Here is a 138,593-nt window from a genome sequence, read left to right as displayed (position 1 = left end):
TTGATTTTGGGAATCAACCAGCCAGCCACTAGCTAGCCGGCGGTCCAGCTGTCCGCCCGACTTTCGGCTGGTTGATTCCCGAAATCAACCAGCCACTAGCCGGGCGGCCATCTAGTGGCAGGGTGATTTCGGGAATCAACCAGGCACCAACCGGGCAGGTGGCTGGTGGCTTGTTGATTCCCGCCCGGCTGGTGGCTGGTTAATTCCGGGAATCAACCAGCCACTAGCCACCTGCCCAGCGGGTGCTTGGTTCATTCCCGGAATCGACCAACCACCAGATGGCCACCCGGGTTGTGGCTGGTTGATTCCGGGAATCAACCAGCCACCAGCTGGCCGCCCGGGTGGTGGCTAGTTGATTCCGGGAATCAACCAGCCACCAGCCGGGCAACCAGTCGCCCGCCCGGGTGGTGGCTAGTTGATTCTGGGAATCAACCACCCGCCAGTCGGGCAACTAGTCGCCCACTCGGCTGGTGGTTGGTTGATTCCGGGAATCAACCAGCCACCAGCCTGGCGGCCATCTGGTGGCTGGGTGATTTCGAGAATCAACCAAGCACCAGCCGGGCGGGCGGCTGGTGGCTGGTTGATTCCAGCCCGGCTGGTGGCTGGTTGATTCCCGGAATCAACCAACTACCAGCCGAGAATCAACCAGCCACCAGATGGCCGCCCAGGGGGTGGCTGGTTGATTCTGGGAATCAACCAGCCACCAGCCGCCCGTCCAGCTTCACCTAGCCACCAACCGGGCGGGCCACTAGCTGGGTGGTGGCTGGGTGAAGCCGGGCGGGTGGCTGGTGGCTGGTGGCTGGTTGATTTCCGGAATCAACCAGCCACCAGCCGGGCGGCCAACTGGTGGCTGGTTTATTCCCAAAATCAACCATCCACCAGCTGGTGGCTACCGACTAGTTGATTCCCGGAATCAACGAGCCACCAGCTAGGCCGCTGGCTGGTGGCTAGTTGATTCCGGGAATCAACCAGTCGGCAGCTGGTTGATTCCGATAATCAACCAGTCAGCAGCCACCAGCGGGTGGATGGTTGATTCCGGGAATAACCCAGCCACCAGCTGGTCACCCAGCTGGTGGCTGGTGGCTGCCAACTGGTTGATTCCCGGAATCAACCAGCCACCAGCCGGCGTTCCCGGAATCAACCAGCCACCAGTCGGCTGCCCCGCTAGTGGCTAGTTGATTCTCGAAATCAACCAGTCACCAGCCGGGTGGGCGGCTGGTGGCTGGTTGATTCCGGGAATCGACCAGACGCCAGCTGCCCGCCCGGCTTCACCCAGCCACCACCCGGCTGGTGGCCCGCCTGGCTGGTGGCTGGGTGAAGCTGGGTTGGCGACTGGTGGCTCGTTGATTCCCAGAATCAACTAGCCACCAGCCGGTCCGCCAGCTAGTGGCTCGTTGATTCCCGGAATCAACCAGCCACCAACCGCTCGCCCGGGTGGTGGCTGGTTGATTGCGGAAATCAACCAGCCACCACCCGGGCGGCCAGCTGGTGGCTGGTTGATTCCCGCAATCAATCAGCCACCACCTAGGTGGCCATCTGGTGGCTAGTGGCTGGTTGATTCCCGAAATCAATCAGCCACCACCCGGGTGGCCATCTAGTGGTTGGTGGCCGGTTGATTCTGGAAATCAACCAGCTGCCTGCCCGGCTGGTGCCTAGTTGATTCCCGAAATCACCCAACCATCAGCTGCCCGCCCGGCTGGTGCCTAGTTGATTCCCGAAATCACCCAGCCACCAGATGGCCGCTAGGCTGATGGTTGGTTGATTCCTGGAATCAACCAGCTACCACCCGGGCGGGCGACTGGTTGCCCGACTGGTCGCTGGTTGATTCCCGGAATCAAGTAGGCACCACCCGGGCGGTTAGCTGGTGGTTGGTTGATTCCCGGAATCAACCAACCACTACTCAGGCGACCATCTGGTGGCTGGTTGATTCTCGGAATCAACCAAGCACCCGCCGGGCGGGTGGCTAGTGGCTGGTTGATTCCGGGAATCAACCAGCCACCAGCTGGGTGGGAGTCAACCAGCCACCAGCCGCCCGCCCGGCTGGTGCTTGGTTGATTCCCGAAATCACCTAGCCACCAGTTGGCCGCTTGGCTGGTGGCTGGCTGATTCCGGGAATCAGCCAGCCACCAGCCGGGTGGGCAGCCGGGCCGCTGGATGGCTGGTCGTTGGTTGATTCCCGGAATCAACCAGCGGCTGGCTCGTGGGTGGTTTATTCTCAGAATCAACCAGTCACCAGCTGGGCGCGGGTGGCTGGTGGCTGGTTGCCGCATCAACCCAGCCACCAGCCGGGAGGGCGGTTGGTGTCTTGGAAATTCCGGGAATCAACCAGCCAGCAGTTGGCCACTCGGCTAGTGGCTGGGTGAAGCCGGACAGGTGGCTGGTGGCTGGTTGATTCCGGGAATCAATGAGCCACCAGCCGCCCGCCCGGCTGGTGGCTGGTTGATTCCGAGAATCAACCAGTGACCAGTCGGGCGGCCAGCTGGTGGCTGTTTGATTCTAGGAATCAACCAGCCACCAGCCAGCTGCCCGACTAGTGGTTGGTTGATTCCCGGAATCACCCAGCCACCAGCCGGGCCGCCAGCTAGTGGCTAGTTGATTTCGGGAATCAACCAGCCACCAGCCGGGCGGGCCGCCAGCTGGTGGCTGGTTAATTCCCGAAATCAACCAGCCACCAGCTGGCCGCCCGCCTAGCTTCACCCAGCCACCAGCCGGGCGGGCGGTTGGTGGCTAGTTGATTCCCGGAATCAACCAGCCAGGTGGCCGGCTGGTCGCTGGTTGATTCCGGGAATCAACCAGCCGCCCGCCCGCCTAGGTGGGTGAAAGCCAGGCGGGCGGCTGGTGGCTGGTTGATTCCCGGAATCAACTAGCCATCAACAGGGCGGCTAGCTAGTGGCTGGTTGATTATGGGAATCAACCAGCCACCAGCCGGCCGCCCGGCTTCTCAGAATCAACCAGTCACCAGCCAGGTGGACAGTTGGTGGTTGGTTGATTCTCGGAATCAACTAGCCACCAGCCGCCCGCCCGGCTTCATTGCCCGGCTAGTGGCTGGGTGATGCCGGGCGGGTGGTTGTTGGCTGGTTGATTCCCGGAATTAACCAGCCACCAGCCGCCCGCCCAGCTGGTGGCTAGGTGATTCCGGGAATAAACCAGCCACCAATCGGGCGGCCAGCTGGTGGCTGGTTGATTCTCGGAATCACCCAGCCACCATCTGGCCGCCCGGCTGGTGGTTGGTTTATTCCTGGAATCCATCAGCCACCATCTGGCCGCCCGGCTGGTGGCTAGTTGATTCCCGGAATCAACCAGCCACTAGCCGGGCGGGCGGCTGGTGGCTGGGTGATTCTGGATTCACCAAGCGCTCGCCTGGCTGGTGGCTGGTTGATTCCGGGAATGAAGTAGCCACCAGCCGCCCGCCCCGCTGGTGGGAATCACCCAGCCACCAGCCGCCCGCCCCGCTGGTGGGAATCACCCAGCCACCAGCCGCCCGCCTGGTGGGAATCACCCAGCCACCAGCCGCCCGCCTGGCTGGTGGGAATCACCCAGCGACCAACTGCCCGCCAGGCTGGTCGCTGGTTGATTCCCGGAATCAAAAGAAAAATGAGAGATAGTTAACATTTATCAAAAACCACAATTATTGATTAACTATCTTATAGACATTTGTTCAGATGAAGGAGATTGGGTTCTGGATTTATTTTCTAGCTCAAGTAAGTTTTATTATATGGAATTGAATTTCAATATGTTATTTTTTAATTAATATGTCATTGTACTAATTTAGTTCATTATTTATTTTGTGCTTGATAATTAGGTGCAACGCTAGCATGTTGCCTTCAAAAAGGAAGAAATTGCATTGCAATTGAAAAAGATCCAGTACAGTGCAATTTCATTCAGCAAAGAATTAATGTTCTTCAATTTCTTCCAGATGCAATGCAAGAAATTGGGTTGAATAAAGGGGACTTTAGTGAATCACGTGTGGCAAAAAAGGCAAAGGAACCCCAACCACCATTACATGGAATGTTTGGAAAGACATACATTGGGAGATTCGCAGACATCAAAGACCCATTAGAAGAGGAAAGTGAGCAAAAGGAAACAGAAAATATTGTGGAATAAGACAATGATGAAACTCTAGAGGATGAAGAGTTTGGATTATGTGACATTGTTGATTAAATTTAAGTTATGCTTGTAAATCAAGCTTTGCAATGTTTTGACTTTGACATTTTATTAGAAGAATAAACACTCAATTAGGGTTGTTGTATGTTCAATATTTGTAATATGTGATTTTGGCATTGATTTTTAAGTTAATCATTATTTTTTGAAGAAAAAAGTGATTATTATTATTTTTTTGACATGAAATTCATAAAAAAGCTATTATTTAACCATTTTTAGTTAAAATTATCGTATAAAAATTGTGATTTTGACATGTCAGTTCTAGCAAAAAATTACCAAAACGTGTAGTTTTTTAGTTATATTTATGTTAAAAATGGTTATTTTTATGTCCATTGTTAAAAAATATTGTTTTTTAGAAACAATTATTTCATGTGGATTGAAAAATTAATTAAGGATGTATAAATATGTAGAATATCGAAAATTCTAAATATCGACCTCCTAATTAAAAATGCAAAACAATAAAAACCTCACTAAATAAAAAGTTAAAATTAAAATAAAAAAACAAAAGAATGTGAGAAAACGAACACTTCAAAAATGATCAAATTTACAAAATAATTATTTAAATTTTATACATTAGAAAATTTAAAGCCAAAACATAGGTCTTTTAAAAAAATGGGGTGATGCAGAATACTCACTTTTTAAAATCGGCATGAAAATCACTATCTTTCTAAAACGATTCTAAAATGTAATGTACATAAAAAGAATTAAAGTGCCAAAAACTATGCTCTAAAAAAAACATGTTCGTTCTGCATCACCCCTTTTCAAAATCAGGTCACTTTTTTACTATCTCTACGAAACGTGTAACAGTATCAGTTCCCATTTCAAAGTTTACATTGTTATTACCCGCAATAGCATAAACATAGACATAGTATAATCACATAATATCAATTCATATCCACATGATAATGACCTCATAGATCTGTCAGGGCTACTCTTCACACTTGATTCCTCATAGATTAAGAACCTCTTCATGCCATTCACCTGCATAAATAATCATTCCTCCACAAGCATGATTCCTGAAAACCATGTCAGAAAATGGCATACATACATACATATATGCATATATATACACCAACATAATCATGAACTTCCTCCTTCCCCAACTAATTCTGAAGACCCTCAAAATATAAAAGGAAATAACCAAAAGAAACCAAGAAAAAAACTGTGAAAAAATAATAGAAATATGACACCACAAACAAAGTGGCATGGCCATGCACTAGACATAAACAAAACTACAAATTAGGTACAAACAAATCACAAAATACTGAAAGTACAAAACTAACAATAAACCATGACTCAATCCCCATGGGTTCCCAATGCTTCCAAGGGAAAGATCAACCCAAGACTTCTTCAAGATTTCATAGTAATCACTTTTGCCATGCAATCCCCTACATCATATTGCTATAAACATGTAATTATCAGTGCATAACTAAATGTAACAATATACCAATTACCTTACCTAATTGTGTCATGCATGTTGACCTATAACTGAACGAGTATATATGTCCTCTCAAGGTACTACAACTCCTTGACGGATCCAACCATACTGAAATCCATTTGTTACACCTGTCAAATACATGTTCAGGAATATAGCGTATTCCAGATAATGTCAAACAAAATCAAGATTAAGAAGACTTTTTGTATTCATACAAAACACTCATCCATTTGAAATTGTGGTTTCCAAACATAGCCAAAGGAATTCTCACCCAATTCCTTTGTTTTACTTTTACCTTGCTACAACTGAGTTTTATTATGTCCTATCACATCACCCAATTTTTAGTTATATAAACAAATCAACTGTTACTTTGTCATGTTGATACCAAGCATATTACCCTGCAAATCTTCACACATGTCAGTCACATGTTCCAAAGATCAAGACATCATGTCTATTAATTTGAAATCAACATTTACCAATACTAATAGTCATGTCATAATCAACTTACAATCATTAATCATGATACTAAAACTAGCACTCACTTACACTCAAGTACATATCAGTTGTCTCAGCCCATAATGTGTTAGTACAACCAACTTAAAACAAGATTATTCCTTCATGCAATCTTATAGACACATGCTCATATCATATAATTAAGCAAACATTCAAACAACCTGTAAACACACCAACTTAGCTAAACCAAATTGACAACATTATCAAACGCATACCTCAATGTATCTTAGGGGAACATTGGAATTTCTTTGGAAGCACCGAGTAATAATGCAACACCATTTACCAATAATTTAAAATTATTGAGATATCTAGAACATTGTTTGACAAAATTCTTGTTCATAATAGAGAATAACAATTTTGGTTTTGATTTAGTCAGCAATGGGAAGTGTTTCTTAAAGGTGTTGAAGCCCTTCTTAAACATTTTACAGGCTGATACTCTAGTTTAAGCCACCAAAAACTTTTAAATATAATTTTTTTGGATGCTTATATGTTTATGAATATGACCTTAATTAGCCAGTGATTGCTTACATATTTATGAATATGACCTTAATTCGCCAGTGACTTTAGCTTCCCACGGCATTTGTTAAAGGGTTGGTAGTCATTCACTTCAACTATTGGATTAATTTACGGGGTTAGTGTTGCATTTCCTTTTTGTTTTTTGTTTGTTATTTTTTCATATTGTTAGTATAATAGTTCTCTCTCTCTCTCTCTCTCGTTTTCAGCTTTAACTATTGGGGAATATAAAATTTTCTCTAGTGACAAGAGGGTTGATTTTGACCATGTTCATTGGAATTTACTTTGAGAAGCATACCCTAATTTTGGGGGTTGCACCACATGGCATGGATATCCTTGGGCTCAAATGCCAGTTCAAGGGGAATATATTCTGATACCAAATTTCCTACAATTTACAACCAACCTCATCCCACTTTTGGCTTGTTGTTTGGCTGTGACAAAACACAATCATGAATCAGGAGATAACCTTTTTGGACAATGCAATACTTGTTAACCTTTCCAATAGATTGATATATCATTGGCTCTATGTTTGGATTTTAATTATGTAAGTGATAAATTGTCTGATTATTATCACCAATGAAAAACAAATTATACGAAAACATAATTTCCATAGTTTCACCACCAAAAAACTGTCACTAAATCCCAAACCACATGTGAATTTCACCTGTTCTGATAATAATTTGTGAACAATCTCCAACACATGTATTATTATCAACATGAATTGTTCCAATGGCAAATTTAGGAAATATTATCTTTATATGCTTGGTGAGTGTAAATGATGGTACATCAAGTGGTTAGTGTGTGCAGAATGAACATAAACAAAATCCAAATTATAGAGGTATGAGCACTATTAGAAAAGTATTGGAATATCTATTGTGACAGATGACTATTTAATTCACATTGACAAATGCATGCATGTTTTCTTTGTGAGCAGAGTTGAATTTCAAGTTCCAATGGATCTGCTATAAACATGCAAATGGATAAATAGGTTGGAAATTATCCTTTTCCAAATATTTTCAATGTGTAGTATGTCTGGAAAAGTTATTTGTTGTAATTAATTTATATTATGACTTTCTATTTGCAAATACCTTTATTTCCTCCCCCCTTGGTTTCAATATTTTTTTCTCAAGAAAACCTTCTAGGATCCCTCCTCTTCCCTGGACTATCTGGAAGGAGTGTGGCTCAAACACCAACTACATAGTGATTGACAACCCTAAGGGACTCTATTGAATTTGAACCTGTGACCTATGGTTGCCCCGCTAGTACCATGCCTTGGATAGATGGTTCAACTAATTGAACTAACCCTCTGGGCTTTGGGCTTTTTGTGTACATTGTAGAGTTGAAGACACAACATTACAAAAGTTTATTTGGGCTTAAATAAATTTATGGTTCAAATTGTATTGTTATTTAAAATGATTTTAAATAGTTTATGAAATATTGATGTTAAAACTTTATTTTAAAAAATATATATCTATACAAAACATTATAAAGTCCAATAGTTTTTTTTCTTTCCTTCTTTCCAATGGAAAAATCGTAATTTTATTCATATTGAGAAAAATTACATGTTGCAGACGTTGAAACAACAAATGCTTTATCAAAACTTGTCCTGATACAACAGGATCTAAAAAATAATTTAATGGCTATCTATGCTTTCCTACCTTTCTTTTTTTCCACTTTCCGCCAACCTCCATTGTTGGGAGTGGATGTTACAATAGACATTTGTGCTTCATTTGTAGCGGCTGGGGTTTCTTTGTTCAAATTTGAACTTTCTGTAGAGTGTTCTCTCTTGCTGCCACCAATTTCTTGCCCTGGTATGAGTTGCTCACTTTGCTGCTTTGGAATGGTTGTGTTTGGAACTCAAGCAGAGCAATTTTGATTTTCATCATTTTGTGGGTTTTGTAGGGTTCTTTGTTCTTTGGGTTCTGGATTATCTCCTGGATATTCTGCTTCTTGGAATATGTTGTTTGTGGCATTTTCTATGTTTTCTTCCTCTTCTATGTCATCTGCTGGTTTAGCTGAAAACTGCCATCCTTTCGGCTTTGGTGGTTGTCTTCTTTTCCTGTCTTTTTTGTTTTGTGGGCACACACTTTGTAAGTGACCGACTTGACAACAAATGCGGCATCTAAAGGCAGTGTTTTCATAATCAAGTGGCTGGGCCCATTGCTTTTCATTGTGGAGCAAGAGGATGTGGTCTGGTAATCCTTGACTAAGATCAACCTCCACAAAGATCTTGGCAAAAGTGTAGATATCCTTGCAAAGGTGTTCACTGTCTACTTTTAAGAATTTTCCCAAAGCGTTGCCAATGCCTGCTAAAACTTTGATGTGCCAGAAATGCAAAGGTAGGTTATATAGTTTTACACATACAGGCATTTTGGAAACCACCATGGTGTTTGGATCAAATTCCGGAAACCAAGATGTCATAAAAAGGCCAGCATTACCCCAGAACCATGGTCCTTCATTCAATGCATATTCCTTGTCATTGACTGTGTAGAATTTGACAATAAAAAATCCTTTTGAGCAGAGGTGGATATCATAGTTTTCTGTCCATATGGAGTAAATCCATTGACTAAGGGCTTCCGGTTTGGGCCAAAACCCATTGAACATGCATATCACTACTTTAGATAAATAATCATCATGTATTTCATTTACCTTAGGTATGGCAATTGTTAATGCAGGGTTCTAAGTTGTCTGCTCGACAATATAGGCACCAGGGGTTGTAGCTTGCTGCTCTATTTGCGCTTGAAGTACCATCTTCCCTTTTACTACGTCTTTGAAGGAAATAGGTCCTTTTGAACTTGTGCCCAGGCAGCCTCCACAGAGTCTTGTGTTGAGGTAGATAGGTGAGTCGTTGCCTATGTCGCTTTTAGCTTGTGCTCCTCCTGCAATACTTTCCTGCGTAGATCAGAAGTTGTTTGCAAGGTGGGATACCTATCCTTTCTTGTATCCTCTGTTTGAGTGTTTTTATCTCCTCCCAACTCCCTATCTTGATGCATATTATGTTCCCTTCCATAGATTTGATAAAGAGGGTACTTTGTTTACCTTCGATCAGTTTAGTTGCAGAGGCTTCAAGATCCAATATTGGGGTATTTGCCTCTTCATGGTGTTCTTGCACAATCGTTGTAGCTCTATGTTGATCTCAGTTGTTTAGTTTGTGGAATCACATTACCCACCGGTGATCGTCGTATACTGGTCCAAGGTGATCCTTAGCACCAGACCTTGTATGCTACTTTGCTCTTCTGCGATGGATCGCGGCTACCCTTGCTCCGTAAAGCTTCCCCATGGCACCCCATTTTTCCTGTTGTGGGAAACCCTCACCTTTAGACCAAGAAAACACCCAAAAGCGTGGGCTATTTGTCAGTAATGACCTCCTCGAGTGCAGATCTGCAATGAAGATCTCTGATTTGGGAAAATCAGTCTCGCCAAAGGAAGCATCTATGGTTTGTCGCTCTGGATCTAGGGTTTTGTAAGTTATCTCTATTCGTAGAGGTAGTTATGGTCCTTTGGAGGTCCACTCAGCCTTCATGAAATAGAGATCAATCTTAATGATACAGGGATCCACGTCTGTGCATCCCCAACTGTGTAGTTTGGCATCTAAAATAAACATTTCCTTCGCCTCCTTAAGCGCTTTTCTACCCTGGGGATCTGTCTTCTAGACCCAGACCTTGATTGCGTATTTCCTCTACAATAACTTCATCCATCCGTTCGACTTTCCAAATAACTCGGATTGATATTTTTCCTCAAGATCCACGGATCTGTAGAGAGGTAGCCCAAATCTAGCATATGCTTTCAGATCTGACCATTGCGGCGATAGATCGACGTGCTGGATGATCCATTCAGATGGTTTCTGGCCTTTTTTTTTAGCCATAAAGTAGATCTAGGAAAGGAAAAATTAGTTGGCATTTTCAGCAGTGGTACCATTTCCCTTCCGCTGCCATTCTCTCCTCCAACTTGTTGCGAAGATTACGAGCTTCCTTCTTGTAGCCATGCTTGTCTTCCAGATCACTGAGAAGAGTAAACAGTCCATCGACTTGAACAGAAACCCTCGCCATTTTTCCAGTGAAACGCTGCATCATGGCTCTCAAATTTGAAGTATCAGTGTTCGACAACATCTTCGACGCTTTTCTAGAGGCCCTAGTTTGTTTCTTGCCTGCCTTGGCAGTTCCCCCACCATTCACAGCCAAAGTCGGTGGGTGCTAAGGCTAGTGGATGGAGGAGACCGCAGCTCCGTCGTTGTCACCAACGTTGCTTCTGCAGTCGACATGGATGCAGAGCTCTCCGAAAAGAAAAAAAAGATATATAACTCTATAAAGTCCAATAGTTAATTAGATAACAATGTAAAATAATTTATAAATTTATTGAAGAAGTTTGAAGTTATAATTTATGGCTTTGGGATTTTTGCGTACATTGTAGAGTTGACGACACAATATTACAAAAGTTTATTTCGGCTTTTCCAAACATCCTAGATATCATGACATTGTATTTACAACCAAATATTTCATTCTGAAATACTTGCTTGTAGGATATGTCATTCTCAAAGTTTATTTAGGATTTTGGTTACCAATGGAATTCGTTATTTTTTGAACATTTGGATATCATCTACATATATTTTATGTATTGCCAAATTATTCACTTGGATTTATTTTCTTATCCTAATCTTTTGATTTTTCTCTTTTGTTTTAGCCATTTGATGTTGCCTTATGCTTGATTGTTTAGTTTCCTTGCAACAATTTTTTTCATGCATTGAGAACGCATCCACCAATACAGTCCATAGTAGCAAGTCTATTTCTGACAATAGTAATGAAACTCACTTATTTAATTTGGACTCGTCTCAGACTTTACATAGCTCAAAAAAATAGTTGTTTTAACTTGTGTATGAGGCAAAATTTCTACCTACCAGTGTGACTTGTCAGCAGTGAGTTTGACTTGCAAGCACTAGTTAGCCTGAACTTTGAATGGCAAGTAAGTGCTAAGTTTTTCTTTTTAATTGTTTAGTGAGATTGACTGATGGGTCTGACGAACTACATGATTTTTTCATGCCATTATAAAAATAAAACGTAAAGTCCCATTCTACTTAGATTTTTGGCAGGATCTTCTGCATGTTGTCTTTCGTGTTTTTTCTCAGTGACTTGTAAACCTATGAAAGAGGAGAAAAGTTATCATATTTTTAAGAAAAAAAAAGGAAAGTAGTGCCATATTGAATTTTTACACAACATTTATAGTGGTAACCCAAAATGGGAAGACCAACCAAATAGCCACACATTTCATAATACAATTTATGTATAGCAACTCTGCTTACTCCTAATACATTAAGCAAGATATTGTCCCTAGTCTTTTCATTAGGAGAATTTTGAGGTCTAAAATGGGCCTCCTAAGAAAAATATACAACCAAAATAAACTTTATAAGAACCAATATGATTCAAGATGATGATGTCAACCATGGGGGATGATTCACCATTTTTTGAATAAAAGAGTAAAGAGATTAAAACATAATAAAATAATAAAACCACTTTGTCAACTCGTATTTTCATCATATCTCCCTAAGGTTTTACTCAAATTTCGAGTGGGAGTACTTGTTGGATGGAAAATTTAATTCCTTACCTAAAGAGTACCCATGTTGCATACTTTTGATGGACTCTGCTACATGAAAAATGAGAAATACATGAAAAAACGTGATTGCAATCATGTTTTTAATGTATTTCTCATTTTTTGTATAGCAGGGTCCATCGAAAATATGCAATATGGGTATTCCTTGGATGAGGAATCAAATTATGCACCCAATGAGTGTTTCTACTCAAAATTTGAGTAAACCCATAGGGGGATAAGTTGAAAATACGAGTTGAAAAAATAGTTTTTCCTTTTCTCCCTCTAAAATTTGATGATGTAATTTAATCTTATTTTATTATTTCCACTATTATTTTATAATTTCCTTAGGAGGCCCATTTTAGACCTCAAAATTCCCCTAATGTGAGTTCAAGTTGAACTATTATTCTTTGACCTTGCTAAAATTTTTTCCAATCCAAGTTTTGGATCATCTAGATTGGAAATCATGTTGATTCTTGCTTATTTGAATGAACATCATGTACCTATTTTAATTTTTCACAATTTAGCAATATAATATAGAGTGGTAGTGACAAAACTATTTGTCCAAAAATAAGATGATTGTGCATTTGTTTGATCAAATTTTCATGGCTAAGCTGAAGGTTTGGGTAATCTTATGGTAAGGTTTGATAATTCTTCATATGCTTACTCGCAAGAGTCCCTTAAGAACCCTGCTTGGTGTCATGTTTCATATTTTACTCTTTGTACAACACCTTCATATTTTATAATATTTTCAAGAATGACAATTGTCTAAGGACCCAACACAGTAGCCACTTTAGCAATTTCTAGGCATGCTGTTGGGCCTCCACAAATTGACATTATAGGGAATCTTGTATCATCTGGACAAATAGTAAGGATGGGTTTGATGTTTTGAATCACATTGAAGATTATTTTGGTTCTACAGATATAATAACATCTTAATTCTTATTTATGACTTTTCTAAATGTGTTTGTAGCTATCTTGACCACCTAGCATGGTGTCTTTAGGAATTCAAAAATTTGGACCTCTACAGCCAATGCAAGTATGATATGTGTCTTGTTGATGTTTTCTTGCCTTTACATATGTGCCATACTGATTAGTGTTGATTTGTACATGTGCATGTGATTTCTATTAAATGATGCGCTTGACAAAGAAATTGATGAATGAATGCAATTTGGACTTGGAGCACCACCACAAATAGGTCAACAATTAATGAAGTTAAGTAGCCAACATTTTCGGCCTGTGTTTCAATTTATACCACCACCAAACATTAGAACTGCTCCATTTGTTCAACCACAACCTGTGCAGTATCCTCCACAAATGCAACATTTTCCTCCACGTCCAGGTCAATAACAACAAGCTCTGCCTTTATCTCAGGCTCTTTCTACGACTCATCTTTAGCAACCAAGGCCAATGATAAGGGGGACTCCTCCATCTTAGCAGCCTCAACAATCTCAAAATCCTCTTAGTATGCCACTTCCACCTAGTTTAGGTGCCATGGCATTGCCACTGTCATCATCTTATACGATGCCATCGACTTTTATTTATATAATATTTATTATAGCATTTTAATGCATTTTCTTTTGAACAAGGTTTGTAGGAAGTATGATTTTCAATATTTTCCTAACTCATGTATTTTATGTTCTCTAGTTTGTTCCAACTACCTATGGTCAGTCACAAAATTCATAGTGTTAATCCACACTATCATGTTATTTCTCATCCTTGACACATGCCAATGGTGCATTCTAGAACTTAGCACTAGGGATCTGCAAATCGAAATAGTGTCCCTGCATCTCAAGGGATGCAAACAGAGCAACAATCTACTATTGGTTTTGCTTTAGCTCCTGTAATATTTTGAATCATATTAAATTTATTCCACGGGTATTCTTATAGATATATTCCAAACTAATTAGGTTTTCTAGATTCGGAAAAACATGGAGCTGCTATATTACTATATTTGTAGTCATATGAGTGGTATATTTTTTAACTGACTTGAAATTTATTCTATATTTTAAAGGGAGCTATTGTACAACCTGGTAATTCCAACTTACAAAGTTCTTGAGAATGGAAAGAACATACAACCACAGATGGAAGAAGGTATGAGTAATGGTAATTCAAAGGTGTATTACTTGTTTTTATATGTCATTATTTAGTTAGAAGTGACAGAATAAGGTTGATCTCATAAATAGCAAGATGAGGGATACATGTAGTTGTGATGTTGTGGTGCTTCCCATTGCTTACATGTTCAATTTCTATTTAGTTAATACTTTCAATAGAAATACTACAAGCATTAAAATCATTTATATTATGCAACAAAGAACTTTTGTATCTAATACTTTGGAATCTTTGTGAACTTGCTTGTTCTAGGAAGAAATTTAATTTGTACATTCCAATACTTACTAATTCTATATTTTACAATGTCTTAATTGAAATGACACTTTTGAGTGAATTGCAATCTTTTGATTTTGTGTAGATATTATTTTAACAAGAAGACAAGGAAGCAAAGTTGGGAAAAGCCTTTAGAATTGATGACACCAATTGAGGTGAGATAACACTGGATTTCTCTCATTATATGCTTGGGTTAGTTATTTTAATATATGATGCCATTCTTTAGAGATTCAGTATATATAAATATCCTTGACATTTATAGAAGCAATCTCTTCTCTGCTTGATAATTTTTATGGAGAATAGTTGACTATGTTTTAGGTTGATTTAGGTTTTTGTTTGCCCAAAATTTGTTGCTAATGACATAAAAATGGGAGAACATTTCGCTCTTTTTTTCCAGCTAATTATAAGGTCTAAAGTTACATGGGTGCTTCTTGAAGTACATGTTTGAATGTACACATAATCCTTAATTAGTTTACATGAATTCGGAGTGAAAAAGAAATATAAATTCCTCTCACTAATTGTTCCATGGATGAAATTTTTGTGATGTGGAACGCTTCCAAATTTCAATGCTTAGGTAGTGCTTGAGTTGGTATGAATCAACTATGATAATTTAATCATGGGCCTTGTAATCATGGATTAGCATCATGTCAGAGATGAAGATTCTTTTACTGGGTGAAAAATTTGAAATATCCTACTTGGGAACAATTCCTTTGTTCTTTTATTAGGTGAGAAAGTAGAAATCTTATTCTTTGGAGCAGTTTCATTGTTCTTTTGTTAGTCAAATAATTATATTCTTATGTTGATGTATCTTTGTGATGTATAGAAGATATTGATTACAACAAAGCTACTACTAAAGAGGAAAATCCATGTTGTGGGATTTTGTTCCATATCAATATTTATTCCATTCTACTCAGATTCTTTTGAGTTTCTTTAAATGTTGTTCTACATTCCTAACACAGTGAGAAGATGCAACCACTGTTTGGAAAGAATTCACAACAGGGGTGAAAGTGAATAAATATTATTTTTTAATCATTGTTGACCTAATGTTTAAGTCAAACTGGTAGTTTTTGTTGTATTTATCTAAAATTCCTAACTTCCTGTTCATGGTTCAAAATTTTCTATGACAACATTATAAGGGAGACCACCCAGTCGGGACCTTAGAGCATCTCATTTTTCGTTTGGAATGCCAGTTCCAATTGGTTAAACTAGGCCCAGTTACCTTCTCTCTATCTCTACTAGCTTAAAGTATAAATTTCACTTACCAATAGAGAAGAGGCGTTAGATCAACCCTCTTGCTAATCAGGAAAGAAAGTGATCCTTAAGTTGATCTAGGGTTTAGCCAAGCCACAACTAAATTTTTCTTCTTTGATAAGAGGATATCTAGAAATGTAGAATTAAATCTATATACAAGAAAATAAAATCCTAAGCCTAACTCGATTAGGAAGATATAGATCTAAACCAATCAAGAGCAAAGCAATTAAATTATTGAGATTTCAACATGCCTGGTTTATGATGAATATTTGGCTAATGAAGTAGTTCAATTAACTGATATTATAATTTACCAAACATGTTGTTTAGAGATCTATTAACAATGAATGATGAACCAATAACATTAGGAAGTAGTTCTCATAATGCCAATGGAAATTAAATCAGAATTAGATGACAGATTTCTGAGTAAATAGTTACTCAGAAATCTGATTTAAGCATAAGAGCATAAGAGGAAATTAACAACAGATCTATGAAACAAATAGATTAGATAGCTAATATGTAAGACATGAATTCATATCTACAATAGTGCATAATATAAATCCAATTAACATAATTATGTCATCAAAAATGAATTTCATATTAAAAATAAAAGTATTTCTAATACAAATAAATTTGAATCGGTTCTCCTACTTTGTTCTTTGAATCTGATCTCCTACAATCTTCTCCAAAGCATAAACTCTGTTGCTAAAAGCAAGAGCTGCAATAGTGCAAGCTCTACCTCTCATACATAGTTCAGATTTGAAAAAAAAAAAGCTCAATATTCCTCATATCTGAGATTGACCCTCTTTATCTACAGCCTAAAATCACTATTACAATAGTGCTTTAAGGATGACAAAATTGCAGAACAGAGAAGCCCTTTGTACATTCTGCAAACCATTATTTATAATTTACAAAACTAATTCCAAATAGGAGAGTTGTTGAAGAGAAATTATGCTCCAACAATTTTCATTGGTCCAAATTCAGATTCTTCTATTGTTGGAGAAATCCCATTGATTGAAATTTGTTCCTCCTCGCCTCTTCAATAGTATTCTTGCCAAAACCAATTTCAATTAAAATACAAATTAAATGAAAATACCAAATCTGGAACACAAAATATTTCCAATCAAAACTTAATTAAATAAAAAAATAAAAGGAAATCTGGGTTTTCCATTGATCCCTATAAAGATCTAATTGGTCAAGGAGAACATAGACGAATGGATCTATATTCAACAGAGGTTATGAGCAAATGAAAATGTAGAAAATTAAACTCAGAAAAATAATTTTGTTTAAAAATTCAGAGCTTGATCTTCTGTTAAAGTTTAAACTCATTAAATGATCAAATCTAGTTATGCAACCACTTCATAAATATTCTCAGTGATTTTATCTATCCAACATGACATATTGGGCCTCATTTGGCCAAGTAAAACTCAACTTATGAGCTTCCAAAGTTGAAGTGTCGAAATTGCCAGAATTATGGAAAATTTGCTGCGTTGGATAAAAAAAGAAATTTTGAATTATAATAATAATCCTAAATTAAATTACAATTATTTCTTAATTAATATTTATTTAATTGTAGCCCATGGAGATTTGGATTGACGGTGAATGGGTGCACTGTTAAGGCACTCCTTGTGATAGGTCACTGGTTCAAATCCCCTGTGGGTGCTTACCTACCCAAAATATATATATATATATATATATATATATATATATATATATTTAGTTATAATTACAAAATTAAATTAATTATTTACAAACTAAATTAAAAAAAATTCAATTAATTAAAATTAAAATTATGATATAATTATAATATAATATATTATAATATTAATATAATATAAAATTATAAAAAACAAATCATAATTTACAAAACTCTGAGTGGCTTTTGTATTCATAAGTGAATCAAAAAATAAATGGAGGGGGGTTTTAATGGAGCAGGATGACGTATGGAGGAGGAGTGTGTTAATAAGGAGGTGGGAGATATTGGAAGGATAAGGGATATTGGAGCTCTTGAAAAAAACTTCTGATATGTAAAAATGTGTCAGGGTTCCAATATGAGGTGGGGAGTGACGTATAGTGAAGACCACGTGGAGGTGGGTCTCTCCCTCCATAGAAACACAATCACTTGGTTTATATTTCAAATTTCTTGATCTCGGAGGCTATTAAATGATGGTGAGAAACCTTTGGTAAAAACTAATAACTCGATGTATAAATCAAATATCGGAACATTTTGAAATATCAGAAAATTTTATATCAGGATTTTTTGTGAAGGAAGGGAGAAGGTAAGGTGAAGTGAGGCCCACTTTAAAATCCTACAAAATGGACTACAGCCACTTTGCAATTTTGATATTTCAAGTCTCATTATCTCTTTTAAAATTAGGAATTGGGACAAATTATCGAGATCTCGAAAACGCATAATTTAATTGTTCTATAATTTGGCTGGGCAATTTTGTAGGACCATTAGTAGAAAATGAAGAAATTAATGAAAATTGACTAGGAATTAATATTTACAATCAATTACTAATTTATTTACAAAAATTAAAATAATATATATTTTCTACATTTTTTAACCTAGGTAGTAAAAATTATCGAACTTCGGACGAGCACCATTTGCATATCGTGTAACCAAATGAGATGAAATGAGTACTGATGGAAAGATAGCAAAAGATATAACTCAATGAAGCAATCAAAATAGAAATCAGATGAAAATGAAAAAATGGAACAATTGTAGGACACTTAACCAAATGAAAATATTAAAAATGATTTAACCAAAAATTTATGGAAAGGGTCCCCATTATTTGAAATAAATAATTCAAAAGTGGGGGGTGTTGGGTTTTCCCTACAACGCTTCCCAAAACTTTTATTTGCATAGGTACTATTACAATAAGGTCACAAAAAATCCAAGTGGACTATTCTTTATGAACTAAAAGTTTGTACTATTTCTTATTTTTCTTTGAGATGGTTGGTGCCTTTTTGTTTTGTCAACATTTAGTAATCTGTTTTAGTAAGTTCTTTTGTGGGATTTCCTCAGATCACTTGAGAGAAAGCAGAAAAAACAGTGTCTTCAGTTAGAAACTTTGAAGTATCTTTGTTCCATTGCCCACGACTGCATCACATGTTCTAGTTGTTATCACATCATCTTCATCTAAAGCATCGCCAAATCTATCTACTCACAAAATATTTGCATCTACTACAGCCTTAGCATCAACAAGCCCTCCAACAATTGCTACACCAGTTATGCATATTTTGCTGACAAACCTAGTTAAGGTTATGGCTTCTTTGACACCAACTACCTCTGCATCTATTAAAGTTGTCTCATTTTCCATGACCACATATGTTCTCACAACTTCCCCTTCCATAGGTATTGTGCCATCAATCAATGCAACTACAGTACCACTAGCTACTACTGCATCATTAACATGAACTGTTGTGGTTCCCACAAGTGTAGCAGAAACTGCAATTGCTGCAACAACATAAGGGTCAACTATATTTTATCAAAGAGATGGCAGATTTAGTTAATTTCCTCTTACTTTTCTTCTGCCATTTTATGCCATTCACGATTCAAATACTGATAAAAGCAAATGGTGGAGATATAAAGGAAGGAGGAATTGATGAAGCTTCTGCTCAAGATTTAGAGGTAAACTTACAACTATAAACGTTAATAAGATTGTTGTTTAGTAACATTTCCACCAAAATCGTTCTCTCACCCTTTTCTATAAACTCATTATTAAGAGGGATCTATCCTTTTTAGGGTTAGAAGGTCAAGCTACTTTTCATAAACATTCATTGTAATTCAAAAATAGTTCTGGATCCTCATACATTCGATCCTTCTCATTTTGAGTTTAGTGAATGTGATGTCTCTAAGAATGTTGGACTTTAAGGAGGATCAATGTTATATATATATATATATATATATATATATATAGAGAGAGAGAGAGAGAGAGAGAGAGATATTCCAGGGTTTACAGTGGACATTAATGAAATTTTGTGGTTTTCACTGTATTCTTTTCAAAATCTACAATTATATTAAATTTACTTCATACGAAATAAGATTTATGTCTTTGTTGTTGCAGAGACCTCAAAAACGAAACATGTTTCTACCCTTTAGCAATTGAGTCCATCAATGACCTTGGAATGAACTGGCAATGTTTCAGATGCTTATCCTAATCCACCATCATGTATGGGTTATTCAATAGGGTTGTGACATTTAGCTAACTCTGTTGAATTATTTTTTATTAAGTTAAAAATAGGGATTGCATGATTATAGAATTTACAAAGATTATTGTTGAGCATTTTTTTAAAATCAATACCTATATATGCAATTCCTAGGACTTTCATAACTCGCATAATTATTTAAAGGGTGCTAGCTCAATGGAAGAGCTCTTGCCTTATAAGAAGAAGGTGGGTGGTTCAATTCCATTGTTCCCTAACTTGAATTAATCAATAATATTGTAATTTATTTTTAGTTAAATACTTTTTATATTAATTTATTTCAATGGTGAGATATTTTTTTGTATTTTATATTGTCTCTAAAGAGACAAAAGTGATATTATAGTCTTTAAATATAATTTTAATTGTCTTTAGAGATGCAATAGCTAGGATTAAAGACATGTTGTCTCTATAAAGATAATAAGCAGTTAATCCTAATTATTGTCTCTAAAGAGGCAAAAATGAAATTATCTCTAGAGAGACAAAAATTAGATTGTCTCCTAAAAGACAATAATGTTTGTGTTATATATCGTCTTTATAGGGACAATTTTTTAAGACAATAATTTGAGACACCCGCTTAAAGACAATATTTAAGACAATACACAAGTTTTATTTTGTCTCAAGCTAAGAAAATTTACCCAAAAAATGTCTCAAATATTGTCTTAAAACCCCCCTTTATGTTGTAGTGAAAGTGAATCGCAATATATATTTTCCTCGATTAAGACAAGGTTCTCTATAGCGAGGGAACTATTTGTTAGCTCCCTGTTAATGGCAGTGTAGAAGGTCAACGCTCCCCTATGTGTTTCATGGCATGTGCTTAAATCTAGCGATGTGTCTCTTACTAACACCTGTGGGTTTTGGTGTAACGGCAATCGTGACTCTAACAAGTGGTATCAGTGCCAGAGGTCTCAAGTTCGAAACACACTGGGCTAGCCTTGGGGGGGAGATTGTTGGCTCTCCATTAATGGCAGTGTAGAAGGTCAACGCCCCCCGTGTGTTTCGTGGCATGTGCTTAAATCTAGCGATGTGTTTACTAACACCTACGGGTTTTGGTGTTTCGTGGCATGTGCTTAAATCTAGCGATGTGTTTACTAACAATTGTGGGCATGTGCTTAAATCTAGTGATGTGTTTACTCACACCTGTGGGTTTTGGTGTTTTGTAGCATGTGCTTAAATCTAGCGATGTGTTTACTAACACCTGCGGGTTTTGGTGTAACAGCAATCGTGACTCCAACACTATTTTTGTTGTAGATCATTGTAGGCTTGAATTCCTCAATGTAGTGCTTCTTCTTTCTACTCAATTCTTTTCCCATACTCATTTACGAAACTTCTTCATAACAAAATTCTTTAGCTCTTTATTATTTGTAAGATATTCTATTTTTGTATTTATATGGAAATATTTCTTTATTAACCAAAATTGACAATTATAATTATAATTGACTACTTGTAAGTAAGTTTGATTGTGTCTAGTGGATCTGTTCTAAACTTTATGTACAAGTTAAATCCATTTAAGATGTTGCGGCAGGTATCTTTAATTAAATATTTTGGCATTAGTAGGTCTATAGGATTAGCATATAGAAATAAGGGTTTTTTAATATTTAATTAAATATTTTGACATTAATAGGTCTATATGATTAGTGTTACCGAGAAAAGTGTCTATTTAGAACTGCTCTATCCCACTAAGGTGTGACAGCTGCCTTAGAAACAAACAGAGAAAACTACTTTTGTATTTCCTTTATGAACTATAAATAGAGAGGAATAGGAAAAACCAACCTGTGTCTTGCGCTAATCCTTTGATCCAATCCTTCTCTTCTTTGACAGCTTCCAGCTACCTGCTCCCTTACTTGCCCAGCTTCACCAAGTACCTGTAAGATCACAGAAGAAGAAAACTATACAAAGACATGGATCTATATTCATAAATAACTTAGGATCAGATTTAAGTTAACCATACAAATGTAACAAGCATCAATGATACAAAAGCATGGAGGAGAAACTCAAATAGTTTTTATTGATAAACAAGAAGATCCAGGAGGAGTTACAACCGATGATTCCTGACCCAGCATCAACCTCCCAGCAAAGAAGCCCCTCTTCACCTCCAACAAAGCATAGATCACCCAATTCTCTGATGTTTGTCTCAAAACCAACAGCAATTCCTTACAATGTGCAAAATTCCAGCCTCTGGATCTTTGGGATGAGGGATCCATATATAGATGTATGCAAGGAGGATGAGTCAGCTTGTGATTTGATTAGTGTCTTCTCTCTGTCAGTTCTTGCTTCCACTTGGAGACTGAAGGCCTCTTACTCATCCTTGGTCGAATTCAATGAGGCAAGTGTCATAGAAGAAGATTCTGGAAGCTTCCATTGTCTCTCCACCTCGCGGAATGACACTGCCATTTGTCATTTCTCATCCAACGCACCCTCATAGTGCATTTAGGTGTGTTGCAACGCACCTAGCCAGTGGATTTAGGTGCTATGCAACGCACTTAGCTAGTGGAGCAGCTGAAATGATCCTGTTTTGACTTATTCTGAGCAGTTTCTGGTGGAGAACTTCTGAGAGAAGCTGTAATTTGTTGACCTTGTTCCTTTAGGGGTTAGAACAACACTTTTAGGGACTTAGGAGCCCTTGGTTTATGGACATTTCATGCTTGGAGTTGTAAGGCACAAAAATGTCTATAACAGTTGCCCCCTAAAGTATGAGGCCGTTAATCGGGTGAAATGCTTTATATGAGGATCCGAAGTTCTTTCAATGTTGGGAGGAGACCTGTAATAAGATACAATACAATACATTATCTTCATACTGTTTTCATGATCTAGCTGAGGCGGGCATTCCAATGCTCAGCTTTATAAATTCATTTTCATGTACATAGGACAGACAATCGTCTGATTGTAGACTGATGATTCTGATAGAGCCATCATCTTTTTGGTAGGATGATTATCTATGCTGCAATGCTGTACATTTGAATGTCTTTATTTCCCTGAATATATATTGTAGCCCGGATGGATGAAACTAGATCCGGGGTCTTCAATCTCGTCCGATCTTCACTCGAAGTACAAGTCGATCCATGTGAGAAATGTTTTGAAGTCGAACATGGAAAGACATCGCTTGATTACCAGTCAATGATGTAAATTGTTAACAAGCGCGAGAGGAATCACCGATAATGATAATGATCCTCAAGGTACTGCAGTACAATTCACGTGGTGTGAATAAAGGACTTGGCGTCGAACACCACGCAAAATCTTTCGGTCGAAGGTCATTGATTTGAACCTGTCGCCGGAAGTGAGAAACTTGCCATTGAGGCATGCAAGCTTCAAAGTACTGAATGGGGTGTTCCTAGACCAACTTCTTGGATAATGAGCTGATGTCGACAAGAAGTGATCCATCATAGGAGGGCCTTAATGAATCCCACATCAATGACACGGAACGGAGCAAATGATTTTGATGGAGGTGAAAACGATCTGATGATATACGGTTCAGGGTGGCAGTCATGAAAGAATGGAGTATAATGTATGGTATTGGGTGGGACACAGGTGGCCTTTCTGGATGACTTCTCTTGAACATGTCAGCGACACTGATGTGATGGATTGGTAGCATTAACCCCAAATGTGGATGGTATGGTGTGACCATGGCGATATGACTGGTGAATGAAACAACCCAACCCGACTCGGACAAGGAGCGGAAGTGTCATGTTCAAGAGCGACTTGCTACCAATAAAGATTCTTTGAGTTTTCTTCCCAATTTTTCCCCAGTCATTGCTGACCAGTACCTCTTTATTTTTGTCAAGCTTGAGGAGGATAACATATTCTTGTTCTATAATTTTCCCTTCGGGCAAACCCATCGCTATGTTTTAACAAGCCTAGCGATAGTGAAACTCATTCTTGTCTAAAGACAAGTTTGTCGCTATTAACCTTTTTAACGAGTTTAATGACAAAGATAACTCGGTCCTTTTCATTTTTAGGGAGTCTGAAAAGGTACATAAAGGTAACTCCAAAATTCCTTTTTCGTCATCTAATCCCTTAAGTCCGAAAAAGTATAAAACAATACAGAAGGGATGAATTTTCGATAGCTTTAACGAGCCGAACAAAACAAGCGCTCGATCTTTTTGTGCAATAATCCCTCAGGTCCAAAAGGATTAAAATCTAGATGAGGGATAGCACTTCCTGTCCCTTTAACGAGCTGGAAGGCCAAGGACTTGGCAATCTTTTCATATTTTACGAGTCAGTTGAAAAGAGCTTAAAGAAGACTCGTCTTTTGAGGAACGAGTGATAAAATGGGTAGCAACTGATTCCAGGTAAGGTTTGGAATTTTCCAATCACGGCAGTGTCACAAGGATGGCTAGTGAAATCACTCTTCGTAGCTGTTCCTCAAAATGGGTAAACAATCAAATGGAGGTGAATGATCGGCCAAAGAAAAAGTGGAGGTGACGGTGCAAACACGACCAAGGCTTTAATGGCTGAAGTGCTACATTCACGGTGGTTATTTACCAGGGAATAGTTCATTTTTTAACAAGCTTAAACGTGGGTGGAAACATTTGCTCGGTGCGGGTTTATTTTTTAACGAACTTGAACCTTGTGGTAACACTGCTTGATTAGATGGTCTTGCTTTGATTTTACCATAAATAGCTTTGTCCTTCCAAAGATCGTACTGTATTTTCAACTGCTTCATCAAACTAGTCAGAAATGAACAATATTTGCTTGGAAATGAGTTTAAAACGCTAATATTTTACTTTGAACTACGTAAAAGTAATTAAAAAGTGTTTTTTACCTCTCATTTTACCATTTCATTTGAACTTGGTTTGTTGGAGCTTTGGAGGTGCTTTTCCCCCTCGATTTTCATCAGTTGATTTCAGGAGATTCTGTGGACGATTCTCGGCGCCGTCTGGACCAGGTAGGAGCTAAACCTGAGCTCTTTCATTTCATGGTTTCCATTTTGCATTTTGAGCTTGATTCCTAGCTTTTCTGAGCCCCTGGGGTTTAAGGAACTCGTTCTGCCATCAACGCACCCCCAGTGTATCGAAACCTGCGTTGAATGCTAGCCTGTCTAAAGGTTATTTGACATTCAATGCACCTAGAACACTGCTGCAGGTGCGTTGGGCGCAAAAAGGGAATTTGATGCACAATTTTTGATGGAATTTTTGCCTGTTTCTTACCAAAATCAGGATCTACCTCCTCTCTTGTTTGTTTTTCAGAGATCTTTGGAGTAAGATGATCCTTACATGGCGAGAACGTGAGCATGAAGAAGAGGACACACTTGCCCTACATGATCCAGTTACAGTGAACGCGCTGCGGAATTGTGGCTTGCTGAAGTTCTAGCATGAGACAGCAGATCAACTTACTGCAGTATTTGCTCGATGCTTGGGATCCTACCAATCAGGTTTTCCAGATTAGGGGCAAATCTATCCCCTTGACTGCAGTAGACATTTATTTCTTGACTAGCTTATCGAGGCAGGGTGCCCCCATCTCTTTGTCAGGTTCAGTCCGAGGAGGCGATTCTGTGAGAGATTATGTCCGCCGGTATTGCAGAGAAGGATCTCAGCCGAGTAAAGATGGCAAGATCATTATCTGTGATTTCACTGACAGGTCCCTTAGGACTATTCTGTTTACTTTTGGTAGGATGGCCGCTAGTGCGTCTCTTCATGTAGCCAATCGATCTTATATGCAACATGCCTTGGAATGCCTCCAACCGAAGGTGTTCAATTGGTGTGACGCAGTACTTCTTGTGATGAAAGAACAGTTGACCAAGATAAAGAACGGGAGGTTGAAGAACTTTGGGTATGGTTCTATTTTGACCGCCTTTGCCTTGGAGAAGATACCACTGATGCAGCCGCAGTACATTGCACTCGATTTACCTTCTCCTACTGAACCACGTATGCAGAGATGGGTTGACCATATGTCTAGGCATGCTGGCCAGTCTCAGATTTCATTTTCTGATACCTTCTTCAGTTGGTTTGATCGTCAGGAGATGGTTTATTCTGAGTATCCATACGCTGGCATGGACTTCCGGGTGATCCAGATTTAGTACTGCCGGATGGCGAGCAGTGGGGCGCCATTGGTAAAATCTTTGACCATATTGCTGCTTATCGTTTTTTGTTTATAATGTCCTTGTGCTTTATTCTATCAAGACTTTAATCAAACTCATGTGTACATGTAGATGTTGGTTCCGTTCGTCCAGTAGTTCGCCTGAGAGTACCAGCTGTTGCCCTAGCAGGGGAGGCCGTCAGGAGGGTTATTCTTCGTGACCTCGATGTGGCCGAGACTTTCACAGCTTTGCAGGAGCAGGTTGAGGGCCTCACTCTCGGTATTCCAGATGTGAGGACCAACGAGCTACCTTTGCGGTTACAGCGGCATACTACTGGTGTGCCCAGACGATGGACTCGTCTCCTACGCATGATCGCACAGGCTGTGACTTGCTATCACGAGCATCATTAGACTAGGGTGCCCCCTAGCATTTTGAGTTTTTGGGTCGCTTGACCGATTTTGTCTTGGTTACAGAACATTATGTATAAACAGTTATATATATTTTTGATTTTCGGAGTTTTATTTTGGTTGAGCTACATGATCCACATGCAAAACATTGATGATGTGTTTCTTTTCATAAATGTTGCAAATGTCTATCTAACACATAGTTTGCTAATGAGTCGGTTAATGTGTTTAAGTTTCTGGAAATATGTTGATATTGAATAAGATCAAATTGTCTTTCCAAAATCTTAACCCTTAGGAACATGCGATAAATAGCTGGGTTTCGGACGGAATATATACCATTGAGTTGTAGTATTACAAGTTGTGAGTCTAGCCTGACAATTAGTCGGCGTATACCATGAGTGATGGCATCAGAGAGAAGCTCTATCAACGCGCTATACTTAGCGATGTTATTCATTGATCGACCAATACATACACCTCTGAAACTTACTAACTCGCCGCTTGGATCAAAATTGGCCCAGGCTGCGGAGGACAGGTTCCGCGAACTATGACTCGCTCCGTCGGCATATCCAACACATGGCTCCAATGGGTTTGACATCTGCAATAAATGTAAAAAGTGGATTACTCGACCAAAACAAACACTTTAGCGAAAACAAAAATATAACAAAAGCATACTGGTTACCATTACGCATAGTAACGTTTGAGGTACAACCCATTACGAGGTTGCGCCAGTGGAATTCCATCATAATCCATTAACTCGTAGGCTCCCTTTGCTAATACTCGCTTAACAATATAGGGGCCCATCCATAAAGACTTAAATTTACCTGCTCCCAATTTATCGGATTCTTGGTCGTAAAGCAAGACCAAGTCACCTTCTGAGAAGACATGGGGTTTGACATTTTTGTCGAACTGCGCCTTGACTCGTTTCTTATGGGATTCGTTAGCCAAAGCGGCATCACGACGGGTTTCATCCAATTGGATTAATTCCAAAAAACGAGCCTCTTCTTCTGAAGTTCCGGGGAGGAGATCAATTGCGAGTTTGAGAGACGAGATTTCACACTGAACTAGTAAGACTGCTTCCAGGCCATATACAATTTGGAATGGTGTGAACCCGGTTGCATTCCTTACCAATGTTCGGTAAGCCCACAAAGCTGAGTACAGGATTAGGTTCCATCTTCTTTTGTGAACTTCGATCATCCTTTGCAGCATGCATTTCAGGACCTTGTTGATTGCTTCAACTTGTTTGTTGTCTTGCGATAATATGGAGTAGAGCTATCGTGAGACAACCCTAGTTTGGCAGCTAATTCAACCATCATGTGATTGCGAAAATGTGATCCATGATCTGTGATTATAGCCTGTGGTACGCCGAATCTGGCGACTACATGATTGAAAAAGAAGAGGGCAGCTGTTTCACCAGTATTATCTAATGTAGGCATCGCCTTGGCCCATTTGGTAAAATAGTCAACTGCGACTATGATATACCCATGCCCCCCGGTCGAGGTGGGGTTACATGTCATGAAATCGATGCCCCATTTGGCGAATGGCCCAACAACAACTATTGGCTGCAGAGGTGCGGGTGGTCTTCTGGTTTTGCTATCAAAAATTTGACAAGCATGGCAACTTCTGACTGCGATTATGCAATCTTTGAACATTGTTGGCCAGAAGTATCCTACTCGTAAATTTTTTTGTGTTGTAGCATATTCTCTAGACCTATCTATCCAAACGCTTGATGAGCGTTGATTTGGGTTTGCCTCCCATGCTAGGAACATTGATTACTATAATATTTCCGTTGGGCTTGGGGGCAAAACCACTGCATGATCCATGTTGATATCGTTTTCTGATATCTTTATAGAAGATATCATGTTGCAGGTTCCTATCGATGCTACTTCCGCCAGATTGATTGGAGGTGGAAGAGCGAAAGTTCCCATTAGTATAGGATCTTTTAGTAGGCCTACTCCGATATTCTGAAGTGAATGGTGGCTTCCATGGATCATGGGAATGCTTCCAGTAACTTGAGAACCATTGGGGAGGAAGTTTCGTTGATCGACGATTGTAATCCCTCCTTGAAAGGGAAATGCAATCTTTCTAAAATAGGTCGACACAACAGCTGCCATGGCATATATCCATGGTCGTCCTAGTTGGATGTTGTAATCAAGATTCCCATCGATGACTTCAACATCTATTTCTACTGTTTTCCCTCCTAGTTCAACTTTCAAGTTATTTAGGATACCATATGGGGTATATGTCCTTCCGTCGAATGCTTTTAATGTCGTCGAAGATCGCGACAAGGTTGGAGATCCTAAAGTTTTCCAGCAACTCATCGACATAATGCATGTAGATGCCCCTTCATCAATAATTGTTTGATGAACAGTTTTGTTGAGGGCTTTCACTTGAACAAGGAAAGCTAGTTGAGCTGCTAACTGAGGATCGTATCCTTTATGATCGAAGGATACAAGATTGGAATCCTTTGGATCAATCCCACCAATGGCCGATAATAAAGCCTGCCTTTGGGATGGGCAATTTTGTAGTACTTCAAGAGTCGACATAGCGGATGGCGATTGGGCCAAATCTTCCACTATGTTATAATGTTATGCCGCTCAGGCGCGGGGATTAAATGTCGACTTGTGTACTACTCCCTTTGGCAGTTTTATCGTCAATTCAGGGATGGTGGGTGGTACAACTTCTGTCGAAGTTGTTGTCGAACTACTTGGTTGATCTTTATCCTTGTTGTTCGACAGCTGCGGATTCCCATAATCTTTGTTCCTTGTCGATATCAAAGCATCATTTTGTTGTTTTGAAACCGACAACATTAGCACTTGAGACGGGGAAGCATTTCCACTTTCAACCAGATTTGTTCCTGGATTTGGAAATGGATCAGTTAACACTGCGGAGGTTTTTGAATTCTTGAAGAATTTCTTAAGCTCAGCTCTGTGTGGACAATCTGCGGTCCAATGATCCTCATCGCATATAAAGCATGGATTTTTTGGTTTCCTATTTCCAGGAGGGTTTGAAGAAGATTTTTCAGGTGACGATTCCTCCTATTTCTTCTTCTTCCCTTTGCCCTTCTTCTTGCTTCTTGGTTGTTTGGTTTCTTTGCCCTTATCTGTCGATACGGCATTTACTTCCGAAGCAAGAAGTTCGTCTTTTGCATTTTGACCTGAAATCTTACGGGTCTTTTTGGATGTAGCCTTTGTCGATTTCGTGTCTGTCGTGCCAATCACTCCATCGCCGACATGAGAGTCATTGTTTGATTTAGGAGGAGGAGGAATTGACAATTCCGGTCAAGGGGCGTTAGGTATTTTTTCGTAGAGCGTGCCGGACTGAGTGTAAATCAAGTCCAGATATTGTGCACGAGCGATAACTTGCTCTTCTGTTACGACTCCCCCCTTTGTCACATCTTCCGTGATGGAAGGTAGTAATGAATTGATAAACCATTCAGCTAAGAGCTGATCGGGGACGTACGTTTTTACCATCCTACGACGACGTCGCCACTCATGTATATGATCATATATGTGAGTGGCCGTCGTCTGTTTGAAGTTGGTAAGAAGCTCTGTTCCCGTTTCGTACCTTATTGGTAATTGAAAATGGGTTAAAAAGGTTGTGGCTAAGGTACTGAAGTTGTCGAACGAAGCTCTAGGAAATTCAATGTACCATTTTTCCGCTGGACCTGTTAACGTCCTCTGAAAGAGGCGAAGTCTTATCGAATCATCATTTAGGGTGTTTGATGAACACCATAGATGAAAGGTCATCACGTGATTTGATGGATCTTCACTCGGATTTCCATTAAATTTAGGAATATTTGATGGAAGTTTATGTGGAATCGCTAGCCATCAAGGGACGTAAGCAATTGGATCGTTTGTTAACCGATTTAAATCAGGTAACTCTAAGGTTGCCACGAAGGGTAACTGTTGATTCAGGTTAGGTGAAGCATACCTAGGATAAGATGGAATCAGCTGAGCAGTTGGTCTTTGCATACCGGCATAATGCATTTGATGCTGGTATGTTTGGTAAGGTTGGTGGACTTGACCATTGTAAAATGGTTGATTTTGACCGTTTTGAATGTACGGTTGTCCACTGTTCGCAAAGATTTGCTGCTCAGAACCTTGGTATACTTGTTGGAATTGCGGTTGTTGGTATTGGACCAGCCATGGTTGTGAAGCCATGTGTTGTTGCGCGATACTAACCGTTTGACCAAGGTGAGGGGTAATTGTACCCGTCTGGACCTGTGTCGCCCCACTAGTCGGCGATTGTGGTTGAGTCGCAAGGTCAAGGGGTTGTTGCATTACAACCTGAGAAACCTGAGGTTGGCATACAACAGGCAGCGTTTGAACTTGCGACACCGTCACAATAGCTGGCGTAGTCGGGATGTTCGACATAGGTACGCATTGTTGCATCGAATACACAACTCTTGGTTGTTGAGGTAGTATATGTACCCAACCACTTGAGGTAATTCCAGCATAACCTGGATGTTGTTGTGAACTCCCGTATGGATATCCTCCCGGAGGGGATAATGAAAGGGTATACTGCCCCCCATACGGTGGTAATCCAGAACTCAAGGGAATTGTTTTCCCTTGGGGACCGGACTGCCCAAATTGACCTCCAAATGGATCAATTTGTTGAGACTCAACATAAGAGTTTCTGGATATTATTCCGGATGAACAAATAGGAACGGACCATACTGTCGAAGTAGCCCCTGAGTGAGCTCCTTCTAGCGGTTGAGAGCTAGTCGGGACAGATGGTATGCCGGCGAACATTGTCGGAGTGATAGCAGGGAGTTCTGCCATTGCTGTGTCAGATGACACAGTCCTAGATGTTGACGGTTGTTCAGACATTTGTAGTCTATCCAAAAGATTACCTAGCGATTCTACAGGAGCTTTCGCTGGTGGTAGACTAACTTCTGATGACGAAGGATATAGAGTGACCCCGACTCCAAAGTGCGTTGGAGTACTTGTTTGAGGATCTTCTACAATTTCTTCTATTATAATTAGACCAGGTGGAAGGGGAATACCGTCAGGTTCGTAAAATATTTCTGGTGCCGAAGAAGGTGTGAAATCGGCAGCGATAGATGTTTGAAGAGTAAGACTCTCCGAACCAGTTGTAGATGGAACTGGTTCGGTAACACAAGTGTTTATTCTCAAACTAGGATCAGTATCACTGTCCTTCTGTGGTCGTTGAACTTCTTCTGTAGAGGCAGGGATTCCAGAAATGTTTGGAGTAACCAGAGTCTCTGATGTCGTTGGAACACTTGTTCTAACTTTGATAGGAGATTTGGAACCGGTTAAACGAGTTCGCTTTGTCCGTACTGGTTTCGATTCCGGAGACAAAGACGGTTCACTCGTAAGCCTCTGCGAACGACGGGGTTTCAATTGATTTTCTTCCACGATTGCGGATTACTCGATCAACTAAAATAAAGGAAAGGTATGTTTCCGAATTAAATGAATTTTAGATGCTTTTGACACAACTTGTTTTTTCAGTTTTTAAGAGTCGAGAAAAAACAAAAGATGACTCTAGTCTCCTTCAATTTTTAATGAGCCTGAAGTGACAAGTGCTCAGATGGACCTTTTCCGTTAAGGAGTCTGAAAAGGAACGAAAGGGACTGCTCTGGAGGTCTAGGTAGAGGGAGTACCAAACCAATCGCAAAACTGCAGAATACTTTTTACGGTACGGCAGTCAATCTTCCCGAATGCTGTGTTCAGTGCATTGCGATCAGCAGGGCGGCCGACACAGCTTCCTATGGATAAAGGATTTAAGCCTATAGGGGTCTCCCAAAATATACTCGACGGTACGTGGGTGCACAAGTCCGTACTGGCACTTATCGTCTCAAAGTGGAGGAATCACCCAACCATCAGTGAGGACAACAGTTACCAGGCTTTACGACGCCGGAATACGTCTCTAGCCTAGACCTCTAAATGTTGTGCGTTAAGTTCCAAAGCGTTGTTAGATTCATTGAATTTATTTTAAGTTGATCTTTCTTATGAAGTTTGCCTTTTGGGTTCACCACGAGATGTAGATGTAATTCCTAAAATGCAATCTAAAGATGATAAACAAACTTTTATATCTTTTCTGCAATGAAAATCCTAGCTACTAGGGAAAAGAAAGACACAATCTTTTCAAAAAGAGCAAAGAGCACACTGTAAATGCACTTTCCTAAATCAAGCCAAACAGACTGTCTATATGCAAATGCACATGCATGTATTTGTTTTTCACTTTCTTAGTATTGATGCTAAAAAGAAAGTTGATGTACAAATCTGAATTTGCTTTCAAGCGACAAACACAAACAAGCTTCTTTTCGAAATCAAAAGGTAGAGATGATTACGACACTTTATGATTTTGAAATAAATACTCGTTTTGACACTAGAAAGTCACAAATTCAAACCAAGGGCAATATTAAAAGCATAATCGACCATCAACAGCAAATAAACTTTCTCCTATGATCGAAATCGACACTTGCGACAGATCTAAATCAAAGGACGACAGTACGATTATTATACTTTTGCAATGGAAAACTGTAAACGACTCAACAAACACACAAAAACATCTACAATTCTTTTGTACAAATGAGGTGGAATATCAGTAAGGAAAAGGGGTTTGAAACAATCATATACTGATCACAGGCTGCAAAATTCAGAGACAAAACTGGAAAGAATGAAGCACAAGAAACTCAGCTGCACAGGGCTAGGCTGATCAGCGCACCTGTAACACAGAGAAAGCGGCGCAGGTTGCCCTTTCGAGAAGTGCGTTGAAATGCAGGATCTCTTCACAGAACTTGCGTTGGGCTAGAAACGAGAATTCTATCCGAGTTCTGGGTCACAGTTTGTAGTTTAGTCTTTGGTTTTTGGCCGAATAAAAGCAATCAGTAATGCACAATCAGGGGTAGATCTAAGGAGGGTCTAAGAGCTATCACAAGGGCAATCAAATAGTCTGTGAATCAGCTGTTCAAATCATAAACAGATCCAGTGAATGGATTGAAGCAGCAGATGTCTACTTTCAATTTGTTATGGCAAATGCAGTTCGAATGCTACTTATAAGTTTATGAAACAAACAACAAGAGATACACAAACAAACTAATTAGACATTCTCCCCAGCGGAGTCGCCATTTTGTTACCGGGAAAAGTGTCTATTTAGAACTGCTCTATCCCACTAAGGTGTGACAGCTGCCTTAGAAACAAACAGAGAAAACTACTTTTGTATTTCCTTTATGAACTATAAATAGAGAGGAATAGGAAAAACCAACCTGTGTCTTGCACTAATCCTTTGATCCAATCCTTCTCTTCTTTGACAACTTCCAGCTACCTGCTCCCTTACTTGCCCAGCTTCACCAAGTACCTGTAAGATCACAGAAGAAGAAAACTATACAAAGACATGGATCTATATTCATAAATAACTTAGGATCAGATTTAAGTTAACCATACAAATGTAACAAGCATCAATGATACAAAAGCATGGAGGAGAAACTCAAATAGTTTTTATTGATAAACAAGAAGATCCAGGAGGAGTTACAACCGATGATTCCTGACCCAGCATCAACCTCCCAGCAAAGAAGCCCCTCTTCACATCCAACAAAGCATAGATCACCCAATCCTCTGATGTTTGTCTCAAAACCAACAGCAATTCCTTACAATGTGCAAAATTCCAGCCTCTGGATCTTTGGGATGAGGGATCCATATATAGATGTATGCAAGGAGGATGAGTCAGCTTGTGATTTGATTAGTGTCTTCTCTCTGTCAGTTCTTGCTTCTACTTGGAGACTGAAGGCCTCTTACTCATCCTTGGTCGAATTCAGTGAGGCAAGTGTCATAGGAGAAGATTCTGGAAGCTTCCATTGTCTCTCCACCTCGCGAAATGACACTGCCATTTGTCATTTCTCACCCAATGCACCCTCATAGTGCATTTAGGTGCGTTGCAACGCACCTAGCCAGTGGATTTAGGTGCTATGCAACGCACTTAGCTAGTGGAGCAGCTGAAATGATCCTGTTTTGACTTATTCTGAGCAGTTTCTGGTGGAGAACTTCTGAGAGAAGCTGTAATTTGTTGACCTTGTTCCTTTAGGGGTTAGAACAACACTTTTAGGGACTTAGGAGCCCTTGGTTTATGGACATTTCATGCTTGGAGTTGTAAGGCACAAAAATGTCTATAACAATTAGTATATAGAAATAATGGTTTTTTTGGTATATAGATATATATGGTTTTTTTAAGTAATATTAAATATTTTAATAATAATATTAAAATGTTTTTTTATTAATTTAATTTTTTTATTAATTTTAAATAATGATATTCAAATATTTTTTTATTAAATTTAAAGAAATTTTTTACTATTAAATATTAAAGTAGTTTGATTAAATTTGATTGTCTTATTATATATTTAAATAAATGGATCTCTATTTTATATTATATTAATAAAATATTAAATTAGTTAACAATAAATCATTCTTATGAGATATTAAATTAATTATCCATAATAAAAAATTAATTTATAATGTATGAAGTATTTTTTAAATTATATTGTTAATTATCTTTTTCTTATCTATAAATTAGATTCTTTGACTAATCAGCGTATTTTGTACGAGAGGAATTTGATATTAATGCAGTGGTTTATGTCATCGTACCCGTGGGCTAATAGATTTTAATTAATTATTGTGAAGTTTTTTAATTGTTTTAATTACGTAGTAAGGTGTTTCCTTTTAAGACCAACTTTCTCCCATGTCAACATATCCTGTCATGGACTGTCGATCTTTGTGTTAGACGATTAGAAAATTTTGCGTTGTTAGATCATCACAAGCCATGGAACCTCCCCAAGAGTTAAGGACTAACCATCTCCAATGATTACCGTTGCGGTTGGATTGGAACGACAGTACCTGTCTTCCCCTTTCTTCCATTTAAATATGGCTGCATACACCTGATTTCTTCATTATGTTTTCCAGTTTTGGCGGCTTTTCCAAACGCAATCGTTGTAATTTCTTGCCCATGGATTGCACGCATTCTTCATTTATTTACTGTGAAAGATGAGGTATTGTTGGAGATGTTCTCCCTTTCTCATTCTCTAACTTACCATCTTATTAGTTTTAGCCTAATGCTTATATAATAACTTACCATTTTATTATTTTTAGGCTAGGCTTATATAATAATATCTTACCATTTTATTATTTTTAGGCTAGGCTTATATAATAATAACCAAAAGTTTATATATTTCAACTTCAAAGGTGGAAGGAGGTTTACTGACTTTTGAAAGGATAGGACAAGATTTATACGTTAGAGAATATACTTCTTATTAACATCTCATCTATGGTGGAGGTAAGCTCTCTACGTAAGCATCAAGATTTGGAGAGTAGGCGTTCTAAGCATCAAAATTCAGTTAGGCGTCCTACGTAAGTATGGAGATAATTAAGCATGAAGATTTAGTTAGGGTCTAACTAACTAATTTCGCAAGAAACAAGAAAGAGTTCTTGGTCTATCTACACATGGTCTGCTCTTCACCCCTGAAACATCACTCTCAGTACCAGGGATGCATTAAATTTCATCCACTAGCATTAGAATTGATGATGTAATAATTATATTATAAATTTATAAAAATAATGAAGATGCAATAATTAGTTATGAATTTTTAAAAATAATAATATACTTCAATATATATCTTTTTATAATGGTTGTATCCTGCTCTATCTTTAGGTCTCCGAGTTCTGTGTATTTGTCTGTTTCCATTTAATTCTGAGCGTTTAAATGGCTTCAGACGCTTCTTACTATAGCGGACGATTGCCTAACCAGAGCTTGGGTAATTCATCCTTGGATTACAATGTTCTAAAAACATGAAATGGACGGTTAAGGATATATATCACTTTCACCCCTATAAAACAAATAAACTAAATCCAAAAAAACGACTAAACTAAATCCACAAGGAAAAAACTGGTAACGCGGAAACAAAAAAATTATTTCTACCACGTGGTAGACAGGTGTTACAGTTAATAGAAAATTTCTTTCACCTAGTAAAGCTGCAATAGAAAAATCTTTCTACCACGTGGTAGACGGGTGTTACATAGGTGTTACAGTTGTTAGTATTACAGTTAATAGAAAATTTCTTTCACCTGGTAAAGTTGTAATAAAAAAATCTTTCTACCACGTGGTAGAAGGGTGTTACAGTTATTGGTGTAATCTGCGCAGGAAATCCATTACAAACGTAAACAAAACCAATTTTAGGAGAATGTAATGAACTGCAAATGTGCATGATTGTCAACATGGATGCCTTGCATCCTTTTTATTATGAAAACAAAACTGATAATATATATAACAAGAGGTTTCAAACACAGAGACAAAGAAGATTCATAGAGACATGACTCTCCTCATACATATATTATTAAAACAAAACTAATGATTTATATATATATATATATATATATATATATACATATAGGAACAAAAGGTTTAAAACACAAAGACATGACCCTCCTCATACATTTGTTGATTGATGTGAGATATTATATTAGGCCAACGTCATCTCAAACAAAACAAGCCCCTTTTTTTCATGAAAATGGATATTACCCTTTTCATAGGTATAAGTAAAAAAATATTGTAGATGATAAAGTAGTTTCAGTGGATGTCTCACTCATGCTACCATTAACATTACCTTGTGCCTGACAATGAGTTTTTGATGTATCATTTTTAGGGTGGTGGTGAAAGAAGTTTTGACCTGGAACACGTCTAATTGGCGCTGAAAGGAAACAAGCAGAGCCAGGGTTTGCAGCAGAAGTTCAGTGTTGTGCATCATGGAGAGGAAAGAGGGGGGGAGTTCCACTCCTTCCTACAGTCAGGCAGTCTCTAATTGATTCAAGAAACATCTAGAGGCTGAAACCGGAGTTTTAGGAGGTGGGAAACAGGAAAACAGAAGCGCACAGGGGCAAGAAAATATGCAGGAAGAAGTCAGAAGAGAAAAGTGAATAGAAGGAAAAATCAGAATGCTGACACCAGAAATCATACTAGACCTTATAAGCCTAGGGAAACCATCACACCCCAAGTGGTGTTAAGTGATCCAGCACTACAGGCACATAGGGAACACATAGCGACCTATGCAGTCATTTGTAAATTCATAGGGTTATGGCCTATGGAGAAGGCTTTACAGGCATGGATAAAGAATCATTGGAAACCTAAGGGGGATATAGATCTGCACCTTGGATCCAAAGGTTTCTTCACTGTAGTTTTTACAAACATTGAGGATAAAGACAGGGTGTTTGAAGGAGGGCCCTACTTCTATGCTGTTGCAGGCCTCTATATGCGGCCTTGGGTGATGAATTTTGTCCCGGAGCATGAGACATTCACTTCGGTCCCGGTTTGGGTAAGGCTCTATTCCCTACCTCTAGATTATTGGTAGCTAGAATCATTAAAAGCAATAGGAAATAAACTAGGGCATTTTGTAAAAACATCAAAGGCCACTAGGAGGGGAAGTATACTCCTTTGCCCGTATATGTGTAGAGATGGACCTCTTTGGAGCTCTACTGGATGAAATAATTCTGGAAGTTTTTTATGAAGAATGGGTGCAAGCGACGGACTATGAGCATGTTCCTTTCAGATGCCGCAAATGCCATGAACATGGGCATCTATTCAGAGATTGCCCCTTAAAAAAAATGGAAAACAATACTAAAACAACCTCAGGGAAAGAAACTTAAATATTTAACAAAGTGGGGAACAGAGGTAAAGGATGGAGAAAGTACCAAAATAAAATCAACGAGGAAAAGCAGATAAGTCAGAATAGGTACAAGGTATTAGAAGAAGAAGCGGAGCAAGATAAAGAAAATCAGATATTGGAGGACAACCTTGTAGAGAAGGAAAAGGAAGAGAGCATGGAGGATACACATGAAAACAACCAAAAAAATGAGGGTCTGCTGAACACTATGGAACTTGATAGGGACCAAGAGATGACCCTGAGCAAGGTGGGAACGGAGGATCATCAACTGCAGGATATTCTTGATAGGGAGCATCTAGATCTGGAAAAGCTCCTGGAGCAGGGAACCAGCAAAGGAATGGATCCACTACCACAAGAGGAGTTCAATAGAGTGCAATAGCTATTCATGTGGAGAACTCAGGCAAAAGGTTCAGGAGTCAAAAGAAACCATGATAGTCAGGAAACGAAGGGGTGAAAACAATGAAGGCAACATCAGGACTAGCTCTTAGGAACCCAGGCAAGAAAAGAGGTAGGAAAAAACAGAATGAGCTACTAATAGAGTGTGGAAAACTCATGATCGATTCAGGTAAGATGAAAGACCTAACTAGTTACTCATTTACAAATCTTTCTTAATGAAGCTCACAACATGGAATATTAGGGGTCTAGGAAGTAAAAGGAAACAAAGGAATCTTAGCAATAGAATGAAAGAAGAAAAACCAGATATGATTTTCATCTAGGGAACAAAATGTTCAGTAGAAAATATAAGAGAGATACAGAGCAAATGGCTTATAAAATACGAATATCTAGAAGTTAAAGCAGACAAAGCATCAGGAGGGATTCTCACACTCTGGAACCCTCAGAAATTTGAGTTCCTGGATGCTGAAGCATTCAGGAACTATTTATCAGTGGTCATCCAACCTTTGGGGGACAAGGAAGTTTATTTTCTCACTAATGTTTATGGTCCACAAAATCCGGAAGACAAACTCAGACTTCTAACCTCATTGGAGGAGTTAAGAGGAAGACATCCAGGTATCCCCTGGATTCTGGGAGGGGACTTCAATATGATCAGATCTCTAATGGAAAAAATGGGGGAACCAAATCACTAGGTAGAGATTCTATAGCATTTCAGAATTTCATAAATAACATGAAGCTTGTAGATACATAAACAAGTAATGGCATCTTTACATGGAATAATAAGAGGGGAGGAGCATCTCAAGTGGCCTTTAAACTTGATATATTCATTATCTCGAAGGACCTAATCCTCACAGGCCATAACTTAGCAGCAATGATACTTCCTTTTGGAGGCTCGGAACACTAGCCTATTCAACTTGAAGTGTCCTTTATAAGAACTCTAAGAAACAGATCTTTCCGGTTTGAAAACATTTAGCTTACCCATCCTGAATTCATCAACAATATTGCAAGATGGTGGACACAGGATATGCAAATTCAGGGTACTAAAATGTTCCTTCTGCATCAGAGATTGAAACACGTCAAATAAAGACTAAAATATTGGAATAAGAATGAATTTGGCAATATATTCCAAGCCAAAAAAGTAGCAGAACGGAAACTATAGGAAATTAACCAAACCCTCATTATAGAGGGCTTCACCGAGGAGAGAAAGGAAAAAGTTGATTATGTTCAACAAGAATGGGAAGGCTTATGCAAGCAAGAGGATATTTTCTGAAACAGAAATCGAGGGTATAATGGTTAAAAGAAGGAGAAAGAAATACAAGGTTTTTTCACAAATCTACCATGGATCATAGGTCACAAAATAGGATTTCAAAGATCAAAGATAATCATGAAAATTTAATCACTACACACCAAGAAATAGAAATTGTTATGGTTCAGCACTTCCAAGGCATAGCCGAGGAGCCCCTCATAGACAGATCTCAATTTATCAAGGACTTCACAAAGCACATTCCTAAGCTAGTGACAAGAGAAGAAAATTATACTCTTAACAAGACAGTGAATGAAGAGGAGATCGGTGCAGTCATCAATGAAATGAAAAATTGGAAAGCTCCAGGTCCGAATGGAATCAACGTCGAGTTCTTCAAAGCATGATGGGAAATAGTCAAGCAAGATATCCTCGATGTGGTGGAGGACTCAAGGAAAAACAAAATTGTTCTGAAGGCGCTCAACTCCTCTTTCATAGCCCTGATTCCAAAGCAGGAGAATGCTATCACACCTGACAGATTTAGACCCATAGCATTATGCAATGTGGTGTATAAAATTATTTCAAAAGTAATTGCGAATAGACTTAAGCCCCTGCTCCCAACTCTTGTGTTTGAGGAGAAAACTGGATATGTGGAAGGCACGCAAATTCTTAATAACATCATTCAAGGTCATGAGGTGGTTCACTCACTTAAGAGTAATAAGTAGGCAAGTATTATCATTCAGCTTGACCTAAAAAAGGCTTATGATAAGCTGAGCTGGGCTTACATCAAGGAAGCACTGAAAGCATATGGCTTTGACCATAACTGGATAATATGGGTAATGGCCCTTGTAACCACCCCAAGTTTTTCAATCCTACTAAATGGCTCACCATCAAAGACCTTTAAGCCCTCAAGAGGACTTAGACAAGGTGATCCACTCTCACCCTTTCTCTTTATTCTCATGATGGAAGGGCTAAGAAATGTGATTAAATATGCCAAAGGAGAAGGAAAAATCCAAGGTCTCAAACTCACTTTAAATGGGGATGCCTTGACCCATCAACAATTTGTGGACGACACCATGCTGCAGGGTATACCCACAGTCAAGGAAGCTCAAGCCTTCAAACAAATCCTGAACGACTTTGCTATGGTTGTGGGGACAGAGGTAAGCCTAAGCAAATCAAAGATTTTTTTTTAATACTGACATTGCTATTCAGAGAAACCTCACTAGAATTCTAGGCTTCCAAAGAGATATGCTACCCTCCAGATATTTGGGAGTACCTCTAACAGACAAACCTCTCAGCAAGGCAGTTTGGGAGCCGGTTACTAATAAACTTCAAGACAAAATCAGGAAATGGACTATCAGATATTTGAATATAGTAGGATGGCTAGTACTTACAAAATCTATCCTACAAATTGTCCCCATCTTCATGCTCTCAGTCCTTCCAGCTCCTAAAGGAGTAATGCAACGCATCAGAAATATCCAAAGGGATTTTCTTTGGGGCAAAGGGGAAGAGAGAAATAAATGGGCTTTGGTAGCCTAGGATAAAATATGTAAGCCTAAGACACATGGAGGGTTGGGACTTGATGACCCTGAAATACTAAACAAAGTCCTGGGGGCGAAACTATGGTGGATATGGCTAAAAGAATTGGTTTCCCCTTGGGCCAATGTATGGAAACAGAAATATGCAAGAAATTGGCAAGAAATGGATTACATTAGGATGACGGGACTCATCAAAGGCTCCCACATTTGGAACAAAGCTTGGGAAAATAGAGCTATAGTTCAAAAACACAGTTTCTGGGAAATCAGAGATGGAAACCTCGCTTGGTTTTGGGAGGATAATTGGCAACATGAACCTAGACTGTTAAAAGAAGAATTTGTCAATCCCAAGAATGAAACTGATAATAAAGGGTTGCTCAAAGTAAATGACTTTTGGGATCAGGAAAGAAGTGATGGAAAATGGAAGAACCTAGTTTACAGAGATGACTCCCCATTGAAAGCCCAGGTAGAAGCTCTTACAGTCATCTTGGAACAGAGAAAGATTCTAATATCAACATCTCCAGATCAACTAAGATGGGGTAAAAACAATGAAGGCAACTTTAACCTCAAAGAGGGCAAGAGAATAGCCCTGGGGCTAGACTTCTGAAACCCTGATAAGGTATGGAAGGGCCTATGGAAGAACCAAAACTGGATGAAAATTAAACTGTTCATGTGGTTAGTGCAACATAAAAGAATTCTGACTTGGGAAATCTTAGGAAAAGAGGGGACGCTGGACCATCCAGGTGCCAGCTATGTGAATTATAGGAAGAAATGATGGATCACCTTCTCAACCTATTCCCTTTCACCTCCAACTTATGGAATTGGGTGGCTTCAATCTTTAAACAAACAGACAGGGACATGGGCAGCATTACCAGGACTTTGAAGAATTGGAGGAAAAATTTCTCGGCAAATGAAATAATCAACAAAGCGTGGACTTTGGTTCCAGGATTCATAATTTGGGATGTCTGGAAAGAGCGCAACAACAAAATCTTCAAGAACAAGATTGGGTCACTATAGAGCATCATGACTCAGATCATAAGACAACTCAAAGACACTATAGGAACCCTTTTAAAAAATCTCCCTGATAATCAACCTCAAAATTAGGATGAGCAGATACTTCTAAATTTGGGATTGCAGGGGCTTACCCCCAAGGGCAACAACAAGACAGTAAGTAATATAATACCTCATAAGGAATTCTGGCAACCTCCACCTCAAGGTTTTATGAAATGCAATATAGATGGAGCCTCAAAAGGAAACTGGGGATCGACTAGATATGGAGTCATAAGAGATGAAAGAGGTTTCATAAAAACTATCTTTCACTGTCATTTGGAGAAGGCCACCAACAATATGGCAGAGCTCATGGCCATGGAACATTGCCTAGAAATCCTAAGGGATTCAAATCTACACAACATCATAATTGAAGTTGATTCTGAATTGATAATTAATTCGGTCAAGAAAATTGGTAATGGATCAGCACTAGACAAAGTGTCGAGACACTGGAGGTTACTGCAAGTTTATCAACGCATTCAATCCCACTTGCAAAACATGAGAACCATTAGTTTTGTCCATGTGTGAAGAACAACCAATAAATTAGCAGATATCTTGGCAAATGAATGCGTGCTCTGTTCAAAAACCAATGTAAGATATGACTGGATAGGGACTCCCCAAGGACATTTGAGGGAACAATGTGCCAGATAGGCGACCTTAGATAGAGAGCTCTATCAAAGCAAGGAAAATAAGCAAGATGAAGACTGTGGGAGACAAAGAAATTTGGTCCACAGGGATAATTAGCTTATGACAAAGCACATGAAGAAGTGTAAGTATCCATTGGGCCTTCGGGCGAAAAAGTAGGCCTTTGGGCGGGAAATATATATATATTAATGGTGCTCAAGCTGGAGAATACAAACAAGATTAGGTGGGCCAAAGATACAATTATGGACCCTAATTACATCAAGGATAGAACACAGTCCCTGTTTCATTGGGATACGGATGCAGATAAAAGGGAAGCAGGTCAGAGAAATCGCAGCAATCCAATGCATTTCGCATGGAGAACAACAAGAAGGATAACGAGGAAACTGAACCCGAAACTATATAGGCAGGAGATTAATCAAGCTTGGGGTCCGAATCAAAGGTTAAATTTCGTGCTAGATGCATGGCCTCATCGGGATCGCGCACAAATGGTGGGTTTCAGGCAGATAAAGTGCTCGAAGGTTGCAGCCCTAGACAGACCCGATATACTTATTAAATATGGTTCATTGGGCTCATCGGGTCCAAATTGATGGTTAAAGGGTGTGCTTGTTAGTCACTCGAATGAGTCTGAGCCACTAATCTTAGGTGGACTTTGTGTTTTATTTTGTAGGCCCTCGGCTCGTTGTTTGAGATCATGGCTCAGGAACAAGGTTTTGGTTGGCCTGTCTTATTGGTGGGTCATACCTCCTTGGTCTTTGTGTGTATTATGTTTCTTTTTGTAAATAAATGAATAGAAGGTTCTACTCTTGCTTAAGCAAAAAAAAGATAAAGTTGTTTCAGTTTGAAACTCGGTTATTTGATATTATTAGTTTTCCGAATATCTTTGTGAGATCGCAACATCTTTGTGAGATCTCAATCTTCTTTAATTGAATTTTTTATAACAACCAATTAGTGGGAAAAAGCTACAAGTTAATGTGTGAAGTTCAAGACTGACTGAAGAGTCAATGGTGGGAACTTCGACTGACTGAAGAGTCAATGGTGGGAACTTCTTGTAATTTTGTTACATGTGAAAAATCATTGTTCTTTGGTTTCTATCATTGTAGGATTTTCTTTTTTTTGTCAATTTGGTTCTGGCTTTTAGGGGAAAATAATTTTTTCCTAGGTTATGGTATTTGTTTTTTTTGTTAGATTAAAAAACTAATGTGAAAATGATACAATTTTCTAATTGAATAAATGTTATTTATACATTTTTTCCAATTAGTTTAGTTTATTGTTTTTAGGATTATTATAATACAAATATTGAAATATATAAATATCAAATTTAATTTTTTTCAAATAACTTACCGTATTTAAATTAAATAAATAATATATATATATATATATATATATATATATATATAACCCAAATTCAAAAAAGATTAAAATAAAATTGGCTAGAAACATCCATATATAATCTAGAAAAATGAGTATTATTATTTATCCTCGTGTATGTTTGTATACTAGCATTATATTCATATATTAGTTAACTATTCACTACCCCTAGTTAGAGATAAAAAGGATAGAACATAACCTAAGGGCTCACCCAAGGGAACCTCAAATTGGCATTTCCCTTAATCCAATTACAATCTAATTTTGAATAAATTTGAATATGCCATTTAAAACAAATGATTAAATTAAAAGTTAAATTCAAAATCTGATTTTTTTAAATGATAGGAAATGGTATTTTTTAATTACTCAAAATAATGGGAAGAAAAATCAATATAATCAAATATGTTTACTCTGAAATGACAATAATCATTTTGAATTAATGAAATTGCAAATATTTAATATTAATATTGTACAATCTTGTTATAATAGGGGAATTATGGGGTGTTGAATCCTCTTTTACATTAACAATATCGATTCCATTAATTCAAATTGCAAATTTTGGCAAATATTGTTTAGTTGGATTATGTAGATGGGAAAATGGAAAAAGACTTAAAATGTAGAATATTATCCAACATTTAAACATTTTGACTCATGGAATTGCATAAAAATAAAATAAATAATTATAAAGATCTAAAGTTAAGATGAATCTAGGTTGGTTATTCACAAAATTTAAGTTTTATAAACTTGAGGAACATTTTATTATAAAATAGGAAAAAAAAATATAAATTATAATTAAAGTCATATTTATTATCCCATTAGAAAGAATGCTTGGTTTTGAATCATTTTCTTTCAATTAAAACTCAATATATATATATATATATATATATATATATATATAGGTATAATAGTTTATTAATATTTGTTAATATATTATTATGAAGAAGCTTAAAATATGAACATAGACATGTAGTACTTGCTTTAGTTGTTGGAGCATTTTACATAATTTGTACTTTCTTTAGTTGTTGGAGAATTTGACATAATTTCAAGTGTGACACAAAAAGGGAGTTCGTTTAATATAATTTCAAGTGTGACACAAAGAGGGAGCTCCTTGTGATTGTTTAGCATCACTTGCTTGCATTAGACAATCTTAGTGTGATTATAAAAGTTAAGAGACAAAATTAATCTAATAATGTGGAGACCATAATTAACACAGACATCCATGGTAGACATTAATATCGTATTCTTTCTAATACATATACATATTTTATTAATAATGAGTATAACCCTATTGTGAATGTAAAACACAATTATATTCTTAATGCAAGTTCTATCTAATACATATTTTAGTAATAATGAGTAGAACCCTATTGTGAATGTAAAACACAATTATATTCTTAATGCAAGTTCCATATTAATAATGACCTATGTGTTTTTTCTAGACATATAGTATCACTTGTTTTTGTTATTTTCAATTTATTTTTAGTGCATTCTAACTAAGTTTAACAAATTGATTGTTATTCAACTATGATACTTTCTTAATAAATAAATAAAAGATTTGATATTCAATTGTAAAGTCATTTACATACATAAGACTTAAAATTATCAATCATTTAATTAACAATTTAGATTTGGCCATTGTCCATTCATATTGTATTTGGAGTAGATATTGTCTCAAATAAAAAAATATTGTTCATATGTTATGCCACTAATGTTCATCCCAATTGGGATTTCCCAAATGACTTTAAAAGGTCATTAAATATAGTTGTAAGCAATATCCCATGTAATAATTGTGCAACTTTGGTCTAAGAAGAGTTTTTCCAATCTGTCTAGCCAATGGTGGTTATATTGGTTTTATTATCTCATGCATACTAATCATAAGAAGTATGACACTTAATGGAGTAAGAAGTATGGCCTTGAGATTTGGTTTTATTATCTCATGCGTACTAATCATAAGAAGTATGACACTTAAGGTAGTAATAGGTATGGCCTTGAGATTATCCACCTCAGGTATGTTATAGTTCCTTGCTTGCATATTAGCAAGTCCAATGATCAGATCCATGTGATAATTTGTATCATCATCCTACATTGCAATGAAGAAATTAACCAAAATTTTAGACTGATTTTTCTTCCAATGGATACTTTTGAATTGAAATATTTTATTTAAGTCTATATCATCATCCTACATTGCAATGAAGAAATAACCAAAATTTTAGACTGATATTTCTTCCAATGGATAATTTTGAATTGAAATATTTTATTTAAGGGAGGATAAGTTTTGTAATTAGTAGAGGATAATAGGGATCATTAATGAGGAAAGTTAGAGAATACCTTTTCAAACTTAATATGACTCATGTGAAAGCTTGAAGGTAGATTTTGAACACCATGTTGCAGTGTGGCAATGAATTTGTCAATCTTTTCAGCATCATCATTATCATCATCATCATACAATGTAGAAGAAGGGTTCACATATGTAGCTTTCTCATCTGTGACAATCTTCATCCCTTTTTTTGGCTCAAAAATTGGAATATGAACTTTATCAACCACCTATGCTAATATGATTGAATTTGGATTTGAATTCCAATCAGGAATGGTAATGCCATATGTATTAGCTTTTAAAATGGAGGTTGTAAGAATCAGGGACATGTGACTGGGATCATGGGAAGAAAAGTGGAGGGGCTTTGGGAAATGCTTAGGAGAAGACTAGAATAGGAATGGTAATGCCATATGTATTAGCTTTTAAAATGGAGGTTGTAAGAATCAGGGACGTGACTAGGATCATGGGAAGAAAAGTGGAGGGGCTTTGAGAAATGCTTAGGAGAAGACTAGAATGGTGCACCTTCTCTTGTAGTTTCATCATCAGGGAGGCTGAAAGTAAGTTGCTTCACACGATTTGAAAATAAATCCTTGTTGGCATTATGTTTCTGGTATGGCTATATGTTACAGATGTTGTACTTGATGGCAACTCCCATGACAAGGCTCTCAATTTATTGAAAAATTAAGAAGGACACAGGAAATCAGTTCAAAAGATGCATACCCGCAGGTACACCATGCAGAAGCCGCGTCCAGCGACGCAGGCCAACCGTTCAGGAGGTGCGTCCACCCAGTGCACACTTTTCAAGGCAGAGAAAAGCACACGTGGGAGTTTCTTGTGATTTACTCTTGGTATCTAGCCGACGGTATTGTGTTATTAAGGTGTCGGCTCGTGGTATTGTTCCATGATTTGAGGAGGAGCTTGCCTATATAAAGCAAAGGAGATCATTTGGCTTAGGTATGTCTTTGGTTGAATATCTTATGGGGCTAGATCTGGTCTAGATCTTAAGAAGGCGAATCTTCTGAAAGACTGAGATCTCTTTGGCGCATGATCAGATCTGTAGATCTGACTGTTTGGGTTACACTTAAAGTCTTGAAATCATTCATACCTGAAGGTACGCAGGTACAGTGAAAGGCAAGTGCGCCAGGACGCAGTGCAGTAGGAAGAGACCTGCGTGGGGACGCAGAGCATAATAAGGATCAGGTGCGTCTCTGAGCAAGAAAACGCGGCGCGATAGTATCTCTGGGTGCGTCTTTGCAGCAACAGGACGCGGCGCGATAGTGTTTTTGGGTGCGTCCTTGAAGCAAAAGGACGCAGTGCAGTTGAAGGAACAGTGCATGGGCACGCAGTACATTAGAAGGATACCTGCGGGTGTACGCAGGAAAGCAGAAGGTGAATTGCGTCGCGACGCAGGCCACAGAAGGGAAAATTGCGTCTCTGTCTTAAGATGATTGAATTTCTCTGTTGATAAGGTGTTCTGGGTTAGTTCTGTTATTACTGATCTGATAACTGTAGTGGACTGTAACTGTTATGTACTTGATGATCATTTGATGCTTTATGAAAAGAAGTAGGGGGTTGTAGCTCCCTTCCAGAAGAGACTGGAAAACGAGAGAGAGTTGTAGCTCTCTGCAGGTTGCAGCCTGCGTACTGGTAAAGGACTGCACCAGTACAAAACCATTGTAAAAGGAGTTTCTAATTTGAAAGAAGATAGAGACATATTTCAGTAGGTGGTTTTCACCCACATTGGGTTTCCACCTTACATCTTGTGTTCTTTGGTGTGACTATCTGTTTTCTTTGTTCATGCTCATTATTTTATGGTACTGACATGCAAAAATAATTCAAAGATCAAATGAGGAAGATTTATTAAATTGCTAGATAATACTGATTCACCCCCCCTCTCAGTATTATTTCCAACAATTGGTATCAGAGCAGGTCCTTCAGAGAAGCTTGATCGCTTGAAGGTAGATCGTTCATCATGAGCAACTACGAGAGAGAAGCATCAATCAGGCCACCAGTTTTTGATGGGACAAACTTCAATTATTGGAAGGTAAGAGTTACTGCATATCTTCAATCTCTTGGTACAGAAGTTTGGGACATTGTAGAAACAGGCTACGCTTTTCCTTCAGCTTCTCCTACAGATGCAGCTGAGAAGAAGAAGTATGAAACAAATGCGAAAGCAGTCAGTACGCTATTAGGATGTATATCCCAAACAGAATTCATGAAGGTAATGCACTACAAATCCGCAAAAGAGATATGGGACAAAATTGTCACGAGCTATGAAGGAGATGAACAGGTAAAGCGTGCTAAACTTCAAACTCTCAGGATTCAGTATGAGACTCTCAAGATGTATAATGATGAAAGTGTGGCTAATTATTTTCTTCGGGTAGATGAGATTGTTAATTGTATGAAAAATTTGGGTGAAGAAATAAAAGAGGCTATAGTGGTTGAAAAGGTTCTAAGATCATTGTCCCCCAAGTTTGAATCTAAAGTATTTGCAATAGAAGAAAAGGAAAATCTACGAATTCTCACTATGTCTCAGCTACATGGAATTCTAACGGCTTATGAAATGAGAAAGGGAGGTCCATCAGACAGAAGAGAAGCTACTTTCAAGGCATCAGGTAAAGAAGATTATTATGAAGCAAGCCACGTCCCAGAAGAAGAGGAAGAAGAATCAAATTTTGTCAGAAATCTTCAAAGGGGTTCTGGAAGATTCAGAGATAAGTTACCTTTTAAATGCTTTGCTTGTGGAAGAGTAGGTCATTATGCTGCAAAATGTCCTTATAAGGATAAAGGAAAGGAACCTGCTAGACGGAACAAGAAACAAAGTGCAAATAAGAAAAGCTACTACACCCATGAAGATAGTGATGGTCTATCAAACAGTGATGAAGATGAACGAGGTAATGAATATAAGTTGTTAATGGCATTTGAAGATGATGATTATATGGATGTTGTAGATGTGGATAACCTTTATGAGGAAATTACTAGACTCAAGAGATGTATAGAAGAAAAGAATGTGATCATTGATACTCTACAATTTCAAATTGATGAAAAAGAAAAACATCTTGAAAAACTAGAAGGTGAAATTGTTGGTCTTAGAAAAGAGATTGAGAAAACAAAAGCTATTAATCTTAAGTTTGTCAAAGGATCTGAAACTTTGGATGAGATTATCAATGTGCAGCGGTCTCCTCTAAACAAGACAGGTCTGGGCTATAATGGAGAAACCTCTCAAGCATCCACCTCAAAGAGTTATCTTGATGCAGCAAGAAGAAATGGGCAAAATAACAATGAAGATCATCAGGTAAAGCAGGGACGTATTACAAACAGAAACTATCAGGGGCAATCCATCTTAAGGGTGAACAAAAGCTACAATCAGCCACAGGTAAAATCTTCTCAATTTGGTTCAAGAATAGATGAAAATAGAAATTACAATCAGTTGGCTGGTAGATTCGATAACCGCAGAAGTTTCTTCGATGGACAATGCTTTTCTTGCCATAACTTTGGTCACAAAGCAGCTCAATGTGTTGCATATAAAACGATCATGACTAGGGAAGCTCAAAAACAAAGAAGTATGACAGGGATTACAAAAATGACTTATAACAACTTTTCGGTTCTTGAAAATGAAGTTGAATGTTCTATTTGCAATAATTTTGGTCATGAAGACTCTGAATGCAGGAGCAGGTTTCAGCAGAAAAAGGAACAAGCCTCAAGCACCAAAACATGGAGAATAAAGGAACCTCAAACAGAAAGATGCGGGATAGCTTTTTATGCAGAGGGACAGGAAAATCTATGGTACATTGACAGTGGATGTTCGAAGCATATGACAGGTGATAAAGAAAAACTTGAATCTTATTCTGCTCTAGAAAAGGGAAAGAAAGTCTCTTTTGGAAATGATACTCCTGCAACTATAAAAGGAAAAGGCATTGCTCAGTTAAAAGAAAGGGTCAAGGCTGGAAATGTTTTGTATGTTGATGGATTGAAGCATAATCTTCTAAGTGTCAGCCAGATGTGTGATCAAAGAACCGAGGTTATATTCAGATCGAATGGATGTCTTGTTCGTGATCTTGATACAGGTAAAACAGTGCTCAAAGGCAAAAGAACTCCAAATAATCTGTACATATTTGAAGAAGGACAACAACAATGCTATCTGAGCAAGGATGAAGAGCACTGGTTATGGCATCGAAGGTTGGGACATCTAAGCTTCTCACAAATAAGGAAAGCATGCAAATATCAGGCAGTTCGTGATCTTCCAGATATCAAAATTCCTGACAACACCATATGCAAATCATGTCAGTTTGGAAAACAAACTAGAACTAACTTTCCAGAGAAAGAAGGATCAGCTAGCATGCCTCTTGAGCTAGTACATACAGATACATGCGGTCCCTTCAGAAAAAGAACACCTCGAGGAGAAGAATACTTGATATTATTCATTGACGATTTCTCCAGGTTTGTCTGGTTAGGACTTATGAAGCACAAAGATGAAGCATTCGAAAAATTCAAATCCTTCAAAGCCTTGGTTGAAAATGAATCAGGTCACAAAATTAAGTGCCTCAGATCCGACAGAGGTGGGGAATTTACTTCAAATGAATTTTTCGATTTCTGTGAAGAACATGGGATAAGAAGAGAATTCTCTACAGCAAGAACTCCCCAGCAAAATGGAGTTGTGGAAAGAATGAACAGAACAATCCAACAAATGGCTCGTGCTATGCTTGATGAATCAGGAACTCCCGCAAATTTCTGGGGCGAAGCTGCACATGCTGTGGTTGTTATTCTCAACAAAACAAATGTCCGGGTGAACAGCACTCAAACTCCTCATGAGCTTTGGAATGGTAGGACTCCTTCGGTAAAGCACTTCAAAATCTTTGGGAGCAAATGCTATATCAAGAATACTGATGAGCAGCTTGGCAAACTTGAACCTAGAGCAGATGAAGGCATTCTTCTTGGTTATTCTCCATATAGCAAAGCATACAAATGCTACAATAAAAGACTTGGCAGAATTGTTGACAGCATTGATGTAGTGGTTGATGAGAAGGGATACATTCCTAGGCAAGTACATCGTGAAGACATCGAAGAAGATGAAGGCTACCCTCAAAGACAGAATGATGAAGAAGAAGAATCTCAAGAAGAACCTCAAGAAGAACCAGAGGAGCAAACAAGAATAGAAGAAAAGACTCCATCCAGATATGTTCAGAAGAACCATCCAGAATCTCAGATTATGGGACAGAAAGAAGCAGGTGTACAAACTCGAAGAACAGTTGCAGAAGCTTCAAGCTATTTGGCATTACTCTCCTCAACTGAACCACAAAATGTGAAAGAGGCATGCAAAGATGAATGTTGGGTGAAAGCAATGGATGAAGAACTTGAGCAGATCGAAAAGAACAACACTTGGGAGCTGGTTCCTAGACCAAAAGATAAGAATGTTATCGGGACAAAATGGGTCTTCAAAAACAAATTGAATGAAAATGGAGAAGTAATTAGAAACAAAGCCAGACTTGTTTGTAAAGGGTATGTGCAGCAAGAAGGAATAGACTTTGAAGAAACCTTTGCTCCTGTTGCAAGACTTGAGGCCATCCGAATGTTTCTTGCTCTCTCAAGTTTTCAAAACTTCAAAGTATTTCAAATGGACGTGAAATCAACCTTTCTAAATGGAGATTTGGAAGAAGAAGTGTACATTGAACAGCCAGATGGGTTCATTCTTGGAAATGATCCAAATTTTGTATGCAGATTGAAAAAGGCTCTCTATGGTCTCAAACAAGCTCCAAGGGCTTGGTACTACCGTTTGGATAAATATCTTCATCAACAAGGTTTTTCAAAAGGATCGGCAGATAGCAATCTTTATATAAAAGTTGAAAATGACAAATTGCTAATACTTGTTGTGTATGTAGATGACATCATTTTTGGGAGCAATGAAGAAGTTATGAGTCAAAACTTTGTCTCGGTCATGCAGAAAGAATTTGAAATGTCTTTGCTAGGAGAACTGACATATTTCCTTGGTTTGCAAATCCAACAAAAAGAAGGAGGAATCTTTTTATCTCAAACCAAGTATCTCAAACAAATTTTGAAGAAATATGGTATGGAAGATGCAAAACCAGTATGTACACCCATGGTCACAGGATGTAGCCTCAGTGCAAATGATGAATCTGCAGCAGTACATCAACCAACCTACAAATCTATGATTGGAAGTTTACTTTATTTGACAGGTACCCGACCAGACATCATGCATGCAGTTGGAATAGTTGGAAGATTTCAGGCAAATCCGAAGGAGACTCATCTTCAGGCAGTGAAGAGAATTTTCAAATATCTTCAAGGGACTCAAAATTATGGCTTATGGTATCCTAGAGATACAGATCTTACACTTCATGCTTATACAGATGCAGATTGGGCCGGAAGCGTGGATGACAGGAAAAGCACAAGTGGTGGTGCTTTCTTTATGGGTTCCAGACTGGTATCTTGGTTCAGCAAGAAACAGAGTTCGATTGCCTTGTCTACAGCTGAAGCGGAATATGTTGCTGCTGCATCTTGTTGCACTCAACTTCTTTGGATGATGCAGACTTTGCAGGATTTTCAAATCACTTGTACACCACCAATCCCCATCTTATGTGATAATGCAAGTGCAATCAGCATCTCAAAGAATCCTGTTATGCATTCAAAAACCAAGCACATACCAATCAAGTACCATTTTCTCCGGGAACAAGTACTTGAACAGAAGGTCAAGTTGGAGTATGTTCCTTCTAAGGAACAAGTTGCTGATATTCTCACCAAACCATTGCCCAGGGACACTTTTGAATACCTCAGGCAAAATCTGGGGGTTGTTGATGCATCATCTTATTGTTGAATCTTTTCTGATTGATGGTACCGGTTCAGGGGGAGCATATAATGCATTGTTGGCATTATAGAGGATGGTCAGAAGGAGATCTTGGAAATAGCTGCAATATGTCTCTATCTCTTTCATGGTGGATTATGGTTCTTTGTTCATATTCAGGGGGATCATGTCCTTAGGGGGAGCATACCCCTTTGCCCTTGATGTCAAAGGGGGAGAATGAAGCTGAAGTTTGTGAGGTTGCCATCAAGTCCAAAGGGGGAGATTGTTGGCATTATGTTTCTGGTATGGCTATATGTTACAGATGTTGTACTTGATGGCAACTCCCATGACAAGGCTCTCAATTTATTGAAAAATTAAGAAGGACGCAGGAAATCAGTTCAAAATATGCGTACCCGCAGGTACACCATGCAGAAGCCGCGTCCAACGACGCAGGCCAGCCGTTCAGGAGGTGCGTCCACCCAGTGCATACTTTTCAAGGCAGAGAAAAGCACACATGGGGGTTTCTTGTGATTTACTCTTGGTATCTAGCCGACGGTATTGTGTTATTAAGGTGTCGGCTCGTGGTATTGTTCCATGATTTGAGGAGGAGCTTGCCTATATAAAGCAAAGGAGATCATTTGGCTTAGGTATGTCTTTGGTTGAATATCTTATGGGGCTAGATCTGGTCTAGATCTTAAGAAGGCGAATCTTCTGAAAGACTGAGATCTCTTTGGCGCATGATCAGATTTGTAGATCTGACTGTTTGGGTTACACTTAAAGTCTTGAAATCATTCATACCCGAAGGTACGCAGGTACAGTGAAAGGCAAGTGCGCCAGGACGCAGTGCAGTAGGAAGAGACCTGCGTGGGGACGCAGAGCATAATAAGGATCAGGTGCGTCTCTGAGCAAGAAGACGCGGCGCGATAGTATCTCTGGGTGCGTCTTTGCAGCAACAGGACGCGGCGCGATAGTGTTTTTGGGTGCGTCCCTGAAGCAAAAGGACGCAGTGCAATTGAAGGAACAGTGCGTGGGCATGCAGTACAGTAGAAGGATACCTGCGGGTGTACGCAGGAAAGCAGAAGGTGAATTGCGTCGCGACGCAGGCCACAGAAGGGAAAATTGCGTCTCTGTCTTAAGATGATTGAATTTCTCTGTTGATAAGGTGTTCTGGGTTAGTTCTGTTATTACTGATCTGATAACTGTAGTGGACTGTAACTGTTATGTACTTGATGATCATTTGATGCTTTATGAAAAGAAGTAGGGGGTTGTAGCTCCCTTCCAGGAGAGACTGGAAAATGAGAGAGAGTTGTAGCTCTCTGCAGGTTGCAGCCTGCGTATTGGTAAAGGACTGCACCAATACAAAACCATTGTAAAAGGAGTTTCTAATTTGAAAGAAGATAGAGACATATTGCAGCAGGTGGTTTTCACCCACATTGGGTTTCCACCTTACATCTTGTGTTCTTTGGTGTGACTATCTGTTTTCTTTGTTCATGCTCATTATTTTATGGTACTGACATGCAAAAATAATTCAAAGATCAAATAAGGAAGATTTATTAAATTGCTAGATAATACTGATTCACCCCCCCTCTCAGTATTATTTCCAACAATCCTCAAACCTGAATCCTCAAATGAGTTAGTGATTTGCAAATCTAGTTTACCAAAATTTGATATTTTTGTAAATAGTAAATTGTGTTAATATTTGTTGCAATGAAATGTGAAATGAAAAGTATATAATCATATAAATGGAATGGAAGGGAAAAAGGAAGGGGATTTAATTACTTACCTGATTCTAGCCCATGAGACTTAATCTTTAAATGTTATACATTTGTGTGAAACCAAACAATCGACAATAGATTGTAGAAGTTCTCGGGCCTTAGTATCCCCCACAAACTTGATTGATGCTATGTATTCTTCTAATTTTAATATAAAAACATTTGCCTCAATTGGATTTTCGTCTAACAAACCTTCAAATTTAGACATTTCCCATGTGAGACGATGGTGAATATTATGTGGAAATGAATGAAGTGTGCACATGGGTGCCTAATTTTCAAGTGGATCTCGTGATGCTCCATATTTCTCAATAATGGGATAGTATTCTTCTAATTTTAAAATAAAAACATTTTCCTCAGTTGGATTTTTGTCTAACAAACCTTCAAATTTAGGCATTTCCCATGTGAGACGGTGGTGAATATTATGTGGAAATGAATGAAGTGTGCACATGGGTGCCTGCTTTTAGGGGGATCTCGTGATGCTCCATAGTTCTCAGTGAAGTGAGGGATATAAATTTGGGTATTGCACCTGGTTCCTAGTGTTCTAACTAGCAATGGATTCTAGAAGTAAACACACATTGAATCTACATACAGCCTGACATTAACATTGTCCAGAGTATTCAAAGAAACATCAACCTCACCATTCTAGAACGAATCACGAAAGACATTTTCAGTATCTGGGGTCACAAGATTCTCCATTTCTTGAACTTGTAAATGTGGGTTGATTTCATTAGATGTTGATGCTACCACTCTTGACATTTCCTGCAAAAAATTCCAATCCCGAAAGAGGAATTGTCTACTAAGATTTCTCTTCTCAATAATGTCATCATCTGTTATAGTCCGCTTTCCCTGGCTCCCATGAATCTAAGTTCTTTAGAAGCTCACATCCCAGAGCACCATCCCCCACAACAAATAATTTTGCATCTTCCAAATTTTTATGAACCTTTTTTCTAAATACAGAAATTTGAGCATCATAACGACTATTCAAAGGTCTCACATCCTCTAGCCCAAGGGGTTCTATAGGAAGAGATTCCAAAGAATAGAAATAGAAGAAGGACACAAGTAGGAATATAGAAAGTGATATTAGAATGTTTACACCCCCCTAGGCTTGCCATAAACCACTCCAAGACAAAAACCAAATGTTTAGACCTAAGTAATAAATTGTTGCCTATTACAAGCCCTTTGTGTTCACTACACCAAAAATAAACAGTGCAATTCTTATTTTCATGTCATACAACATAGATATAATCAGGTTGTTATGGTTACTAATGGTTGGCCCCATATAAGCTTCCCAACTCTCTTCCTCTAGTTGTCTCCCATCACCAGTGCAAGAAGAAGCACATGACATCCTCCTTTGTTTAGAAATTGGATAACATCCATTCACAAGTATTTTATGCTCTTCAAAATTCCTCGAGTTGCTACAAATAACTCCATAATAGAAATCAATTGTTTGTACAATTTTACATAGGTGATTGAATCTAATTTTATTTAGACAAAATATGTTTTAAGGGGAAGTGTCATCATAAACTCAATCCCATCTACTATGGTCCCTATGCTACTCTGAAGCAAGTTGTTGTGAATGCATGTAATTTATATTTGCATTGTGAGCTTTGCCTCCACAATGTGGTTAATGTTAATCATCTCAAGCCCTATGAACCTCCTATTATGAAAGAGGAAGTTCACCTTTCCTACCTTCCTGACAAAATTATGGATTTTCAACAGTTGTTGGAGGAAGACACACTACTAGACCTGCACACCTGCACCAATTATTAGCAATAGACTATGACGTATCTTTTTGGGCACCAAATACAACTTCCTTCTTAGGACAAATGGTTGTCCCAGGTTTCTTTTGAACATATATTACCGTTGTTTATTGAGAAAGTGGGGCCATTTTTGCTAAAATAGTGAAGCCCTGATGTGCCACATCTGGAAATCATTTATAGATAGTCTTAATAATTAGTTGTAGGATAATAAAGGTATGGTTAATCTTGAGCACTATAAATTTTCCATTTATATTATTTCTTAGTTAAAGATGACTTTCACAAAACTAATAAGATTTGATCTTAAGTAAAATCTTATCAAATGTATTTGCTCAAAAACATAAGATACAAATATTTTAGGAATCAATATTCTTATGGAATTTATTCTTGCAACTTTATGTCTTCAACATTTGATTTTTATGGCTTATCAACCAACCAACCATATGATGAAGGGAGGTTAGTACACTGGTCTAGTAGTTTGCAAATTAGAAAGAGGTTGATATCACCTCTAGAGCTCCCAAATCTGTAGTGATATGGGTTGTCAGATCCAAGAAGATGAATTAATGGCAAAGTATGCACCTGCGTAATAGATTTTTATATGTTTCCTTTGCAACATTTGGTGCAATTTCTAGTTTTATATGTTTACTAGTTCGTTATATTTTTGGTCAAACTACAAGTCGAAGGAGGGAGATTGGTAAATTATTAGGCATTTATCTTTGTTTTTAAATATATTGTTTAGGTTTCTATCAACATTTTTCTTTATCTAATCTATTATATCTAACATATTGTGAATATTGATATAGATAAGTTTTAATTGGTAGCTAAAAAGGAAAATATGATATTTTATCAATTTCTCTGAGACTCAGATTGTTTCTTTTTGAAAAATATGATTATTACAAATTTACAATGGATGCATTTTTTCCCCTGACTTATTTGCAGTAAATATCCTACTTTTTACCCTTACTCAAGTTGGGCTAGCATTTATTGTCATCTTGATGCATTGTGAGAATTGGTATTCTACGAATAAGTCAATAATGTTAATGGGAAGAAAAACGCAGTGGATTGGTAAGTTGTTAGCCTTTCCTTTGTAAGTAAAAATTTTTGTTAGCCTTTCCTTTGTGAGTAGATTTTAGTTTATATACTAAAACAAATCAATGATCAAATCCATATCCACACGTTATGTGTTTTGAGCATCAAGTCCATTTCCACACGTTATGTGTTATGAGACTGCAGCTTTAGAGCGATTTTGTTTGAAGATGTTGTAAAAACCTTCGAAGCCATGTATGAATAGAAGAATCCATTCCAAAACTTCCAGAGTATTAAAATAATACATTGAAATATTTTTTCTGGTGTTTTCTAGAAGAAGAAAGAATTTTTAAGGCTAAAATCTATAATTGTAGGTACCTCTCTCTGCACTTGTGATGTTCTCAGTGACCTTTTGGGTGTATGATCTCTAGGTCCTATGGTTTTCAAGTTCTATATGCCTACTTCCTATGCCCCTGCTTTTGCTCTCCCAAGCCAATTCACAAGGATTCCAATAACTTGCAAGTTGCGGCCAAGCGAAGATAATTGGGTAGATGGGAGGTAAAGAGGTAAAATGTTTATTTTTTTTTGTCTTGCTATCCTATACACATTTGCAATGATGTGGAATTGTGAGGAACATGTATTGTGTGATAAAGAAAAGAGAACCATAACAATAGTGTGAACAATTTTTTTTCAAACCATTTAATTTTTATTACTATTCGTCGTGACATGGAGCCCGTTAGTATGATTTTTTTTTTAATTATTGGTAAGTTAAGGATGATGTGTATATTTTAAAATAAATTGTATTTAACATCTAAAATACTAGAAAGCATGCATGCGAGCATCAATTTTAAAGCCTGTCTAGATGGTTATACCACAAAATATATTAAGCACTTTTTTTGAGCCCATATCTAATCTCGAATCGCATCAGGTAGATTTATTATCATCCCTCGGGCCCTTATGGGTCATAAATCTAAATTCATGCACATACAATTGTAGCCTTACACTGGTCTACTAGAAAAAAACCCCCTTTTTCTTATAGATCTAGGTTGGGGAAGGGATGGAAAGGGATGGAGGAAATGGTAGAGGAGGATGATTTTTAGAATTTTTTAAAGTTCCTCAATGGGAATTCCTCCATTTTCTGGTTGCGTTTGGACTCACTGGAAAATCTTAAGAAAGGAATAGAGGATCGGTTGGGTTTTCCTAAAAATATACAATGTCTTGTTTATAAAGGGAAACAACTTCAAAATCTATAGGATTACCACATTTCAAATAATTCCAGCATTATCATGAATTTAAGGCTACAAAGGGGTGATTCAAGATCAAGGAACCTAGGAGGTTCAATCTCCTCTAAGGATGTGACGTGAAGTAAGGGTTCTAATCCAACGGGTCTGCCGCAATATAATCTTGGACCTTACATTGTTGAACAACTACAACAAGTGCTTGACATGGAGGTAAACCTAATAGAGGTAAATCAAATATTTTATGTTCTCCAATCCAATGCAGTGATTTGTAGATTCAATGGTTTTGGCTCAGGTCTAATGCTTTGCGTCAGTGAGTTTTTATAACTTGGACCAGCAATTGTGACATCTACCTATTCTTAAAAGGTTTCTTTATCATCCAGTTTGATGCTCAGGAAAATTTAGAGAAAGTATTAAAATAAGGTCATTGATTCTATGGAAGAGCATGGCTCTTCATCACCCCTTGGTTCCCAAATTTTTACTCCACAACAATGGTGATATAAAAAATGCTAGTATGAGTGAGCCTGCCAAATCTCGCCTTCCTCTATATCATCATAAGGTTCTTGAGGATATTGGAAACAACTTGGGGTCATTCAAAAAGATGGATTCTTAAAGAACGGAAAATGGGTTATTTATCGTTGCCAAGATCTGTGTAGAAATATACCTAAGTAAAGGTCTACCTAGCCACATTTAGTTGAAACACAATAACTTTCAATGGACCCAAATTTTGGATTATGAAAATACGGCATTCGAATGTTGCTCATGTTACCAAATAGGACACTTGTAGGACACATGCCCTCTAACAAAAAACACCCAAAAAACCAAAAAGGGTCGGATCACACATAAAAGGATGACAACCTTTGAATCCCTCAATCGTGAAGGATGAACAATGGCAAATCACATATAACCCATCAAATCAAGAAAATTGGAGTACTTAGGACATGAGGGGAATGCAATCCATAGAAACAATGGAACAAAATTAGAAATGATCCAAGAACCATAATAGCAGAATAATGTGGCACGTAAAGAAGATGGGTTGGTAGGCACAAAATTGAGCTCATGTTTCAGAAAGCTCTGATTCAAACAAAGAACATCCACCAAAATTAATTGTGAGCAATGTGGAAATGATTCCAGTTGACCCCCACCTAGGGGATGACAGAAGGTCCATAGAAAGAAAGGAAAGAAGGAGAAGTTAAGTGATTCTAGTACTATAACACTTAAATGATCGTTTTTTCATTATATTTTTAGTTTTTTCTTACGCACATAAGTCGAGACGCTACTCTTACTGAATTTGGATAGCATGTGTTAAATGTAATTTTGTTCCTTTTTCAAAATCAAAATAAAATTAAGGGTTTTTCCCTTTGGAAAAAGTTGGTTATATTTTCATTTTCATATAATATTTTATTATTTATTATTTTGAAAGGTATCAAGTCAGTAGGAAATGTATGGAATTGAGATGTGATATTTTAAATGTAATATACGCTTATTAAGAATAATAATAATAAAATGTTTTAATATTAGATTTGATATAATACTTTGATTTCTTATATGAAACGTTTCAACATCGTTTTTTATATAATAAAAAAAGAACGAATAAATAGATATGAGTAATTGAAATTAAATTGACATAGATTCATCTTAGTCACATGTGTTGCACTTTAAGCAAGGTTTCCACTTCAAGAGATTCGGTCCCTCTTAACTCATGATAAATAAAAGGTTAAAATAAGGGGAGAGAAGAATATGATGAATTAAAACAATCTACTAGGGTATAAGAAACAATATTGCATATTCGTTATCTTCGTGTTATATGTTGACAACATGTTTGTTGCAAGCAAAAACATGATTGATATCAACAGGTTAAAGGGTCAGCTTCTTAGAATTTTTTATATGAGGATCTAAGAGCAAGAAGACAAATTTTGGGCATGTAAATATAGTCAGGAAAAATGGTAATCTCAAGCTATCATAGTAGAAATATATGTGAATAAAATACCCATGAAATTAAGTATGAATAATGTGAAACTTGTAAATATCCCTTTAGCTTCGCATTTGAATCTTTCTTCAACTTTATGCCCTAGCAATGAAGAAGAAAGGGATTATATGTCTCATTTATGATATGTTAGGGCACAAGAAAATTATGTTCCCCAAATGTGATTTGTATGCAAAAGTTGTGCCCTTGGTAATTTGGCATGCAAACTAACCACCTTAGGGTCGGCAATCCTTTTGGTGCTTCATCTTCTAGGGTTAGGTTTTTGGATCTATATGGTTTATTTATGTTAAGAGGTCATTCATTTGGCCTCTTGTAATATATATTTGCAAATGTGTGTAGCTTCCATCTCTCTCTCTCTCTTCAAATATAGCTACCACCCTTCTATCTAGTTTGTGTTCTTCAATATTCGATTATTTTATTTACTAATAGAAGTTGAGATTTTATTATATGATTGTTCTCTTTTCTATACTTCTATTTGGACCTATTTCAATTTCATTCTTTCCTTTCATTTCATTATTCATACAACCTAGTTCAGTGGTATCAAAGGAATCTAGTCCCCGTTGTTTCTCAGTGCATGTCCCTAACAAAGTCAGGGTGCAAAGAGTTATGTCTTGAGATAATTTCACTTGGAATGCTCACTCTTTTCAAACCAACCAATCTCCCACTATGGAAGAAAATAAATATGATTAATCAATAGAACATATCAAGTTGTTTATCAAAAAAGCACTCACGTGATAGAGGAAAGAGGTGATGGACAAATTCTCCTAGCCCTTTAAATGACTACCAAAAATGGTCGAGACACCTTGAACAAGAAATAATTTCATAGATGTGACATGCTTCATAGTATAATTTAAATTGGTTTCCCCATATTTGAAATCCAAATAGATGTCGATGCTTTGAATAAATGGTTAAATATATTATAGTGTTATTAATTTGTCCAAAAAAAATTGACAATGAAAAGATCACCTTCACATTCCTAAAAGCTCTTCCCCATGCCAAACATTGGTGGAAAGGTTACTAGGAGAGACATAGCAAAGACAATTCTACAATATTCAAGGCAAGACCCACTTCGGCAACTTTTGTTGATGCCCTCATTGATGAATTCTACCATATAGGGAACTATGATGATCATTAATTGAGATGGACAACTCTACGAGATGAGAGAGACTAGATGGTGCCAAAATATACCAATATTTTTCATACCTTGTGCTCAAAGTTGGATGTCAAAGAATCTAAGTGGCCTACATAGGTGCATCCAATTGGATATGTATTTTTTAGAAATATCCTCATTGGTAGTCACTTATCGATATGTTGTCAAAATTGAGTAGAAACTAAAGTAAATGAATAAGTAGGAGTTTAAGCCTATAAATTTATTGCAAAAAAATCTTGGAAAATGTATCCCTACCTCATAGGGAAAGTGATAAATAAAGGAGAGGAAACAACTCAAGACAACCAACCCAATTGATGAGAAAAGAAGGGAAATTAGAAAGTGGTGTGAATTTTATAATGGAGTTTAGGCTTCTGTGATCCATATTATGTTAGAGAAAGATTTCGGCGAAAATCACATGGAAAATCATTTGCCGACGCGTTTTATAAAGTCCCCTAGCATAGCATTGACAAATTCTACTTTAGAAAAAAAAAATAGCTTAAAGGAAAAGAAATTAAATTTGTTTCGTATTTTGATTAAAAATAGTATAAAGGAAAGTATATCATTGATATAAAATTAAGTGCTACCGTCATGACTACAAACATTCAACTAGAAGATTTAGAGGATCCTAATGAAGGGGAGTGCATCTTCATTCCTAAATGAGGGTGAAGGGATCCCACTACATTTCATTGTTGATAGAAAAAGCTTGAATAATTTGATCTCAACCCAAGTCATCAAGATATTGAATTTGTTGATATTTCCACACCCCCATACATATACCATTGGTTGGTTGATCCAAGGACAAGAAATCCATGTTAACCCTCAATTTTTCTTGTCTTATGCCATCAAGTCCTTCAAAGGTGAGGTGCTCTATGATGTTTTCACACTTGAACTTTGATATTTTGTTTTCAGAAAACCTTATATGTGGAAATTTCATGATGTTTATGATTATCATCCCCATAGTGTCATTTTTACTCTAGGAGATCAACTCTACAAGGCACTAGAGGTAGTTTCAACTATTACAATTTCATTTATCTCAGCAAAATAGTTCCAAATCATAATCTATTATACTGCAAAGTTTATCCTCTTCATGGTTTAGTCAAACGATGAAATTAAGGTGATTGTGACCACCACAACCTCGGCATTGTGCCTCTCTACAAAAAAGGAAGGTGGACAACATTATAGAGGCATATAGGGATATATTTTCTTGCCCTATGGGGATGCATCTACGCTCCTAAGTCAAACACTCAATTGAATTGATACCTTCTACTCCTTTAACTAATGTACCAATATATATATCCTCTCTCTTGAGAATAAGGAAATAAAACATTAGATTCATGAGCTCATCTAAAAGTGCCACATTCGACTGAGTTCCTCACATTTTGAGAAACTAGTTGTGTCGGTGCAAAAGAAGGATGTTACGCGGAGACTCTGTGTTGACTATATAACCCTAGAAAATAAAAATTAAAAACAAATAACAATAATAAATAATCGATTTATTTTTTATGGTGGACTAGAGAGACGAAAGGAGCCGGAGGAACAGAGCTAGGGTTTGAAGCAGAAGAGCAGTGTTGGGCACCATGGAGAGGCGAGAGGGGGGGAGTACCACTCCCTCCTACAGTCAGGCAGTATCTAATAGATTCAAGAAACCTCTGGAGGCTGAAGAAGAGGTTTCCGGAGAAAGGAAGCAGACAAACAGAGGCACTCAGAGGCAGGAAAATATGCAGGAAGGAGCTAGTAAAGGAAAGCATATAGAAGGAGAGAACCAGAATGTTGATACCAAAAAGCAGACTGGTCCTTGCAAACCTAAGGCAACCATAACACCCTGAGTGGTGTTAAGTGATCCAGTGATACAAGCGCATCGGGAACACATGGCGAACTATGCAGTAATTTGTAAATTCATGGGGTTATGGCCTACGGAGAAGGCTTTACAGGCATGGATGAAGAATCATTGGAAACCTAAGGGGGATATAGAGTTGCACCTTGGATCCAAGGGTTTCTTCACTATAGTTTTTACAAACATTGAGGATAAAGACAGAGTGTTTGAAGGAGGGCCATACTTCTATGCCGCTACAGGCCTCTATATGCGGCCTTGGGTAATGAATTTTGTTCCGGAGCATGAAACATTCACATCGGTCCTGGTGTGGGTTAGGCTCTACTCCCTACCACTGGATTATTGGCAGCCAGAATCATTAAAAGCAATAGGAAATAAACTAGGGCATTTTGTGAAAATATCAGAGGCCACTATGCGGGGGAAGTATACCTCCTTTGCCCGCATATGTGTAGAGATGGACCTCTCTGGAGCGCTATCGGATGAAGTAATTCTGGAAGTTTTTGATGAAGAATGGGTGCAAGTGGTGGACTATGAGCATATCCCTTTTAGATGTCGAAAATGTCATGAACATGGGCATCTATACAGAGATTGCCCCTTAAACAGAATGGAATACAGAACTAAAGCTACCTCAGGGAAAGATACTGAAGGCTTTAACAAAGTGGGAAATAAAGGTAAAGGAGTAAGAAGGTATCAAAAAAATCCCAATGAGGAAAAGCAGCTAAATCAAAATAGGTACAAGGTATTAGGAGAAGAAGAGGAGCAAAATAAAGCAAACCAGACTCTGGAGAACAACCCTGTAGAGAAGGAAAAGGAAGACAGCATGGAGGACACACAGGAAAACAATCAACAAAAGGAGGATCTGTTGAACACTTTGGAACTAGATAGGGACCAAGAGATGACCCCTAGCGAGGTGGGAACAGAGGACCATGAACTACAAGATATTCTCGAAAGGGAGCATCTAGATTTGGAAAAGTTTCTGGAGCAAGGAACCACCAAAGGAATGGATTCACTACCAAAAGAGGAGTTCAATAGGGTGCAATAGCTCTTTCTATGGAGAACCCAGGTGAAAGGTTCGAGAGTCAAAAGAAGCCATGAAAATCAGAGCAATGAAGGAGTGAAAACAATGAAGGCAGCACCAGGATTAGTTCCTAGCAACCCATGCATGAAAAGAGGCAGGAACAAACATAATGAGCTACTACTAGAGTGTGGAAAACTTATGATTAACTCAGATAAGATGAAAGACCTAAATAGTTACTCAGTTACAAATATTTCTCAATGAAGCTTACAACAAGGAATGTCAGGGGTCTAGGAAATAAAAGGAAACAAAGAAATCTCAGTAATAGAATGAAAGAGGAAAAACCAAACATGATTTTCATCCAGGAAACAAAATGTTCAATTGGAAAAATAAGAGAAAAACACAGCAAATGGCTGATTCATTATGAATATCTAGAAGTTAAAGCAGATAAAACAGCAGGATGAATTCTTACAATCTAGAACCCTCTAAAAATATGAGTCCTTGATGCTGAAGCATCAAGAAACTATCTCCCAATGATTATCCAACCATTGGGGGACAAGGAAGTCTACCTGATCACAAATTTTTATGCACCACAGAAGCATGAGGACAAACTTAGGCTTCTTACTTTACTTGAAGATCTAAGAAAGAGACATGCGGGCATTCCCTGGATTTTAAGAGGGGACTTTAATATGATCAGATCCCTTTCGGAAAAAAAGGAGGAACTAGATCTCTAGGCAGAGATTCCATAGAATTTTAAAATTTTATAAACAATATGAGGCTAGTTGATATAGAAACAAGTAATGGAATCTTTACCTAGAATAATAAAAGGGGAGGCAAGTCCCAAGTGGCTTCAAAACTCAATAGATTTATCACCTTGGAGGACCTCTTCCTTACAAGTCTTGACCTGTCAGTAAGGATACTCCCTTTTGGTGGTTCAGATCATTGGCCTATGCAACTTGAAGCGTCCTCTATAGGAACTCCAAGAAACAGACCTTTCAGGTTTGAAAACATTTGGCTTACCCATCCAGACTTTATCAACAATATTGAAAAGTGGTGGATAGAGGATATACATGTTCAGGGCACTAAAATGTTCCTCCTACATAAAAGATTGAAACATATCAAATACAAGCTTAAAGATTGGAATAATAATGAGTTTGGCAACATTTTTGAAACCAAAAGAGTTGTTGAACAGAAGCTTCATGAAATCAATCAGACCTAATTACAGATGGCTTCAATGAGGGAAGGAAGACACAAGCAGAACACCTTCAACAGGAATGGGAAGAATTATGCATGCAAGAGGAGATATTCTGGAAACAGAAATCAAGGGTAAAATGGTTAAAAGAAGGAGAAAGGAACACAAGGTTCTTTCACAAATCTACCATGGATCACAGGTCTCATAACAAAATCTCAGTCATCAAAGATGCTCAAGGAAAACAACTCAATACCCACAAAGAAATAGAAGCAGTGTTGGTTCAACATTTCCAAGGCATTGTCGAGGAGCCTCTCTTAGATAGATCACAGTTCATCAAGGACATAACAAAGCACATTCCGAAGCTGGTGACAAAGGAGGATAATTACAATCTTAACAAGCCTGTGAATGAAGAAGAGGTCAATGAAGTTATTAAAGAGATGAAAAATGGGAAGGCACCAGGTCCAGATGGATTCAATGTTGACTTCTTCAAAGCATGTTGGGGTATAGTCAAGCAGGATATTCTTGATGTGGTGGAGGATTCAAGGAAAAATAGAACTGTATTGAAGGCCCTCAATACCTCTTTCATATCCTTGATTCCCAAGCAGGATAATGCTATGACACCAAACAGATTCAGACCAATAGCATTATGCAATGTGGTGTACAAAATCATTTCCAAAATTATAGCCAATAGGCTGAAGCCCCTTCTTCTGACTCTTGTTTCTATGGAACAAACTGGGTATGTGGAAGGCAGACAAATTCTCGACAACATCATTCAAGCTCACGAGGTGGTTCACTCACTTAAAAGCAAGAGGCAGGCAGGTATGATCATGCAACTTGACCTAGAAAAGGCTTATGATAAGCTAAGCTGGACTTACATCAGGAGTGTTCTTATAGCCTATGGCTTTGACCATAATTGGGTACGATGGGTTATGGCCCTAGTAACTACCTCGAGTTTTTTGATTCTGGTAAATGGCTCACCTTCCAAATCCTTTATCCCTTCTAGAGGTCTCAGACAAGGGGATCCACTCTCACCATTCCTCTTTATTCTCATGATGGAAGGGCTTGGCAAAGCTATCAGTTTAGCCAAATTAGAAGGCAGAATCCAGGGTCTCAAACTCACCATGAATGGAGATGCTTTAACACATCAACAATTTGTGGATGATACCATGCTGCAGGGTATACCTACAGTGAAGGAAGCTCTAGCATTCAAACATATCCTGAAAGTCTTTGCATTGGCTGCAGGCACCGAGGTAAGCCTTACCAAATCAAAGATTTTCTTTTTTAACACTGACAATGCTATTCAGAGAAACATATCTAGAATTTTAGGCTTTCAAAGAGATTTGTTACCATCCAAATATTTGGGAGTACCGCTAATAGACAAACCCCTGAGCAAGACAGTTTGGGAACAGGTGACCAATAAGCTTCAGGACAAAGTTCAGAAATGGACTAATAGGTCTTTAAACTTAGCTAGAAGGCTAGTGCTCACAAAAGCTGTCCTACAAACTATCCCCATTTTTATGTTTTTAGCCCTTCCAGCTCCCAAAGGGATCATGCAGCAATGCAGAAATATCCAAAGAGACTTTCTTTGGGGAAAAGGGGAGGAAAAAAGAAAATGGGCCTTGGTGGCCTGGGAAAAGATCTATAAACCCAAAACCCATGGTGGTTTGGGGTTGGACAACCCTAAAATGCTAAATAGAGTTCTGGGGGCTAAACTATGGTGGAGAAGGTTAAAAGATTTGGCTTCCTCTTGGGCCCAAATTTGGAAACAGAAATATGCGATCAATTGGAAAGACAAGGACCACATTAGAATGTCTGGGCTCATCAAAGGCTCCCACATATGGAACAAAGCTTGGGAAAACAAAGCCATTGTGCAGAAACATAGTTTCTGGGAAATCAAAGATGGAAACCTAGCTTGGTTCTGGGAAGATAACAAGCAATAGGAACCTAAACTGTTAACAGAAGAATTTTCCAATCTCAAGAATGATACTGATAACAAGGGGCTACACTAGGTAAATGACTTCTAGGTTCCAGAAAGAAGGGAAGACAAATGGAGATCATGGAAGAACCTGGTTTACAGTGAGGACTCTCTGTTAAAGGCACAAGCAGAAGCTTTATTGGACATCCTGGAGCAAAGAAAGATTTTGACTTCAGCAAATATAGACCAGCTGAGATGGGGCAATAATAATGAAGGTAACTTTAACCTCAAAGAGGCCAAACTTAAAGCCCTAGGACTTGACATCCCAAACCCTGATGGGGTATGGAAAAACCTATGGCAAAACCAAATTTGGATGAAAATCAAACTGTTCACGTGGTTAGTGCAGCATAAAAATATTTTAACCTGGGAGAATCTCAAGAAAATAGTGGTATACGGTCCATCCAGATGCCAACCATGTGAATCACAAGAATAAACCATGAACCACCTACTCAACATCTTCCCATTCACTTCCACCTTGTGGAACGAAGTAGCTTCAATATTCAAACAAACAGATAGGGACTTGGGCAGCATAACCGGAACTCTGAAGAAGTGGAGGAGAAATTTCTCTGACAATGAAATAATCAACATAGCTTGGGCATTAATTCCAGGCTTTCTGATATGGGATGTCTGGAAAGAGCGCAACAACATAATTTTCAAGAACAGGAAAGATTCTCCCCAGAACATCATGGCTCAGATATTAAGACAGCTCAAGGAGACAATAGGGACCATCATTAAAAACCCCCCTGATGAACAACCTAAAGATAAGGATGTATAGATCCTTCTGCAGTTGGGTCTTCAGGGGCTTATCCCACAGGGTAAAAACAGGAAGATAAGTCATATAATTTATGATAAGGAATTCTGGCAACCTCCCCCTCAGGGATTCTTAAAATGTAATATTGATGGGGCCTCTAAAGGAAACCCGGGTATGGCGGGGTATGGAGGAGTGATAAGAGATGAAAATGGTTACATAAAAACCCTCTTTCATATCCATTTGGGCAAAGCCACTAACAATATGGCAGAGCTTATGGCCCTTGAGCAAAGTCTAGAAATATTGAAGAACTCAAATCTTCAGAATACCATAATTGAAGCTGACTCCGAATTGATTATTAATTCGGTTAAGAGAATTTGCTATGGTTCTGCTCCAGATAAAGTCTCAAAACATTGGCAGCTTCTGCAAGTTTATCAATGAATCCATTCTCACTTGAAGAACATGAGAACTATAAGTTTTACTCATGTGCGCCGTACTACCAACAAAGTGGCAGACTTTCTTGCCAATGACGGTGTGCGCTGGACGAAAAGTAATAAAATTTATGATTGGATAGAGATACCCCAAGGCAGATTGAGGGATGAGTGTCTCAGACAGATGAATGCGGACAGGGAGCTCTATCTAAGCAGGGAAAACTAAAAGTATGTTGTCGAGAGGTGTCAGGGGAAGTTCGATCTTCTATAGTGAAGCAGTGCATGGTTATCAGGGTTGCGGAAGGGAACTTGTAATTCACACCTTACACTTTTTATGAAATCGGATTTCTCTACCGAAGATTTAGCTCTGTCGGGTTTTACTTTAACGTACTTGCAGTTAAGCAGATTAGCAACGATCCTAGGGATTTCGCAAGGCAAGTTGCAAGGTGGTTACCTTGCATGTCTCAGGTCCAGATAAAATGTTATCCTTCGTGAATTTCGGGTGGTTTACATGCGCGAAGTTTATTCCCTAATTCGGACCTGAAATCCATATAGGTTGGTTTCTATTTCCTCATCGAGTCCATTTTAAGCATCAAGGAATATACTCTTTTTCGCTTCGATATGTGCCTCATCCGTCAGATCTTTGAAGACATATCGAATGATCCAGGCTTCTATTTGATTTTTGAAATTCTCGTAGTCATGTTTGTGGGCCCTTGGCCCATTTGTTTTGCCTTTGGCTCGGTGCCCTAAGCCCTGAGCAGACATTTAAAGCATTGACCCTCAAGTCCTTTGGGCTCTTTGTAACATATGCAATTTGGTTTTCTACTTCAATTGAATAGAAGGAATGACTCTTGCTCTAGCAAAAAAAAAATAATACTAAAATAATAAAAATAAAATAAAAGTTATTAAGAACAAATACCCAATCCCATAGATGGAAAATCTTCTTAATCATCTTAAAGTTGCTAATTTATTTAGTAAGATTAATCTAAACTTACGATACCAATAGGTTCAAATTGAACAAAATGACGTATGGAAGACAAACTTTAAGTATCAATCGGGCATTTTTGAGTGGTTGGTTATGCCCTTTGGATTGACTAATTCTCTAGCAACATGCATGAGGATGATGGATAATATCTTGTATCCATTCACAAATTATTTTGTTCTTTTATATTTGGATAGCATCCTCATCTTCAACAAAATTGGGAAGATTATTTGAAACACATTGTATACGTCCTAAACACCCTGTGAAAACACAAGTTGTATGCCATCTAGAGAAATTATAATTTTTCATGAAGAGAATTCAATATTTAAGATACATTGTGGATGAGCATGGGATGCTTGTGGACCCAGCCAAGATCCAAGTTATTTGGGATTAGCCAGCCTCAATGACTCTAACAAAGCTCCAAGGTTTGATGGGCCTTACTAACTTCTATTGAAGGTTTGTGTTTAGGTTCTCTTATATTGCTTAACCCTTAAGTCAAATGACTAAGGGTGGAGCTAAAGAAAAGTTCTCCTATTCTAAGTCACAACAAAAAGCATTTGAAGATTTGAAACACTACCTATATTCCACACCAATGCTCACCTTGATAGACCTACAACAACCATTTTATGCTGAGAAAATACCTCCAAATATGTTATCAATGTAGTTCTTACTCAACTGGGACATCTAATAGCTTATCATAGTGAAACACTCTCTGATACTATCTATATATATGCCAATTATGACAAGGAGATGTACTCCATCATGCAAGCATGACAACAATGGAAGAATTATATTATTGGGAAGGAAATTATCATCAACACTGACCACAAGCCTCTACAATTCATGTAGAGAAAAGGAAACTTACAAAATGATTGCAATAAAAAATGATCCGCATACCTACAACAATTCAACTTGAACATCAATTATAAGAAGGGTAACACCAACCATGTTGCAAAATACCTTAGTCAAACCCAGTTGTGGTGTTAACCATAGTTATTAAATCTCTTGGGCATGAAACCTATAACTAAGCATAATTATACAATAACTTTGAGTTCACTGCTACATACCAAATGTTGATTGTTGGAAAACAAGTTATAGACTTCCACATCTAAGATATTCTCTTTTCCTACTTAGGCCACGTTTATGTTCCTTCTAGAGAGCTACCAAGCTAATATGTGAGGCATAATACAATTAGGTGATAGGGCACCTTGGTGTGGAAAATATATTAGTATTACTTTAAAAGTATTTTCACTAGCCAAATATTTGATGGGATGTCCACTTGAATATTAAATTGTGTAATACCTATGTCCTTGTTAAACTAATCATTATGATGCATGGGTTGTACAATCTTCTACTTACCCTAGAAAATCCCTAAGAGTCATTTTTCATGAATTACATGTCAATTTTTCCTTGCACCGAGCATGGTAAAAATTGTGTGTTTGGGGTTATCGATTGATTTTCTAAGATGGTTATTTTGGAACCATGCAAGAAGAGTATAAGAGCCAAAGCCACTACTAAAATATTCTTTGAGTATGTATGGGTTCATTTTAGGCTACCTCAGGTTGTTATTTCAAATAGGGTCAATAGGTTTCTTAGTGACTTTTGGTCTATCCTGTGGTCTTTGATGGATACCAAGTTGACCAAATTGACCACCTTTCATACCCAAATAGATTAACAAGCATAAGTGGTCAATAAGATGTTTTTGCATGTCTTAAGCATGCACAACTCCAAGAATCCATGCTCAACCAAATTCAACTATGGACAACAAGCCTAAACCATACCCATTTATGCCTACCCATGGTTGATATGGTCATCCATGGTCATGCTTAATCCACCATAATCTATCTTCTTCATCCTTAATCGACCATGTTACTTATGCTCAACAAAGTTGACCATAGTCAGTTAAGGTCAACCATAATTTATCCTCTGTATACTTGGTGATGTCAATATGGCCTTTCCAAAGCACCGTTTACTCCTATTATCTTACTCTGTTGTCAATGCAAGTCCAGAGAAATTTTAATTTCCCCTCTTTCATTTACAAATACGACTTTTTCTTTAACTAGGGCCAAAATTTTCCTAGATTCCACTTATAAAGTGATAAACCCTCATTATAATATAAACCCAATACAATTTTAGGATTTTATAAAGAAAAAAAAATAACATAAAACCCACTTTACTTACTCCTGTGGAGTCGATGTTGATTTAGCCCGTTCGGAGGTTTAATATGTCGAGAGGCTTGAGTATGTCAAGAGACCCCAATATGGTGAGATTGGGTCCTGCACCGATCTAGGTAAGTCAAGGATAGGAATAAATTGTGACTTGTACATTTAAAAAAAGGGTCGAAAGGCCAAACTAGGCCTTTACTATTTGGTTTACTCATTAATTCAGGGTATAAACAATTTGAAATGGAAAAACCTTATCATTATGTTTCATCCTAGGTCCCAAACTTAATTGTTTTCCTTTGCATTTCAATGATTTCTCGACTCTGTCAATGTCAAGTTGCATTGTAATTGAACAATGATTGGCCAACCCCCTAATAGATATCTCCCTGTAAATTTAACTCGATCAATAGATGAATTCAAACTAGGAAATCAACATGGTCTAGGATTTATGAAATATGATTCACACATTGTAGAAATTTAATTAACAAAAGAAAAGAAGGAAAGAGGAAGAAAAGAAGAAAAAGAAGGAAAGAGGAAGAAAAGAAGAAAAAGAAGGACGATCCTTTGGATCTCTATTATGACTAAGTCAAGCTCTTTACTTCAAGTGTTCTTTCAAGATTTTGAGTAGGATAGGAACATGTAGGAATAAAATAAAATTGCATGACTAGAAACATCTTCTAGAATCTAGAAGCATGAAGTACATAGAGTTCTAGATACTCATGAAGAAGTAGCATTTATAATGAGACCAAAATGCATGGTTAGAAATATCTTATAGAATATAAGAGCATGATAGATATAGCTCAAGATATTCATGTAGAAGGAGCATACCTAGTATAAGACCTCATCCACGATGAAATAAAATTGATCATGATTAAGAATCTTAGAAGACCTCCATCATCAAAGGAAAAGAAACATCTGCAGGGCAAGAGTCTTTAAGATCCTATGATTGAATATCCAAAAGAAGGTTCATGAACAAAAGCAGATGTCTCATCAAGAATCCCATTCATGGGATTCAAGAAAAGGATGATATGCATGCAAGCTAAAATGAAGAAAGAAGGGCCACACCAAGGACAACCTAATGAAGTTAAGATGATAAAATGAGAATCAAGATGAGCTATGTATGCATCAAATTTTAGTCATGTTATCATGTGTATATTTTTGTGTCATGGGAATAGTTCTATAACATGATAAAATGAAGCATAAAAATTGATAGCTTGTAGGCTTGAATGTAAAAATACACAAGACGTATTTGAAATAATAATTTATTATATATATAAAATGTATAAGTGATATGAATGTTACAATGAGGCCCTGCTTTTATACCTAAGTAGGTGACCTTTCATGATTAGGCATGTCTTTTAGACATGCCTTTTCACTTAACTTAATGACTATTTAACATAATCAATTTTTGATTATTTAATATTTACATTTATTTTATTTATTTACTTGTTATGAATTATATTCATAACATAGCCCCTTCCTTCAGAAGCTTTGTCCTCAAAGCTTTAATGTTGTGGATTTTCTTCACTTAGTGTCTGTCATCTCGATGTGTATAATCTGGCCATCCTCTCGTCTTATAGCTCATCAGTAATATTCCCTTGGAATTTTTTTTTATTTTTTATTTTTAATAATAATTTTTTTAATAACCCTAAAAAAAAATTTTATAAGATTTTTTTAAATGATTAAATTTTATATATTAATTAATTAAATGATATAAATTAATTTATATGAATTAATTAATAGATTTTACTTAAGTTATATTCAATTATACGCTGCTATCCGAATCGATTATGATTATACGCTTAATCGGATGGCTTAAGCTTATACGCCCAAATGAAAAGACACCAACCGTTGGAGCATGTCGTTTGACACCTGGTCTTTAATGATGCTGCGTGTGATCTTGTCGTCGGTGCAGGAGCGAAGAACTGCGGACAGGGCTGACATGATTTTGGGACGCAACACACGACCCAAACGTTGCACTTCTTGCCTCCTGGAGGCGCCCTGAGATGAGATCTGTATGACCACCGATGCCTCTGGAAGATCAAGAGAGGTATCTCCCACCTTGGAAAGAAAGACTGTGAAGCCATCAGGGGCATTTCTGAACATGTCGAGGACCTCTAGCCTCTCATCGTGCGAGGTGTCACCCCGAATCATGTGTCTTTTCAGCATGATGCCCATTTTTTCTAGGGCGAACAGATTATCCGAGAAGACGATGATCTTATCGTTGCGCGACTCGTGGAATTTGATGAGATATTCACAGGCCATGAGCTTGTAGGGGTTGGCACTATAGAGCATGTGCTGGACTGCGCGCTTGTCATCCTTCCCAAATCCAATGAAGAGAAAGAGCTGTAGATATTCTCTGAGGAAATCCTTGTGCATGGAGCACAAGATCTCGTAGCAGGTGACATCTGCCAAGTACCCCGCCTGAACCAAGTCCTGCCAATTCGCCTCGTACAACTTGGGGCTGATGATGAACTCTAGATCGTTGATGGCCTCGTCCTCTCAGAGAAGAGTAGCTATGAGGCTGAGCTTGCAGTGAGATTTGGTGCACGCAACGGCTTCACGAAAGTTTTTAGCGGGCACAACGTGGACCTCGTCCATGAGAACCAGACCCCATTCCTTGCCCTCGATGGCCTTCATTATGGCCTCCGAGTCCTTGGAGTGGTGACCGGTGTAACCATACATGTTGTATGTGGTGACCATGATGTCGGCCCTTGGGTTGAATTCTGAGGCCTTGTTGTCACTCGTCACCCCTTGGATTCGCCTGTCTGGCAGAGTGCTCCACTGCTTGAACTGGTATACCCACTGCTCAACTGATACACTTGTGTTCGCAAAGCACAGAACCGATTTCCCCAACCGAACTGCGGCATAGACTTCCGTCAGAGACTTTCTTGCACCACAGGGTAGCACGATCACGCCCGACCTCGCTTTTCCTTTCACGAACATCTTGTCCACGCTTCGTTTTTTATAAGGCTGAAGCACCGCCTTGGGGTTGAGCTTTATGTCCAGAGTGGGGCAAGTAGTATCATTCTTGTAGTCGTATTCTTCAACAAGAGGATAACTGATTTCTCTGCACTTTTGCCTCACTTGCACCAATTTAGTCGAATCCATCTGGAGACTCTTAGCACTCAGTTGAGCTTCTACGCCACTTTTGACATCAGGCTCTCTGAGAATGGTGGAAACATCACATGTTATGTCACCCTCTAGAATCACATTGCCTTCCTTCAAGTACAGTTTCAGTTTCCCCACGTTTACGGTGTTTCTCCGAATTGATCTAATAACATCCTCGGGAAGCTCGCTTTTGCACAGCAGATTGAGGACCTTCATGATTCTTCTTGAATCCAACCCCGCGGAAGCCGCGCCATACAAAGACGCGCTCGTGATTTTATATTCGTGAAATTGTTGCAACCTGCTCTCCAGCTCTGCAATCGCTATGCAAAATTCGTAGGCCGGCTTGTAGAATTCGGAGGAGGTTTCAAGAAAAATTGTCCCGTCAGAGCACACCCACAGAGGCCTCTTATCGTTGTCAGGCTTGAGATCTTTAGACACATCTCCGAGGTTTTTTGACAAGTTTAAATCCAATTCATAGTTCCCCATAATTATGGATCATTTACAATGTGTGTGCCCTGATCCACTTGAAACCCAGCATTTGCTATTAGAATTTGGATACTCATCTTGATTGATATCATTTTCGTATTCATCATTATCTATTACATCCTCATTTTCATTATCGTCACTTTGATCAAAATCTTCTTCTTTTTCTTCTTCCACATTCTCCTCTCAACATGCTTTAACTTCTGCATATGATTTTTCTAAACGCCGAAATGCTTCTTGAATTTTACTAAATTGTTCAATGCATTCAGGATGTGAACGTAATGGCGCATTCCATGGTGAACAACGTTCAAAGACTCGCATGATTATATTGTGCGCCATGGCTTTGATACCACTGAAGCATAAAAATTGATAGCTTCTAGGCTTGAATGTAAAAATACACAAGAAGTATTTGAAATAATAATTTATTATACATATAAAATGTATAAGTGATATGAATGTTACAATGAGGCCTTGCTTGTATACCTAAGCAGGTGACCTTTCATGATTAGGCATGTCTTTTAGACATGCCTTTTCACTTAACTTAATGACTATTTAACATAATCAATTTTTGATTATTTGATTTTTACATTTATTTTATTTATTTACTTGTTATGAATTATATTCATAACATAAAATATGAAAGAATCTCTTTCACCGAGGACATGCTCGAAGGAATGTACTAGATTGTAATAAAGGTCAATAAAAGGATATGCTCACATAAGGAGTATAAGATTGTTGACTAAGCAAGAAGAAATGTTGACTAGTCTAGGAAGAAAGCAATGAATAAGTGCTCTCAATGAGCATAAGGTGGTTTACCAATTTATCCAAAGAGAAGAAAGATATCAAGCATCTGAAGAACACCATGATCATCGAGAATCACTATCTGACAAGATACTTTGAAGATATCTCCTGAAAGAAGGCAAGACAACTCTGACAAAGGAAGGAAGGACCCTTGACATTTATGAAGGCCTTGGAGATATGAAAGATACAAATAACTGATTCTACTCTACAAATATGTCATGATGGATAGGCCATCCAACAAAAGAAAAATCAATGTTGAAGCAATATTAGGATGAAGTCATGGTGGCCTACTACGTCAAAGCATGTAAACAAGCAAGTACAATGAAGCATCAATGAGAAGAGTATTCTGAAGCATGGATAGATAACAAAGGAATAACCAGATGACAAGAAAACCTTATGTATGGCAAGAAAGCCATTTTATATGAAGGAAGCAATAACAAGACAAACCAGGAAGGAAAGTGATCGATGGATGGTGCCCCACATAGAAGAAGTTTGAAAAAAGACTGCATGACATGACTGCATGACATCAAAGAAAGGAAAGAGATCAAGTAGTTGAAGAACCCACGAAGAAGCAGTTGTTGATGAATGAAAATGTCCCTAGTTAAGAGGGAGCTCTGACAAGTCCCTGATCAAGAGGGATTCTTGGATCACCCCTGATTACAAAGGAGTGACAATTGTGTTTTTCCATTTCATGGGTCATGCACTAGACCAAGACTAATATCTGTAAGTCTAGATGAAGGTCATGAATAGAAATGTAGACACAAGATAGACACAACATTCTTGTCTTCACTTAGGGAAGAAATAATGGTAGGATTGGGTAATCATATGGAATCTAATACTCTTTGAGGATGTGTAGGGCATCCAAGACAAGAGTAGGCAAGAGGACCAATATTCTTTGAGGGCTGGGAATTCAAGACAAGAATATTCCTAGAAGGTCATACTCAGTGAACACCCGGCAGGGTATGTACCTTGAGAGACAATGACAAAGGTGTCTATAAGTCATTGATCTCACCAACATTGTGCTCTGATCTATTGAGAGATAGAGTTGTCATTCAAGGTCTTGATGTGGAAACAATGTTGGTTATTATGATGCTATAACATATGGATTGCAAATCCAGTTTCTCTTATGTGAATTATTCAAGATTGAAACATAGTAAAACACCTTGTAATGTTGTATGAATACCTCCCTAGTTAAGAGGGAGTGTTGAAGGAAGTGTAACTAGGTTCGGTCTTCATAAATATAAGTTTTACTTTTGTATTTATTCAAGAAAAGAGAAATTATTTTTATGATATTTTTCAATGAGTTTCTTGCTCATTGAATTAGGTCAAGCACATGTTTAAGTGCTTCTAGGAAGTCAAAGAGTCAATGTATTTATGTAATACCCTTTGAGGGCATGTTACACAATGTATAAAATAGTATAAAGATCAAAGGAATACCTCCAAGAAAATTCCAAGTCCTCTCCATGCAGCAACATCATAAAAATGAAGAAAAACGAAGAAAATAGTGAAGATATGGTCAAGTCGGCTTGAAGATAGAATGTCGGCCTAGAGGAGGGACAACCCTCTATATAGAGAGGTTTTCCACTCCCTCATAAAGAATAAAATGCAAGCTTTGAAATCAACAAAGGTGGAAGTCGAGAAAGTGAAAGGAAAAGGCAAGTATAAGGGTCTCCAAGATAAGCAAAGAAAGGAGGAAGAAGATAGAAGTGTAGGGCACTGTTTCTAGGGCTAGAAACAGTCACACATGCAAAGAGGAGGAAAAATTGTGGATATAAAAACAATAGCATTTCAGTGCAATATTTGTTGGTTTTTGGGCTAGATATTAGACGTACAAGGCCTCCCAAGTCAAGCAAAGAACTTTCTCTCTCTAGCGAAGGTGAAAGGGCCCTCTAGGGCAGTAGAACAAAGTATAGTCATACACCCATATCTCAAGAACAATCTTGTTTGGTCAACAAAAGAAGAAGTATACTTGAGCAAAGGATAGAAGAGGAACATCTCATCTAGAAGGCCCACTCAAGGAACGTCTATCTCTAGACAAGAAACAAAGAAGGAGGACGAAATGCTAGTGAGAAAAGTGTCGGAAGGAGGAAGTCAATGTGTCGGGAAACCAAGTGCAGAAAAGAGGAAGGACTTGACTTGTTCTTGGAGGACATCCTATTCAAGGGTCTAGGTTTGGAAGTGATCGATAAGAAGCTTTAATAAGAGAAACTTACCAAAGGGTTTTCCTCTCTAAGAGAGAGAGGTTTTAGCCCTGGCAGAGAACCAACATTTGTGTTCTTGTCTTTATGTTTTTGGTAGTAGTTTGATGAAAACACACACACTAATAATAAGAAGAAGATCAAGCTAAGATAATTGTAAAAGTGCTTCACAAATTGTTGTCAAGCCAAAGAAGCTCCTTGATTCTATGGAAGAGCATGGATCTTCATCACCCCTTGGTTCCCAAATTTTTACTCCACAATAATGGTGATATAAAAAATGCTAGTATGAGTGAGGTTTCCAAATCGCCCCCCTCCTTTATAGCATCATAAGCTTCTCAAGTATATTGGAAACAACCTGGGGTCATTCAGAAAGATGGATTCTTAAAGAACAAAAAATGGGTTATTTATCGTTGCCAAGATCTATGTAGAAATATACCTAAGTAAAGGTCTACCTAGCCACATTTAGTTGAAACATAAAACCTTTCAATGGACCCAAATTTTGGATTATGAAAATATGGCATTCGAATGTTTCTCATGCTACCAAACAAGACACTTGTAGAACACATGCCCTCTGATAAAAAGAACCCAAAAAAGAAAAAAGGGTCGAATCACAAAACAAAGGGATGACAACCTTTTGATCCCTTTATCATGAAGAATAAAGAAGGGGAAATCACATTTAACCCATCAAATCAATAAAATTGAACTACTTAGGACATAAGGGGAATGCAACCCATAGGAAGAATGGAACAAAATCATAATTGATCCAAGAACCATAATAGCATAAAAATGTGGCATATAAATAAGGATGGGATGGTAGGCACAAAATGAGTTCATGTTTCGGAAAGCTCTCATTCAAACAAAGAACATCCACCAAAAATAATTGTGAGAAATTTGGAAATGATTCCAGTTGACACTGCCTAGGGGATGATAGAAGGTCCATAAAAAGAAAGGAAAGAAGGAAAAGTTAAGCGATTCTAGTATTATAACACTTAAATGATAGTTTTTTTCATTATAATTTTAGTTTCTTCTTATGCACATAAATCGAAAGGCTACTCTTACTAAATGTGGATAACTTGTGTTAAATCTAATTTTGTTCCTTTTTCAAAATAAGAATAAAATTAAGGGTTTTTCCCTTTGGAAAAAGTTGGTTATATTTTCATTTTCATGTCATATTTTATTATTTATTATTTTGAAAGGTATCAAGTTAGTAGGAAATGTATGGAATTTAAATGTGATATTTTAAATGTAATATATGCTTAATAATAATAATAATAATAATAAAATGTTTTAATATTAGATTTAATATAATATTTTGATTTCTTATATAAAATGTTTCAATATCGTTTTGTATAATAAAAAAACAACAAATAAATAGATATGAGTAATTGAAATAAAATTGACATAGATTCATCTTAATCACATGTATTTCACTTTAAGCAAGGTTGTCACTTCAAGAGATTTGGTGCCTTTTAAATCATGATAAATAAAAAGTTAAAATATGGGGAGACGAGAATACGATGCATTAAAACAATCTACCAGGGTATAAGAAAAAATATTGCATATTCTTTATCTTGGTGTTATATGTTGACGACATGTTTGTTGCAAGAAAAAACATGATTGATATCAACAAGTTAAAGGCTCAACTTCTTAGAAATTTTTATATGAGGATCTAAGAGAAAGAAGACAAATTTTGGGCATATAAATATAGTCATGAAAAAATGGTAATCTCAGACTATCGTAGTAGAAATATATGTGAATAAAATACCCATGAAATTAAGTATAAATAATGTGAAACCTGTAAATATCCCTTTAGCTTCACATTCAAAATCTTTCTTCAACTTTATGCCCTAGCAATGAAGAAGAAAGGGATTATATGCCTCATAAATGATAGGTTAGTGCAGTAGGAAATTTAGTATATGAAATGGTATGTACTAGTTAAAATATTTCACATGCAGTTGGCATTGTTAGTAGATACATTTCTCTAGGTGGATATCGATGACGCATTAGAGGAAATTCCAACCTAAAATTGTTCGTGAAATTTTAATGTAATTTCGATGTCATAATATGTAAACCAATCAAAATCCTTCAAATTTAAAAAGAGGTACATGTAAATATATTGGAGGGAAAACAAGAAAAACTATTTTTTTAATTGTATTTTAAAAAGAATGTTCAAACGTGATTTTTAATGTATATTCAATTTTTATTAAGTGTGTATTATCAAAACTATGCATAATGGGTACTTGTTGAATGTGGAATTTAATTCCGCGTCCAGCAAGTGTCTCCACTTGAAATTTGAGTAAATCTATAAGGAGATAAGCCAAAAAATACAATTATCAAAAGTAGTTTTTTCTTTTCCCTCCAAAATTCATAACTCTTATTTTATTATTTTCACTATTATTTTATTATTTTTCCTTAGGAGACCACTTTTAGCCTCTAATGATCCACTTGTTCCACTGACTCAACGATTCTCTATTTTCTTGGTTCTTTTATGGTAGTTTTAGTCCCAAAATTTTGAGGTTATTTTGAAGGCCTAAACATGTTTTTTGTACATTAAAAGGGACAAGGGTTTCCAAGGCATGCTTAGCCCTAGCCAAAAGTTACAATTATCAAATAATTCTTACCAATGAGCTACTATGTTCCCCAAATGTGATTTGTATGCAAAATTTGTGCCCTTGGAAAGTTGGCATGCAAACTAACCACCTTAGGGTCTACAATCCTTTTGGTGCTTCATATTCTAGGGTTAGGTTTTTGGATCTATATGGCTATTTATTTATGTTAAGAGTTCATTCATTTGGCCTCTTGTAATATATTTTTGCAAATGTGTGTAGCTTCTATATATCTCTCTCTCTTCAAATATAGTCATTTCCCTTCTATCTAGTTTGTGTTCTTCAATATTCGACTATTTTATTTATTAATAGAAGTTGATATTTTATTATATGATTGTTCTCTTTGCTATACTTATCTTTGTACCTGTTTCATTTTCATTCTTTCATTTCATTTCATTCTTCATACAACCTAGTTCAGTGGTATCAAAGGAATCTAGTCCATGTTGTTTCTTGGTGCATGCCCCTAATAAAGTCAGGGTACAGAGAGTTAGGTCTTGAGATAATTTCACTTGGAATGATCACTCTTTCCAAACCAACCAGTCTCCCACTGTGGAAGAAAAGAAAGATGATTATGTAAGATATCATATCAAGTTGTTTCTCAAAAAAGCAATCATGTGATAGAGGTATGAGATGATGGACAATATCTCCTAGCTCTTTAAACGACTACCAATAATGGATGAGACATCTTGAACAAGAAATACCTTCATAGATGTGACATGTTTCATAGTATAATTTAAATTGGTTTCCCATTATTTGAAATCCAAATAGATGTTGATGCTTTAGATAAATGGTTAAATATATTATAGTGTTATTACTCTGTCCAAAAAAATTCTGACAATGAAAAGATCACCTTCACATTCCTAAAAGCTCTTCCCCATGTCAAACATTGGTGGAAAAGTTACTAGGAGAGACATAGCGAAGACAATTCTACAATATTCAAGGCAAGACCCAATTAAGAAACTTTTATGGGGAACTATGATGATCATCAATTGAGATGCACAACTTTACGAGATGAGAGAGACTAGAAGGTGCCAAAATATACCAATATTTTTCATACCTTGTGCTCAAAGTTGGATATCAAAGAAACCAAGTGGCCTACATAGGTTCATCCAATTGGATATGTATTTTTTATAAATATCCTCATTGGTAGTCACTTATTGATATGTTGTCAAAATTTAGTAGAAAATGAAGTAGATGAATAAGTAGGAGTTTAAGCCTATAAATTTATTGCAACAAAATCCTGGAAGAGGTATCCCTAACTCATAGGGAAAGTGATCAATCAAGGAGAGGAAACAACTCAAGGAAACCAACCCAATTCATGAGAAAATAAGGGAAATATTAAATTGAAGAGGGAAATTAGAAAATGGTGTGAGTTCTATAAAATCCCTTACCATAGCATTTACAAATGCCACTTTAGAAAAACATTTTTTTAGCTTAAAGGAAAAGAAATTAAATTTGGCTCATATTTTGATTTAAAATAGGATAAAGGAAAGTATATCATTCATATAAAATCAAGTGATACTGTCACGACTACAAAAATTCAACTAGAAGATTTAGAGGATCCTAATGAAGGGGAGTGCTTATTCATTCCTAAATGAGGGTGAAGGGACCCCACTACATTTCATTGTTGATAGAAAAAGCTTGAAGAATTTGATCTCAACCCAGGTCATCAAGATATTGAATTTGTTGCCACCCCCATCCATATACCATTGGTTGGTTGATCCAGGGATAGGAAATCCATGTTAACGTGCAATTTTTCTTGTATTATGCCATCAAGCCCTTCAAAGGTGAGGTTCTCTATGATGTATTCACACTTGAAATTTGATATATATATATATATATATATATATATATATATATATATATATATATATATATATATATATATATATATATATATATATATATATGTATGTATATGTATATATATATATAAACCTTATATGTGTAAATTTCATTAAGTTTATGATTATCATCCCCATAGTGTCATTTTTACTCTAGGAGGTCAACTCTACAAGGTGCTAGAGGTAGTTTCAACTATTACAATTTCATTTATCTTAGGAAAATAGTGCCAAATGGTAATATATTATACTGCAAAGTTTATCCTCTTCATGGTTTAGCCAAAAGGTGAAATTAATGTGATTACGACACCACAACCTCAACATAGTGCCTCTCTACAGAAAAAAGAAGGTGGACAACATTATACAGGCATATAGGGATATATTTTCTTAACCTATGGGGATGCCTCTACACTCCTAAGTTAAACACTCAATTGACTTGATACCTACTACTCCTTTAACTAATGTACCAATATATATATCCTCTCTCTTGAGAATAAGGAAATAAAGCATTAAATTCTTGAGCTTATCTAAAAGTGCCACATTCGACTGAGCTCCTCACATTTTTGGAGCCTAGTTGTGTTGATGCAAAAGAAGGATGTTACATGGAGACTTTGTATTGACTATACAACCTTGAAAAAAAATATTAAGAACAAATACCCAATCCCCTAGATTCCTCTTGAGAAAAAGGAAATAAAACATTACCTTCATGAGCTCATCTAAAAGTTGCCACATTCCACTGAGCTCCTCACATTTTGGGAGCCTAGTTGTGTTGATGCAAAATAAGGTTGTTACATGGAGACTTTGTAGTATATATATATATATATATATATATATATATATATATATATATATATATATATAGAGAGAGAGAGAGAGAGAGAGAGAGATATATATATACATATATAGATATATATATATATACCCAATCCCCTAGATGGAAAATATTCTTAATCATCTTAAAGGTTCTAATTTATTTTGTAATATTAATCTAAACTTATGATACCACTAGGTTCAAATTGAACAAAATGATGTATGGAAGACAAACTTTAATTATCAATAAGGAATTTTTGAGTGTTTTGTCATGCCCTTTGGATTGACTAATTCTCTAGCAACATCCATGAGGATGATGGATAATATCTTTTATCCATTCACACATTATTTTGTTCTTTTATATTTGGATATCATCCTCATCTTCAACAAAATAGGGAAGATCATTTGCAACAAATTTAATACGTCCTGAACACTGTGTGAAAACACAAGTTGTATACCATCTAGAGAAATTCTCATTTTTCATGAAGAGAATTCAATATTTAAGATACATTATGGATGAGCATGGGGTTCTTGTGGACCCAACTGAGATCTAAGTCATTTGGTATTAGCTAGCCTCAATGACTCTAACAAAGCTCCAAGGCTTGTTGGGCATTTCTAACTTCTATTGAAGGTTTGTGTTGGGGTTCTCTTATATTGCTTGCCCTTAAGTCAAATGACTAAGTGTGGAGCTAAAGAAAATTTCTTCTATTATAAGTCACAACAAAAAGAATTTGAATATTTGAAATACTACCTCTATTCCACAACAATACTCACCTTGATAGACCTACAACAACCATTTTATGTTGAAACAAATACCTCCAACTATGTTATCGATGTATTTCTTACTCAACAAGGACATCTAATAGACTATCATAGTGAAACACTTGTTTCTACTATCTATATTTATGCCACTTATGACAAGGAGATTTACTCCATCACGCAAGCATGACAACAATGGAAGAATTATATTATTGGGAAGGAAATGATCATTAACATTGACCACTAGCCTCTACAATTTATATAGAGAAAAGGAAACTTACAAAATGACTACCATAAAAAATGATCCACATACCTACAACAATTCAATTTGAACACCAATTATAAGAAGGGTAACACCAACCATGTTGCAAAATACCTTAGTCAAACCCCAGTTGTGGTGTTAACCATAGTTCTTAACTCTTTTAGGCATGAAACCTATAACTAACCATAATTATACAATAACTTTGACTTCACTGCTACATACCAAATATTGATTGCTGGAAAACAAGTTATAGACTTTCACATCTAGGATGTTCTATTTTCCTACTTAGACCACCTTTTTGTTCCTTAAAGCGAGCTACCAAGCTAATATGGGAGGCATAATACAATTAGGTGATAGGGCACCTTGGTGTGGAAAAGATATTAGTATTACTTTAAAAGTATTTGCACTAGCCAAATATTTGAAGGATGTCCATTGGAATATTAGATTGTGAAATACTTGTGTCATTGTTAAACAAATCATTATGATGCATGGGTTGTACAATCTTCTACTTACCCTGAAATCCCTAAGAGTTGTTTTTCATGGATTAAATGTCAATTTTTCCTTGCACCGAGCATCGTAACAATTGTGTGTTTTTGGTTATCGATTGATTTTCAAATATGGTTATTTTGGCACCATGCAAGAAGAGTATAAGAGCCAAAGCCACTGCTAAAATATTCTTTGAGTATGTATGGGATCATTTTAGACTACCTCAGGTTGTTATTTAAAATAGGGTTAATAGGTTCCTCAGTGCCTTTTGGTCTAGACTGTGGTCTTTGATGGATACTAAGTTGACCAAATTGACCACCTTTCATGCCCAAATAGACGAACAAACACAAGTGGTCAACAAGATGTTTTTGCATGTCTTAAGCATGCACAACTCCAAGAATCCAAGCTCAACCAAATTCAACTATGGACAACATGCCTAAACCATACCCATCGGTGCCTACCCATGGTTGATATGGTCGTCCATGGTCATGCTTAATCCACCATAATCTATCTTCTTCATCCTTAATCGACTATGGTATTTATGGTCAATAAAGGTGACCATGGCCAGTTAAGGTCAACCACAACTAAACAAGATCAACCATAATTTATCCTCTTTATCCTTGGTGATGTCAATCTGGCCTTTCCAAAGCACCCTTTACTCCTATTATCTTGCTTCGTTGTAAATGTAAGTCCAGATAAATTTTAATTTCCCCTCTTTCTTTTACAAATGCGATCTTTTGCTTTAACCAAGGCCAAAATTTTCCTAGATTCCACTTATAAAGTGATAAACCCTCATTATAATATAAACCTAATACAATTGTAGGATTTTATAAAGAAAAAAAAAATATAACATAAAACCCACTTTACTTACTCCCGTGGAGACCATATTGATTCGGCCCATTCAGAGGTTTAATTGTCGAGAGGCTTGAGTATGTCAAGAGACCCCAATATGGTGAGATTGGGTCTTGCATCAATCTGGGTAAGTCAAGGCTAGGAAGAAATTGTGACTTGTAGATTTAAAAAAAGGGTCGAATGACCAAACTAGGTCTTTACTATTTGGTTTACTCATTAATTTGGGGGATAAACAATTTGAAATGGAAAACCTTATAATTATGTTCCATCCTAAGTCCCAGACTTAATTGTTTTCCTTTGTATTTCAACAATTTCTCGACTCTGTCAACGTCGAGTTGTGTTGCAATTGAACAATGACTGGCCAACCTGCTAATAGATCTCTCCGTGTAAATTTAACTAGATCAATAGATGAATTCAAACAAGGAAATCAACATGGTCTGGGATTTATGAAATATGATTCACGCATTGTAGAAATTTAATTAACAAAATACCACATTGGACAAATACATTAATATAAATTTTGGAAATGAAGAGAGAAAACAAAATAATTTTGATTTTCTCAGTCTCTCATTCAATATACGCAAAGAAAACTCAAAACCCCAAAACCTATCAATTCTAAAACCTTTGAACCCCCTTCTTGAGTTACAAGCTCTACTTAAATACAAAAATGATAATCTCTTAAGATCCAGTAATTATGGATCTAGTTCCTAATTATAGGAAAATATCTAACCTATTAAAACTAATTACAATGTCTTAGATACGAGCTACAATCGTTTCTTGTTTTATAGTAAAGAAATAGCATTTCAACTAATTAACCTAAATATTATAAATAAATAAATGAAACCCACTTCATGTAGTCAATGAAATTTATGACCATTACAGTCAAAATGAATTAATTGGTGATGATGCTCCTGCATCACTTGGTCAACCATGGTAATAATGGTGAACCATGGTCTACCTCAATGAAAAATGGTCAACCCTCTTCAAACATTAATGTAACCATTTTTTTAACATTAATGTAATATCAACCATGGTCAACATTAATGTAACATTGTTAGATTAATGTAACATAAACACATTGTTACATTAATGGTTGATTATGGTCAAACTTGGTCAATCATGCTCATCCATAATCAACCCACTTCAACTTTAGTCAACTTCATGAACCATGGTCAACCAAGGTCAACCATAATTTATCCTCTTATTCCTTGGTCAAACACGGTAACCATTGCCAATAATGGTCAACAATGGCCTACCTTAACCAACATTGGTCAACCTCATCAACAATGGTCAACCATGTTAACCGTATTCAACCATTATTGTAACCATTTTTGTAACATTAATGTAATATTAACCTTAACATTGATGTAATGTCAACCATGGTCCACCATGATTGGCAATGGTTAATTATGGTCAACATTAATGTGACATCGATAGATTAATGTAACATAAATACATTGTCATATTAATGTTTGACCATAGTCAACCTTGTTCAACCATTTTCAACTCTTCAATATCGATCAACCTTGTTCAACCATTGGCAAGCTCATCAACCCTCTTCAACCATTGTCAAACTCATCAACCCTCTTCAACCTCGATCAATATTGTCAACCATGGTCAACATCATCAATCCTCTTCAACTGTTGAAAAATCCAGCAAGAAATTCTCAATTTGATTTTTCCTTGATTAAATTGAGAAAATTTGAATCTCCACATCAGTAGACAACTTGGATTTTGTTAACTTATGTGACATGGCTTGTGTCACCCAATTTACTTAGTAAATTCAAGTTGGAGGAGTTAGAGTTCGTTTAAGCATGTGTGATTGCTAATTTGTAGAAATCAAGGTCAATTATCTCAAGTTTTTTCAGTTAAACTAGTTCCAACTGTTGGAGGAATTAATGGAAGGTCTGTTTTCCAATGGGACTTCAGTCAAACTCAGTGATCATCTAGTTAACTGATCAATCATCCCATAATAGCTAGTACATGTAGACAATTCGAGTTTCCTAGCTGTGGTGGAGATTCTAAGGTAGTGTAACATCAGTTGTAGACTAGTCTTGAGTGTACTGGTGTTGCATGTAGTCAAATGATCAACCTTGGGAATTGTATAATCCATTTTGGAGAAATTTCTAAATAATAGGGGCCTCATTTCTCAAGGAATTTCCCAAAGAAATAGGGGCTCAAGAAGAAGCATAAATTGACTAAGTCTATTTCAAATCTTCTCAATGAGTAGAGAGATAGGTTATTCACTTGCAAGTTGTGCTCAGTTGAGCAAAGCAAGTGAATAACCCAGCTTTGCCAGCTTTGGGTGAGCAAACACTTTTCATTGTGGCCAATCGAAAGTGTCTATTTTTGTCTCTCCTTCCACTTAAAATCTGACATTTGTCTCAAATCCCTGGGGTTGGTAGTGACATTAGCGGATGCAACAATGTATTTCCCTTCGCTAATTTCCCTTCATCATCAACGGCGTGAGTGGAAAAACCATTGTACCTGACCCCCATTTTAACAAATCCATTTTCGACCTTCATAATTTCTAATATTATAGAGGAATAATAGGGCTATGTCTCCACAACCCAAACCCCTGCAGGTCAAAAATATTTGTCACTCTAAACCCCCTTCTCTGATCTTGGCAATTTACCCTCTATGCTCTTAAGCATGCTAAGTCTCTTCGGGGAGCTCAAGGGTGGAGTCACCAACGCCCTAATCAAACCCACGATGTGAATCACCCTACCCATTGAAGACACTAATAATGATGATGAGAGGTTCTTGATCGAGGGGATCAAAGAGTTCGTTGCCCCTACTCCACCATGCTCAAATGATAAGAAAGTTGGACTCGCAAAAGATGGTGACACTGGACTGGACTAGTAGGAAGGTGCAGGGCTCGAATGATAAGAAGGCATCAGCCTCACGGAACTTGATTTTGCGACCTCTATGCAATCCTTTGGCTTGCTTCCCTACACAAAAAATAAAACCAAGGATCGTGACCACACAGTTGAAATGGGATGCCATCACCAAAACCTTACCATTCTCTATTTCTTATTCTACATAATTATCGTTATACTCTAGAGGCTGTGGAAGGAAATCAAGATGCGCCTGTTGTGAAATAATCGTGCAACATCTGTTTAGAAGCCACAACCCCATCTGAAATTTTTGAAAGAATTTTTTGTGCACACAAGTTTTTTTCCACTTGCATAGTCCTACATATCAATAGAAAATTGCAAGAAAATTTGGTGACCATCCATTTCCCTGAGCCTAGTTGCAGTGAGCCCTTGAGTCCTCAACAGTGCCAATTGAGTCTTCTGAAACAAACCCTTGAGGAATGGTGTTTGGCATTAGTGGAAGCAGAGATTCCTAGTTCCTAGAGGTCTATTTCCCTTTCATAGATTGCTTGGCACTTTTGTTGAAGGATGTGCGTGAAGAAGGAAGCTCAAGGGGGTAGTTGTTGTTGGTATTAAAAGCTCAAAATGCCCTAAATGCAAAAGGTTATTCAGTGCTCAATATCGTGTCCCATGTTATACAGGTTTGGATTGTGCTAACTTGGAGAAATTGTTGCATTTCAAGAAGGAAAAGATGATTTGATGTTATTTAGTCTCGCTAAAGAGAAAGAATGGTAATGGTGTGAGAAATGCGGAAAAGCTATTGAAAAAACGTATGGATGTTGTCACATTATTTGCAGGTCGGTAAACTGGTAAAATGCATTCTTGTTTAACAAATGTAATTGCCTTCATGTAGGGATTTTTTGACTTGTTTTTGATAAATATAGTTGTTTCCAATCGAAAAAATGGTGGTCCTCTATCCCTTACCATAATTGTTGTATTGTTCCAATCTGGAAAAGAGACCATTAACCTTAGCAGTAGGATTTGTTCTCTTTGATGTTTGTGCATGGATAAATGATTATTTCCATTGAAGATCAAAGCTAATTATTAGTGGGCCATGGCTTAGAAAAGTTATTTTCTGATCTAAGAGGATGCCATCTTTCGAAAAATATATATTGGTTATTAAAATAAGTATTGTCTACGAAATTCCATTGTGAGTTATCTTTTTGATAATTTTTGTAATATAGTTATGATTCTCTTATACAGAAGAATTGTATATTTTAAGGTTATATCAATGTTTAACAATTAATGTGCATTCATTTTTGAATATGTACTATAATGTTGTATACAAGTATGTTTGCAATTTGATCTTATACTAGTACATCTTCTTCATGAATATTTTTTTTTGTTTCATACCATAGGCCATGAAGATTTCATTCTAGAGTTGACATACTAAGCCAAACACAAAATTCAATGCAATGAGTTCAACTCCACACTCGTTTTGGATCTTTGGTTGTCATAGATGATTAGGTACAATCTCCGTAACAATATTTTGAAATACAACAAGCCCAAGAACAACGTTCCTTCATAATATTATAAATATAATTCTTGGACAAATAGAAAATTACATTAACCTTCTACCTTCATCCATCTTCTTCAGTCAGTTCTTGGAATTTCTTGGAATTAAGAGCGGAACATAATGAATATTCTCTATTAATTTCCATTTATATTATTGATAAGGAATGTGTGGATCTCTTCAGAGATAATTAGTACAATCTCTGGAGTAAATTTTTGAAGCACAATGATCCCAAGAACAGTTATCCTCATAATCTAAGGAAGGTAAGTCTTGGAGGTATAGAAAATTGAACCCTCTTATGGATTTTATCTCAATAATGGGAATTCCAAAAACACCTTGTTAAACATTGAGACGTGTTAATTATGACGGTCATCTTGATTTAACTCACTGGCCAAGCCTAATCATTGGTGCTTTCCAACCATAAGCAATATCTATTACGTAACTCGAATACATATTACTAGAAGCAAACAATATGGAAATCGAATCAGGGGTGAAGAGGATTTCAAGTTCATTTATCCAAGTGCATGTGAAGAGTGTGTTCAGGCCAGCAAGGTAGTCACGTCTGAGCTAAAGAGCTAGTGAGCAGTGTTACGAAAGATCCCCGCATACTCATAAGTAGAACTCAAATTGAAGATATGGGTTGTTCACAATACATCTTGCAATATCTGAACTCGATAACATTCTATTGATAGCAATGAAATGAGCCAAGTGAAAAGCACAGATGAAACTGGGCATAAGCATTGTACTGGACAATACTTCAGCTAATGGCATTGTGTTGACAAATGTGCTACACACAAAATATTCGAGAAAATAAAATGACGAGGCATGCAATTGGATTGAAAATTATAGAGATACTTTTTTAATTATTTAAATTCACATAAAAAAATAATAATAACTAAATACAATTCATAATTGTAAACTTTATATTTACGCCTCTTTTTTGCAAGCTTTGGGTGAGCAAACATTGTTCACCCTCGCGAATCGAAAGAGTCTAATTTCATCTCTCCCTCCACTTAAAAACTTACATCTATCTCAAGCACTTGGGACTGGTGGTGACATCTGAATCACTCAAAGCTGAAATCCTACCATATCTAGTACTTCGATGCAGTTACCCATGCTGACGATATCCTTCGTCACCTACTTGCACTTGGGAGAATGTCAGCACTCAGGGCAGAGACATGAATGGGATACTTTGGCTTCCAAGCTTGCCCGTAGGAACATGTCACTCTGAATGGGACGTCATTGAGTTTGAAGCATGTGTGGTGGTCTATTAGTGTCAGGGATGCACTGAGATTGAACCCTGAAACCGATTTTCGAAACTAGAAGGGTTGTACAAGGCATACCTATGAAGTGCATTCCAAACAAAACCCAAATCAGTTTTTAGGATGCTTGTAAGCTTACTTTGTTGTCGGGCACTCTCAATGTTTCCTATAATAGCCTTTCGAGCCTAATTCTTCGAACTCTCGGTAAGTTTCCTCTAATTGTTTTCACTATATTTTCTTGTATGAAGAATTTTGTTTACATCTGTGAGAATCACTGGTTGAAATTATATGTGTATTCTGTGATGTGTATTTCCCGTCAAATTGTCTTTTGAATCTAGGCATAGTTGCATGATTGTCATTTTATATGCCTTATAGATTGCAGACCATAGGAAGGTTTGAAGCTATGTTTGAGAATTGAAAGGGCGCCATGGACTATGCTCCTCCCAGTGGCACAAAAAATTTACTTGGCTCTTTGCATTGGAAAGTGTGGGAAAATTTCATTAAAGAGATGAAATTGACTACCCAAGTTGTGAAGTCGGTGTGAATGATTCCAGTTAGAATTCTCATTTGAATTAGAATTTAGGCCTTCAGTAGATCATTTAGCTCTTGGTCAAATGATTGTGGATGTTATTTCTAGTATGGTGGTGCATATATGAAATTCAACCTTTGTTGAACTTCAAAATAGGTGTGAACAACATGAATTGGGATTCAATTCCTTAATAATTGTGTCTTAGAAATCGAGACTGAATGCAAATTCGCCCAGCCACTCACAAACACCCTGCATATGGTAAATTGTGAGATTTGGGATTTTATTATTATAGTTTGAATTGAACCTGCGTTAAGTTGAATTGGGCAAACTTGACTCTGGAATCTTTGGACATATCGTGGATCTTTGCTCCAGTGTATGGTAGACCCATAGTGTAGCATGGGAAATTTCATTGGACGAAAATACATTAAGCATGGAAATTATGGGAGACATCATTTAATAAGAAAATGAAATTTGTATGCGAAAAGGGGTTTATCAAAGAAATAGGTTGAGTGTTTATTTCCTAAGAAAGTAAGTGGTATTATTTTATGTTGAATTGAAACATAGGTAGATGATCTTATGGAAGGGGAGATTCTTAGTGGAAGGAGTGAGAATGAGTGGTGATATAGTGAGTTCTTCCCATGAATTATATTATATTTTATTGAGTGGGTTATTTTTATCAAGATGATCATGAAGTGTTGTGAATCGTTAAGGAATGAATTGAAATATGAATCTGAATTCACATAGGTTAATGGTGTACAGAATGGGTAGTTGGTGCCAAGTTCATTTTGGTTGCATCACACCCACTATCAAAAATTGTGGATCCATCACTCCATGTGTTGTTTAGGAAAATCCTCTCTGTAGACAGAGACGATCCCTTTAGCCCAATGAGTGGGACTAGCAACCTACGTGACAATCTACAAGACACTTTCCTAAATTACAATCGAAATGAGAGAAGAGGAAGATGGCCTACCTCGTTCTAATGCTATAATGTCCTCCTTTGTTGAAGACCTCAAATCACTTGCGCCTCGGGCTCAGTCCTACTACTCACAGTGTTTGAATGCCTGCACAAGAGATCAAAGACACAACAAAGCATACAAATACAAATAACATAATCAAAAGTAATCCACTTAACAGATCAAGGAGCATTAAGATAAATGATGCATTAACACACACATTTATGGAAAGTGAACTAGCAGTTGTATATATTAATAGAATAAAGGAGGAAGCATACAACCAAGCCTTGATGTTAATAAGCTCTCCTTGATTGAATGTCTAAGTCCAAGCACAAGCTCTCCTAGCACTCCTTCTCCAAGCCAAACGAGTAACATGTAGGCACTATCTCAGCATAAGGGTGCAAATAGCCAAAGACCAACCATTTGGGAATGGAAAAATATGAATATATAGGAAGGGAAAGGGAGTTAGAATCTCTCCAAAGATAGGAGAAGACCCTCATCTCAAGGAGGTAGCTCATAGGGATAAGACCAAAGGGCCAAGTTGAGAGAACTCGACCTCATCCACGTCGAACAACCTCCAGCTCATCGTTCTGGAAGCCTCTAGATCACGAAGCTTCTTGTCCTCTTTGGGAAAAATTTCCTTTTAGGGATCATCATAGGTATCCAAGCCAAAAGCGTGTTGGCATCGTGAGGCTAGTATAGTGCAACTAGCGACCAACATGGGTTGCCAATGTCAGGGGAGCGATGATCCTTAAATTAGGGTTTTAGAGCTCTTTTCTTCAGGGGAAGCTCAAGGCATTTATTAATCAGTGATTCAAGGAGGATCTAAGCTACATATCAAGATGAGTACATTGCATGATTGCTAGGTTTCGAGCACTTCGGGGTATGTCACAAGGAAGTGCGAGAGGTGCGACAAAATATTGTGTAACACCATGCCAAGATAAGTAATTGATGTATTTTATATTTAATATTTCTCTTGCATGTGTAGAAGAAAATCTTGATTTGCAGCCTAGGACGAAGAATATATTTGAATCTCTTGACACAATTGAGTTGCATCACAAAATTGAGAAGACTACTAAGCTATACAACTTGTTCATATTTTATGGGAGATATTGCTCCCAACTTTTGGCTCATTATTATGTTGAGAGTCATGTTTAAGTGTAGAATCCATGACATGCTTGACCTTCTCTCCATCTGCGTTATTCCTGTATCTATAGGAAGCAATCTTTTGTTTCCCGTGGAGACCATTCAATGTTAAATTTAGGGTGCAGTTTAGTTCCTATTTTTAGTAAAAACATATTTTAAGAGCATTTATTTATTTATAATGCAATTTTCAACTATTGTAGAGTAGCAATGTGCAAATTTTTACTTTAATACATATGTTTTATAATCTCATTTCCTTTTGTATTAAAATTAGAGTACATGTTTTTCTTACTATTACTAACATGATGGCACTACATATCTCAAATCTATTTTGTATTAGAAACTTGAGATTTCTTCCATGAACTCTAATGACACTAATTGACAATATTGGAAAATTTGTAAGCTTGGATTTTGCACTGTGGTGGAAGCAATACCGAGGTAAAGTAATAAGAACAGGTTGATGCTCTCGTTTGTATATTCTTTTTCTTAGTGAATTGATAGCAACTTTATGCCTCTATATTGAATTTTTTTATCGAAAATTGCAAAGTATGTCCTTATAATGACATTGTCTTGATATGGGATTTTGTTCCCACTATACTCTCCTACACCTATGAATCGCACAGCTTGTACACAAATTAATCTTCATTATTATTTACTCATTCTAGAGATGTTTTAAACTCAATTTCTAGATGTTACAAGTGCTCACTTTGAATGCAACCTATTCATAATAAAAAAGTGCCAAATCTTGTATATGAATTTTTGGATTATTGAGTAGTTAGTTGGATGATTGGCCAACTTGATATTATGTAGAACTTTAATCAAGGTAATTTCTTACAAACACTTGAACTATGTGCAATCTACTTTTTTTGTCTTTTCATTACTGTGTAAATATTAATGTGATCCCCCTCCTATAGATATAGTCATGGTATGCAATGGCCAATAAAAATATCATTGGCTACTCAAAGAGTATTACTTTTATGAGCTTCTTATTTTAACCTATGAAATGACTTGAGCATTGCTTGGTAACTTGTCTTTATACAATGAAAAAAGATACCTACATTTCAAAGGAACTTCACATAGTAGCCAAATTTGGCTAGAGATGCGTGTGAGCCTAGTGTTATATTTAAACGAGTATCTCTTTCTCAAGTTTCCTTTTTTTTCCAATTTTCTTTTCTTTCTCATTATTGGCAAGGAGCTCGATGATTTTTTTATTTGATCTAGTGCAGGAAAGAGTTCATGGATGCATTTTCTATGCTTCTTGAGTGCAAAAGATTTCCTTTCCTTCGTTTACTCTCTTCATATTTGACATTGATTAATTCCTATCCCACCTTGGTACTTCTTCCATTTCCCAAATATCATATAGTAAAATGTAGAATGTGGAGAGAGCAGAAAAAAGAAAGATACCATCATTACTATGTCATTATTCTAGAACATTTATGCTAATGTAATTCTTTTCCTTAAATTTAAATTTAAATTATATTTAATTGTCCATAACATGATTATTTCCTTCTGCATTTCCCGATTCCTCCCATTGGCATTCCTTTACACCTCTTTCTCGATGCGATTGATAATCTTTAACTCTATCCCATATTCAAATCCAAAAAGAAAATAACATACATACACTTCAGGCTAAGCAGGAAAACCATATACAGAAATATTTCATGCTAACAAGAAAGACCAAATACGGAAATCTCGCACGTACGGATTGATTAAAATAAAATAAGCAAACTTGTTTGCCACTACAAATTGTTAAGGCAAACGACAATTTTACAGGCCGTCTTCACTGGCCCGTTAGCCTCCATCAAGAGGAGAAGGGGGGCCCATTCATGGAGTCCCAGGCTGGAAGTTAGATGAGCTTCGTCACATCAATTGACCTAACATACTGTCACACATCAAGACTGCTGTTATAACACAAAGAAGGAAAGTCCAGCTAATTCAGAGCGGCAGGGAAATTTAAGGTGGCCGTCTGCACTGGGTTGATGGAATCAGCATGCAGAGCCTTTCCTGCATGTCAGAACGCCGGCGTTCCCTGTGAGGGAGGCGACGAGAGAGGAAGGCCGCGCTGAGAGACTGGAAGCCTTCGTATAGCTGGACGATGCGCCCGCGCCCGACGGAACAAAGAACGCCCCGTTCAACATTAAGTCTCCGTCTGACCTCCAATTCCACTGCTTCCATACACTCTCCGGTGTGTACTCGCGCTTCGTTACCTGTTCATTCATTTATATTCATCCACTCCATCTACTTAATATGTTAATGTTGACAGTAATGAATTGATCAGAAATGAGGAACCAACGTTTACCTCCTTTGAAGAGCGATCGACAGGTGCGAGGAATCGGTTGCCTTGGCTGTTGATTGTGGGGTTCGCACTTCCACCGATGGCGTACATTTCCCAGTGGGTGTAATCGTTGTTCACCACATGAAAGTAGCCGTGTCGGCATCTGCGTTTCAGCATGAATGCATTAAACTTGTTTTACAGATAAACTTATCAACTCTATTGTTTACTCGATTGCTAATACATGAAACACAAATGGAAAATGTGAATTCAGATCGTTCTGGGATACCTGGGCATGCGTTGCACAAGCCCTTCTCCGAAATGGTTAAAAGCAACTGTTACTTGCATGTTAACGTCCTGAGTATAATCGTCGTTGTGGCCCAACAGCATTACCTGCAACAATTAATATAACAAATAGATTAACTTGAGGAACATTGAGAGAAAAGTTTGAACAGGTATTGTTTCTAAGCTGGAGATCAGATTCAAACCTTATCATGGTGGGTCATAAAGTTGTTTGAAATAGTAATTGCAGTCGACCCCCTGATGGCATCGATGAGCCCATCGGTGCAGCTTGACAAGGAGCAATGGTCTACCCAGATATTGCTTGCCCCAAAGATGGAAACTCCATCTCCATCGCTGATCGTTCTCCACCCGTAATGTGTCGGGGAATCCCTCACCATGGCATTTCCTGCAGGCTTGCAGTCATGGATGTGAATCCCGTGAATGATAATGTGACTCACATACTGTACCGTAATGCAAGGGCCATTTGCAATGTGGACATTGGCGCCTCTGCCGTCGATTGTCTTGTAGCTGTTCATGATAAGCTCTTCTTTGAGCTGGATGACCATGTCTCTCTCAAAGGTGATCCACAGAGGCTCCGTTTGAATAACGGCATGGCGCAGCGTGCCGGGCCGGGGATTGACCGCATCGTAGTCGTTGGGATCAGTAACCACATAGAATCTGCCATTCTGCCCTCCAATGGCATTCCTGCCGAACCCAATGGCGCAGTCTGCAAGCCTCTTTCTATTGTTTTCCCAATCTGGATCGCAGCGCCAGCAGTCGTCAATGGGGTTCCCGGTTCCGCAAGACAGATAACTTAGTTCCCTTTTCGAACTGCTAATGTTCCTGCAATTCATGCCATAAATAAAGTGTTAATGCTCCTGCCGTCCTTATTTCCATTGTGGAAAAATCTGAGGGACAGAAATTCTATAACATTCTGCCGGAACAGACAAGTGCATTACACAGATAACAATGGAAATTCCCGCACCGATTTTGAGAAAATATCACAAAATTTTTTGGAAATCCTTTGAAGTTTCAGGATTTTGGATTCCTCAAAAGTTATGGGTATTGCTATGTAACACTGGAAAATTTTGAGAAAATCTGGCAAATTTTTTTGGAAAACTCGTAAATACCCAGTATTATGGGTATTGTCATGTAAGAATGGAAAACTCGTAAATACCCAGTATTATGGGTATTGTCATGTAAGAATGGAAATTCCAGAGAAAATCTCGTAAAAAAATTTAGAAATCTGGTGAAGTCTGAGAATTTTAAATTCCCAAAAATTATGGGTATTCATGGTGATATCATTTCCAACCCAGCCAGTCTGATTTTTTGAAAATTTTCTATCCAAGTTCCTACCAAAAATTGGCCATCCAAAGAAAACTATCGCCTCATTAAACAATGCCTAATACAATGTTCTCTACAAAGCGCATCGCAATATATAATTGCCTAGACTGAGGGAAGGTTCTTTACAGAACGGGCGTAGATGTACAATTTTCTACAAAATGCATCGCAATATATAATTGCCTCGACTGAGGCAAGGTTCTCTGCAGCGCGGGCGTGGATATACAATTGCCTCAAAAGTGTGCAATCAGATGTAAAAGAATTTGAATTTGATCCCTATCAGCCGTCTATATATCGGCGTAAATTTGATCTCTATCAGCGCTCTATATATCGGCGTAAATTTGATCTCTATCAGCGCTCTATATATCGGCGTAAATTTGATTCCTATCAGCTATCGGCGTTGTCTAATAACTATCAGCGTCTATATATCGGCGTAAATTTGATCCCTATCAGCTCTCTATATATTGGCGTAAATTCGATCCCTATCAAGGTTCTATATATCTGCGTTGTCTATAAACACAAATTTGATTTCTATCAGAGCTTTATATATCGAGGTTGTCTAGGTTAAAAAATAGAAAACCTGGAGCAAGTCGTTGAAAATAGATTTTACAATATTTTTTCTTAATTACAATCACAAAAATTATGACAGAATCCGCTTTGATACCATATTAAAAAATGGAAAATTTGAGCAGAGATGCTATTTTTTTCTATATATCAACAGTTAAATAGATTACATAAGAAATCTTAATAATAAATGACTGAATTGGAACTCAACTGAAGTGGACTAAACTCTAACTCAGTGTGACACTTGGATAGACAATTATAACACCTAACAAGTGATTAGAATTAGGTTTTCCAAAAATCTAAGCCCAACATTAAAACTTAACTGAAATAGACTAAACTCTAACTCATTGTGACACTTGAATGAACAATTATAACACCTAACAACAAGTGGTTGAAATTAACCAACTTAAATTTCATCCCTATCCACCCTCTATGTATCAACATAAATTTAATCCCTATCAACCATCTATATATGAGCATTGTCTAAATATAAACTTGAATTTATCCCTAAATTCGATATATCAGCCATATAACTTTTTAGATTTCCTACCAATTTTTTTTTGGGTCATAGCTTTGTGTTATCTAAAATAAATATATCATCACCTTGAAAAGAATTTTAGACACTTGAATCATTGAAATTTCGCAACTGATTCCCACCCATCTTTTACCTAACAATTCTAAGCAAATTAAACAGAAAATTAGCCGAAAAAACTTGTAACAAATAGACTACGGCTTTATCACTTGAAAATTCAATGAAATCTTTATTACAAACGATGATGAATCTGATCAACACATAGGTTAGCCATTACAGATCAACTCCCAGTATTAGAATAATTGTATTATGTACTGCATAAATAGCAATTACCTTTCGACCATTTCAACAACTCGTTCAGGCTCTTCCACGTATTTCGTTGCATGTTGTTGTCCACGTTTAGTCCCAGCTACCACCACCGGCCGTACAGTGCCCGTCAATTTTTTGAAAATTCCAAAGCTCTTGCCCGCCTCGGATCCATTACAAAAAATCCAAAGCAGAACAAACAATGCGAGTGCACTTCGATAGCCAGACATTTTGGTTATAGAGAGGGTTCAACCGTTCAACGCTCTAATTAGTCCACAAACTGCAGGAAGTACGTTATCAAACTATGATCATATACATATAACTCATTAATAATACGGGATCTCTACTCAGTCTATTCTGCGAACAAGATCATAGATGAAATGCTGCTGGGCTAATTCCTACAATCTATAACAGCAGAAGGAATCTATTCTGCGAACAAGATCAGAGATGAAATGCTGCTGGGCTAATTCCTACAATCTATAACAGCAGAAGGAATCTTGCGTGCCAGTCGACTGCAAATGGAATGACCAAATATGAGCTGAACTTAGGTCGGGTGCACGGACCTGGGTGCACTAATCTGTATGAACACTTCGCCCCTTTATATAACAAATGACGAGTTCCTAGGAAGGAATAAAATAAGCAGAAATAGGAATTAGTCTTGATACCTAGTCAACTAAATTGGCCATCCAAGAGTTGCCACCATGTGGGTGACAGGACTGTACCAAGAAAAAGCGGCCCAAAATCATAACTGTTCGATGAATGAAATGGCCCAAAATCACGGCTGTGCAAAAAAATTATCATTGATGTGGGAAAATTCTCCACTCCACAAGGGCCAAAGTCTTAACTCCACCACTTTGGTCTAGTTTTATAGGTTTAGAAATTGTATCCAATTTCTTATTCACAAATTTTAGAAAAAAAACTTTATTCTTTAGTATTAAAGGTAGTAGATACAGACTATTACAATTTCAATATGATCACAAAAATATTAGAATGTTTCAGAATGTTTCACCTACTTATAGCATTGTTTCTAAAAATGTCTTAATATCAACATACACCTTTTGCTACACAAAATAGAATGTTCAAATTTATGCTCTTTGCAAACAAACAACTTTGATATCCTACTTCTGTTGCCCAGAAATCATTACAATTCCTATCCCTTTCCTATGCACAACAAAACAAACAAAATTCTTGTTCTTTTCCTACACACAACAAAACAAACAAAAAGTTCGTCTCTGCCATTATGAATAGTTGATAGTACTTACATTATCCATGCCTCCCTCAACAAAGGAAGCAAAATAAAATTTACCTATTTCCCTTGTTATACCTCTCTTTGAAAGTAAATCAACAGTCCAGTTTTGTTCTCTATAGATATGGTCAAAATAAAATTTCCATGTTTCCCTTGTTATACGGATACATACCTCTCTTTGAAAGTAAATCAACAATCCTATTTTGTTCTCTATAGATATGGTCAAATTTTACCTACTGAAAGCTCCTTTCCAAAGTTTTGATACAATTCATCCAATTGATTAAAATTGGTGGATTGAAATCATTTTGTCCCTTCACCCATTCTATTATGCCCTTGGCATCTCCATATATTCTTATCTTCTTAATCCCTAACCATTTTGTCGCAATCAATACTCCCCATAATGCAATGATTTCTACCTTACTATTGGTTCATTTTCCTCCCTCCCACCAAAAATGATAGTGTATCAGCCTTGATGAAAATCACTGCTCCACATCCACATGGGTTAACACATGCACCATCAAAGAACCCCATTGGATATGAATGCCATATTTCTCTAATCTTAAAATTCTTACCACCTTTGCTTCCCTATATCGGCCCAATTTAGTTGAAATAGGCTACTATCTTATTAATGTCCTCCTGCACCTACAATCCTTTATGATCAAAGATGATGGAGTTAGGCCTTCTCTAAATAGTCCATAGGATATATAAAGGTAGCACCCTCATCCAAATTCTGATACATGAACAACTCCCTTTGATGCAATTTTAAAAAATCCCAAGGCCCCAAATTGCTTGTGCGTACAGAGATGGTATGAAGAGATGATTATTGTCCTCCTCACCCTCCCTACAAATAATGCAAATTACCGGTCCTGAAACCCTCTCCTTCGAATATTTTGCCATGTCAATATCCTATTATGAATGGCTAACCAGCTAAAACATTGTATTTTATTCGGGATGTTCCATTTCCATATGATCTGAAAAATAAGTGGAATTCAATGTCCCTTTTCACTTGACATATTCATTTATATGTCTTTTACCACCGGAATTCCTTTCTTAAGTGTTCCTACCCATCCCATCCCATCCCATCCTCATTATTGTTTAGTGTGATTCAAACATTTCCAAGGGTAAAGATATCCTCCCAATTTTTTTTTTATTTTTATATTTTTTAAAATTTTTATTTTGGACTATATAAACTTAATTTCAACTTTGATGACATCATACTAGGCTATAAAATGAGCCTCTCGACTCATTGACTCAAGGGATTAATAAAATTTCTATGTTAGTAATTTTAAATACAGATCTAGCATGAACCCAAAAAAATCAAATTTTTTTTACTTATCATAATAAACTATAAAATAAACTTATCCACTCAACTATTTTCCACAACTACCAACCATACAAAAAAAATTATCTTGGACCTTGCCCACCATCCAAATCGCTCCTACACATTATATGTATTACTGGTGTGCCTCACATGCAACCCCAAAATAAACTGGGTTGTTCCCGTGTTTTAAGGTATTCGCATGAAATTTGCTGACATGCTCCTCACAGATTTATCTTTTATCAAATTATTCGGAGCAAATGGGAATCCACTCAACTGTCCAACTCCGTGCACATTCCGAAGGGTTAAAGTCTACGGCCGACCCGTTATCAGAGGCGCTTTTTATCCATAAAGTGCCTCATAACTCTGGAAAGTTTCTTCATATGAGTTGACTATTCAGAAGATTTGCAACATGCAGTTGAAGTGCATAGGACGGTGTCATTCATTGTGTCGGAACAATGAATACGTGAGATGACGCTATTCAAAGAAACTTAGGATTACCTGTCTTCTGGTTAGGATGCTTTTGTGGGGATGGGGTTAGGAAATTGCCTGAGAGCATCATTGTGTAAGTCATCATATTTTTTCGGGTTGCATTGTGAGCACTTAGCATCACGGAGGAAATTTGATGTCATGGGTCAACTAGTTAAAAATGATTAAAATTTCTTTCACACCAGGTAAAATTTTCAAGTTTTATTAGAACCATCAGACTTGATATTAAAATTGACTATATCATGAGATTTAACTAAATTTGATATTAAAAATGACTATATCATCAGATTTAACTGGTTTTAATGCAACTAGTTTTGATATTAAAAATAACTATACCATCAGATTTAACTGGTTTTAATTTTGATTTAATCTATTTATATTGAAATAGATTGTAAAAATTTTATTTTTTTAAAATATGTTAAATTATAAATAGTTAAAATTTAATAAAAAAATTTAATATGTAAAATTATAAATAATTAAAATTTAATAGTTTGAAAATATTTTCCAACTAATACATAATATTATAATTATATATAATATATAAAAAGATCATAAACAGATTTTCAGTTTCCACACATTGAAATAACAGGAGTCAATTCCATCCCGTATGAATCATTTCAAATTGTTGTTGTTGAGACAGTAATAATGTGCATTTTTATTTTGTTTCACGAGGTTTTAATTTTATTAGTTTACTTTAGGTTTCTATTCTGTTTCATGAGGTCTTATTGGTTTACTTTATGTTTTATTAGTTTATTACTTTAGGGTTTTATTCTGATTCATTTGCTTTTTATTTGTTGACTTTAGGTTTTATTAGTTTATTACTTAGGGTTTTATTTTGATTCATGAGGTTTTATTAGGTTATTTTAGCTTTTATTACTTCTGTTTTATTATTTTAAGTTTTATTTGTTTATTATTTAGGTTTATTATTTTTAATAATTAAGTTTTAGATGTTATTTTATTATGTAGATTTATTATTTTTAATAATTAGGTTTTAGATTTTATTATTTAGGTTGGTTTATATTAGGTTTTATTATTTTAGGATTAATAATATTAGGTTTCATGTAGTTGTGTTAGGTTTTATAACAGTAATTTTAGGACAATTATATTAGTAAATATGGTTTATAAAAAATGGAAAATGATGTTTATAGAGGTATATCAATCACATTTATTAATATAATTGAGCTAGTTTTTAATTGTCTATATATAATATGATGATGTCATATGATAGTATTTGTGTAAAGTGATGGTGTAATTTATTGTGTCTTATATGTATCACGTAAAGAAGATAAGGATGAATTATATGTCTTTTTATATATGGATAACCATATATATACAGTGTAGTAAAATTTTATGTATAGAATATTAATTTTAGTTGATTGTGAGTATGAATGTTTATATAGAAATGATAACTAATTAATTTGTTTTTAATATTGTTTTTAACATTTCTATACCTATTTAATGTATAGATCAAAAGAGAATACATATTTAACATATAGATCATAAAAAGAGGTCTGTTATACATTAAAAAGTGTGTTATATGTCTCCATATTTAACATATTAATGAAGAGAAGATGTGCTATATGTTAGAAAGTGTGATATAATATATATATATATATATATATATATATAGATATATATATATATATATATTAAAAAGTGTATTATATGTCTTTTGTTATACATTAAAAAGTGTGTTATATGTTTCCATATTTAATATATTAATCAGAAGAGAAGATGTTTTATTTGTTAGAAAGTGTGATATATATGTGTGTTTTTATGTTATATGTTAAAAAGTGTGTTATATGTCTTTCGTTTTATGTTTTATTGTAACAATTTTTTTAATATATTTTTAGGAAAAATCATAAAATAATTATATAAGAAAAATTGGTAATATATTTTGTATTATATTTTTGTAAAAGGTTAAATTAATAATTAATATATTATTATTTTATGTATGGAAAAATTAATTATTGTGTTAATTATATTTTCTTTATTTATAAATTAGAATTTTTTAATAATGAATGATACACTATATTGTGTGCATATATGGCTTACATTATTCTAAATAGTGTATGTTAGGAATTCCGTGTTAATATAGTGTTTTATGTCCTTGTGATATATGTGTTAATATGTGTTAATAGATTTTTATTAATTATTGTGAATTTTTTTAATTGTTTTTATATATTTAAAAACAATATTTTTATTTTTATTTTCATATTATGTTATTTTAAAAGGTATTAAGTTTATAGGAAAGGTATGGAATTGAAATGTGATACTTTAAATATAATATATATTTAATAATAATAAATATTTAAATATTTAATTAAATATAATATTTTGATTTTTTTTTATAAAATGTTTCAACTATAAAAATCAATAAATAAATTTCAATTATAAAAATCAAGAAATAAATAGATATAAGTAATTGAAAGCAAACTCATACTGATTTATCTTAATAACATATTTATTGCACTTGAAACAAGGTTGTCATTTCAAGAGATTGACTCCCTATTAGCTCACGATAAATCAAAATTTAGAATTGTAACATACCCAACACTTCAATTATTATTAGAAGAACCAGGTAAAGCATATATTATTATTATTATTATTTCCTATCCACATTCCACTTAGGCTTTCTAACTCGTCATAAGAGCCTCGCAATTGGAGTTTCCACTCTGCGTGCATTTATGTATAATTATAGATATATACATTTTATTGGCCCCTGTCAAATGCAGCAGCCTCCACCCTTTGCACCAACCTGGTGCCATTAGTCATAACACCCGTATGCCTCCCAGGTGGGTGCCACTGGTCATGCCACCCCACTTAACATCTCTTGGCAATTCCCAAAGTGCGCACCTTAATTACCATTGGGGTCTCTATACTTAGCTTTCATGGACAATGAGCACCTCTAATGCCTCCCCATTGGCCCGAAGCTTGCCCGTCGATTGTCACTGCTACTTACTCACATCAACTCGGCCATATTATCCTAGTGTGTTTTCTCACTACTCCTTTCGATTTGTCTAGGTTCAACCTTTGGGATGACCTAGCAGGTGGGACCTCCTCTCCATTAATCAGGTGCACCCTCAGCACCATGGTTGGATCACGTCAACCGATAACCATTTCCCAACAGATATGTTTAAAGAGCCCTTTGCACCTTAGTGGTAAGAACTCTGAGTCTGCGTGGAATTCGTGGACCTCCCCCTTCTCACTTGTCATTTCTCCAATGGACCCACATGGCTATGGTACCGCATCATCCCAGTGCTCTCACCCAGTGCTCATGTCTTCATCTCCACGTATGCCATTTAATATGTCTGTTGGATCCCTCAGGGACATGTCACCTCGCTCTTTGGTGTCCCGATCCTTACAATTGACTCCTCCTTTTAACTTTTGGGATGAACTCATTGGGCTGACTGGTCATGTGGGCCAGTTTCCAGCCAATGGCACCACTACAATAGTGTGGGACCTACCGCACACCCACCTTATGCCATCCCACAAGGATTTTCTCTACGCATTCAATTATTCCGCCCCAATGTTCCTCCGGGGTGGGACTTCCGAGGTGACATCAGGTGACTTCATCCTGGTGCTTCCATTGCACATTCCTTTAATCCCTTCGGCCTAAGCTTCCAAGCTTATGTGGATAGTGGGCCACCCCTCTAGCCAATGGCATAACCATTGGGCACATTCCATCTTACCGCATCATCTCGGCACCTCATCCCTCTGGTGCTCAACACAATTTTTTGAGGTGAACCTTCCGAGTTCCACCTTTGGGCCACGTTTGTACACTCACGACCAATCCTGTTAGGGAAAAATCAAGCGCATCAATCTGAGACTACCACGACTAGATTTTTTATTGGTGCAAGGATAAGGTCAGCCCAAATTATGTTATAAGGTTAAGTCTTAACCTCCTGTGAGGCTTCGATCTTTGCCCATGGCCTGACTAGGGAAACCTTGTTAACCTTTAATTTATGAGTCTAATCTGGATTTTGACCGACATCATTAAAGCTTGCCCCAACTCTTCACCGATCGCTCCTCACTATTTGATCTAGCTAAATCTTTACCACATGGGTTCAATAACTATTACAAATGGCACTGTTTCTTGGCGGTGGTGATGGGGAAAGTGGCTTGCTAACACACCCAATGTTGCTACCCCTCCTAATATTGGGTGAAGATCGCTTTAGCAAGTTCCTAGACATTTTATATTCCGCGTACCAAAGGAGGGAACTCCCCGACATGCCGACATAGGTTCTACTACAACCGTTATCTGTTGTCAACACGCAGTGAATCCTTGAAGGGCTTCACCTCTTCTACCACACGCCAGGGGTCTCTAACTTCAACGCAAGACAACAAGCAGCTTTATGGCACAATGCAAAACTGTCTGGTACCCTACTAATGACACTAAGAAGCTAGAAGAAGACATTTAGGTTTATCATCATGCAAGGCTGACTAATCCTGGATGTAAGGGATTCAAATATCTATGTACTTAAAAGATAGGGTTATTCTTCTAGCATTTGAGAAATACCTCCTATGTAAAAATCACAAGCTTGTAGATAGATAGTTAATTACATGCATACAACCATGGACCTTTCCAAGTATACAATTTCCTTGTAATTTCTTCATATTAATAAAAGGTGGTCTATATGCCCAAGGTTTCCAAGTGTCATTCCAAATCCTTATGGATTTCATTGCATGTGGCAGGCATATATATATATATATATATATATATATATATATATATAATCAACACCAACATGCATATCACACAATACTTCATTTCTAGTTCAGAAGCACATACCGACTTAGTTCGTTTAACAACATCATTCATTTTCAGAGAAGAAACACACATGAAAAGGTATATTTAACATATCCATTAGTGCCATCTTCCCCACATGGGTACAATCACATGTCCATACATTGATAGTAATCCTTTTTATCCATAGGTACAATGTCAGTTCAACCATAATGCAATATAAATTCATTAATATTTATAACAAGTGCAGGGTCTACTTATCTTTAAATTTGCAAGGCAATTGAGTTAGGAACAAGGACTCTCCACCCAACCATAGATAAAATTAGCCACACTTACTTGCAGATGTCACCTCCAAGCTAGATTTCAGAGTCACAAGGGGGTGCTTTCTTAAGGGGATGGAACACCAGCTACCAACTGAAATAGGGAATTCCATAGGACCTCTTCCTCAATCCCATTAGCTAACAACGAACATCTTCTTCATCACAGGAATTCTAGAGGCTCTCTACCTCACCCACCAATGCATACATAGTGATTCACTCCCTTCCAAGGATTCTAGAGTCATCTGTAACGATAATGCAGTAACAAGATATCTTCAATCAAGTCTTCCTTTGATGCTTCTTCAGGAGTGACCTCTTCCCAAGTTGTCAAGGGATCCAGAGTCTATTATCTAAAACCACATCCTCTAGGGGATCCAAGCGATTACAGGACTTTGGAGATTTCATCCCAAACCATAGCCTCTAGGGACCTAAGCTGTTAAAAGGCTCCAAAGACGTTGTCTCAACCCACAACCTCCAAGGACCCAAGGTGTTACAGGGCTCCACAGGTTCTACCTCAGCCCACAGCCTCCAGGGGCCCTAAGTTGTAATAGGGCTCCAAAGACTAGCAACTCAACCCACAAACTCCAGGGAAGCTAAGGACCACCCACTTTCTCTTCTCTTTTGTGTTTCTCCATCCATTTGAATCAAATTACTTTGTCTTTGGTTGCTCTCCTCTTTGTGTGTCTTCTCTCCTTCCCCCTACATCCATTCGAATACCATCCTTGGCTTCTTTTCCTAGCTTGCATTTACTACTTTGTCATTGCTTCCTTGCATGGTGCAGCCTCTACTAGATCTCTTGTCCTCTTTCCTTGTTACTATTTTCCAAGCAACATGGAATTTGTACCATCTATTGCAGCCCATTTAATTTCAAGAACCATTTCATTAAATTCACGCACCAGCCATTGTTTTATATTTGTCCCAAACATTTCATTTTTTCTACACAAGAAAACCTCAACATCCCAACTAAGCAAGCCTCCTCCTCATCTCTGGAATCTATGTCCCTTTAACTCATACTCCCGTTTTTTAATTTTCACATATTTGTAAAAATATTTACAATGCATTTTATGAGAGAACCATGGGTGGGATTGTCATAGACCCATTCCCCTTGAGGGAACATTTCCCTTAATGTTCATCTGCCCATATGCAACACCATAGATAAAACACAATCACATACTATTTTATGGAGCTATATATACACAACTCTATACAATATTTACAATCACATATACACTTGCTTTAACCAAAAAACAAGAAGGGATAAACATATTTCATGGCATCAGTCGTTTCCCACGTGGCCTACTCTAGACCAAAGTGCTTCCATTGCACCTTGACTTGCTTTATGGCTCGATTTTGGAGCATGAGACTCCTCCATTCTAGAATGCACATTGGCTCTAACTAGAAATTTCTCTCTGTTTCCACCTATAGAACAAATCAATCAATCACATGATCATAATCTTGCACATATATTTTAAGAAAAGAAATATGGAAAACATCATGAACTCTAAATTATGGAGGTAAAGCCAACCTATAAGCCACTGGTCCAATCCTTTCAAATATCTCAAAAGGACCACAATATCGTGGTTCCAACTTGGCACACGACCCAATCTTTAGGGAACTCCTCTGGAGTTTAATTCTTAGGTAAACACGTTTCCCAACTTGGAACTTGTTGTGCACCCTATGTTGATATGCATAGCTATTTTGCCTATCTTAAGTAACTATCATATTTTGTTTTATGATCTGAACTATTTGCTCCATTTCCTTGAGCATATTAGGTCTAACAAGGACCATATTCAGTAGATCAATCCAGCTAGTAGGAGTGTTGTAGTTCCTGCCATATAATGCCTCAAATGGGCTCATCTTTATGGATTATTGGTATCCATTATTGTACGTGAATTCAAGAAGTGGAAAATATTATTCCCACTTCTTAGGCTTATTCATTACATATAGCCTTAATATGTCCTCAAGGATTTTTTTAGTCCTCTTTGTTTTCCCATCTATTTGTGGATGGTTTTTGGTACTCATGGGGGCTTCACTGGGGGAGAAATAACATACCACGTGGGTCAATATTGGGGGATATTTATTGAGGAAAAAACAACATAATATATTGGGGGATATATAGGGAGTAGAGGGTTTTTATATTGGTAGCTATAAAAAAATGGAGGCTAAAGTTAATGAAAAGATATAAAGGGGTATAAAAAATGTTAATGAAAGAATGGATACCTACAATATCTAGTGAAAGTAGGGGTTTTTAAATTGGGAATTTGTATTGGGTTTGTATCGATAAGGGGAGCCTAAATGATGTGATTTTTAGAGGTATTTTCCAATATGTTTTCAAATTAAGGGTATTGTTTACTATGCCATGAATACACATGATATGTTATAGGTTCATTGAGTGAAGGTCTCATGTTGGTACTAAATGCCAATTTTTTTCCCAATCCTGGAAACAAATCCTTCCAAAACTTGGAAGTGAACCAAGCATCTCTATCTGACATAATTTTCTTGGGGATACTATGTAGTCTCATGATCTCCTTTATGAAGATTTGTATTATGTCACTTGCATAATTAATGGACTTGACTACCACAAAATGAGTTACCTTTCTCATCTTATCAAGCACCACTATGATTACATCATGTTGCTTGGTGGTTCTAAGAAATCCAGTTATGAAATCCATAGAAAGTACCTCCTATTTCCATTCCAAAATGGTAATAGGTTGCAAAAATCATGCCGGATGCTTGCTCTCAACCTTTTCTTGTTGGAATTCTATGTATTTTTCCACAAAATCAACCACTTCCTTCTTCAAATTCGACCAATAATAGCGTCTTTTTATGGTTGTAAGGGTCGTTTAAAACCCTAGGTGGCCTAAATAAGGCTTAACATGGAACTCCTTCACGATCAGTGTTTTTATTTTATCATTGTTTGGCATGTAAATTTGGCTTTTAAACATGACTAGGTCATCCTCAATCAGGTGGTATTCTTCATCCTCATTGTCTTGTAGTAACATTTTCTCACTTGCTAGTATTTTTCATCTCACTGTCCAGCACTTTTGACCCTTTCTACTAGGTCTATTTTGTAGGAATTTACAATTGCCAAGTTATTTGCTTCAGTCCTTCTCCTCAAGGCATCAACAAAAAATTGTTCTCCTTACCTTTTATGTACTTGATTTCGAAATCAAATTCGATAACCGTAGTCAACCATCTTGATTTCATTGCATTTAACCTTGGTTGCCCAAACAAATACTTGAGCCCACTATTGTTTATCATGAGTGTAAATCTCCTACCAAGAAGATAATGTCTCCATATTTTCAAAGCATGAATGATGGCATCCAGCTCTAAAATATGGGTTACATAATTCACCTCATGTTCATTTAACTTCCTAAATTAATAACATACTAGTTTCCCTTCCTACATTAGGACTTCACCAAGCCCTTCCTTGCAAGCATTTGTACACACCAAAAATTCCTTATCAGGGTTTGAAATTCTTAGCGTTGGTGCGTTGGTGAGCAACTTCTTTAACTAGTCAAAGTTTTTTGCAAATTGTGTCGTCCACTCAAATATTTTTCCTTTTCTCTGCAAAGTTGTGTTGGGATGGCCTATCGTGGAGAAATATATGTTGAATCTCATATAATATCATGCCAATCCCATGAATGATCTAACATCATCCACATTATTTGGAGTTGGCCACTCCATTATGGCCTTGATCTTTTCAGGGTAAACTGGAATTCCTTCCTTGGAGACATTATGCCCTAAATAATGTATCTATAATTAAAAGAAGTCACACTTACTGATCTTTGCACAAATCTTGTCCTCCCTCAACAATAGTAGCATTGCTTCCAGATGTTTTCCATTCTCTTCTTCTGTCTTAGAGTACACCAGTATGTCATCAACAAAAACGATGACAAACTTATCCAAATAGGGAAACAACGCATTGTTCATTAGGCACATGAAGGTGGCATGGGCATTAGTAAGCCCAAAGGGTACCACTATGAACTTAGAGTTCCCATATCTTGTTCTGAAAGTCATTTTGTGAATGTCCTTCTTCTTGATTCTTACTTGATGGTATCCTGACCTCAAGTCAATCCTGGGGAAAATTGTTGCTTTCGTCAACTAATCAAAGATATCATCAATCCTTGGCAAGGGACACCTATTCTTGATGGTCACCTTACTTAATTGATTGTAATCAATTAATAGTCTAAGGCTTTTATCTTTCTTCTTCACGAACAATATAGGCACTTCCTATGGAGACACACTTGGACTTATGTAGACCTTGTCAAATATTTATTTTAGTTGCAATTTCAGCTCAACCAACTTTGGGGTGTTCATCCTATATGGTACCTTGGATGTTGTTATTGCTCATAGTAACAAATCAATAGATAAATCTATATCTATGTGAGGAGGATATCCAGGAACCTTTGTTGGGAAGACATCTACATAGTGTTGCAAAATAGGGTACCTCTTCAATAGCTCAACTTCCTCATCTTCAATTTCATGGTCAACTTTCTTTTCCTTTAGAAACTTGCATTCAAAACAACGTGCATATTTTTATGTTGTTTCATTTGGCTTGCTTAATAGTGATCAACCTTACTAAAATGGGATATTTCCTTTCCTCCGCCACACATTTTTCTCCTTGCTCATCCGAGCATTCAATTTTTTTTCATAGAAATCTACCTTGGTCTAATGTGAATACAACTAGTCCATACCCAACAACATACCATATTCACCTAGTGGGAATACATTCATATGGGATATTGTGGGAATACCATTGAGATCAAATTCATAGGACCTTACCCAATGGCTAACCTTCCTTTTTGTCCCAATTGCTAGCTGAACTAGCCATGGTTCTTCATGCAATTCCTTGACTGGTTTGCATTTGTCAACAAGCTATGGATTGACATAACTATAATTAGAACCTGAATCGATTAAAATGGGAACAATTTGATCATGTATCTTACCTTCCATCTTAATGATGGATTCTTGGTGATCTGTCTAGTGGTTTTATGCTACTACATAAATTCTTGCCATGCTTTGAGTCACCTCACCCACTGTGCAAGCCAGTTGAGCACTATAAGCCTTTGGTCCCATATTTTTCTGATGTGGATAGTTCCTTCTTTTGTGCTTCTCACCACGAGTCCATGATCTTAGTGGCTTTCATCTTTCATACTTAGGCTATGCTGACACTGGATGTTGCATGTTTTCTTTCATTAACATTAGTTCTCCGTTGAGGTTTTCTTACATGAATTGGTTGCTTACCTTCTTTCTTTTCTGGGATTTTCTTGGGCCAATTCTTCTTATGTCCAATGATGCCTTTGACTTGCTAATTATTTTTTATTTTAGGTTTGTGTCTTTCCTGATCGTAATAGTGCTTTAGCTTTTTAATAGCATCCTTCATCATAGGCGGCTCTAGCAACTCGATGTTATCTCTTAATGCCACAGGCATCATGTTGATAAACCTTTGAATTTTAGCTTTCTCATTCTTGATATATGGTACATACCTCAGTAGACCTAGGAATTTGGTGACATATTCTTTTTCTGATAGTTGCCCCATCTTGATTTCATATAACTCCTTCACCTTGCTATCATAATAGCGCTTAGACAAGTATTGTTCTCTAAATAGATTTTCAAACTCATCCCAAGTCGATTCTTTCTCGATAATGGCTCTAATGTTATTCAAACCCTCCCACCATATATCTGACTTCCCATTCAAGTTATAAGTGGTGATTCTAGCCTTCATATTGTCATAACAGACATGTTTTCTGAAGAAAAAAAGTCTTCATGCCCAACAACCAAGCTTATGCATCCTCTTCTTTCTTCATGTTTTAATAAAATGTGGGTGTCTTGGATTTCTTAAACTCTGCAGGCATGTAATCCTTTCCCATGCTTCCTAGATGATGATGATGATGATGGTGATAATTTTGATGCTACTCCTTGGAAGCAGAACTAGATGGTCTTCTAGAATGATGCACTTGCGTGCTAGTCCCTCCTCTTTGGGTGCTCAACAATACATCCATTGGCACAATTTCCTCACTTTCCTGCCTGTGCCTCTTTTTGGACCTATTATTGTATACTATATTGGTGTTCTCTTTTGACTCATGGTGGCTCTTTATGTCTATGTGATTGGCCCTCGTCTTATATTTCCCCTTCTTCTACCAATTCGAGAGACTTTGTAGGATAACTGCATTGACCTCATCTTGCCTTGGAGGTGTCAGCCTCTCGAATTAGATATAATCGATCACCTTTATGAGCACAACTTATTCAGCCTATAGAGTAACCCTGTATGGTGGTCAATGGTGTCATCACTGCCGTGCACATGACTCTAACTCTGCAACTATTGAAAAACCTCCTTAAAGTCCTTATTCTCCAAATATGCATTATCAGTGAATGGCTCCATGTGCATCAAAGTTCTCAAAGATTTGATATTTGATTTGGGTGGCCTTGAAGGCATGTCAACCAACTTTTTTTTTTCCCTTCTTGTACTTGATCACTAAATGAAATTGTTATAGAAACCCCATCCACTTGTAATTATTGGTTTGTTGTAGCTTACTCTAGGGTTGAAGGCACTGTAGTAGCTCATGATCTATGTGTATTATTATCTCCTTTTCCATCAAATAGTGGTTCTACTTCTTCATAGCTTGCACCATGGCATAGATATCCTATCCATAGCTAGGGTAGTTAAGAACTTCCCATGAAATACTTCAAAATTGTAGCATACAAACCTTCCTCAGTGCATTAATATTTCTCCCATAGAATACCCACTCACATCTGTCTCCACTTTGAAGGTTTGTTGCAAGTTAAATAATGCTAGAATTAGTGCTTGACTGGTCTTCTTCTTTAACTCCTCAAAGGTCATCTACTAACCCTTTCCCCACTGGAAACCCTTGCCACTTGTTCTTAAGGTGTGGAGTGGTGTTGCTACCATTGAAAATGAGGCTTTGAATTTTATCAAGTATTGTTTCCCCTAAAAAAACTCCTAACCTTAGAAACATTAGTAAGCACCATCCATTTTATGATGGTCTCCATCTTGATAGGATCTATCTTCATATCTCCTCCACCTATAACATACCCCAGATACACCAAAGACTACTATGAAAACTTACACTTTTTGAGATTTTCTAGCAACTTGTACTTCTTTAATGTCTCTAGTACCTACATCAAATGTGAGATGTGCTCCTCCTAGGTAGCATTGTATACATGTATATCATCTAGATAGATAATAACAATTGAATCTATAAAAGGGTGCAATATATCATTCATTAAGCTCATAAATGTAGTGGGTACATTGTGTAGGCCAAATGGCATGACTAACCACTCATACAAACCTTGCCTGGTTTTGAAGGAAATTTTCTAGGTATCTTATTATTATTGTATTTATTTTTGTTCTTCAAGTTAATATTTGGATGAAACTTCTAACACTTCTCCTCTATATGGTTGTCAATGTTACAATGGTTGCAGTAGTTGATGGGATCTTTTCACTGGTGTGTTGTGGCTATCGTCTTTTTATATTTTCCCCCTTTCCACTTCCTCTTTCCTTCCTATTGACGTTGTTGGATACCGCCAACATACAGGGGATCTCCTAGTTATGAGGTCCCAATTAGACCTCACACCATTTGGTGTATGAGTCCCATCCGAAATATGGCTCATATGTTATTTTATTAAAGATTTTCCTTGGCTTAAGTGGTTAGCACGAGAGAGATGTGCACATGTTCTTTTGAATGAGAAAGAGAGTGTGCCTTATGGAATGTTCAATTTCCGATGTATCAAGGTTCGCTAAAAGATAAGTAATAGTAATAGTCTAATGGATACAAACACACACATAAATAATAAAGAATCGTTGAACATCAAGAGATATAGTTCACATATAAGCCACGATCATTAAACAATTACAACATATTTCTAATAAGTTGAGCACCAACGTCATCGAAATACTTCAATTACTTTAATACATATGAAAGCCAACATAAACCACAAACATCAGAAGAATAGTCTCAAAATATCTATTATTCATGCATGAAAATGTGTTGGATGAAAGGATTCAAGTATTAAGCAAAAATTCCAAGATACATAAGTATAATGAACACCACTAACTCCAATAGTGGAGTGTTAGAGCCACTACTTTCTCCCCAAAAGTATTATCTCTATCTATCTAATGCCTATGGGAGAAGCCAAGGTTAAAAGTCCTTTGCATGAGAAATGGGGATCCTTTTATAACTTGAGGCATGACCTTTCATATCCTCACCACTCTTGGATTTCCAACTTATAATTACCTTTGGACTTCAAAATGACTTTTGGAATCATATATGAATCTTGGCATTAAATATATTTTAGACCTCTATACATGGCTCTTTTGTCCATACATGACTCTTAGACTTCCACTTCTTTGTATTTATAATGATTGCATGATTACATCATAACTTCCACATCATCCTGTGATAAGGACATGAAAAGTCACTACTATTGATGACTAGGACTTGTAGTGTCTAATTACATGGACTTTCTTCGAAGTTGGCATGGTTGCCACTCATGTCTTCCGATCGTTGATGTCTTCACCCTCCAAATGGTCTTTGATCTTATGGAGTCTTCAGGGTAATTTGATCATCAAGACTTCAATGTGTTCTTTATTTTTGAATGCTTCATTTATATTCCTTATTTGCCCAATCTTCTTCAAGAATCCTTGCCATGTTGTTCTTGAATTACCTATAACTGCAATCGCTCATGACAAGCAAACATTAGCTTGAAAAATCTCCTATTCTAACATATTTCATGCATATTTTATGTTCGTGTCTTAACAATGCACTTAGGCGGAGTAAGGAAAGCTTATGGATGCAAAGGCACACTTTGAAAGGCTGAAGGGCTGAAGAGAAGAAGCTTCAGGATGTGCTCATGCACGCAATAGAGAGAGGCACTCAAACGAGAGCACAGGGTGCATATTTGAAGGATGAAGGATGAGGCTTATGTCTTCCCAAGTACATTGTGCACTCAACTGAGACAATGAGGGAACAAGGTGCATTCTAGAAGGTTAAAGGTAAAGGCTTCAAAGCTTCAAGGTGTGCTCATGCGGTCAAGAAGGCAAAGGAGGGTGGTGCATGGTGCAGTGTTGAAGGACAAAGGATGGGGCTTCAAGGTGTGATCATGTGCTAAAAAGAGGCCAAGGAGGGCGCAGGGCGCATTGCTAAAAGTTGGAGTTAAGCTTTGGGTCTTCGGGGTGCACTCATTCTCTCAAGGAAGGTTGAGTCCTTCAAGTTGAAGGAGTGCACTCAGAGGAAGACTTGGTTCTTCAAGGGCATAGTTCGGGACAAGGAAGTGGAAATATGCTTAGGAGTGTTCTATGTGCTCTTGGAGGGTACGGGGCACACTTTCAAACAATGAAGGATTCCTGCTCAAGGTTTAAGAGTGCACTTTTTTGCTCTTTGCCTTAATGGGTTCAAGTGAATAATCAAAATTTGTCTAAGTTTGGAGGATAGAACAAGGGGCGAACTCAATGAGTTTAGACATAAGATCACGTGTGACACATACCAACTCATCAAGAAAACTTAGACAAGCTTGAAAAAAGATAAATAGGCATAAAAATGCCACTTTACACACATTCCCCAAGTACAACAAACAAAGTGTGTGTGACTACGAACCAAAAGTGTCATTTTACAACCAAAAAATATGTTATGACCATCAAATACACTAGAGATTTTCTAATCAATGCGACGATGCATAAGAATGATCAAGAACATGTGAAACATTTAAAATGACTTGAAAAAACACTTGATGACCAAGGATAAACTTTATATAATAGTTAGATAGCCTCCAAAATTTGAATGTAGTGAACTTTTTGGAGGGTGTTGTAGCAGCGACAACACTTGGTGACACACTCAGTGGACTTCATCTTCTCTACTTAGGAATAGCTTTTTAGTTTAAGAGTCATCCCTTCAAGATGCGCTCACGCATGCAATAGAGAGAGGCACTCAAACGAGAGCACAGGGTGCATATTTGAAGGATGAAGGATGAGGCTTCGGCCTTCCCAAGTACATTGTGCAATCAACTGAGACAATGAGGGAATAGGGCGCATTCCAGAAGGTTAAAGGTAAAGGCTTCAAAGCTTCAAGGTGTGCTCATGCGGTCAAGAAGGCAAAGGAAGGTGGTGCATGGTGCAGTGTTGAAGGACAAAGGATGGGGCTTCAAGGTGTGATCATGTGCTCAAAAGAGGCCAAGGAGGGCGTAGGGCGCATTGCTAAAAGTTGAAGGAGTTAAGCTTTGGGTCTTCGGGGTGCACTCATTCTCTCAAGGAGGGTTGAGTCCTTCAAGTTGAAGGAGTGCACTCAGAGGAAGACTTGGTTCTTCAAGGGCGTAGTTCGGGACAAGGAAGTGGAAAGATGCTTAGGAGTGTGCTATGTGCTCTTGGAGGGTACAGGGCACACTTTCAAACAATGAAGGATTCCTGCTCAAGGCTTAAGAGTGCACTTTTGTGCTCTTTGCCTTAATGGGTTCAAGTGAATAATCAAAAATTGTCTAAGTTTGGAGGATAGAACAAGGGGCGAACTCAATGAGTTTAGACATAAGATCACGTGTGACACATACCAACTCATCAAGAAAACTTAGACAAGATTGAAAAAAGATAAATAGGCATCAAAATGCCACTTTACACACATTCCCCAAGTACAACAAACAAAGTGTGTGTGACTACGAACCAAAAGTGTCATTTTACAACCAAAAAATATGTTATGACCATCAAATACACTAGAGATTTTCTAATCAATGCGATGATGCATAAGAATGATCAAGAACATTTGAAACATTTAAAGTGACTTGAAAAAACACTTGATGACCAAGGATAAACTTTATATAGCAGTTAGGTAGGCTCCAAAATTTGAATGTAGTGAACTTTTTGGAGGGTGTTGTAGCAGCGACAATACTTGGCGACACACTCAGTAGACTTCATCTTCTCTACTTAGGAATAGATTTTTAGTTTAAGAGTCATCCCTTCAGGAAGTATTGATTCACCAATCATATTGTGTTGATTTCCCCTTTCTACTCGGTTATATACATAGTACCTCACTTCCTTTCACTTTATTCAAACACATAGAAGATATGCCAAATCACAATTGTTTCAATCTAATAATGGGTAATGTGCTCGGTGAGTTTAAGATATCCAGAGTATGAGCTTCATCTCTAGTGTTGGTCTGCTACCAACTGGCCTGGAAATTACCCCGACGAAGTCACTGCAGGAGCACAAACATTGCTTTGCTGCAAGAAGGCTTGGACAATAACCCCACAAAGTCACTTGCTTCACCTCCCTACGCAGGAAGCCTTTCTCTTCTTTCTCCCTTTATTTATTTTCTTAATAGGACTATGCTTCGGCACTTATTCTTTTCAATGGGATGAAGAGGGATCCTGACTTATTGAGAATAGAAGAGGCTTCCCCTTTAGAGAATCATCTATATAACCTTTGATATTCGTTTTTTCGCTTTAATTTTTCCCCTTATCCTTTCTCTACTGGATTGGATAAGCATGTAACACACCAAGTAGATTTACACCAAGGTTCCTTCAAGGTTTTCCTTTTGGATGTATCATATTTTCCATACAGACTTAGCTCAACCTAAGGCATCTTCCCAAACAAAGAAGAAGAACAAACAGATAGCCAAGCATTGTGGTTTTCACATTTTATCTTTTATTCCACCACAAAGTCCTTCCAGGGCATGCATTTTCACACCATGTCTTATTTATGTACAGTGACCAAAACATAAAAAACAAGACAGGACCTGACTTGACATGACACACATATGACTGACACATAGAAAAGAAAATAAAATAAAATACAATATTGTACAAAAAACGTAGCTTAGAGCTACTATTGAAAATAATGCTTTAAATCTTAGCCATTTACGGGAAGAGGGTCAATCCTCCCATATAAATATTTCAACTTGAAAGTGTTATGACTGAGCTTCTCTTCAATGGTAAATGGGCCAATCCACATAGGTTGGAATTCCGTGTGTTTTCCTTTCGTTTCTTGGGATTTGTCCCACTTCAATATTACTAAGTCACCAACCTCTAAACTCTTGTTCCTTGCATATTTCTTATCAAACCAGCACTTAATGTAGTTTTCATGAACAACAAATATCTCTTTGGCTTTGAACCTTTCTTCCTCAAGTTTGAGTAAGGTATATATCCTACTTTGAACCAGAAGCCAAGGTCTACCTTGGGACGCTTAAGAGAGTTACAAATATAGGAGATACAATTTTGGAGGCAAGATAAATTCTTTACCATGAACCAAAAAGTATGGTGAGGTTTTGAGGGAAGGATTAGGAGTTACATGGTCGAAGCATAAAGAATTTGTCAAAGCATTGTGTCAGCTCCTTTGCTTAGATAATATGGTTTTGTTGATTATGCGGATGAGATTTTTGTTCATTGATTCAGCTAAAACATTTCTAATGTGAATTCATAAAGTTTCAATGAACAAAAATAAGTCGTATTATCAAATACAAGGGATTTTGGAACACCAAACCTAGTTATAATATTATGCTTCAAGAAGTGGATGACTTCCTAGTCATTAAATTGTCTTAAAGGAGTTTCTTTTATCCACCAAATAAAATAATTGGTCAATGTTAGATTGTCTTAGTGTTTCTTCGACGAATGTGGAAATATCTCTCTGATAACATGCATTCCCCACTGTTAAAATGGTTCCTTGACTACTACTACTAGCAGTGGGGCAACTGACTTATGATATCGATCGTCACATCTCTGATAAGTTTGGAACTTGCAAGCATAAGCGTGAGCATCTTTGAATAAAGTGGGCCAGTAATAGCGAGCCCTCATTACCTTATGTGCATTTGTATCGTGTGCAGAGTGAGCACCTATCAATTTGTCTTGTAAATATTTTATCACCTTCTTTGTACCTTTTGGCTCGAGGCATCTTAGCAAGATACTGTTATGGTGCTTTCTGAAAAGCACTCAATGAATAAGCTAGTAGGATAGAAATTTAAGGCAGATTGCCCCCTTTTATTTGTTCAATCACTGCATGGGAAAGGTTTCATGCTATAGGAATTGTCATATATCAAAATACCATGGCATTGTAGATTTGGTATGGGGAACATGTTCAACATTGTACATTTCCATTTCCTACTCATAACTTGAAAAATATTTCTCGGGAGCATCTCTCGCTTCGGTTGCAAGTTGACAAAGGTCATGACCCATAATGGTATGAACTGGATTAAACTCCAGATCATATTCTTGTAAACAAATCATCCAATTTTCCCTCTTCTCACCCAGCTTCTATTGCACGAAGAATGTTTTCACCGTTGTATGAAGCAAAAATATGATCGTGTGAATTTTAAGAAGATAGGTCCTGAAGTATTTCACTGCCTTATACACAAGATAAGCTTGTTTATTGATGGTGGGATAATTTAGCTCTGACCCCTATAAGACATTAGTCATGAAATAAATAGGTCATTTTTTTCCTTTTGCAACCTTTTGAGTCAACGTGGCCGCAATAGATGAATCTGAAGAAAAAGTGTAAAGCAATAAATATTTTCCATAATCAAGACTAAATAATGGAGTCACATCAGCAATAGCTTGTTTAAGTTGAGCGAAAGCATCCTTCTCCCTTTTGTCTCATTTGTAAGTAGCATCTTTCTTAATCGTCTTTTGAAGATTTTTAACTATTTTAGCATAGTCAGAGATGCATTTTCGCAGGAAATTAATCTTCCCTGAGAAAGATTGCATAGCCTTCTTATTCACCAGGAACAAGATATAAGTAATAGCTTTGACCCTTTCAGGATCAACTTTGATTACACTTTTTTGCAATGATGTGACCTATGAGAGTGCTCTCTCACACACCAAAAATTATTTTCTTGGGATTGAGAGAAATCCCATATTTACGACACCGCTCAAATATTTTCTTTAGATGACTTGCATGATCTAATATTATTTTCAAAAACATAGTAACATCATCTATATAAAAAATTACACTTTGGCCAATGTAACACCCTCCTCCCACACTTTCCCAAGCTAATCATTCCACCAGGGTAAATATGTGACAAAGAGTTACTATGATATTATTAAACTCCCCAAGTATAGTTAATGAAGTGGAATCGACAAACCAAAACCAAACTAACCTTCCTCAAGACCTACAGGACCCCCATGGGCTAACCCACCACTCCAATTGCCCAACCCCTGATTTAACATGATTTTTAACTAAACTAAACCCCCAGTCACTCCCATGACAAGACCTCCATGTGATTGTAACCCTCAAGTCGCTCCCACAACAAGGCCTCCATGCAAATGTAGAATTTTTTCACCCATTTTTGTGCCAGCGACTGCGAGATTTAAGCCACTTTTTTAGGCTAGTCTCCAAACCACTACCTAGAACTTCATGAAACTTTCTAGAATAATGAATGCCACCAGGACAAATACTTTCACACAAAACTTATACAATAATTTGACCTAACCATGCCTATCCATGACATACATTTCATCAAACACATCATGAACATGTAATCTACAAGTCATAATTACATATCTAATCACAGGGGTCTCATACTTATCTGAGAATCATCAATAAGGTGTGATTCCCTCTCACAATAGATTCATTATCATCTATTTGGTCATTCATTCATTAACATTTCATATACTAACCAAAACATGATGAGATCCATAACTCAAGACTGTCATAAAACCATGCTTATAACCAACATATAACCAAATAAACAACAATAATAAAACAACCATCATAGCCACATAACAACAAGTAAGGGACTTCCATGTACCACCCGACCATATATTGGGGTGAACCAAATATCTCTTTCAGCCAATCATCCCCACACCATATCCTAAGCATGAATGTGGGATCTCATGAAATAAATCAATCAAAACCAAACCAAGGATTCCATAGGCCAAACCACTCAACCCTCAACCAGTTATTCCACCTCATACATCACTAACCCTCACCACACTGGTCTCTACCTAAGTTGTTAAGGGCTCTAGAGCGTTTGTTCCAACCCAGCTCCAGGACTAGTAACTCAATCCACATCTGTCGTAGGGCTCCAAAGGGTTTGTCCAAACAAGACTCCAGGACTAGTAACTCAAACCATGAAGGGCTCCAGAGCATTTATCCAACTAAGGCTTCCAGGACTAGTAACTCAACCCAAGTTGTTCTAGGGCTTCCAGAGTGTTTGTTCAACCAAGGCTTCCAAGACTAGTAACTCAACTCAAGATGTTCAAAGTCTTCCAAAGCATTTTTCCAACCAAGGATCTAGGAACTAATAAATCAACCCACATCCATAAGGAACATGACCACCAATCAAAAAACAAATGGTAAAACCCGCAACACCATGGATATCCAAGAAATGGCAAGGCCAAAACCACTCTCAATCCAAGAAATCTTCCATGCCAATGAAAAATCATAACCAAATAACCACATGCATACAACATGCATGCCAAAACTAAAAAGAAAAGCATACATGCAACTCAACACCTGTAAAGCAAACCCATTGTAGTTTTTGATCTTGTTATCCTCTTGCGCTTTTCTTCTTTTCCTTTGCCTTCTTTCTCCAACTCCAAGGTATGCCAAAATCCTCCAAGAGTGATCCAAGAAAAATCTAAGTGTGCAAGAGTATAAGAGAGAGAGAGAGAATAAAAGAGAGCTCCAAGTTGAAACTAACAAAAGCTAACACTAACAAAAGCCATGAACTGATCTTCATAAGCCTTTTTATCATTGAGGCTTCTATTTTTTTCATTTTATTCTATTTTTCTTATATTTTCTCCTCATACAAATCAATGACCTTTCATATCCCTTTTCTCCTATTTTCCTTTATTTTCATAAATAAATGAAAATTAATGTGTTTTTGTCTTTGCCAATTTCCATAGCCATTAATTAACCAAATGAACACCCATTAGGATGTTTTTCCCACCATTCAGCTTGGAATATATATCCCATGACCTTGGTATTATATTATTTTACATGGAAATTCAACTAGGGGTTGTTACATAACCCTCCCCCTTGGGGAAACATCTTCCTTTGTGTTCTATGACACCTACAACCAACAAGACCGTTGAAAGAAAAAAACATACTACCTATGGAGCATTATAACCCAGCTCGTTGCAGTATTACAATGACATCTACTTAAAACATGACAAATATACTGTGTACTGAAGATTTATAACACAACTCATTATGGTATTTACAATAACAACCACATATACTAATGCACATTTGCTTCAACTAGAAAATAACCATACGTCTATGGATCTTTATAATACATCTCGATATAGTATTTACAATAATATATGCATATACACATATGCACATTTTCTCTAACCTGCAAATAAAAGGATACGATGCTTGCATTAGTAACAAGGAAATCTAGAGGCTCACAACTCCACCATCAAAGTAGTACTATGATTCACCTCCTTCCCAGGAAGTCTAGAATCCATTGCTAAAATCAAAGTCCACATCCAATTTTCAGTGCTACGATCCTACACCACTTGTTCTGTTATGTCCCAAATGAATAAAATTTGGAACAAACCCTTGAATATAAATTTTTCATTCATAAACAGAAGATTGCCATGTAAAAACCCAAACACTGGAAATTTGATAGAAACAATAAACCCATAAATGGCACATAAAATCTCATTAAAATATCACAACATGCAGAACCATGAGAAATGCAACAACAAAATCTAGCTTTATTATATAGAAATAGATGCCAATACAATAGCTGGGGATGGCCCTCCAAGATATATAATAATGCCAATGTTGGCCTCCAAACTGACATAGGAAATCAATCACTACACCTGTGGATTTTGAATGAATCCACCAAGGGGAGATGGGTTCTCGCCCAATCTCTCTAAATCACCCAAGGGTTTTCGTCCTAGGGCTACCAATGGAGTAGAGAATTGGGTTCTCAACCTCTCATACAATAAACAATATCAAAACCAAGATCCAAGATGTCTCCAAATGACCTCCTCCTCCCCTTTTATAGATCTGATGGATAAATCTCCAAGCCTCTAGAAGCATCTTACTTTATTATTTAATTATTATTCTAGAAGCTCCTCCATTGACTTTATCTTAAGTGACCTTTGATTTTATTTTATTTAACTTAAGTCACTTTTGGCCCTTTTTCTCCATTTAATTATTTTTCCTTAATTAAATGACTAATTAAAGCAATTTTTAACTAAGGAAAATGGAAAATCACCCACCATACTCTCTTCGGACACTGAAAGTCTCTTCTCAGCATCCCATCCTATAGATCTTCTCATTTTGGTCCCAATGAGCTATTACACTAAGGTGTTCCATCAATTAATCTCCCCAGAATGCCACCTCGAGCACAATTAATTAAGTTATGCCCAATAATAATGTTGATTTCTAAAAGTTGTCAGAATACAACAAAATGAAAGGCCAACTATGCGAATGATGGAATATGCCAAGCGAATGCCATCAAATCCCATTAAAGCTCCTCAAAACTCCATCAGGACCCCTGATGACATAAACTACTCCACTGACTTGGCCATCTCCTGCCCTGGAAATACACCTTGGCTGCACTATGAAGAAGAATAAAAATGGGGACATGACAGTCCTCCCACCCCAAGATTTCTTTCCCTTAAGCAATCCAAATCTGTGGACCAATCTGGTGGCCTGATGCAACTGAGACCCAATTCCAGGATCTCATATGAACTAGTGGGTGATGCTCTGCTCCTGTGTCAACTCACCATCAATGGACTCCTCGATGCGTGGATCCCAGACCAATATCCGATGTAACCTATCATCAATAAATCCTCCTGGATCCCAATGCCACCAAGAAGGAGCATCAATTCTCCATGACTCCTATTGTATTATAACTCCAACTGTGAATGTTTCTCCATCCATTGCATACCAACTTGTTAAGTTATGGTATGTTCTATGCTTATAGCAGTTTACTTATATTTCTTATTATTATCCACAGATTAGGAATCAAATGTACATAAAGTAAAGTGCAGATAAAACATTAAACGATCGACAGAAAACAAACCAAGGCAAAATACACAAGATGTGGTGGCTAGCCAGGGACAAACCCCAATATGGGGAAACCCTTTGATCAAATCTTCTTTTATCTTCAATAATTTAGCAGAGAGAAATAGTACATAAATCTGATTTACATTAGCGGCAGCAAACCCTAGATCAGCCAAACTAGGGCAGACAATATCTTGCAAACCGACCATCGAATCGGCTTGATTCCACCACCAAAAAATGCGGCCTTCAGAGGAGATCCAGATTCACCTACAATGTAGTTTTGAGGAGGGAGTCTTCTGGTCAACACTGGTCAAACTTCTGATCTGCAGTTGCAGCCCTAAATTCTGCACCTTCCTTCCACACGTGTGAGAGAAGAATCTCTTTTTGTGCAGTAGGAGAAGAACCTCTTTTCTGTGCAGGAGAGAGAGAAATAGATGTGATGAGTGAGTGTCCAAATGAGGAAAATACCTCCTGTATTTATACACAAATGTTGATTTTTGAATAGATGCGACTGTTGGGCTTCTTAGCCTACATGAGTTGCTGGTCAGCTTGATAATTATTCCATAATAAAAATAAATTCATATCTCCATAAATATTTATCGGAATTGGATGATCTTTAGATCAATCCTACACCTCTCGATGAGAGGAATCTAATAAAAATATTATCAACCATGAATAAGATGACCCACATGGAGTTTGGCCCTAGTTTCCAATTTGAACACTCCCTCTCAACTAGGGAGAACTCCATCGAAATTCGTTCGTCGGTCACTACTATTCATCCATCAAATGCACTACCCTGTACAGATTGACCCCTGCTCTACTCTACCCTATCCTGCCTACTCTGCTCTATTTTGTTCTGCCCTGTTCTGATCTGTTTTGCCCCGTTTTGATCTGCTTTTCTCTACTCTGTTCTACTCTCCTCTGCTTTTTCCGAATTATGAAGAAGAAGAAATGATCGAGGATGTATCATACTGACTCAAAGTCAATCTCAGAGCATGTACCACTGGTCCCAAACCAGTCTTAACTCACCCAAAGTCAGTGTCATAGTGGGTACAACTCCTACCACTAGTCCCAGACCAGTATCATCCTCCACTGACTCAAAGTCAGTCTTAGAGTATGTACCACTGGTCCCAGACCAGTCTCAACTGACCCGAAGTCAACATCATAGTGGGTACAACTCCTACAACTGGTCCCAGACCAATATCATCATCCATTAAATCAAAGTCAGTCTCAGAGTATGTACCACTAGTCCCAGACCAGTCTCAACCGACCTGAAGTCAGCATCATAGTGGGTACAACTCCTACCACTAGTCCCAAACCAGTATCATTGATCCCAGATCAATGAAGGTCATCCTAGCATAGGGAGTACAGTAGATACAACGATGCATCCATCGGTACTACTATGGTCCCTATCCTCATTTCCCTACTCATTGATCAGATGAGAGGTACTTACCATGACTACATGGGTAGGATGCCTTGACAGGAGAACTAATAAATCTTGTCCACAAGAGAGAGAATCATCCTATCCCACAAGAGAGTGAATCATCTTGTCCCACAAGAGAGCGAATCATCTTGTCCACGGGAGAGTGAATCATCCTGTCCAAAAGAGAGCAAATCATCCTATCCACAATCGCCATGGAGAGCACATCATCCAGGCCTCACAGGAGAACTAATCATCCCGGTACACAATCGTCATGGAGAACACATCATCTAGACCTCACAGGAGAACTAACCATCCTGCTACACAATCATCATGGAGAACACATCATCCAGACCTCACAGGAGAACTAATCATCCTTCTACATAACCATCATGGAGAACACATCATCCAGACCTCACAGGGGAACTAATCATCCTGCTACATAGTCACCACGGGGTGTTTACAGGGAAAGTTTTGATTCTTTTACCTTGTGGTCATATGTTGCTCCAAGAAGTAACCCACACCTCCCCGGAGCTACAAGAGCTCCATACATCATACAGGACCCTCATCAGAGGGTTTCTGAATGACACCAAGTCGTTCTCGGAAAGTCAAGAATTTGACCTTTCCTAGGGGCTTTGTCAGAATGTCGGCAACCTGTTCATCTGTACCAATATGTTGGAGCCCTATAGCTCCCTACGGCACCATATCTCGAATATAGTGGTACCTGATATCGATATGCTTGGAGCGATCATGAAATACGAGATTCTCTGACAAATGAATCCCACTCTCATTGTCACATAGGATCATGGTGGTATCTAGTGTAAATCCAAACAGCTCACTGAAGAGCTTCCGCAACTAGACTGCCTCACAAGAGGCCAAGCTAGTAGCAATATATTCAAGGAAAATTTTAAGGATGGAAAATTTTCTTGAAGTTTAAAACATTGGCGAATCTCACTAATCCCTAATATGCAAATTATAAATGTTTATTGATATATTTGTAAAATTATTCAAATTTATAATTATTTTATATATAGTCTTTATATAATGTTGGCGATTTTTAAGGCAAAATAATTTTATATTCTAAAATTTGGGCGAATCATCTTTTATAAAATGGGAAATTGGCGAATCTTTTTTGTGGAAAAATCATGGAAAATTAGCCCACTGGGCGAACATTAGCCCCTAAAATTTTCCATGAATATATTCTACCTCGGTGGTACTTAAAGCCACCAACTTCTGCTTCCTACTCATCCAGGATATCAAAGTAGATCCTAAGGAGAAACAACACCCAGAAGTGCTCTTACAGTCCACCACACTTCCTACCCAATCAGCATCAGTGTATCCAAGTAGTCTCACATCTCCGGCAGTGTATCTTAACCCATAGGTAATTGTGCCACGTAGATATCTTAACAGATTCTTGGCACAAATCCAATGTATGTGGTGAGGTTCAACCATATGTTGACTCAATGTGTTGACTGCAAAGCATATGTCTGGACGGGAGTTCACTAAGAACTTTAATGCTCTAACAAGTTGACGATACTTGGTGGCATTTCATAAGATAAGTCCAGCAGCACTACCGCTTAACTTCTTGAAGTTAAGCTCCATCGGGGTAGTTACGGGTTTGCACTCCACCATACTGAATCTTTCCAATATCTTCACCACATATTTTCCTTGAGATAGGAAAATTTCCCTTGGCTTCTGCCAAACTTCGATTCCTAGGAAATAGTGCATCAGTCTTAGGTCCTTCATTTCAAATTCGGAAGCCAACTCCCTCTTACATTTGTGAATGAGAGGGTTTGCACTTGTTAGAAAGAGTTCATCCACATATAACACCAGTATGAGAGGTTGGTCATCTTCAACCTTAAAGTAAATGTTAGGATCAGCTTCACTCCTAGTGAATCCCAGCTTCATCAAGTAGCTATCGATCCTCTCATACCATGCTTGGGGTGCTTGCTTCAACCTATAGAGAGCCTTCTTCAACCTGCATACATGATATTTTCGATCATAAATCTCAAATCCTTCGCGTTGCTCCACGTAGACTTCTTCTTTGATCGAACCATGCAAGAACGTGGTCTTAACATCCATCTGATGTAGTTTCCATCCTTGTGAAGCTGCAAGGGCTATGATCAAGCGGATGGTGGTATATCTGGCAACAGGTGCAAATATCTCGTCATACTCTTTTTCTTTCGGTTCCCTGGTGTCAGCTTCTTGAGAGCTCCTCATTGTAGGAAGACTGTTCACCTTGCTGAGAGCCATATCTTCGTCAAAGTTGACATCATGACTAATCACGACTTCCCTTTGATCGACTACATGGATTCTATAGCCCTTATTATTTTCACCATAGCCCACAAAGATTCCTTTCTTTCCAAATGCACCCAATTTATTCCTTTTCTCTTTTGGCACATGAAAATATACAGGACTTCCAAAAATTCTAAAATGAGATACATCAGGTTTCTTGGCAGTGAACATTTCTTCAGGAGTCTTGGAACCCAATGCTTGATGAGGGCATTAGTTTTGTACATATACAACAGTGTTTGTAGCTTCAGCCCATAGAAACTTCAGAAGTCTTTGATCATGGAGCATGGCACGGACAGCTTCCAAAATCATACGGTTCTTCCTTTCTGCTACACCATTCTGTTCAGGAGTATATGGTGTAGTAGTCTCCCTATTGATGCCAACCTCTTTATAGAAGTCATGAAACTTGTTAGATTCATATTCAGTTCCATTTTCAGTCCTTTGATTCTCGATCAAGGCTTGAGATGTGTCACAAGACATGACACCTAGCGGACTTCCTCCGACATGATATAATGAATCAACTCGAAACCCAAGAGTGAAGGCATATTTAACATTATTTTTCCATATACGTACCTTGCCATCACTGAAGGTCGCCTTGTAGCCTTTGTCTTCCATTACCGAGATGGACACCAGGTTATTTTTGAGGTCAGGTACATATAATACATCTTGTAAGTGGATCGTATTACCTTGATTCAATTTAAGAGAGACACTGCCTACACCTTTCACAGGATATTTCATATTATCTCCAAGGAAAATTTCCAGGGTAGTTTCTTTCTCTATCAGATTATGGAGAACTTATTTGTAACCAATGAAGTGCCTTGAGGCACCACTATCAATGAGCCAAATTCCCATTGAGTCCAAAGGAGCAGAGATAGATAGAGCAACTAGTAGATAATATTCATCCTACTTATTTTCAACAATGTTGGATTCATACCTAGAATTTCTAGCCTTCTTGAATGGTTGTCCTCTTCCTTGATTTCCAACACTCCTTTTACCTCTGCTATTAGATTTGTCATTCCTTTGATTGCCATGAGAGGGATTTTGATCATCATCCCGATGTGAGTCCTTTCTATCAGGGCACTCCCTCGCTTAGTGACCTGCTTTATCGCAAATGTAACATCGTCCTTTTCTTCCACCCTTAGGTCCAGCCTTATCTTTTGATTTAGTCCTGGAATTATTTATTTTCTTAGCATGAGAAGAAAAGGCAGCAGGAGGACCTTTAGGCATGGGCATTTCTTGCTCTCCTACCCTTGTTTCTTCTTGAATGCATCTAGCCATTAATTCCTCGAAACTAGGAATTACATTATTGTTCAAAAGAGCAGTCTTGAACATGTACCATTCGGATGGTAATCCTCCAAGAGTCGTGAGTGCCATTTCCCTATCAATAATAGTCTCCCCAATAGATAGGAGATCGTTCCTGGTCTTGGTGATTCTTAAGAAGTATGCTTGCATACTCTCATATTTTCCCTTCTTAATTTCCTTCAGCGTATTTCTAAGAAACAAAACTTGATTTGCATCGTTAACTTTAAATAAACTCACCAGTCTATCATAGATTTCCTTTGAGGTGTTTAGGTCAGAGAAGTAAGCCACAAAGTGCTTGTCGATAGAGTCCAGGATGATCTTCTTTGTTTTTACTTCACCAGTTTTCCATTTGTTCCTGGCAGCAGCGGGTGCATTTGATGGAGGCTCAACAATATTGCCTCTCACATGGTCCAACACTCCTTGATCTTCTAAGGTTAGATCGATAGACATCTTCCATCCATGATAGTTAGCTTTCTCACGGAGCTTGTCTTCGGTAGGGAAGAGTGTTGAGGACCCCATAGTTCTTTTAGGATAGCCTTGCCAATCTTCTCTTCGGTGATTGCTCTTGCTCTTGCTCGGGCTTTGTCTTCACCTCAGCTCTGATACCATGTTAAGTTATGGTATGTTCTATGCTTATAGCATTTTACTTATCTTTCTTATTATTATCCACAGATTAGCAATCACATGTACATAAATTAAAGTGCAAATAGAACATTAAACGATTGACAGAAAACAAACCAAGACAAGAGACACAAGATGTGGCAGCTAGCCAGGGACAAACCCCAATATGGGGAAACCATTTGATCAAATCTTCTTTTATCTTCAATAATTTAGCAAAGAGAAATAGTACATAAATCTAATTTACATCAGCAGCAGCAAACCCTAGATCAACCAAACTAGGGCAGAAAATATCTTGCAAATCGACTGTCGGATCGGCTTGATTCCACCAACAAAAAATGCAACCTTCAAAGGAGATCTAGATTCACCTACAATGTAGTTCTTAGGAGGGAGTCTTCTAGTCAATGCTGGTCAAACTTCTGATCTGCAGTTGCAGCCCTAAATTATGCACCTTCCTTCCACACGTGTGAGAGAAGAGTCTCTTTCTGCGCAGCAGGAGAAGAACCTCTTTTTTGCGCAGGAGAGAGAGAGAGAGAGAGAGAGAGAGAGAGATGTGATGAGCAAGTGTACAAATGAGGAAAATACCTCCTGTATTTATACACAAATGTTTATGTTTGAATAGATGTGACTGGTGGGCTTATGAGCCTACATGAGTTGTTGGTCGGCTTGATAATTATTCCATAATCAAAATAAATTCATATCTCCATAAATACTTATCGGAATTGGATGATCTTTAGATCAATCCTACACCTCTTGATGAGAGGAATCTAATAAAAATATTATCAGCCGTGAATAATATGACCCACATGGAGTTTGGCCCTAGTTACCAATTTTAACACAACTCATCACCTCTCTTCAATCCAACCCTTGGCATAGACAATGGTCAATCTCATCATGTTGATGTCGTGATGAAATATTGATGAGTGCTTAGCCTACATCCTGCTACCAACTGAATAGGTGATATCCCTCTCCTATAAGGGCTCCTACAATACAAAACTCCTAACTAAAAATGATACTCAATCAAAAGGATACCAGCTCATGATCTCTCGCTAATTCAATGCATGGACACTTTTGCAAGGGATATGTCTACTATGCTGAAACTTGTCAATGCTCAGCTCCTGATGCTTTACTTGGATAATCCAAACATGTCCAAGAAATCCTGCCTCTCTCCCTCTGATGGAAAAAGGTAGGCAAATCATGCGGAAAACCCCATCTATGTACTCCTAGAGAGGGCTTTTGCCTGAAAATGTTGCAGCTCATTTGGCTGCCACTACGTTTGTTTGCACCTCATCAATAGGTAGTCTCAAATATGGATTCACTACCATCTCCCTCACCTAGTAGGAAACTCCACGCTCCTCCAATCCACCAATATCCTTCCAAACTATCTTATCATACTCCAACATCTCCTGAGGACAAGTGTCAGTGAATAGTGTCACCTTGTCAGATGTCTGTACATCTGTCTGCTCCCCATCAATGACTGACCCCAAGGATGGTTGTGCATCCTCCACCATCATGGGTTCAACATGAACCTCCAACTAGCTCTTCCAAAAAGGCTCATCAAGCATACTGTGCACCTCATCCTCCTCAGCTGACTCACGCTCCATCATATGTTGCTCATGCTAACTCATCACTAGTGGCACACTATCATAAATGTCTCTCCTAGAACCCACAGATTTCTCATCATATGAATCTGGCCTAATGTCAATGACATGACATGACTCATGCTCCTCTATGTGCTCTCTATGATGAATCATCGACTGCTCATTTTCTCCCTGATCTCTTTCCCACATGGGAACAATCAACTGCTCCTCATACTCCTCTACCACACATGGATGCATATCTATGCTACTGTCATCAACTCCGCATGACTTCTCGTGATCCTCTAAGGTATCATCGTATGAACCCATGGACTCTTTTAACGAAGAGTCCTCATCCTGACAAACATAAATAATATCTCCCTTCTCTACCACTGTCATCTCCTAAATGTCACTCAAGCATGAGTGGTCAGGTCCCCAAGGTCCTTTGTCGATGAAGCAAAGTCCCTTCCTCCTCATCTCATTCTTGTTGCAAAAGCCCCCAAACCTGATATGATCCTCCCTGATCAATTTTCTCTTGAATAGCCCAATGTTCTACTCAACCAACCTCTCAACTAGATCATAAGCAGTAGGTGAGACAAACTGCTCTCTCCTCCAAATAAACAATAATCAAGACTGCAACTCTTGACGGAGGAATCATGACCTCTCATTCAGGAGGACAAGATGGACTACGTGTGTGCTATGACTCTATCAGGATGATGTTTCCTAATGATTAAGAAGCATTGGAACATCTACAAGATCAAACCATAACACTCTAGATCAAAGATGACTTCATAAGTCCTAGTCATAGCCATAACTTCTAAAATCTCAAGCTTCTTCCCAAATGTAGGACCTGCACTATTGTCTAAGTCTTGAAAAGTATCCACTATCAGCTTGAAAAATCTCCTCATAACATCATCATTGTAAGGAGCTCTAGGGGCGGTTAGCCTCATGATGTGACTGAGACAAGATGCAACTAGGAGTCTAACCCATTCACAAGGTTCCTCCAAGAACTTATGTTGTATGAGAGCAAGCATCATTGGTTTTAGAGCCCAAATTAATTTCCTTCCTTCTAACTAACTCCGTTTGGAAAGGAGGGCATCTATTTGATCAAATTTGAAGAGAACTTCCAATGTGACCCTTATGTGCTTCAAAGTTGTCCCAAGCGCAAATATTATGTGTCCTTTTTCTGGCTTCTTCTGCAAATTTCTTGGTTGCTCATGGTTAAGAATGGTATGGATCTATTTTGAGAAAGGTTTGTTGTCCAATTTTGTTTTCTTATATGTATTGCAACCTATGGAAGTGTCGCTTTGCTGGTTCATGAGGTGTTTTAAAAACTTCATTGTTCAGCAACATATATGGAAATGATGGTACTGGTATCTCAGCTACAATCATAGTAATAAAATGACAATACAAGGCTGCTACAACAACATGTAAAACACTATCGACAATACATACAGTCCCACTAACTTGACATACTCTAGCATCCAATTACCATCATCACTCAGGACATTTATTGACCATTACTACCATGGTATTTGATTGAATACATAACATATAAGTGGAGGATAGTAAAGATGAGAAATCTAGGAACATTCACAAAAAATTATGTGTTATAGGTCATCGATGCATTTTAGCAAGAATTTGTATATGGGAAGTTGTAGGTGACCTTTCAATTTTAAACTTACCTTGCATGAAAATACCAGGAAATTGAAGAATACCAGTGAGAAATACCATGAAATTGCAGAATACCAATGAGAAGTACTAGGAAATTGAAGAATACTAGTGAGAAACACAAAGTAGAGATGTAAGTGATGTAAATGTTGCACAGTTTCAGTACACACCTTTTTAGCATTAATGTACAGTGGTCAGCAAGCCAATGCCTTCGACCTTCTTCCCTTCGACTAGTGTAGCCTATTAATATGCTCCATATTTCAATCTACTACAACTTGTATCAATCATTTCCATGGAACCCTAAGACTCGTGGTGTACAAGAAACCCATAACTCTCATAGATTATGAGCAATATGTAGACCACCGTGAGTAAGGAAAAACAAACTTCAGACTAGACTTTGCACTGTATCCTTATTTTTAACAATGAATTTAAAACTTTGCTCATACACCTCTCTACCAATTTTGTTCTAAAACAATTTGATCATGTACAGGGTATACATGCACTGTACATACTAATTTCCAATGCACCTTCATCACTTTTCCCAGAGTCGACTATCAAATTTAGAGTGCACCTTCTGATCTGATCTCTACTTCATTATTCTGAATCCCAACGTGCCACTTGATTGTTTTTCAGCATAGTCAGTAATGTGCATTTTTTCTTAACTTGTGAATAATCCAACTCGCTTTAGCTCCAATCAACTATAATGTTTAGATGCACATAATTTATCTCAAACCAAAACTCGTTAACCCAATCGCTCCATCACAAACTTAGCTTTTGCATTTTTATTCTGCACAGACAGTCGACCCACATACTACAGGTCCCATCTTTCCGTGAGTATACTACCTTCTGGTGCTCAGTTACAATGTGTTTGTGTACTGGTGACAACACATCATATTTATGTAACCCGATCATTGTTGTCCAAATCGCATTGGTCAACAGCACCCTACATGATCCACGTGTGATTAGAGGATTTACTACTCAGTCAAGTCATTATCCATGTAAACTCAACAATCTTAATAGCATTGAAAGAGTGCTTCAATTCAGTGATTGAACTCAACAAATTGACACCATTTTTAGCTTGAACGTGATTCGGCATAGAACTCAAGCTACAATTTGACTAATTTGTCTTTCCTAGAAATTCAACTTAGCCCCCACGATCTCATAACTTGATGGCATAATTTTGTTATCCCTCAAATTGGTAGATTATTGTGTCTGATAAATAACTGAATTGTCTATTTTCTTTCAACCCAAGTCATGCCCAACGCACAAAACATGTTGATCGCTCTTGACTCAAAATCTTAATACAAATTGTTGAATGTCTTGGAAATATTCATTAATTGTAGATTCCGGAAAACAAAAACATGACCCCATGATCTGCTACAATTTGGTCCCAAGATCTTTGATGAGAGAATAACTTTTGTTAGAAGTTTTGCTGCTCTCTTATCTCACATGGCTACTCCCAACTTGCAAATAGTTCTGGTCTTTGGTAAATATGATTTTGTCTTTTTAAATGGGCTGCAGATCGCACCATAGCCAACTTAATTCTCGACACAATCTTCAGCAATTGTTAATCAAAACTCTCCTCTGCAAAGATGATAAATCATAGTTTGACTTCTTGAAGGTGGCCTCCACAAGTAATTATGTCTAGTAACTTTGGAATTGGTGTTCATATCAGTGACATTCAGCCTCCATGCATCCCTTAACTATATTGATGCCACCATGGATTACATTTGGGAATTGGCGTCCCTCCATAAAAAGACATACGGATCTCAAAAATTATTTTAACGGCTCTTTCAAATAATTTAGCCAATAAAACATTCAGCTACAAGGTGATATTGGATGCTTTTGCTTCGCAGATTGTAGCAGACTACAAATCCTCAAAAAAAATTGTCTACCATTTTGCGAAAGAGATTTTGTATAATAGATAACGTCCATGATAAATTTCTCTGACAAATAAAAAAAGAAAAAATTGATCTTGCTTTTTCCACAAATAATCTTCTTTTGGCACCTCCAATAAGATAACTTGATCTACATAAAACGCTTAGGCTAAGCCAATACCAAGGCTTTGATATCAATGTAATGTCCCAAATGAAGAAAATCTAGAACAAACCCTTCAATATAAATTTTTTATTCATAAACAGAACATTGCCATGTAAAAGCCTAAACACTAGAAATTCGATAGAAATAATAAACCCATAAATGACACATAAAATCTCATTAAAAGATCACAACATGCAGAACCATGGGAAATGCAATAATAAAATTCAACTTTATTATATAAAATAGATGCCAATACAATAGTTGGGGATGGCCCTCCAAGATATATAATAATACCAATGTCGGCCTCCAAACTAAAACAGGAAATCAATCACTACACCTGTGGATTTTGAATGAATCCACCAAGGGGAGATGGGTGCTCGCCCAATCTCTCTAAATCACCCGAGGGTTTCCATCTTGGGGCTACCAATGGAGTAGAGAATTGGGTTCTCAATCTCTCATACAATAAACAATATCAAAACCAAGATCCAAGATGTCTCCAAATGATCTCCTCCTCCCCTTTTATAGATCTGATGGATAGATCTCCAAGCCTCTAGAAGCATCTTATTTTATTATTATTCTAGAAGCTCCTCCATTGAATTTATCTTAAGTGACCTTTAATTTTATTTTATTTCACTTAAGTCACTTTTGGCCCTTTTCTCCAATTAATTATTTTTCCTTAATTAAATGACTAATTAAAGTCATTTTTAACTAAGGAAAATGGAAAATAACCCACCATACTCTCTTTGACCACTAGAAGTATCTTCTCAGCATCTCGTCCTGTAGATCTTCTTGTTCCGATTCCAACGATCTATTATACTAAGGTGTTCCATCAATTAATCTCCCCGGAATGCCACCTTGAGCATAATTAATTAAGTTATGCCCAATAATAATGATGATTTATGAAAGTTATTGAAATGTGACAGAATGAAAGGCAAATTGTGCAGATGATGGAATATGCCAAATGAATGCCATCAAATCCAATAAAAACACCTCAAAACTCCATCGAGAACCCCCATGACATAAAGTTGCTCCACTTACCTAACCATCTCCTGCCTTGGAAATCCACCCTAGTTGTATTAT

The 138,593-nt window shown here is 37.4% G+C and overlaps 1 protein-coding gene and 2 pseudogenes across 1 annotated transcript; all 3 read right to left on the bottom strand.

The window, feature by feature from the left end:
* Positions 1-19,002: 19,002 nt before the first annotated feature.
* On the bottom strand, positions 19,003-55,444 carry LOC149181513 (ubiquitin-activating enzyme E1 2-like; annotated as a pseudogene).
* A 19,107-nt stretch (positions 55,445-74,551) lies between these two features.
* LOC149181512 (general transcription and DNA repair factor IIH helicase/translocase subunit XPB1 pseudogene) lies at positions 74,552-76,327 on the bottom strand (annotated as a pseudogene).
* Positions 76,328-96,896: 20,569 nt separating this feature from the next.
* LOC149181511 (putative pectate lyase 5) lies at positions 96,897-101,063 on the bottom strand. The gene is made up of 5 exons (XM_089418336.1): positions 100,539-101,063; positions 97,975-98,611; positions 97,776-97,879; positions 97,514-97,652; positions 96,897-97,421 (listed from the first exon to the last, which is right to left on the bottom strand). Exons 1-5 carry the CDS (start codon positions 100,739-100,741, stop codon positions 97,200-97,202), a joined length of 1,305 nt encoding a protein of 434 aa, XP_089274462.1. The 5' UTR covers positions 100,742-101,063; the 3' UTR covers positions 96,897-97,199.
* Between the last annotated feature and the right edge of the window lie 37,530 nt (positions 101,064-138,593).

This window comes from Pinus tabuliformis, chromosome 3_2 (assembly GCF_031772625.1).
Source record: "Pinus tabuliformis cultivar Carrire ecotype Pingquan chromosome 3_2, CPIR1, whole genome shotgun sequence".
Classification (NCBI taxonomy): domain Eukaryota; kingdom Viridiplantae; phylum Streptophyta; class Pinopsida; order Pinales; family Pinaceae; genus Pinus; species Pinus tabuliformis.
This window is presented reverse-complemented; position numbering and strand designations above follow the sequence as displayed.

Excerpts from the sequence above, each read along its gene's own strand:
- LOC149181511 (XM_089418336.1), bottom strand. The coding sequence starts at position 100,741 with ATGTCTGGCTATCGAAGTGCACTCGCATTGTTTGTTCTGCTTTGGATT. Across the intron at positions 98,612-100,538 it reads GTTGTTGAAATGGTCGAAAG|GAACATTAGCAGTTCGAAAA; the intron begins GTAATTGCTATT and ends CATGAATTGCAG. Across the intron at positions 97,880-97,974 it reads TTATGACCCACCATGATAAG|GTAATGCTGTTGGGCCACAA; the intron begins GTTTGAATCTGA and ends TAATTGTTGCAG.